At 47.9% G+C, this 144,179-nt stretch overlaps 1 protein-coding gene across 1 annotated transcript; it reads right to left on the minus strand.

Annotated features, from left to right (window-relative positions):
* Nucleotides 1-1,408: 1,408 nt before the first annotated feature.
* On the minus strand, nucleotides 1,409-94,740 carry KIAA0232 (KIAA0232 ortholog). The gene is made up of 8 exons (XM_038745952.1): nucleotides 94,262-94,740; nucleotides 86,251-86,388; nucleotides 46,236-46,302; nucleotides 39,760-39,841; nucleotides 35,135-38,411; nucleotides 31,531-31,639; nucleotides 4,214-4,311; nucleotides 1,409-1,669 (listed from the first exon to the last, which is right to left on the minus strand). Exons 1-8 carry the CDS (start codon nucleotides 94,493-94,495, stop codon nucleotides 1,490-1,492), a joined length of 4,185 nt encoding a protein of 1,394 aa, XP_038601880.1. The 5' UTR covers nucleotides 94,496-94,740; the 3' UTR covers nucleotides 1,409-1,489.
* Nucleotides 94,741-144,179: the final 49,439 nt, after the last annotated feature.

A 144,179-nucleotide genomic window follows, 5' to 3' on the forward strand; every position in this document is an offset into this window, starting at 1 on the left:
AACGTTCAGCTCTGCAAATATTGCTCCTCCTGGCTTAAACATTTGCATATCGTGTCAGAGGCACAAGGGGCCGGGAGACCCGTACGGCTATACCCTGACGACGTATTGATTCTCTAGGGTAACGAAAGAAAGTGGAAAGCGAGTTACGTACGGCGACGATCACACGTGTACGGTGGAAATCATCACTTTCCCCACCCCAACACCCCGCCACACACAAGACGTGCCCCGTCCCCAACATTCTCTCGGAGACACAGAAATGAGCTTGCGAGATCTAAATTGCGGCCACAGCAGCGGCTAACTGCGGCAGCCGAAGATTTCTTTCAAGTGAAGCCCTGACCCTTTTGCATATAAAACATTTAGACACGGGGAGCGTTTCGCCCAGTTTCAATCAGTTCGGCTCAAATTTGAGACGGGGTGGGGGCATCGCGGGTTACGTCGTGTGTAAGGGGATACGGGCTCCTTACTTACTTGCCACCAGAGTCGCACCTCTAAATATTCCCTCTGATGACTTTTTTCTGGTTTTTTTTTTTGGCGTTCTTTCTTTTTGGCGTTCTCATAATGGCAGGGAAAGGATCGGGAGAGAGACAGAGACAGAGAGAAGGGGGGAGACAGAGAGAGAAACAGAGAGAGAGACACGCACACAGACCATATAACCATCCCACCCACCACGCACACACACAAAAAATCCTTGGCTTCTCCAGTTAGCGAGAATATTCACAAACCATAGCATCCTCTGTGTTGGTTTTTTTTGTTTCGTTTCTTCTCGTAGGGGAAAAAAAAATTATCATGGGATAGAAAACACAGTATTCTGTAAGTCTCTGAAGCACAACCCTGTTGTTCCTGCTTCAGAGTTAGGAAGGATCTGACTGAATGAAGACCGGAAGGGGTATCACTGATGCTTTTTCTCCTGCATTCAGAAAGGCACTGGTTGATTACAGTGTGAAGTATTTATCTCCCGGTTCTTAAAGAGAACGCCGCCGCCGCCTAAATGTGCCAAGAGCTAAAGTCTCCGAATAGCAGAAGTAGCTGTAGACACTTCGAATGCTGTTAACATAATGGTGGAGGGGTAGGGCCGGGGGGGGGGGGATCGGGGGGGAGGCGGGCACCGTGGTTCAAATGCCAAAAGCGGTGAGACTTCTAAGACGAGCACATGCACACTCATTCCTGATTGGACATCAACCACCTAGTCTAGTTCAAATAGCCAAGGATCGAACGTTTTGGGGGTCGGGAAGGGACGGGGGACGGAAGGGGAGCGACCTCCCGACGGGTTAGTTGTCCTCCACTCTAAAATAAGCAAGAAGAGAAAGATAAATACACATCTGAATCAGTTAATTGAAGAGGAAACTCAAGGTGTTGTTTAGAGCCACAGGCCCCCCGCCCCCCCCCCACCCCCCGCGAGAAGGATCGTTTTCCGTCGCCTATTATTATTATTATTATTATCATTCTTTTCTTTTCTTTTTTTTTTAAATCATCTGGGCTACTCTGAGTTTTAGAGGTGAGTTCGAGAAAAGAGCGCCTCTTCGCAAGGATCGACCCAATCGCTGGCCCCTTCCGACGCCGTGTCTTCCGAGTTGGAGCTGTCGCTGGAGTAGATCTTTTTTCGGAAGCCGTTCGATTTCCCGCCGGGGTCCTTTTCGCCGGCGCATCTTGCTTCGTAAACGGAAGACACCTACGGAGGGGGAAGCAATCGTTTTCACCCTCTGGACTGCGAGCTCGCTGTGGGCAGGGAATGCGTCTGATGGTTACACTCTCCTCTCCCGAGCGCTCGGTACGGCGCCTCGCACACAGTAAGCGCTCAATAAATACGACTGAACGAGTCCGTCAACTGCTGGGTCCTTTACTGAACGCCTCCTCTGTACAGAGCACTGGGTTAGGCGTTTGGGAAGGGGAGGGAGAGGGAGTAATAATCATAATAATAATGATGGCACTTGTTAGGCACTTACTATGGGCCTAGCACTGTCCTAAGCGCTGGGGTGGATACAAGCAAATCGGGTTGGACACAGTCCCTGTCCCACGCGGGGCTCACCGTCTCAAACCCCGTTTTACAGATGAGGTCACTGAGGCACAGAGAAGTAAAGTGACTTGCCCAAGGTCATGAATTAGACAAAGGGTGGAGTCGGGATTCGAATTTGGGTCCTTCTGACTCCCAGCCCAGGCTCTGGCCACTACACCATGCTGCATCTCATGATAAGTACGACTGATTGAAGGAAGCAGGGACTTCCCACTATAAAGGCAGAGGGCTGGGGCCATTTATCCATTATCCACGACTTGACGGGGTCTGTCCTGGCGGTAATGATAATAATAATAATAATAATAATGATGGTATTTGTTAAGCGCTTACTATGTGCAAAGCACTGTTCTAAGCGCTGGAGAGGTTACAAGGTGATCAGGTTGTCCCACGTGGGGTTTACAGTCTTAACCCCCATTTTACAGATGAGGTAACTGAGGCACAGAGAAGTGAAGTGACTTGCCCAAAGTCACACAGCTGACAGTTGGCGGAGCCGGGATTTGAACCCATGACCTCTGACTCCAAAGCCCGTGCTCTTTCCACTGTACCACGCTGCTTCTCAATAATAATAATGGCATTTATTAAGCACTTACTATGTGCAAAGCACTGTTCGAAGCGCTGGGAAGGTTACAAGGTGATTAGGTTCTCCCATGGGGGGCTCACAATCATAACCCCCATTTTCCAGATGAGGGAACTGAGGCCCAGAGAAGTGAAGTGACTTGCCCAAAGTCACACAGCTGACAGTTGGCAGAGCCGGGATTTGAACTCATGACCTCTGACTCCAAAGCCCGTGCTCTTTCCACTGTACCACGCTGCTTCTCAATAATAATAATGGCATTCATTAAGCACTTACTATGTGCAAAGCACTGTTCGAAGCGCTGGGGAGGTTACAAGGTGATCAGCTTCTCCCATGGCGGGCTCACAGTCCTAATCCCCGTTTTCCAGATGAGGGAACTGAGGCCCAGAGAAGTGAAGTGACTTGCCCAAAGTCACACAGCTGACAGTTGGCAGAGCCGGGATTTGAACCCATGACCTCTGACTCCAAAGCCCGGGCTCTTTCCACTGAGCCACGTTTGGGCGGGGAGGGGTAGCTGGGGAGAGGGAGCCCATCTATTTTTGAGGGGTTCCGTCTCCCTTTCCCCTTCTGACTCTTCCGCCTCCCCACCGAGAACTGCTTCCCGACTCCTCCAATGGCCAAACATTTTCTCCTCTGACCAAGTGTTTGGTGGGAGAACGGTCACTACTGCCTTGGCGGCAAAAAGGGAGATATCTGGGGAGGGGCGCAAATTCCATCGGTCAAGAGCGGTCTTCTTGGTCAATCGAGTGATCAGTGGCATTTACTGAGCGCTTGCTGTGTGCACGGCGCTGGACTAAGCACACAGGACGAAGAATAAGTGATGTTGCAGGTGTCTCCTCCGGTCAAAAATCCCTCAGGACTATTATTATTATAATTACTTTTTTTCTTATTGTTACCGTTATCGTTTCCGGGTCTGTCAAGTGCTTTCCATGTACGCAGCACTGTTTCGGGAGAGGTACGAGTTAATTAGGGTGGACACGGTCCCTGCCCCACGTGGGGCTCACACTCTAAGTAGGAAGGCGAGCAGGCACTGAATCCCCATGTTACAGGTGAGGAAACTGAGGCCCAAGCAGTGAATAGAACACAGGCCCGGGAGTCGGAAGAACCTGGGTTCTAGTCCTGGCTCGGCCATTTGTCTGCTGTGTCACCTGGGGCAAGTCACTTCACTTCACTTCTCCGGTGAAGAAGAAGAACACTTTATGTTGCCAACTTGTACTTCCCAAGCGCTTAGTACAGTGCTCTGCACACAGTAAGGGCTCAATAAATACGATTGATTGATTGATTGATTCTCCGGGCCTCAGTTCCCTCATCTGTAAAATAGGGGTTAAGACTGTGAGCCCCATGTGGGACAAAGGACCGTGTCCCACCCGATTACCTTATTCCTACCCCAGAGCCTAGAAGAGTGCCTGGTACATAGTGAGTCCTTAACAAAAACCACTAATTAAAAATGAAAAAAGTGAAGTGACATGCCCAAGGTCACACTGAACACAAGTTGCAGAGCCTGGATTAGCACCCATGACCTTCTGCCTCCTGCCTCCTTATCTGGATCCTAGATCCTCCTCATCGGGATGAAAGTGTAATTAAGAATGGGAGGAAAAGGTCACTTCCAAAAGAAACAATCCACTTACCCTATTGAAATCTACCAGGTGGTCTCCGTGGTCGGCCATTTCTTTCCCATCGGGATACTCTCCCACACCATTCTCCCCCTTGGCATCTGGGTAACATCCTTAAGGGTTTTGAATCAAAAGGGGGAAGGGGGGGAAAAAAAGGAAAATTCCATTATCACCCTCTTAAGAAACCTCTTCCCCCATTGCATTCTCATCCCCGAACTTTCAGGCACTTTCTGCCTGGGGACGAAGTGATTTCGTTTTTTGGAAAGGAATATCTGGTGGAGCATTCCAATTTTGGATCCAAACGGGCAAAGGGCATGACTAGCTTTAAGCACGAAGCCCTTCTGAAATCTCCCTGGCCGCAGGGGCCTTCTCCGATCGACTTTTCTTCTCTCCTGGTCACCGCCTTCCTTTCTTCCCTCCCTCGCTCTCTCCTAGCAGCTCAACACCTGCCTGCCCCTCAAAGCCTCACAAGCCCCCTGAAAACCAGGACACATACAGACGTCTGTTCTCCGCACTCTGACCACTAACTCATCCACGCCTCCGCCTGTCGGGTCTCTTCTTCAATCACTCCGTCACCTTGCCCCTCCTCCTTTACATTACTGCTTTCCTACTCTTGGAGCCCACAAACTTCGCTCCTCTAATGCCAATCACCTCGTCTATCTCGCCCAGGTCCAGCCTCTGGCCTGGAATGCCCTACCTCTTCACATCCGACAGACAATGACGCTCCCCACCTTCAAATAATTCTTAAAATCCCATCTCCTTCAAGAGGCCTGCCCCAAGCCCTCATTCCCTTAAAATCCCATCTCCTTCAAGAGGCCTGCCCCGACTAACCCTCATTTAATCTTCTCCCACTCCCTTGAGTGACCCTTAAACTTGAATTTGCACTTTTGATTCCCCCCACCTCTCAGTTCCACAGCACTTAGTCCCTATCCATAATTTATTTACTTATATTCATGTCTGTCTCCCCCTGTAGACTGTCAGCTCTTCGTGGGCAGGGAATGGGTCTGTTTATTGTTATATGGTCCTCTCATTCATTCATTCTTTCAATCATATTTATTGAGCGCTTACTGTGTGCAGAGCACTGTACTAAGCGCTTGGGAAGTACAACATCGCCAAGATCTGCCCTTTCCTCTCCATCCAAACCGCTACCTTGCTGGTTCAATCTCTCATCCTCTCCCGACTGGATGACTGCATCAGCCTCCTCTCTGATCTCCCATCCTCCTGTCTCTCCCCACTTCAATCCATACTTCACACTGCTGCCCGATCATCTTTGTGCAGAAACGTTCTGGGCATGTTCCTCCCCTCCTCAAAAATCTCCAGTGGCTGCCTGTCAACTTACGCATCAAGCAAAAACTCCTCACTCTCGGCTTCAATGCTGTCCATCCCTTCACCCCCTCCTACCTCACCTCCCTTCTGTCCTTCTCCAGCCCAGCCCGCACCCTCCGCTCCTCTGCCGCTGCTAATTTCCTCACTGGGCCTCGTTCTCGCCTGTCCCGCCATCGACCCCTGGCCCACATCCTCCCCCTGGCCCGGAATGCCCTCCCTCCCCACATCCACCAAGCTAGCTCTCTTCCTCCCTTCAACGCCCTACTGAGAGCTCACCTCCTCCAGGAGGCCTTCCCACACTGAGCCCCCTCCTTCCTCTCCTCCTCCCCATCCCCCCCGCCCTGCCTCCTTCCCCTCTCCACAGCACTTGTATATATATTTGTACAGATTTATTACTCTATTTATTTTACTTGTACATATTTACTATTCTATTTATTTTGTTAATGATGTGCATATAGCTTTAATTCTATTTGTTCTCACAACTTGACACCTGTCCACGTGTTTTGTTTTGTTGTCTGTCTCCCCCTCCTAGACTGCGATCCCGTTGTTGGGTAGGCACCGTCTCTATATGTTGCTGACTTGTATTTCCCAAGTGCTTAGTACAGTGCTCTGCACACAGTAAGCGCTCAATACGATTGAATGAATACAAATCGAGAATATAGAGATGGTCCCTACCCAAGCGCTTAGTACAGTGCTCTGTACACAGTAAGTGTTCCATAAATCCCACTGACAGATCTGTTCTTCCACTGCCATTTATTCAGTGTCTTCTTCCCACTAATCCGGAAGCTCCCTGAAGGTAGGGGTCTATTGAGCGCTTACTGTGTGCTGGGCACTCTGCTAGGCACTCAATCAATCAATCAATCAATTGTATTTATTGAGCGCTTACTGTGTGCAGAGCACTGTACTAAGCGCTTGGGAAGTACAAGTTGGCAACATATAGAGACAGTCCCTACCCAACAGTGGGCTCACAGTCTAAAAGGGGGAGACGGAGAACAAAACCAAACATACTAATAAAATAAAATAAATAGAATAGATATGTACAAGTAAAATAAATAAATAAATAAATAAATAGAGTAATAAATATGTACAAACATATATACATATATACAGGTGCTGTGGGGAAGGGAAGGAGGTAACATGGGGGGATGGAGACGGGGACAAGGGGGGGATGGAGAGGGGGACGAGGGAAAGTACAGTACCCTAGGCTTGGTAGGTACGATCCCTGCCTGCGAGGAGCTTACAGTCTATAGCGCTTAGAACAGTCCTTGGCACATAGTAAGTGCTTAACAAATACCACTGTTATCGTCATTATTATTACGGGGGCTTTCCACGGCAAGGTGGCGGTCACAGCAGCCAAGCTGGGAGAGGGCTGTGACAGACAGTGGTGCCAGCTGTCTGAGGTGGGGCAGCCCCTCTGGACCCCCGCACAAAGGGGAAGGGTCTCTGACCCCATCCGCATCCCCCGTGTGTCTAGAACCACGTCAGAAGGAAGGGATGCTGAGTCCTCGTGCCCCTTCCCCCGCCAAAAAACTAAATCAAGGGAAGGGTTTCCCCCATCCCTGCTGGTGACCTAGGATCTACCTAGGGGAAGGGACACCTTCCTTCACCTCCTCCTGCCCCTCCTCATCCCACCAGAGGCCTAAAACTGTGAGCCCGTTGTTGGGTAGGGACTGTCTGTATACGTTGCCAACTTGGACTTCCCGAGCGCTTGGTACAGTGCTCAATAAATACGATTGAATGAATGAATAAGATGGAGCCGGGAGAAGGGTCGCCCACGAGCCAGGACCCTCTCTGAGGCAAGGGGAGCATCTCCGCCAACTCCTGCACCCCTCCCCTCCATGGCGGGGGTCCTGGGATGGTCCGGAGGGAAGGGAAGCTAAATCCCGCGGCCCCGGGATCTCGCTCCAGGGGAGGGCCGCCCTCTGCGAGCGAGGGCCTGAGGACTGAGCGTCGCCCACCGGAGGCCCGGCACTGCCCAGAGAGAGGAATTCCTGTCCCCCTACCACCCCACAGCCCCCACGCACCAAGGGAGGGGACCCTGGCCCCTTCATCAATCAATCAATCAATCAATCGTATTTATTGAGCACTTACTGTGTGCAGAGCACTGTACTAAGTGCTTGGGAAGTACAAGTTGGCAACATATAGAGACAGTCCCTACCCAACAGTGGGCTCACAGTCTAGAAGGGGGAGACAGAGGACAAAACCAAACATATTAACAAAATAAAATAAATAGAATAGATATGTACAAGTAAAATAAATAGAGTAATAAATATGTACAAACATATATACATATATACAGGTGCTGTGGGGAAGGGAAGGAGGTAAGACGGGGGGATGGAGAGGGGGGCAAGGGGGAGAGGAAGGAGGGGGCTCAGTCTGGGAAGGCCTCCTGGAGGAGGCCTTCATCCCCCTCCCCACCCCCAACTGCACCCGGGCCCCCACGACCTGGGCCCGCATGAGGAAGGAATTGCCAATCCCCCACCCCTCTGCACACCGAGACTGAGAACCAGACCCCCGCCATAAAAGGACAGTGACTCACTAAGGAGTTATGAACATGGGCAGGAATGTGTCCATTTGTTGTTCTGTTGTCCTCTCCCAAGCGCTCAGTACAGTGCTTTCCACACAGTAAGCGCTCACTAAATATGACCGGATGAAGGAATGAATGAATGATGCGTGTTAACAGTCACCCATCAACAACTAAGGACTTGATAGCTCGACTTGCTAGCGCTCGCCCAATCACTCTGGACAGGCACTTCAGTAATTCGCTGATGACAGCTCAAAATTTATGGATTCTCCGTCTCCCCTCCAACTGGGTCCTGCCTAGTCACCCCCAACCACAGGAATCTGCCCCGGCCCACCGGGTTTACAGATCGGCTGCTACAGCTCTGGATTTTCTTTCTCTTCCAGCCTAACGTCGAGTGACCTGCCCAAGGTCACCCAGAGGACAAGTGGCAGAGCCTCCTCCCAAGCAGGATGCCAAGCTAGCTTCTCAAACCTCCTGTTCCCCCTCTCCCACCATCTCTTTCCCCCGATGCCCTGGCTACATACTTCATCGACAACACTGAAACCATCCGGCGTGATCTCCCGAAAATCTCTCCTGGCCCTCTCCAATCCCCCACCCCTCCCCTCCACCCTCTTCAATCCTCCCTGTACCCTGCAGTAACTCAGGATGAAATCTCTTGGCTCCTCTCTAAATCTACCCCCTTCACCCGGGCTTCTGCCCCTATTCATTCATTTGATCATATTTATTAAGTGTTTTCTGTGTGTAGAGCACCGTACTAACCTCTTCAAATCCTTTAAAATAACTTGCCCTCTCCCTTCTTCCCTCGACTGCCATCTCCAACTGTTCACTTTCAAACGGCTTCTTCCCTGCTGCTTTCAAACATACTTATGTAACCTCTATCTTTAAAAACAAACCCAAAAACCCTCTCTTGAACCCACGGCTCCCTCCTACCATTCCTCTTCCAATTTCTTGAAAGAGCTGTTTATACCCGCTCTCTCCGCTCCCTATCTTCAATTCTCTCCTAGATCCCCTCCAATGTGGATTCTGCCCCCTTCGTTCGACAGAAACAGCCCTAAGGCAACCAATGCCCTCGTTCTCACCAAAACTGATGGTCTCTTCTCCATCCTAATCCTCCTAGATCTCTCAGCTGCCTCTGACACGGTAGCCCGCTCCCTTCTCTTTGAAACTCGATCCAACCATGGATTAGCCGACACTGTCCTCTCTCAGTTCTCCTCCTATCTCTCCACCCTCCCCTTCTGAGTCTCTTTTTCGGGCTCCTCCTCTGCCTCCCACTCTCTGTCAGGGCTAGGTCCCCTTCTCTTCTCCCTCTCCCCGCATGCCCTTGGAGAACTCTTTCGCTCTCATGGCTTCAATCGGCAGATGATTCCCAAATCTACGTCTCCAGCCCTGATCTCTCCCCTTCCCAGCAATCTCACGTTTTCTCCTGCCTTCAGGACATCTCTACTTGGATGTCCCACCGACACCTCAAATTAAACATGTCCAAAACTGAACTCCTCCACTTCCCACCCAAAACCCGTCCTCCCCGTCTTTCCCATTACTGTAGACAACAACTTTATCCTCTCTACCTCGCAAGCCCGTAACCTTGGCGCTGTCCTCAAATCACTGCTCTCATGCCACCCACATATTTGATGTGTCACTGAATCCTGTTGGTTCTAATAATAATAATAATAATAATGATGGCATTTATTAAGCGCTTACTATGTGCAAAGCACTGTTCTAAGCGCTGGCGTAGATACAAGGTAATCAAGTTGCCCCACGTGGGGCTCACAGACTTCATTCCCATTTTCCAGATGAGGGAACTGAGGCCCAGAGAAGTGAGGTGACTTGCCCAAAGTCACACAGCTGACAAGTGGCGGAGCCGGGATTTGAACCCATGACCTCTGACTCCAAAGCCCGAGCTCTTTCAGCTCTACTTTGACAATATTGCTAAAATCCATGCTTTCTTCTCCATCCAAGCTGCTGTTGTCTTGATAATAATAATAATAATAATAATAATAATGGCATTTATTAAGCGCTTACTATGTGCAAAGCACTGTTCCAAGCGCTGGGGAGGTTACAAGGTGATCAGGTTGTCCCATGGGGGGCTCACAGTCTTAATCCCCATTTTACAGATGAGGTAACTGAGGCACAGAGAAGTTAAGTTACTTGCCTAAAGTCACACAGCTGACAATTGGCAGAGCCGGGATATGAACCCATGACCTCTGACTGCAAAACCCGTGCTCTTTCCACTGAGCCATGCTGCTTCTCTTCATTCATTCATTCATTCAATCATATTTATTGAGCGCTTACTGTGTGCAGAGCACTGTGCTAAGCACTTGGAAAATACAAGTTGGCAACATATAGAGACGGTCCCTACCCAACAACAGGCTCACAGTCTAGAAGGGGGAGACAGAAAACAAAACAAAACATATTAACAAAATAAAATAAGTAGAATAGTAAATATGTACAAGTAAAATAGAGTAATAAATCTGTACAAACGTATATACAGGTGCTGTGGGGAGGGGAAGGAGGTAGGGTGGGGGGATGGTGAGGGGGAGAGGAAGGAGGAGGCTCAGTGTGAGAAGGCCTCCTGGAGGAGGTGAGCTCTCAGTAGGGCCTTGAAGGGAGGAAGAGAGCTAGCTTGGCAGATATGCGGAGGGAGGGCATTCCGGGCCAGGGGAAGGACGTGGGCTGGGGGTCGACTGCGGGACAGGCGAGAACGAGGCCCAGGGAGGAGGTTAGCGGCGGCAGAGGAGCGGAGGGTGCGGGCTGGGATGGAGAAGGAGAGGAGGGAGGTGAGGTAGAAGCGGGTGAGGGGATGGACAGCCTTGAAGCCCAGAGTGAGGAGTTTTTGCTTGATGCGTAGGTTGACTGGTAGCCACTGGAGATTTTTGAGGAGGGGAGTAACATGCCCAGAACGTTTCTGCACAATGATGATCCAGGCAGCGGCATGAAGTATAGATTGAAGTGGGGAGAGACAGGAGGATGGGAGATCAGAGAGGAGGCTGACACAGTAATCCAGTCAGGAGAGGATGGGAGATTGAACGAGCAGGGCCGCGGTTTGGATGGAGAGGAAAGAGCGGATCTTGGCGATGTTGCGGAGGTGAGACCAGCAGGTTTTGGTGACGGATTGGATGTGAGGGGTGAACGAGAGAGCAGAGTCGAGGATGACACCAAGGTTGCGGGCTTGTGAGATGGGAAGGATGGTAGTGCCGTCTACAGTGATGGGAAAGTCAGGGATAGGGCAGGATTTGGGAGGGAAGATAAGGAGTTCAGTCTTGGACATACTCAGTTTTAGATGGCGGGCAGACATCCGGATGGAGATGTCTTGAAGGCAGGAGGAGACACAAGCCTGGAGGGAGGGAGAGAGGGCAGGGGCAGAGATGTAGATTTGGGTGTCATCAGTGTAGGGATGGTAGGTGAAGCCATGGGAGCAAATGAGTTCACCAAGGGAGAGTGTAGATAGAGAACAGAAGGGGACAAAGAACTGACCCTTGAGGAACCCCTACAGTAAGGGGATGGGAGGAGGAGGAGGAGTCCACAAAGGAGACTGAGAATGAACAGCCAGAGAGATAAGAGGAGAACCAGGAGAGGATGGAGTCTGTGAAGCCAAGGTTGGATAGTGTGTTGAGGACAAGGGGGTGGGCCACAGTGTCGAAGGCAGCTGAGAGGTCGAGGAGGATTAGGATAGAGTAGGAGTCATTGGATTTGGCAAGCAGGAGGTCACTGGTGACCTTTGAGAGGGCAGTTTCGGTGGAATGTAGGGGACGGAAGCCAGACTGGAGGGGGTCGAGGAGAGAGTTGGCGTTGAGGAATTCGAGGCAGCGGGTGTAAATGACTCGTTCAAGGAGTTTGGAAAGGAATGGTAGGGAGATAGGGCGATAACTAGAAGGGGAGGTGGGGTCAAGAGAGGGTTTTTTTAGGATGGGGAGATGTGGGCATGTTTGAAGGCAGAGGGGAAGGAACCAGTGGAGAGTGAGCAGTTGAAGATGGAAGTTAAGGAGGGGAGGAAGTTAAGGAGGGGAGGAGGGACGGGGCGAGAGATTTCATAAGATGAGAGGGAATGGGGTCAGAAGCACAGGTGGCTGGAGGAGCACTTGAGAGGAGGGAGGAGATCTCATCTGAGGATACTGCTGGAAAGGATGGGAGAGTAGCGGAGAGGGTTGAGAGGAGGGGCGTTGGAGAAGGGGGAGGAGTGACTTTGGGGAGCTCAGACCTGATGGAGTTGATTTTACTAATGAAGTAGGAGGCCAGATCGTTGGGGGTGAGGGAAGGAACAGGGGGAGGAACAGGGGGCCTGAGAAGGGAGTTAAATGTACGGAAGAGCTGACGGGGATGATGGGCATGGGTGTCAATAAGGGAGGAGAAATAGTTTTGTCTGGCAGAGGAGAGGGCAGAGTTAAGGCAGGAAAGGGTAAACTTGAAGTGAATGATGTTGGCTTGGTGTTTAGACTTTTGCCAGCGGCGTTCAGCAGCTCGAGCATAAGAGTGAAGGAGGCGGATCCAAGCACTTATCTTATCCCGCTCAGACTAATGCATTTTGCCTCCTCACTGACCTCCCGACCTGGATTTCCCCACTCCAATTGAGACGTCACTCTGCTGGATGAATCATTTATCAATAAAAACGTTCAGTTCATGTCTCTCCACGCCTCTAGAACCCCCAATGGCTGCCCATTCACCGCCTCATCGAACAGGAACTCCTCACGGTTGGCTTTAAAGCCGTCAATCAGCTCACCCCCTACTACGTCACCTCACTAACCTCCTTCATTGAGGGAGAGAGGGAGAGCACAAGGGAGACAGAGAGGAGCACGAAGGGGAGAGGGAGAGAGAGAGAGAGAGAGAGAGAGAGAGAGAGAGAGAGAGAGAGAGAGAGAGAGAGAGAGAGAGAGAGAGAGACAAAGAGAAAGACAGAGATGGTACAAGAGGGAGAGAGAGAAAATGAGGGAGACAGAGAGACAGAGACAAACAGACAGAGAGACACAGAGGTAGGGGTGGGTGTAGTCTGATGGAAAGAAAAGAAGCATGGCTTAATGAATAGAGCAATGGCCTGGCCTATGTTGCCAACTTGTACTTCCCAAGCGCTTAGTACAGTGCTCTGCACCCAGTAAGCGCTCAATAAATATGACTGAATGAATGAATGAATGAAAGGATCTGGGTTATAATCCCAGCTCTGCTACCTGTCTGCTGTGCGACCTTGGGCAAGTGACTTCACTTCTCTGGGCCTCAGTGACCTCATCTGTAAAATGGAGATTGAAACTGTGAGCCCCACGTGGGACCGACACTGGGTCCAACTCAATTTGCTTGTATCCACCCCCGTGCTTAGTACGGTGCCTGGCACATAGTAAGCGCTTAACAAATACCACAATTACTCCAGACTGTGAGCTCGTTGTGGGCGGGGAAGGTGTCAGTCTGTTGTTCATTGTTCTCTCCCAAGGGCTCAGTACAGTGCTTTGCACACAGTAAGCGCTCAATAAATACGACTGAATGAATAAATGAATGAATGAATGAATGAACGAACGATACGGTCCTCCCCAAGAAGCCAGGCCCAGGTTTTCTCTCAGACGGGCGACAGCATCTGTGAGTTTTTCAGGCCGGACTCCGTCTCCCAAACAGTGTCGCCTCCCCGGGAAGTCTCAGGTCTCCTGAATCCGCTCTTTACTTCCGACCCAAAATACCACCATAACAGCCCAGACACTTATCCAATCCCATGGACTCGACTGCTCCATCAATCTCCTCGCCGACCTCCCTGCCTCCAGCCTCTCTCCTCTCCTGTCCATCCTGCACTGTGCTGGCCGGGTTAGTTCTCTAGAACGTTGCTCTGGGCCAATCTTCTCGCTCTTCAAAAATTTTCATTCATTCATTCAATTGTACTTATAGAGCGCTTACTATGTGCTGAGCGCTGTACTAAGCATTTGGGAGAGTAAAATGTAACAATAAACAATAAGCCTCCAGGGGTTGCCCATCCCTCTCTGCATCAAGCAGAAACTTCTCACCCAATCAGATCTCCTGATGAGGATGATGATGCCATTTATTAAGCGCTTACTATGTGCAAAGCACTGTTCTAAGCGCTGGGGAGGATACAAGGTGATCAGGTTGTCCCACGGCGGGGCTTACAGTCTTAATCCCCATTTTACAGATGAGGGAACTGAGGCCCAGAGAAGTTGTGTGACTTGCCCAAAGTCACACAGCTGACAATTGGTGGAGCTGGGATTTGAACCCATGACCTCTGACTTCAAAGCCTGTGCTCTTGCCACTGAGCCACGCTGCACTCCTCTCGTGGCTCCTCTCTCGCTACACCTGATCATTTATTACAGCTGCAATTTATTTATTTATATTCATATCTGTCTCCCCCTCTAGACCACCAGCTCGTTGTGGGCGGGGAATGTGTCTGTTACACTGGACTCTCCTAAGCGCTTAGTACAGTGCCCTGCACACAGTAAACGCTCACTAAACACGATCAACTGACCGACCGTCTCCTCTCAGGAGACCCCAACCGCCATCTCTTATTCTCATCTCTGGCAGGCGGTCTCTTACTCAGGGGTCACCCCAGCCCCTTCACGTTCTCCCCATCTACACCTTCCTCCAGGAGGGCTTCCCTGATTAATCGCTCACCTTCCCACCCTCTATCCTCCAACTAACAATTCACTACTTCTGTGTCAACTAACTCCCACCTGCCCACCACACTTAGAGCCATATCTCTACACCTATTACTTTTTTATTGTATTTGTTAAGCATTTTCTATATGCCAGGCACTGTACTAAGCGCTGGGGTAGATACAAGATAATCAGGTTGGACACAGACCATGTCCCACATGGGGCTCAATTCTGTTAATATGTTTGGTTTTGTTGTCTGTCTCCCCCTTCTAGACTGTGAGCCCACTGTTGGGTAGGGACCGTCTCTATATGTTGCCAACTTGTACTTCCCAAGCGCTTAGTAGCGCTCAATAAATACGATTGAATGAATGAATGAATGTTAATCCCCACTTTACCGATGACAGAACTGAGGCCCAGAAGCAGCGTGACTCAGTGGCAAGAGCCCGGGCTTGGGAGTCGGAGGATGTGGGTTCCAATCCCGGCTCCGCCACGTGCCTGCTGTGTGACCTTGGGTAAGTCACTTCGCTTCTCTGGGCCTCAGTTACCTCATCTGGAAAATGGGGATTAAGGCTGTGAGCCCCATGTGGGGCAACCTGATTATCTCGTAACCACCCCAGCGCTTAGAACAGTGCGTGGCATATAATACGCCCTTAACAAGTACCGTAATTATAATTATTAAGTAAAGTGACTGGCCTAGTGTCCCTCAGCAGACAAGTGGCGGAGTCACGATGAGAACCAGGGTCCTCTGACCCTCCGGCCTGGGCTCTAGCCACTAGACCATGCTGCTTTATTTGTTCCAATCCGTGATTTATTTTCCCAACTGCCTCCCAGCTGGATTTTTGAGGGCAGGGATCATGCCTACTAACCCTTCTGTGCTCTCCTTCGTGCTAAGCACAGTGCTCAGCGTTCCATAAAGACTACTGACTGACAATTCCAGAACCTTGGTAAGCAGGGACAATGAAGTGAGCATATTTGCCAACGATAATAATAATAATAATGATAATAAATAATTATGGCATTTGTTAAGTGCTTACTATGTGCAAAGCACTGTTCTAAGCGCTGGTTGTCCCACTGGGGGGCTCACAGTTTTAATCCCCATTTTCCAGATGAGGTAACTGAGGCACAGAGAAGTTAAGTGACTTACCCAAAGTCACACAGCTGACAGTTGGCGGAGCTGGGATTTGAACCCATGACCTCTGACTCCAAAGCCAGTGCTCTTTCCACTGAGCCACACTGCTTCTCCAATGTCGCCTGACGGGAAAAAATTCCCATTTGCTCGACCTCATCCCAACGCCAGTCCCCTGCGCTGAATCGCGATCGAAAATGTTCCTTTCAGAGACGCGGACTCCGTCGAGGTTTTACTGACAAGGAGAACTGGGGACGGCAGTGAGCCCAAGAAGCCCGGGCTGACAAGTTGCCCGAAGAATACATTCAGGGGGAAAATTTGAAAACTGAGAACAGGAACGAAGATGACTTGTGCAAAACTTTCATTTAAAATTTTCAAGAAATATAGCAATGGCCATTCTGGGCAGGGGGAAGGAGGTATTGCAGAGGGAACCAAAGAAATTTTAAGTTTAAGTAAATCCAACAGAAAGCCCTCATATGGCTGATGGTTCTGGTAACGAGCATGAGAAGCAGCGGGGCTTTAGTGGATACAGCATGGGCGTGGAAGTTGGAAGGCCATGGGTGCTAATCCCTGCTCCACCACGTGCCCGCTTTGTGACCTTGGGTAAGTCACTTAACTTTTCCGGGACTCAATTACCTCATCTGTACAATGGGGATTGAGACTATGAGCCCCAAGTGGGACACAGACTGTGTCTGACCTGATTAGCTTGTATCTACCCCAGCGCTTAGAAAAGTGTCTGGAACATCATAAGCATTTACTACCATCATCATCATTATTTATTACTTTATTTATTTATTTATTTTACCGGTACATATCTATTCTATTTATTTTATTTTGTTAGTATGTTTGGTTTTGTTCTCTGTCTCCCCCTTTTAGACTGTGAGCCCACTGTTGGGTAGGGACTGTCTCTATATATTGCTAACTTGTACTTCCCAAGCGCTTAGTACAGTGCTCTGCACACAGTAAGCGCTCAATAAATACGATTGATGATGATGATTAACTTGTATCTACCCCAGCGCTTAGAAAAGTGTCTGGAACATCATAAGCATTTACTACCATCATCATCATTATTTATTACTTTATTTATTTATTTATTTTACCGGTACACATCTATTCTATTTATTTTATTTTGTTAGTATGTTTGGTTTTGTTCTCTGTCTCCCCCTTTTAGACTGTGAGCCCACTGTTGGGTAGGGACTGTCTCTATATATTGCCAACTTGTACTTCCCAAGCGCTTAGTACAGTGCTCTGCACACAGTAAGCGCTCAATAAATACGATTGATGATGATGATTAGCTTGTATCTACCCCAGCGCTTAGAAAAGTGTCTGGAACATCATAAGCATTTACTACCATCATCATCATTATTTATTACTCTATTTATTTATTTATTTTACCTGTACACATCTATTCTATTTATTTTATTTTGTTAGTATGTTTGGTTTTGTTCTCTGTCTCCCCCTTTTAGACTGTGAGCCCACTGTTGGGTAGGGACTGTCTCTATATGTTGCCAACTTGTACTTCCCAAGCGCTTAGTACAGTGCTCTGCACACAGTAAGCGCTCAATAAATACGATTGATTGATTGATTTACTATTCTATTTATTTTGTCTATTATGCGCATCTAGTTTTACTTCTATTTATTCTGATGACTTGACACCTGACCACATGTTTTGTTTTGCTGTCTGTCTCCCCCTTCTAGACTGTGAGCCCGTTGTTGGGTAGGGACCGTCTCTATATGTTGCCAACTTGTACTTCCCAAGTGCTTAGTACAGTGTGCTCTGCACACAGTAAGCTCTCAATAAATATGACGGAATGAATGAATGAATGAATTCAATCATTCATTCGTATTTATTGAGTGCTTACTGTGTGCAGAGCACTGCATTGAGCACTTGGGAAAGGACAATACAACAATAAACAGACACATTTCAGTGCTCTGCACACAGTAAGCGCTCAATAAATACAATTGATTGATTGATTGATTGATTGATTTCCTGCCCACAACAAGCTTACAGTCTACAATGCAATGCTTTGATGTTTCCTTCACTCCTGTGCATTAGCCTCAGAGCGCTGCTAGTGGAAATCCAGATATCAGGCTGACCTTGTCCAGCTCAAGTTCATCCTCACCTGCTTTAACTGTGTCCTCTCTTCCACTTGGCATCATTATTTCTCCATCCTTATGGACTCCCATGCTCATATCCCTGGCCACTCGTTTTGGACTTTTAACTCCCTCCTCCTCCATCCCTTGTCCCTAATGACCTGGACACCTACTTTATTGAGAAAAATGAAACCACCAGGCTCGATCCGGGAGCAGCGTGGCTCAGTGGAAAGAGCCCGGGCTTCGGAGTCAGAGGTCACGGGTTCTTATCCCGGCTCCACCACATGTCTGCTGCGTGACCATGGGCAAGTCACTTAACTTCTCTGAGCCTCAGTTACCTCATCTGTAAAATGGGGATTAAGACTGTGAGCTCCACGTGGGACAACCTGATTTCCTTGTATCCCCCGCCCCCAGCGCTTAGAACAGTGCTTTGCACATAGTAAGCGCTCAACAAACGCCATTATTTTATTATTATTATTATCTCCCTAAAATCTCCCCGGCTCCTCTCCGGTCTCTTCTTCGCCTCTCCCATCTTCCCCAGCACTATCTCTGGATGAGATCCTCCTCCTCCCCCTCTCCAAATCCACCCCCTCCGCCTGTGCCTCTGACCGAATCTCTGCACCCCTTATCGAAACACTTGTCCCCTCCTTTCTCCCCTCCTCAACCACCACCTTCAACTGTTCACTCTCCAATGACTTCTTCCCCACTGCTTTCAAATAGAGAAGGAGCATGGCTCAGTGGAAAGAGCCCGGGCTTTGGAGTCAGAGGTCATGGGTTCAAACCCCGGCTCTGCCTCTTGTCAGCTGGGTGACTTTGGGCAAGTCACTTCACTTCTCTGGGCCTCAGTTCCCTCATCTGGAAAATGGGGATTAAGACTGTGAGCCCCCCATGGGACAACCTCATCACCTTGTAACCTCCCCAGTGCTTAGAACAGTGCTTTGCACATAGTAAGCGCTTAATAAATGCTATCATTAAATACCCTCATGCATTCTCGATCCTAAAAAAAACCCCCAAAAACCCCTCCCTTGCCCATGGTTCCCTCTGGTTATCACCACCATCTCCCTCCTACCGTTCCTCTTTGAAATCCTTGAACAAGTGGTCTACATCTGCTGCCTCCAATTCGCTCACCTCCTCCAGGAGGCCTTCCCAGACTGAGCCCCTTCCTTCCTCTCCCCCTCGTCCCCCTCTCCATCCCCCCCACCTTACCTCCTTCCCTTCCCCATAGCACCTGTGTATATGTATATATGTTTGTACATATTTATTACTCTATTTATTTATTTATTTTACTTGTACATATCTATTCTATTTATTGTATTTTGTTAGTATGTTTGGTTTTGTTCTTTGTCTCCCCCTTTTAGACTGTGAGCCCACTGCTGGGTAGGGACTGTCTCTATATGTTGCCAATTTGTACTTCCCAAGCGCTTAGTACAGTGCTCTGCACATAGTAAGCGCTCAATCAATACGATTGATGATGATGATGACCTGCATATATGTACATATGTTTGTACATATTTATTGCTCTATTTATTTATTTGTTTATTTTACTTGTACATATCTATTCTATTTTATTTTGTTAGTATGGTTTTGTTCTCTGTCTCCCCCTTTTAGACTGTGAGCCCACTGTTGGGTAGGGACTGTCTCTATATGTTGCCAACTTGTACTTCCCAAGTACAGTGCTCTGCACACAGTAAGCGCTCAGTAAATACGATTAATTGATTGACTGATTGCCCTTGCAATCTGGCTTCTGCCCCCTCCACTCCACAAAAGCCGCCTCTCACAGGCCACCAAAGATCTCCTTCTTGCCAAATTCAACGGCCCCTGACCCATCCTGATCCTCTTGACCTCCCAGTTGCCTTTGACACTGTGGACCACTCCCTTCTCCTGGAAATGTCACCGAACCTCGGTTTCACTGACACTGTCCTCTCCTGGTTCTCCTCCCATCTGGCTACTCATTCTCGGTCTCTTTCGCGGGCTCTCCCTCGGCCTCCCACCCCTAACTGTGGGGACCCCTCAAGGGTCAATTCTGGGTCCCCTTTTACTCTCCACCTACACCCACTCCCTTGGAGAACTCATTCGCTCCCATGCCTTTAACAGGGAAGCTGCGTGGCTCAGTGGGAAGAGCACGGGCTTTGGAGTGAGAGGTCGTGGGTTCAAATCCCGGCTCCACCAATTGTCAGCTGTGTGACTTTGGGCAAGTCACTTAACTTCTCTGTGCCTCAGTTACCTCATCTGGAAAATGGGGATTAAGACTGTAAACCCCACGTGGGACAACCTGATCACCTTGTAACCTCCCTAGCGCTTAGAACAGTGCTTTGCACATAGTAAGTGCTTAATAAATGCCATTATTATTATTATTATTAAACTATCACCTCTATGCAGATGATCACCAAATCTACATCTCCGGCCCTCATCTCCCTCCTTCTCTGTAGTCCGATATTTCCTCCGGCCTTCAGAACACCTCTTCTTCTTGGATATCCCACCGACAGCTCAGCCTTATCATGTCCTGCCCTCCCCTTGCCTTTCCCATCGCTGTAGACAGCACCACCATCCTGTCTCACAAGCCCGCAACCTTAGCATTGGCGTTTTCCTTGACTTGAAACTGTAAGCTCATCGTGGGTCGGGAATGTGTCTTCCGACTCTGCCGTACCGTACTCCCCCAAGTGCTTAGTACAGTGCTTTGCACACAGTAAGTGCTCAATAAGAGAAGCAGCGTGGCTCAGTGGAAAGAGCACGGGCTTTGGAGTCAGAGGTCAGGGGTTCAAATCCCGGCTCTGCCAATTGTCAGCTGTGTGACTTTGGGCAAGTCACTTAACTTCCCTGTGCCTCAGTTACTTCATCTGTAAAATGGGGATTAAGACTGTGAGCCCCTTGTGGGACACCCTGATCACCTTGTAACCTCCCCAGCGCTTAGAACAGTGCTTTGCACATAGTAAGCGCTTAATAAATGATATCAGTATTATCGCGGCTCAGTGGAAAGAGCCCGGGCTTTGGAGTTCGAATCCCGACTCCGCCACATGTCTGCTGTGTGATCTTAGGCAAGTCACTTAACTTCTCTGGGCCTCGGTTACCCCATCTGTAAAATGGGGATTAAGACTGTGAGCCCCACGTGGGACAACCTGATCACCCTGTATCCTCCCCAGCGCTTAGAACAATGCTTGGCACATAGTAAGCGCTTAACAAATGCCAATCATTATTATTATTCTTATTATAATAAATACCATTGACTCTTCTTTCTCCCTTAACCCACACAGTCCATATTCCTGTCAGTTCAACCATCACAACTTCACTAAAATCCGTCCTTTCCTCTTTACCCAAACTGTCACGTCAATCCAGGCACTTCTCCTACCCTGCCCTGAGTACTCTATTAGCCTCCTTGCTGACCTCGCAGCCTCCTGTCTCTCCCCACGCCAGTCCATACTTCACTCTGCTGCCCGGATCATTTTCCTACAAAAATGTTCAATCCACAGTCCTCCCCTCCTCCAGAACCGCCAGTGGTTGCCGATCCGGCTCCGCAACCCCAAAAATTCCTTACCCTTGACTTTACAGCATTCAATCACCTTGCCCTCTTCGACCTCTTCTCTGATTTCCTACTAGAATCCAGCCGGCACCGCCAACCTACTCATTGTAGCTCAGTCTCATCTATCTCACATCCCGCCTCTGGCCCGGAACGCCCTCCCCCTTCATCTCCGACAGACTGTCGCTCTCCCCGCTTCAAAACCTCATTGAAAGCCCACCTCCTCCAAGAGGCCTTCCCCGATTAATCCCTCATTTCCTCTTCTCCCACTCCTTTCTGCGTTGCCCTGATTGGCTCACTTTTTTTGCTCGCTTTAGAGAAGCAGCATGGCTTAGTGGAAAGAGCACAGGCTTGGGAGTCAGAGGTTGTGGATTCTAATCCCGGCTCTGCTACTTGACCTTGGGCAAGTTACTTAACTTCTCTGTGCCTCAGTTACCTCATCTGTAAAATGGGGATTAAGACTGTGAGCCCCACGTGGGACAACCTGGTTACCCTGTATCTACCACAGTGCTTAGAACAGTGCTTGGCACATAGTAAGCACTTAACAAATACCAACGTTATTATTATTATTGTTATTATTGTTATCAGTCAGTTTCAGCGTGGCTCAGTGGAAAGAGCATGGGCTTTAGAGTCAGAGGTCATGGGTTCAAATCCCGGCTCCACCAATTGTCAGCTGTGTGACTTGGGCAAGTCACTTAACTTCTCTGTGCCTCAGTTACCTCATCTGTAAAATGGGGATTAAGCCTGTGAGCCCCACGTGGGACAACCTGATCACCTTGTAACCTCTCCAGCGCTTAGAACAGTGCTCTGCACATTGTAAGTGCTTAATAAATGCCATTATTACTATTACTATTATTATTTATTAACCTCTCAGCCCTACAGCCCTTATGTACACAACCTTAAAGTTTGTCTCCCCTCTTAGACTGTAAGCTCCTTGTGGGCAGGGAATATGTCTACCAATTCGGTTATACTGTACTCTCCCAAGCTCTTACTTAGTACGGCACTCTGCACTCAGTAAGCACTCAACAGATATCGATTATTCGACTGAAAACCAAGTTATAACCTATCATTAAAACCGTCTCTGGTACTCCTGCTGGATGACAATGATAATAATAATGCTATTTTTTTAGGCACTTACTGTGAACTCAGGCACTGAACTACGCGCCAGGGTGGAGACCAGTAATCAGGTTGGACACAGTTCCTGTCTCACATGGGTTTCACAGTACAGTCAGTAAATTGTATTTATTGACTACTTACTGGATGCAGAGCACTGCCGAGTCCCCTTTTCCCAGATGAGGCTCAGAGAAGTCGAGTGACCCTCCCAAGGGCACACAGCAGGCAAGTCGCAGAGCTGAGCTTGGAACCCAGAGCCTCTGATTCCCAGGCCTGTGCTCTTCCCTTCTGATGGAAATGCATTAATGCAGGCTGTGAGCTCACTGTGGGCAGGGAATGTGTTTGATGTTATACCACGCTCTCCCAAGCCCCTAGTATGGCAATAATAATAATAATAATGGTATTTGTTAAGCGCTTACTGTGTGCCAAACACTGTTCTAAGCACTGGGGTAGATACAAGGTAATCAGGTAGTCCCACGTGGGGCTCCCAGTCTTCATCCTCATTTTACAGATGAGGTAACTGAGGCACAGAGAAATTAAGTGAGTTGCCCAAGGTCACACGGCTGACAAGTGGTGCTTTGCACCTCCTTCCCTTCCCCACAGCACCTGTATATATGTATATATGTTTGTACATATTTATTACTCTATTTATTCATTTATTTTACTTGTACCTATCTATTCTATTTATTTTATTTTGTTAGTATGTTTGGTTTTGTTCTCTGTCCTAGACTGCGAGCCCACTGTTGGGCAGGGACTGTCTCTATATGTTGCCAGCTTGTACTTCCCAAGCGCTTCGTACAGTGCTCTGCACACAGTAAGCGCTCAATAAATACGATTGATTGATTGATTGATTAATAATAATAATTAACAATTAACACAGACCCATCTGGAGGCACATCGCAAGATGGATACGGGGCTACAAAACAGGCAAGCGGGAAATGGCCGAGAAATCCAGGAGCCACGAGCCCTTCTGCCTAAGCCACCAGGGTTGCCCTTTGCAGACTCTCTGTCCCCTAAACTCTGGTCTTTTCAGAGTTCTCCGAAATGAAACGAACCCCAATTCTCCTTGGGCCCTGCGGATGTTTCAAAGACCATCAGCCTCTATGCATCTCTCAATCAATCAATCAATCATATTTATTGAGCGCTTACTATGTGCAGAGCACTGTACTAAGCACTTGGGAAGTACCAATTGGCAACATATAGAGACAGTCCCAACCCAACATTAGGCTCACAGTCTAAGAGGGGGAGACAGAGAACAAAACCAAACATACTAACAAAATAAAATAAGTAGAATAGATATGTACAAGTAAAATAAATAATAAATAAATAGAGTAATAAATATGTACAAACATATATACATATATATATGTATATATGTATATGGACTATGTATGTGTGTGTATATATATATATACACACACATACATAGTCCATATACATATATATACATATATATGTATATATATATATGTATATGGACTATGTATGTGTGTGTGTGTATATATATATGTATATATATACATATACATATATATACATACATACATACATACATACATACATACATACATATATATATATATATATATATATATATATATATATACACATATACACACACACACACACACACACACACACACACACACACACACATAGTCCAAAGCTGCCTTGGGCGAACCAGCGTTACCGTGTCAACCCCAATCTTCGGGTTTTGCTGGCATGTGTGTGGGCAAGCCCCATGCAGGGGCTTAGGACTGTTGCTTAGGACGGGCCTGCGCAGGCGTGCCCCAACTCCTGCTAGTCTCCTTTTTTTATGGTATTTGTTAAGCGCTTCCTCTGAGACAGGTGCTGTTCTAAGCGCTGGGGGAGATCCAAGCTAATCAGGTTGGGCACAGTCATCATCATCATCATCATCATCAATCGTATTTATTGAGCGCTTACTATGTGCAGAGCACTGCACTAAGCGCTTGGGAAGTACAAATTGGCAACATATAGAGACAGTCCCTACCCAACAGTGGGCTCACAGTCTAAAAGGGGAAGACAGAGAACAAAACCAAACACACTAACAAAATAAAATAAATATTGGGGCTCACAGTCTTCAACCCCATTTTACACATGAGGTCACTGAGGCCCAGAGAAGTGAGCGCCTGGGAGAGTACAATGGAACCATAAATAGAAACATTCCTTGCCCACAGGGAGCTTCCCGCTTATTACTGTTCTCATCAGATATTGATATCGGGGGAGCAGTCGCAGAAATGTAGTGTTTCTCCCCCGTTCCTTCTGTCTCCCCGCTGTTGATTCTCCTCACCCATTCCATGTAGTTCTGTCCTTCTGTATTATTCTCATTCTTCTCTCTCTTTTTGCTTCTCTTTCCAGTTTATATTACTTTTTTCTGTACCATTCTCTTGTTCATGTGCCCATTTATTCATTTGCTCGAGATACGGTTCGAGGTCCCCTTCTGTTTTCCATCTCCACCCACTCCGTTGGGGAACTCGTTCACTCCCCTGGCTTCAACTACCACCTCTGGTAACCAAGGCTGTGCGGATTATCCCCAAATCTACATCTCCGGCCCTGTTCTCTCTCCATCTCCCCCTTCTAGACTGTGAGCCCACTGTCGGGTAGGGACCGTCTCTATATGTTCCCAACTTGTACTTCCCAAGCGCTTAGTACAGTGCTCTGCACACAGTAAGCGACCCAGATCTACATCTCTGCCCCTGCTCTCTCCCCCTCCCTCCAGGCTCGCATCTCCTCCTGCCTTCAGGACATCTCCATCTGGATGTCCGCCCGCCACCTAAAGCTCAACATGTGGAAGACCGAGCTCCTTGTCTTCCCTCCCAAACCTTGTCCTCTCCCTGACTTTCCCATCTCTGTTGACGGCACTACCATCCTTCCCGTCTCACAAGCCCGCAACCTTGGTGTCATCCTCGACTCCGCTCTCTCATTCACCCCTCACATCCAAGCCGTCACCAAAACCTGCCGGTGTCAGCTCCGCAACATTGCCAAGATCTGCCCTTTCCTCTCCATCCAAACCGCTACCCTGCTCATTCAAGCTCTCATCCTGTCCCGTCTGGACTACTGCACCAGCCTTCTCTCTGGTCTCCCATCCTCGTGTCTCTCTCCACTTCAATCCATACTTCATGCTGCTGCCCGGATTATCTTTGTCCAGAAACGCTCTGGGCATATCACTCCCCTCCTCAAAAATCTCCAGTGGCTACCAATCAATCTGCGCATCAGGCAGAAACTCCTCACCCTGGGCTTCAAGGCTGTCCATCCCCTCGCCCCCTCCTACCTCACCTCCCTTCTCTCCTTCTACTGCCCAGCCCGCACCCTCCGCTCCTCCACCGCTAATCTCCTCACTGTACCTCGCTCTCGCCTGTCCCGCCGTCGACCCCCGGCCCACGTCATCCCCCGGGCCTGGAATGGCCTCCCTCTGCCCCTCCGCCAAGCTAGCTCTCTTCCTCCCTTCAAGGCCCTGCTGAGAGCTCACCTCCTCCAGGAGGCCTTCCCAGACTGAGCCCCTTCCTTCCTCTCCCCCTCGTCCCCCTCTCCATCCCCCCATCTTACCTCCTTCCCTTCCCCACAGCACCTGTATATATGTATATATGGTTGTACATATTTATTACTCTATTTATTTATTTATTTATCTTACTTGTACATTTCTATCCTATTTATTTTATTTTGTTGGTATGTTTGGTTCTGTTCTCTGTCTCCCCCTTTTAGACTGTGAGCCCACTGTTGGGTAGGGACTGTCTCTATGTGTTGCCAATTTGTATTTCCCAAGCGCTTAGTACAGTGCTCTGCACATGGTAAGCGCTCAATAAATACGATTGATTGATTGATTGATTGAATAAATACGATTGAATGAATGAATGAATGCTGGGTTTCTGTTCCCCTCTGTCATCACGGGCTGTCTTCGATCTTACTCATTGTGTACTCCCCTAAACATTTCTGAGTTTCCCGATCACAAGGAAGAGTGCGGCCTTATCATAACTGTTATGGTATTTGTTAAACGCTTACTATGTGCCAGGCAGTGCCAGTGCTTCTCACACAGTGAGAAGCAGCGTGGCTCAGTGGAAAGAGCCCGGGCTTTGGAGTCAGAGGTCATGGGTTCAAATCCCGGCTCCACCACTTATCAACTGTGTGACTTTCGGCAAGTCACTTCACTTCTCTGGGCCTCAGTTACCTCATCTGTAAAATGGGGATGAAGACTGTGAGCCCCCCGTGCGACAACCTGATCACCTTGTTAACCTCCCCAGCGCTTAGAACAGTGCTTTGCACATAGTAAGCACTTAATAAATGCTATCATTATTATTATTATTACTGTACTATGCACTGGGAGAGATACAAGGTTATCAGGTCGTCCCATGCGGGGCTCGCAGTCTTAATCCCCATTTTACAGATGAGGGAACTGAGGCCCAGAAAAGTAAAGTGACTTGCCCAATGCTACACAGTAGACAAGTGGAGGGGGTGGCATTAGAACCCATAACCTTCTGATTCCCAAGCCCAAGCTCTATCCACTACGCCTTGGAATCAGTGGACCTGGGTTCTAATCCCGGCTCTGTCAACTGCTTGCTGGTTGACCATGGGCAAGTCACTTGATTTGTCTGTGCCTTGGTTACCTCATCTGTAAAATGGGGATTAAGATTGTGAGCCTTTGTCCAACCTGATTTGCTTTTATCCGACCCAGTGCTTAGTTCAGTGCCTGGTATATAGTAAGTGCTTAGCAAATACGATCGTTATTACCATTATTCTTGGTCATAATTGGTCATTATTGGTCATGGGTTCAAATCCCGGCTCCGCCAATTGTCAGCTGTGTGACTTTGGGCAAGTCACTTAACTTCTCTGTGCCCCAGTTACCTCATCTGTAAAATGGGGATTAAGACTGTGAGCCCCCCGTGGGACAACCTGATTACCTTGTTACCTCCCCAGTGCTTAGAACAGTGCTTTGCACATAGTAAGCGCTTAATAAATGCCATTATTATTATTATTATTATTATTCTCTATGCCTCAGCTTCTTCAGCTATAAAATGGGGATTCAATAACTGTTCTCCCTCCTACTTAGACTGTAAATCCCATACGGGACAGGGCTTGTGTCCAATCTGATTGCTTTGCACCTATTCCAGTTCTTAGAACAGTGTTTGATACATACTACTACTACTAATAATAATGGTATTTGTTAAGCGCTTACTATGTGCCAAACACTATTCTAAGCGCTAGCGTAGATACAAGGTCATCAGGTTGTCCCACGTGGGGCTCACAGTCTTAATCCCCATTTTACAGATGAAGGAACTGAGGCCCAGCGAAGTTAAGTGACTTGCCCAAGGTCACACAGCTGACAAGTGGCGGAGCCGGGATTAGAACTCACAACCTCTGACTCCCAAGCCCATGCTCTTTCCACTAAGCCATGCTGCTTCTCTACATAGTAAGCGCTTAACAAATGCCAGACAAGAAAAAGTCACTGAGCCCCTGTGGAGCGCGGAGCAATCAATTAATCAATCAAAGGCATTTATTGAACACTTAGTGGGTGCAGAGCACTGTAGTAAGCGCTTGGCTGAGCACAACAGAGGCAGAAGATGCGATCCCTGACTTCAAGGAGTTTGCAGCCGAGTCAAGGAAGCAAACACGAAATGCTTTCCAGAGAAGAGATGAGAAAGGAAAAGTGTTTTGGGAAATGAGAAAAGTGCTTAATTAGTAAGGTTGAACTTAGGTCTTCTCTGAAAAAAGTCTCTAAATAATAACAAAATACAAACCTAACTGACTGCCCCTTTCTGCAGAGAGGTTTATCTCCACTATTCTCCAAGCTTTCGCTTTAGTTTTTCTAGCTGGAGCACTGTTCACATCATAATCAAGCTTTTGGGTAATAGTATTAATAACGATACTAATAACGGTAATAATGACTGTGATATTTGGTAAATGCTTACTCTGTGCCAAGCACTGTAGATACAAGATCATCAGGTCCCACACGGGGCTCGCTAAGGACGGCTTAGCGGATACAGCCCGAGAATCTGGGTTCCAGTGCCGGCTCCGAGACCTGTCGGTTGCGTGACCTTGGGCAAGTCGCTTAATTTCTCTGTGCCTCAGTTACCTCATCTGTAAAATGGGGATTAAGACTGAGCCCTATGTGGGACGGGGACTGCGTCCAACCTGAATAGCTTACACCTACCCCAGCGCTTAAAACAGTGTTTGACACATAGTAAGCACTTAACAAATATCATTATTTTAGACTGTGAGCCCACTGTTGGGTAGGGACTGTCTCTATATGTTGCCAATTTGTACTTCCCAAGCGCTTAGTACAGTGCTCTGCACATAGTAAGCGCTCAATAAATACGATTGATGATTATTGTTATTATTAGGATGGAAAATAGGCAGTGAATCCAAGGAGGTCCAGGCCCCGGGGGAGAGTGAGAGGCAGAAAGAGCTACTAGGGTTCGTGCTATTTTCCAGGAAAACAGTTAACAAGAACCCATTTAAAAAATCTCAAATATTAGGCACAGAACTCCAGAAACTATGGAACTCTAGCACCCACCCAATCTATCCCATGCTGCATTATGACGAAGGCAGCTGCCACTATATTCAACTCAATTAAGGTGCTTATATGTTGATAGGCATTGATAAGATTCTACATTTTGGTAACATTTGCAATCTATGCCTAGAGAGATTGCAAGGTCTAAATGGTTAAAATAGGTGATATTCCTTAAGACTAGAGCTTATATGGTTACAGTTTTCTACTAAGACTGATAATCATATTATCAGTCTCGCCTCTCCCGCCGTCGACCCCCGGCCCATGTCATCCCCCTGGCCTGGAATGCCCTCCCTCCCCACGTCCGCCAAGCTAGCTCTCTTCCTCCCTTCAAGGCCCTACTGAGAGCTCACCTCCTCCAGGAGGCCTTCCCAGACTGAGCCCCCTCCTTCCTCTCCCCATCCTCCCCCTCTCTATCCCCCCCGCTTTACCTCCTTCCCCTTCCCACAACACCTGTATATATGTTTGTACGTATTTATTACTCTATTTATTTTACTTGTACATATTTATTCTACTTATTTTATTTTGTTAATATGTTTTGTTTTGTTCTCTGTCTCCCCCTTCTAGACTGTGAGCCCACTGTTGGGTAGGGACCGTCTCTATATGTTGCCAACTTGTACTTCCCAAGTGCTCAGTCCAGTGCTCTGCACAAAGTAAGCACTCAATAAATAAGATTGAATGAATGAATCAGGAGAGTAGAGGAGGCTGTGTGTGGCCTAAGGGTGTTGAAGGAGTAATGTGGCAGGGAAAGCCCCTTTCGGGAAATTGCTGGCCCAGAGGTGGCCACTCCGATAAGCAGAGCAGTGAGCGGAGGGCCCCTCCCCTCCCTGGGCTCAGGGAATCCAGCCCACGCTGTCACCCATCGGCATCTCCTATCTACGGCCAACTCCAATTCTCTCCTTGACCCCCTCCAATCTGGCTTCCGTCCCTTTCGCTTCACAGAAACCACCCTCTCAAACGTCAACCAACCATCTCCTTCTTGCCAAATCCGACAGCCTCTACTTCATCCTAATCCTCCCTTGACTCCTCAACTACCTTCGACACTGAGGATCACCCGCTTCTCCTGGAAACGTTATTTAGCTTCGCTGACTCCGTCCTCTCCCGATTCTCCTCATCTCTCTGGCCGTTCATTCTCAGTCTCCTTCGTGGGCTCCTCCTCGGCCTCCCACCCCCTGACCGTGGGGGTCCCTCAAGGTTCAGGTCTGGGTCCCCTTCTCTTCTCCATCTACCTCCGCTCCCTTGGAGAACTCATTCACTCCCGCGGCTTCGACTGCCGCTTCTATGCGGATGATCCCCAGATCTCCATCTCCAACCCTGATCTCTCTACCTCTCTGCAGTTCCGCATTTCCTCCAGTCTTCAAGACATCTCTCCTTGGACGTCCTCCCACCACCCTGGTGACGGGAGGGCATACGTCATACTTCACTCTGCTGCCTGGATCACTTTTCTACAAAAACGCTCAGGACATGTCACCCCCGCTCTGCAGAAAGCTCCAGTGGTTGCCCAGCCAACTCCTCATCAAGCAAAAACTCCTCACCATTGGCTTTAAAACAGTCCACCACCTTGCCCTCTCCTACCTCACTTCACTTTCCCTTCCACAATCCAACCCGCACTCTTCACTCCTCTCTGCTGCTAACCTTCTCACAATGCCTCGATCTCGCCTCTCTCGCCACTGACCCTGTCCTTCCTCTGGCCTGGAATGCCCTCCCTCCTCAAATCTGACTCTCCCCAGCTTCAGAGCCTTATTGAAGGCCCATCTCCTCCAAGATGCCTTCCCTAAGTCCTCCTTTCTCTTCTCCCCTCCGTGTCACCCTGACTTGCTCCCTTTATTCACCCCTCCCTGCCCCACAGCACTATAGCACACATCTGTAACTTTATTTATACCGATGTCTATCTCCCCGCTTTATAAGCTCACTGTGGGCAGGGAATGTCACTGTTTATTGTTGTATCTTACTTTCCCAAGCGCTTAGCAGAGTGCTCTGCACACAGTACGTGCTCAATAAATACGATTTAATGAATGAATGAGGGGGAGATGGACGTGTGCATCAATGAAGAAATTAGCTTACAGTCTAGTTGGACAATTGAAAATCTCCACTGGAAAGAATCAAAGTGACTGACAGGAAATATGGCCCAGGGGAAAGAGCCCAGGCTTGGGAGTCAGAGGACCTGGGTTCTCTGAACAAGGTCCACCGCACGGATAATAAGAATAATCACGATAATCGTGGTATCTGTTAAGCGCTCACTAAGTTCCGGGCACAGATTCACAACAGAAGAGGCAGCGGAGGGGGTGTCCCACAATCGTTTCCATCCCAATTTGACGGCGGGAACATTTTGTTTGAAGACCACCTGGTGCCTTCCTCTGGTAAACGAGGGGATTCAATCAATCATATTTACTGAGTGCTGTGTGCAGAGCACTGTACTGAGTGCTTGGGTAGAGGCCAATGGAACAATAACCAGACCCATTCCTTGCCCGCAACGAGTCTCCGATCTAGAGGTGAGCGGCTTGTCCGAGATTCGACCAAACTCCCGAGGTCCTTCTTACCTTCACACTGCGTTCCGGGGAAAAGGGGAGAGTAGAGTGCTTTTTCCCACCAGCACTGTTTTTCTTGGCCGCTGCTCCCTCCTTGGAGATCAGTGCTCAACAGAGGAAACTGTTCGGATACAAGCACACGGTGACTCAGCATCCCACGCTCACAGAGGCAGGGCCGGCGTGTTTACGCTCCCGACTGAACATCGCCTAGCGGGATTCTGCCGGAGATGGGCCACCTTTCACAGAGACTAGACGCCCACGGTGACCGACGACCAGAAAAAAGCATCTTTGGTGGTGGGGCGTTGGGGAAGGTGGAAGGACCTGTTTTAGAGATTTCTTTGCCCTGTCCTCTGTGCCGCCGTTGACGAGGCTCAGTTCAGGCCGGACGCACGCGGGGGCTTGCGGGGTTGAGCGTCGTCACGGCAAGGAGGGCAAGGATTTCATTCATTCATATTTATCGGGCGCTTCCTGTGTGCGGAAACCTCACTAAGCTCTTGGGAGAGTATTCCGTAACGACGAACTGCCGCAAAACGGGCTTACGGTCTACAGGGATTTTTAAAAGGCAACACAGGGGTGACTGCGGAAGTTTACGCTGGCGATGGGAAGGCCATCGCTGTGAAGGAGACCCCTTCTCCCCCCTCTAGAATCCCCCCGCCCCTTCTATGCTTCATGCAGCCTTTGAGAAATCTCTTGCAGAAACCTAACGCTCGTCCAGACTCTGTACTTCCAGGAATGCAGCCGGGCTCGAAAAGGTACCTGCTTCTTTATAGCTCAGCTGGCCGGCACCGTCTTCTCTCATTTTTTAAAAGGGTCAGTCAGCGGTCGTATTTATTGAGCACTTACGGTGTGCACAGCACTGTACTAAGCGCTTGGGAGGGTTCAACAATAAATGGACAGGTTCCCTTCCTACAACGAGATTACAGTCTATGTGCCAAGCACCGTACTAAGCGCTGGGGTGGAGACAAGCTCATTAGGTTGGACACAGTCCATGTCCCACGTGGGGCTCACAGTCTTATTCTCCATTTGACGGCCGAGGTAACCGAGGCCCACACAAGCGAAGTGACTTTCCCAAGGTCACTCGGCAGGCCAGGGGTGGAGCCGGGATGAGATCCCAGATCCTCTGTTCTTTCCCCAGGCCACACTGCCTCTCAGTCACTAATAATAAATAATGACGGCATCTGTTAAGCGCTTACTATGTACCAAGCACCGTTCTAAGCGCTGGGGTAGATTGGGTTGGACACAGCCCCTGTCCCACATGGGGCTCACAGTCTTTAAGCCCCATTTTCCAGATGAAGTAACGGAGGCTCAGGGAAATGAAGTGACTTGCCCAAGGTCACACAGCAGACAAGTGGCGGAGCGGGGATTAGAACCCAGGTCCACCTGACTCATTCATTCACTCAGTTGTATTTACTGAGCGCTTACTGTGTGCAGAACACTCTACTAAGGCTTGGGAAAGTCCAATACAACAATAAACAGTGACATTCCCTGCCCACAACAAGCTTACAGTCTAGACACCCAGGCCCGTGCTCTATCCATTGAGCCACATATTTCTTGAGTGCTTACTGGGTGCAGAGCACTGTACTAAACGCGTGGGAGAGTACACTACATAACATAACAGACACTTTTCCTGCACACAATGAGCTGAGAGCTTGACTGGGCGGCCTCCCCTTGCCGTCTCCCGAGAGCCTTGGGAGCCAGGAGCCTTATGAGACCTGAGTCCCTAGGGAAGAATAAAACCACGCCGCCGCAGAGGAAGAACGAGGCCCGCAGCCTGACAACCCTATCTTCACGTCAACGTCCCTGGTCCTGGGTTCCAGAATCAGCACAGAGAAGGGTGGCCCGCAATATGTGCCATGAATGGATTTCAAAGTCGAAAGCTCCCCAGAGATGATGATGATGATGATGATGACGGTACTTGTTAAGCGCTTACTATGTGCCAGGCACTGTTCCAAGCGCCGGGGTGGATGCAAGAAAATCAGCTTTCACACAGTCCCTGTCCCACGTGGAGCTCACAGTCTGAATTCCCATCTTACAGACGAGGGAACTGAGTCCGGAGAACTGAAGTGACTTGCCCACGATCACACAGCAGACAGGTGGTGGAGCTGGGAGATTAGAACCCACGTCCTTGAAACTTTCAGGCCGGGGCTCTAGCCACTACGCCGGGCTGTCCTGTCGAAATATCATCATCCTCACAGTAATCATAAAAGAGTACCTGTTTGCCCTTACAATGAGCCAGGCACTGTACTAAGCACTGGGGTAGCTATAAGGTAACTGGATTGGACACAGATTCGGTCCAACGTGGGGCTCCCGGTCTGAATCCCCGTCTTACAGACGAGGGAACTGAGGCCCAGGGAAGTGAAGTGACTCGCCCAAGATGACGCAGCAGACGCACGGCGGAGCCGGGAATAGAACCCAGGTCCCTCTGACTCTCATGCCCGGGCTCTAAGCACCGGGCGGGTCGCGTTGCCTTTCTGGGGCTGGGGGGTGGTGGGGGCAGGCGGTCGTCTGAGGTGAACGGTCCAGTGCGGATCACAGGGCTCTCCGGGGCGGCCCTGATCCCGGGGTGGCACCGACTCTCGGCTCGCAGGGGTCCCGGGATCTCTGAGCCCGAGCCGTCTCCCGCTCACCGGCTGGGCTGTTTGGCAACGGGCGGGCCAACCCTGCGGAAATCCCGGGGGTGTCTCGCTCGTCAGCCATATGGCGGGGGCGACCTCCAGGCCCACGGCCTGCCCCGCTCTCACCGCCTCGGCCCCGTGGGAGGCTCCGGCCTGCCGTTCCGGGGGCCCTCTTCCAATCTCTTTGGAAAACGTTCCTCTCTTCGAGCGGCCCCTCCTCGCCGAGTCGTCCATCGAGGAGCAAACAACTTCCGGGAGGGGTCCGTCGCCCCAGTTGAGATTCTATAATCCCGCCGGTGAGGACGATGAGCCGCGTCTTCCCGCTCGGCCGGCCAACGGGCCTAGAATCCCACGGGATCGTCTTCCGCTGACGCTCCCCGAAGCCACGGGGGCGTGGAGGTTCCGTCTCCCTGATGTGGGGATGGTGCTTAAAACCAACCACGGGTTTCCCTTTACACCCGAGGAGCGGCTTGGAGCCAAACGGGCTGCGATGGCTTTACCGAGCAACACTGCGGAAGAGCCGGAGACGTCAAGGGCCACACCGCTCGCTTCTCTCTCCCCATCGAGCCGTCGATCGACGGCACTTACGGGACGTTCGATGTGCGCGGAGTACCGGACTAGGCACTCGGGAGAGTACGACGCGACTGAGTCGTTAGACGCCACCTCTGCCAAAGGGGAGTTTAGCGTCCGCAGTGGGAGGCGGCCCCGAACGCGGTTCACGGAGAGGAGAGATGGAAGACCGTAAGGACGTCTACTTGGGTACTGTAGACGCTCCCCCGATCCCTGGGGTCAGACGCGTGCCCAACCGTCCCTCAGACTAGCCTCCCCCGTCCCCCCCGATGCCGCAAGCCGGGCGGTCCCCTCGCTCGTTTTAGGAGCGGACGAGAGAGAGCGCGTGACCCGCGAGATTCTAGTCAGGGAGAAGACTCTCCTGAGGGAGAGGCCGAGCGAGAGGCTGCCGCCCCCCCGTCCCGCCCCCGAGCGTGGATCCGGCCACCTACCTCTCCCAGCTCTCCCGGAGACGCCGGACGGTCTTCCAAGGCGGGGAACTGGCAGCCCGCCTTACACCCGCACGGGCCGCCCGGCTCCTCCTCCTGGCAGGGAGCCAGGATCCGGCCGTCGGCCCCGGGGCCGCCCCGGTCCTCCGCTTCCCCGGCCCCTCCCGGGCGGCACTCCGAGCACCGGTCTCGCCTCCCCGGCGGCAGGGCCCCGGGGGACCCCTCCTGGGAATCGAGGGACGTCTGGGCGCTCTTCTCCATGCCCGCCTTCTTCAACCGGGGGAGGAACCTGCCGGACTCGAGCTCGTTCTTCCCGTAGTAGTGGCCCTCTTTCTCCGCGTCCTCCTCCAGGGGCCGGAGGTCGGCCGGCGGCCCCTCGAAGGCGTCGGCCGGCGCGGGGGGCGCCGGGGGGCCGGGGGGCCCGGGGGGCCCCCCGCCGCCCCCGCCGCCGTCGTCGTCGTCCCCCCCGTCGGACTCCGACCCCGACCCGCTCCCCCCGCCCGGGGACAGCTCCGCCGCGGAGATGGGGCGGAAGTGGGTGCGGGGGGAGATGCGGATGGCCCGGTAGCGCGTCCTGTCCGCCCCGCAGATCCGGGGGCGGAAGACCTGGCCGTCCGGGTCGGGGCCCGGGACGGGCTTGGGCTTGAGGCCCGGGGGGCTGAGGGCGGCCGGCCCCTCGGGCTCGAAGGAGCACTCCACGTGCAGGACCTGCGAGAACGGGTGGTTCAGCTCCAGGGAGGAGAAGGCGTACTCCAGGCCGGGCTCGTCGCCCTGAAAGGCCCCGCAGGCGCCCAGGAGGTCTTCCCGGAAGATGAGCGAGAAGCCCTTGGGCGGGCCGCCGTCTCGGCCCCTGGCCGGCCCGCCCTGCTCCAGGGCCGCCAGCGGCCGCCACCGCTGCCGGGGCCCCGGCGCCAGGCCGTGGCCCGGGCTGGTGAACACGTCCGTCCCGGCGATGGTGACCACGTCCGAGGCCGCGCACTGCAGCAGGCTGGCCCGGGGCTGTGGCGGGGCCGGGGGCAGCACGGCCCAGCCCCCCGGGCCCGCCTTCAGCTCCCCGTACACGCCGCCCAGGATGAAGGCGTGCTCGGGGGCCCGGCGGCCCTCCCAGGGCCGGGCCGGGGTGGTATAGTCGCCCCCGCCGCCCGCCTCGGCCGGCCGGCCGGGGCCAAACGGCCTCCGCTCCGGATCCTCCTTCTGCCCGTCCCAGAGGCGGTACTCGGAGCGCCGCACTGCCTTGCCGGGCTCCCGCGGGGCCTCCGCGTAGCCGTCGCCGTCGGGGAACGGCTCCCCGGGCCGCCCCTCCGCTTCCGCCGCCGGCCCGCCGTCCGGCCAGAGGTCCTCCACGCGGCCCCGCGGGCCGGCCCCGCCCGCCGCCGGCCCGTAGTCCCCGTCCCCCGCCCGGTGCTCCAGCGGGATCCCGCACACGGACTCCAGTTTCGACCTGGGGGGGAAGCCGGGGGCGGGCCCGTCGCCCGGGGGCCGGCGGGCGTCTTCCCGCAGAAACTCCAGCAGCTCCTCGTCCGCGTAGCCCGCGGGGCCGCCGTAGCCCAGCTCCTCGGCCGGCGGCGGCGGCGGCGGGGCGTCCTCCGGCTGGACGGCCCAGGCCTCGGTGTCCGACCGGGTCTCTTCCGAGTGGGACCAGGGGCTGCAGGTCCGCGTCGAGAGGTTAGAACAGTGTTCGTGTTCGTCAAAGGCACTATTTTTGGTCCATATTAACAATCTCGATTGCGTCTTCCCGAGGGCGCCGCCCCCGCCGGCGTCGGGCTCCTCGTCCCCCAAGGCGAGCGTTTCGAAAGAAAAGGGTAAAACGGAATTACTGCATTGCACTTCAAACACTGAAAAACAAGAGTCGATCCCGGCCCCTTCCCGGGGGGCCGGGAAGAGCTCCGGCCGGCCGGCGGGCCCCGGGGAGCCGAGCGCCGCGCCGTCGAAGCCCGGGGAGACCCGGAAGGGGGACTCCCCGCCGAAGCTCTCCCCGTCCGCGTCGCCGGAGCTGGGAGACGAGCGGCACTCCCAGAACTGAGCCAGCCCGCTCAGGTCTTGCAAGAAAAACCCCTCGGCGCCCGCGGAGCTGGTCGAATCTGTCCATATTGCACTTTCCCCTTGCAGCTCCAACCCATCTAACACTATGCAACATTCGGCCTCAAAATCGGCATCCTCCTGACTCTTCCGTCGAATCATACTCAGGATCCGACTCTCTCCTCGCGTCGCGTCTGAGGCACCGGGATCCAACATGGATTGATCGATATCCACTTCATAGAAGTGGGTGAGTTCCGCAAGATGAACGTCATCCAGATAGGGGCGGTCCCCCGGCGGAGGGCGCGGCGGGCTCCAGGGCGCGCCGCCCGCCTCCTCCGGGACCGCGGGCACCTCGACGAAGTGCCCGTCGACGAACGTCCCCGCCGCCAGGTAAGCCGGGGGGACGCCCGGGCCGAGGCCCGGCGCCGCTTCCTCCGCGTAGCCCTCCGCGAAGCCCTCCGCGAAGCCCCCCGGCGCCGCCTCCTGCCGGTTCCGGTAGGACGTCTCCAGTTTGCTCTTCCGGCTGAGGGGGACGAAGTACTCCGCGATGGGCTCCGTGTACCACAGCGGCTCCTCTTTGTATTCGCGGTCGTCGCGGCTCCCGCCCGGCGGCTCCCGGCCTTCCGCGCCGCCGGGATCCTTCCTCCCGCTCTCCTTCGACGGCCTCTTGCCCCTTTTGCCCAGCTGCTGGAAGGACCCACCCCCTGCCCCTCCTCCCCCCCCGCCGCCGCCGGCCGGGACTTTCCTCTGCCCCCTTTCGCCCGTCTTCACCGACAGCCGGCCTTGCCCGTTGCGTCCTCTTTTACCCCGCACCTCCCGCGTCTTGTGCCGCGCCCTGACGCCCTTCGCGGGGCCTTTCGGCTCCCCCTGATTCCCGCTCGAACTGGAGCCGGCTTCGCTGGAACCGGAAGACCAAGAGCGGGGGCGCGCCTTTCCCTCCGCCTTGTGTCGCCCCTGCTTTTTGTAGAAAGCGGGCTTCTCTTCCGGCGGGCCGGCGCCGAACTTGTTCTCCTTCTCGCTCTGGCTCTTTTTCGGCTGGATCCTCTCGTGGACGGCGCTGGGGGCTTCGGGGCTTCTCTCTTTAATGACTTCCGTTTCGCTGTTGCAGTCCTTGGGAGAGGACGTGTCGGTGCTGGGTGGGAGGGCGGTGGAGGAAGATGACGAGCTAGAGTAAGAGCAGACTTTGGATTTGTTCCACACCGGCATGATCTCCTGCAGGCAGACTGGTTTCTCGGAAAGCGGAGGAAACGCCTCATAGTACCTAAAAACCAGACAGGAGTACGGTCAGAGCGCGGCGCTTGAAAACCGAAGCTGAGGTGAAATCCCCAGATCCCCTGACCGTGCCCGGACGGATCCGCCGACGCGTCCCCTTCCCTCGACTGTAAAACGTTACAAAGGGAGGCGAGGTCGGGCTCGGGAGGAAAACTCCAAAACACGACTGCGAAATGGCGCCTTGGGTAACCGAGCCGAAGAGCAGCGCTGAGGCACGACAGTGACGTTGACGTGGCCAAACGTGGGTTATTCGGGCCGGGGGACCGACGAACGGGCGAACGCATACGCTTCTAGGCTGTGAGCCCGCTGTTGGGTAGGGACCGCCTCTATATGTTGCCAACTTGTACTTCCCAAGCGCTTAGTACAGTGCTCTGCACACAGTAAGCGCTCAATAAATACTATTGAATGAATGAATGAACTGATCGTTTCCCCCACGACTCCTGGACCTTAACGTGCTCACCCTTATTTTAACTGAGAGGGAACCGTGTGGTTCCTAAAACGCTGTGCCGTTTCAATACTTAGAATAAAAGCCGCAACCAAAACGTTACGGTCGTGGTGACAGAGAGAGCACGAGAGAAAGAGAGAGAAACTTTTCCAAATCAAGCCCTTCCTGCAGAGATGAACCAGAGCCACTCCGACACGCTGAATTTACGAATAGGTATTTAACTTTAATCCACGGGTGACATCCGGCCACGTGAAACCGATTACTCGAGATTTTCCTGTGAGCGAGTCGCAGCCGAAAGCTAGGTGCTTCTGCGATGCTGGAACGGGAAGCCGGCGCCAATGCGCTCTGCCTGCCCGCCTGATGAGTTCTAAGATGGAAAGGAGGAGTGAGAGATCTGAGGAAGCGGGGCGGAGGGACGGCACCGGTCACGGAATCGCGTGACCCGCTTCTATTCCGAGTCCCGCTAATGACGGGCCGGGTGACCTTGGACGCCCGTTCTGGCTCTCGGACCCGGAGTGATATCGGTCTCCCTTGGACAGGTGCTGAGGGAAAGGGTTTGCAACGTGCTTCCGCTTCCGCATCTGACAGGACTCGATGCTTCGATGAACTCATCCCGTGCTTTTTCCTCTCTTCAAAAAGAGGAGAAACACGAGGAGCAGCTTGGGCGCCACTAAACTCCCTCTAAATCTCCAATCCTCAGTTATTGCTCTCAGTATCACATGAATGACTGAAGATAACCACGTTTGCAAAGAAAATGCGAGTACTTGCACCCACACAGGTATCCTCTCTCTCTCGCTCTTCCTCCAGAGCCGGGTAACGGCTGGAGAGATTCATGCTGTTTGTAGCATGAGCGGTGTGAAAAAAAAAAAATGATAAAATCTGACCCACGTACATTTCCACCTGATCCTTTGCCGTGGGAGATAATTCTGCCTCCGGAGAGGGCGATCCTTCCAACTTTTTGTGAATCTTCTCTTCTGTTAAGAGACACAAAGCAACATCTTTAACGCGCTTGAGAAACTGAGGCATTTGAGTTGAGGAGTGATAAGAAGAGGACGGCGCTTCAACTCCACTGACCTCCATTCTCACCGCGTCTCCGTCTCCCCTCCATCTCACCCGCTCACCGAACTGGATACACATTCGACCTCTTCGTCTCTAGTCACGGGATAATCTCTGCCCTCAGCAACGCCGAAATCCCTCTATCCGATCGCGACCTTCTCTCCCTCACACCCCCTTCCTCCGCAAATCTGTCCTGTTCCCCCAGAGAGACTCCGGTCTTTCTGACACACCAATTTTCCTCAGTGCCCCATTTAGGCTCCGGGCCCAAAGTGACTTCCCTGGATGACCAAATTAACACCCTTCTCTAATGAACGCCACTTGCTCGCTCCCCTATCCTTTCGTCCATCTCGTACCACTAACCCACAGCCCCGGATCACGGCCACAGTCGCCTCCTTGGCTCCCGTGAACAGGCCGCGGATCACTGCTGGCAGGACGGCCAGAGATCAGGCCGACCTCATCCACCTAAAGTTCATCCTTTCCTGCTTTAACTCTGCCCTCTCCTTCGACTGACATTACTTTTCCACCCTCAAGGAAGGACCCTAGTGCCCAATGCCCTTGCAAGTTGTTTTGGACGATTACCTCCATCTTCAATCCCCTTGTCCTTCTGCTTCCCTGACCTCTTGCCAATAATACTAATAATAAATGTGATATTTGTGTGGCTTATTATGTGCTAAGTGCTGGGGTAGATACAAGGTGACTGGGTTGGACTCGGTCCCTGTCCCACACGGAGCTCACAGTCTCAATCCCCGTTTTACAGATGAGGTGACTGAGGCACAGAGAAGTTGTTAAGGTCACACAGCAGACAAGTTGTGGAGCTGGGATCAGAACCCAGACCCTTCTGACTCCCAGCCCCGTGCTCTATTTCCACTAGGATATGCTGATGACCTGGCCAGCTATTTTATTCAGAAAATTTAAACAATCAAGCAGAAACAGTATGGCACGGTGGCTAGAGCCCGGGCTTTGGAGTCAGAGGTCATGGGTTCAAATCCCGGCTCCTCCACTTGTCTGCTGTGTGACTTTGGGCAAGTCACATCACTTCTCTAGGCCTCAGTTACCTCATCTGTAAAATGGGGAATGAGACTGTGAGCCCCACGTGGGACAGGGACTGTATCCAACCTCATTTGCTTGTATCCACCTCAGCGCTTAGTACAGTGTCTGGAACATAGTGTTTAACAAATACCATGTTTTTTTTGGTTTGCTTTTTTCTTTGCTAAGCGCTTACTATGCATCAAACACTGTTCTAAGCACTGGGGTAGATACAAGATAATCAGGCTGGACAAAAGTCCCCGTCCCACAGTCTAAGTAGTATGGAGAACGGGTATTCGATCCCCATTTTGCAGTTGAGGAAACTGAGGTGAAGCGAATAATAAAAAAAATAATAATAATAAAGACGGTACTTGTTAAGCGCATACTATGTGCCGAGCACTGCTCTAAGCGTTGCGCTAGATATAAGTTAATCAGGTTGGACAGAGTCCCTGTCCCACATGGGGCTCACACTCTTATTTACAGATGAACTGAGGTCCAGAGAAGTGAAGTGACTTGCCCATGGTCACATAGCAGATGCATGGTGGAGCTGGGCCGAGGTCACGTGGCAGACAAGAGGTGGAGCTGGGATTAATAATAAAAAAAATAATAATAATGATGGCATTTATTAAGCACTGTTCTAAGCACTGGGGAGGTTACAAGGCGATCAGGTTGTCCCACGGAGGCTCACAGTCTTAATCCCCATTTTACAGATGAGGGAACTCAGGCCCAGAGAAGTTAAGTGACTTGCCCAAAGTCACACAGCTGACAATTGGCAGAGCCGGGATTTGAACCCATGACCCCTGACTCCAAAGCCCGTGCTCTTTCCACTGAGCCAGGCCCGGGCTCTACCCACTAGGGAGGGTAGCCAGCGATGAGCGCCTTCTGACCCGAGATCTGCCTCAGGCTGGCCTCCAGCCCACGCCGAACACTGAGCATTGGGCGGGCTCCCTCCCGTCTGCCCTCCTTCTGGCTCTGGAACCACGAGAGGGGGTGGCAAGTTCACGACAACTGAAATGTCTGTGGGGGGAACGAATCCTGCGAACAACAACAGCGAGGAAGAGACTGGCGAAGGTGTTGATGGGCTCTACCTGAGGCAGGTCATCGCGGGCCTGTCGGGGCAGGGCATACATTCATTCATTCATTCAATCGTATTTATTGAGCGCTTACTGTGTGCGGAGCACTGTACTAAGCACTTGGGAAGTACAAGTCGGCAACATATAGAGATGGTCCCTACGCAACACCGGGCCCATGGTCTAGAAGATGGAGGGAGGCCTGGCTTTCTCTCCCTGTTCTACCCAGTAACAGGCTTGGACCCATAACAATAATAATAATAATGACATTTTATTAAGTGCTTACTAATTAATTATTCATTTAATTAATTGTTAATTATGGTATCCGTTAAGCGCTTACTATGTGCCACTAGGGCACATAGGGTCCTTCCTTGAGGGTGGAGAAGTGATGTTGTCAGTCGAAGGAGAGGGCAGAGTTAAAGCAGGAAAGGGTGAATTTGAGGTGGATGAGGTCGCTGGGGTAGATACAAGGTCATCAGGTTGTCCCACGTGGGGCTCACAGTCTTAGTCCCCATTTTACGGATGAGGTAACTGAGGCCCAGAGAAGTAACGTGACTTGCCCGAAGTCACCCTGCTGACAAAGTGGTGGAGTTGAGTTGAGATTCCTCTCCCCCTCATCCCCCTCTCCATCCCCCGCATCTTACCTCCTTCCCTTCCCCACAGCACCTGTATATATGTATATATGTTTGTACATATTTTTTACTCTATTTATTTATTTTACTTGTACATATCTATTCTATTTATTTTATTTTGTTAGTATGTTTGGTTTTGTTCTCTGTCTCCCCCTTTTAGACTGTGAGCCCACTGTTGGGTAGGGACTGTCTCTTATATGTTGCCAACTTGTACTTCCCAAGCGCTTAGTACAGTGCTCTGCACACAGTAAGCGCTCAATAAATACGACTGATGATGATGATTAGAACCCGCCACCTCCGACTCCCAAGCCCAGCTATGTGCCAAGCGCTGTTCTAAGCGCTGGGACAGATACAAGGTAATGAAGTTGTCCCATGGGGGGGCTCACAGTCTTAATCCCCATTTGACAGAGGAGCGAACTACGGCCCTGAGAGGTTAAGAGTCTTGCCCGAAGTCACACAGCTGATAAGTGGCAGAGGCAGGACCCGTCAATGACTGCCACGTAGGGTCACAGCTGCGATGCCTAGGGCAGATTAAAGGCGCTCATTTTGAACGCGAAGGGGCATCTGGAGGCAAGCACAGAGGCGTGTAGAGACGCAGCGTCGGCGGAACGGGCTCCTCAGACCCTTGGTGGAGCGGAGCGAGTGAGAGTGTGTCTATGTGTCACTCCCATGCACGCTGGTATAACTAAGTAAAAAAAATTTCCACAGTAACCTGGTTGATCACAGGTGTGGTTTGACTTCTACTCCGTGCCACCGAGGCTCCCTCGGTCCAGGAAGGTCCTGGTCGGTACGAACCGGGGGCTCGCGACGCCCATCACCCCTCGATCGTCATTCCCCCGGTTCTTCTGTCTCCGCCCGATCCGGGGCCCAGCTCCTTGCTGTCGAATCTCCACGGCTCTAGACTGTGAGCTCACTGTGGGCGGGGAATGTCGCCGTTTATTCATCATCATCAATCGTATTTATTGAGCGCTTACTGTGTGCAGAGCACTGTACTAAGCGCTTGGGAAGTACAAATTGGCAACATATAGAGACAGTCCCTACCCAACAGTGGCTCACAATCTAAAAGGGCTCACAGTCTAATTGTGTAATGTTGTTGTAATGTACTTTCCCAAGCGCTGAGTCCAGTGCTCTGCACACAGTAAGCGCTCGGTAAATACGACCGAATGAATAAATGAATGATTGAAATTTCCCAAGCCGCCTTGCCCTCGGGGAGTACCGCTGCTGCCTGCCTTGAAAAAGAGCCACGTCCTCCCGGAAAGAGTCATGCCGCCTTCGGGCCATTTTTCAATTCTTCTTCTTCTTCTTATTAATAATAATGATGATGATAATTGTGGCCTTTGTTAAGCGATTACTACATGCCGGGCACCGTTTTAAGCGCTGGGGTGGATCGAAGCACATGGGGTTGGACAGAGTCAGCCTCCGAATCCTCCTGGGCCTGTCGTTCATCACTCGGGGTGGGCATTTGGCCACCTGGTGATGGGCGTCAACCCATTGGGCCGATCAGCCCTCGCGGGGGGTCTGGTGCGTGTTTTACAAGCTTTTTTATATAATGGCATTTATTAAGCGCTTACTATGTGCAAAGCACTGTTCTAAGCGCAGGGGAGGTTACAAGGTGATCAGGTTGTCCCACGGGGGGCTCACAGTCTTAATCCCCATTTTACAGATGAGGGAACTGAGGCCCAGAGAAGTGAAGTGACTTGCCCAAAGTCACACAGCTGGTAACTGGCAGAGCCGGGATTTGAACCCATGACCTCTGACTCCAAAGCCCGGGCTCTTTCCACTGAGCCACGCTGCTTCACCACAAGTTGCGTGGTGAAGTGGCTACAGCCCGGGCCTGGGAGCCGGAAGGACTCCAGTCCTGGATCCTTGTCAGATTATCATCATTATATTGTCCCCGCTTCAAAGCCGTGGCTCAGTGGAAACAGCTTGGGCTTTGGAGTCAGAGGTCATGGGTTCGAATCCAGACTCCGCCATATGTCTGCTGTGTGACCTTGGGCAAGTCACTTAACTTCTGTATATATGTAAATATGTTTGTATGTATTTATTACTCTATTTTATTTGTACATATTTATTCTACTTATTTTATTTTGTTAATATGTTTTGTTTTGTTCTCTGTCTCCCCCTTCTAGACTGTAAGCCCACTGGTGGGTAGGGACCGTCTCTATATGTAGCCAACTTGTACTTCCCAAGCGCTTAGTCCAGTGCTCTGCACACAGTAAGCGCTCAATAAATACGATTGAATGAATGAATGAACTTCTATGAGCCTCAGTTACCCCATCTGTAAAATGGGGATTAAGACTGAGCCCCACGTGGGACAACCTGATCACCTTGTATCCCCCCAGCGCTTAGAACAGTGCTTTGCACATAGTAAGCGCTTAACAAATACCATTATTATTATTATTACTATTACTACTGAAGGTGCACTTCCTCCAAGAGGCCTTCCTAGATTAAGCCCCCTTTTCCTCAACTCCCCCTCTCTTCCGCATCCCCTCGACTCGCTCCCTTTGCTCTCCCCACCCCCCAGCACTTATGTACATAGCTACAATTCTATTTATTTGTATTGATGCCTGTTTACTTGTTTCGATGCCCATCTCCCCCCCTTTTTTTTTTGCATTTGTTAAGTGCTTACTATGTGCAAAGCACTGTTCTAAGCGCTGGGGAGGATACAGGGTGATCAGGTTGTCCCACGTGGGGCTCACAGTCTTAATCCCCATTTTACAGATGAGGCAACTGAGGCCCAGAGAAGTTAAGTGACTTGCCCAAGATCACACAGCAGACATGCGGCGGAGTCGGGATTCGAACCCATGACCTCTGACTCCAAAGCCCGTGCTCTTTCCACTGAGCCACGCTGCTTCTCTAGAGGCACGCTGCTTCCCCCCTCTAGACTGTATGCCTGCTGTGGGGAGGGACTGTCTCCAATACTTTCCAATTACTTAGTACAGTTCTCTGCTCAAGGTAAGCGCTCAATAAATACATCTGAATGACTGAGTGAATGAAGTTTTCATCCCGGCTCCGCCACACGTCTGCTGCGTGACCTTGGGCAAGTCACTTCACTTCTCTGGGCCTCAGTTCCCTCATCTGGAAACTGAGAATTAAGAGTGTGAGCCCCACGTGTGGGACAGGGACTGTGTCCAATTTAATCTGCATTTACACTCTCCCCCTCGTCCCCCTCTCCATCCCCCCCATCTTACCTCCTTCCCTTCCCCACAGCACCTGTATATATGTATACATGGCTGCACATATTTATTACTCTATTTATTTATTTATTTATTTATTTTACTTGTACATTTCTATCCTATTTATTTTATTTTCTTGGTATGTTTGGTTTTGTTCTCTGTCTCCCCCTTTTAGACTGTGAGCCCACTGTTGGGTAGGGACTGTCTCTATGTGTTGCCAATTTGTACTTCCCAAGCGCTTCGTACAGTGCTCTGCACATAGTAAGCGCTCAATAAATATGATTGATTGATTGATGGATTGATTTACGCCAGTGCTTAGGACGGTGCTGGGCTCATAGTAAGCGCTCAACAAACACCATCATTATTATTTCTTATTATCCTTAGCCTTCAAAAGGCTTCCGGCCTTACCTTGCTTACTCTGAAGGTCTTTCAATCTGGAGCAGAGCTCCTCCACCAAAGTTTCGATCCCAGAGCTCTGGAGAAGAACAACGACAAGCAAATTAGTCGAAGAGAGACTCCCATCTTCACACCCGTACAATCTCGCCACCGACCTCTTCCTCACGGCCCTACCTCCTATCTGGCAATTTCTTTCACTTCCCAGCCGGCAGGCTACCGCTCTCCCCATCTCCAAAGCCGTTATGAAATCACATCTCCTCCAGGAAGGCTTCCCTGATTCATCTCCAATCTCCCCACCCTCTTTTCCCCTACCTGCTGTGTGTGTGTATGAAAATTCAATCGGATTTATTGAGCGCTTACTGTGTGCAGAGCACTGTACTAAGCGCTTGGGAAGTACAAGTTGGGAACATACAGAGACGGTCCCTAACCAACAGTGGGCTCACAGTCTAGAAGGGGGAGACAGACAACAAAACAAAACATATTAACAAAATAAAATAAATAGAATAAATATGTACAAATAAAATAGAGTAATAAATATGTACTTCCCAGGCCTTCCCAGACTGAGCCCCTTCCTTCCTCTCCCCCTCGTCCCCCTCTCCATCCCCCCATCTTACCTCCTTCCCTTCCCCACAGCACCTGTACATATGTATATATGTTTGTGCATATTTATTACTCTATTTACTTATTTATTTTACTTGTACATATCTATTCTATTTATTTTATTTTTGTTAGTATGTTTGGTTTTGTCTCCCCCTTTTAGACTGTGAGCCCACTGTTGGGTAGGGACTGTCTCTATATGTTGCCAATTTGTACTTCCCAAGCGCTTAGTACAGTGCTCTGCACACAGTAAGCGCTCAATAAATACGATTGATGATGATGTACAAACATATATACAGGAGCTATGGGGAGGGGAAGGAGGTAAGGCAGAGGGGATGGAAAATCTATCTATATATTTATTTACATATACACGCACATACGTGTACATATACATATATATGTTTGTATGTATATAATAAAAACTCTTGCATCCCCTTGCTTGTAATTTATTTCAGTGTCTCAATGATAATAAGAATAATAATTATTATTACTGTGGTATCCGTTCAGCGCTTACTATGTGCCCATCACTGTTCTAAACTCTGGAGTTGATACAAGTTAATCAGGTTGGGCACAGTCCCTGTCCCACACTGGGCTCATGGTCTTAATCCCCATTCTTTACAGATGAGGTAACTGAGGCACAGAGAAGCTAAGTGTCTTGCCCAAGGTCCACGGCAGACAAGTGACGGAGCCGGAATTAGAACCCATGACCTAATCCCAGCTCCCAACCCCACTCGGATCGTAAACTCCTTGAGGGGAGGGATGATTTCTCCCAAGGCCGCTATACTCTCCCCCAGCCCCATATTCATTCAATCATCATCAATCGTATTTATTGAGCGCTTACTATGTGCAGAGCACTGTACTAAGCGCTTGGGAAGTACAAATTGGCAACATATAGAGACAGTCCCTACCCAACAGTGGGCTCACAGTCTAAAAGGGGGAGACAGAGAACAAAACCAAACATACTAACAAAATAAAATAGAATAGATATGTAGAAATAAATTAAATAAATAGAGTAAAAAAATATGTACAAACATATATACATATATACAGGTGCTGTGGGGAAGGGAGGGAGGTAAGATGGGGGGATGGAGAGGGGGACGAGGGGGAGAGGAAGGAAGGGGCTCAGTCTGGGAAGGCCTCCTGGAGGAGGTGAGCTCTCAGCAGGGCCTTGAAATTCAATCGTATTTACTGAGCGCTTACCGTTTGCAGAGCACCGTACTAAGCACTTAGCACTGTTCTAAGCGCTTACTTCTGCCACATCCTTATACTCTACTACTTCTCCTAGCCGTAATCTGCTTGGAATTCCTTGTGGGCAGGGATCGTGTCTACCAAATCTGTCGTACTGTACTCTCCCAAGCGCTTAGCACAGTGCCTGGCACAGAGTAAGGGCCCAATAAATACTATCAATTGACCGACGAACAGGATTGAAAAGTAGTTCAAACGCACATAGCGGAAGCCCCACAAATTCCCAGAATAAATTCTCAAGGACTTTCAAAAATTAATTTGTCCGGAGCCCAACAGAGTATTTCAGGGGTTTAAAAAGAGCTACTGAACCTTCCAAAAGCACACTGGGCCACCCAGCCCCCCCGCCCTTTTCTTTTTTTTAACCTCATTTACGCAGTAAGTCCCTGAATGCTTATGATTCGGCAGATTTGGACATTTTTAAAGGCGAGAGGCAGAAAGGACCATTTTTACGAGCTAGGGCTTCACTGTCTCAAGGAGCCGGTATTTCTCACACGAGGCAAAAATCGCTCGAAATTCTGTCGGCGTGAGAGCCGCTATCGGTCCGGTGACCCCGCGGCTGGGCCAAAAGTCTTCCTTCAGCCTGGAACGGGTCCCCTTGGTTTTAAAGCAAACGAAACAGGCACCCGTGACATAGCACTTTTACACGCTTATCGCTGGAACCACGCGCTGCTAAATATAAAACTTCGGCCGCTTCCCCCGCTAAAAATAAACCCATCGTTCTCCGGGGGCAATATTATTCACAGATAAAAGACTTAAATACTTCATGAAGCTAAACTTTATTTCAGCCCCGGAAGGGAAAAAAAAAATAAGAACGGCGCTAACGGGGCCAGGAAACGGTTCTTCGATACCCGTGAAAATAAAAACAAGACGGCGCCGGGAAAAAGTGAAAGGTGAACCAACGCAAGAGAACTGGTTTACTGAGCGGCTGACGCCCAATAGCAGAAAAAGAAAATTAGGAAACGAAAACCCCCATGGTCGCTATTAGTTTCCGACGCCTCCGTCACCCACTCGAGAGTTGGCTAAGAAACATCGATCTTACCATTATGACCACGGAGTGATGAGTTTGGGAATTAAACACTCCATTTCCTACTGCATCATGAAACTAATACTCGCGTCAGCTGACGCTGCGTTCTGGTCGGTACGGCAAAATCCTATGTAACTAGCACTCGTTTTTAAAAGAACAGTCTACAGTGCCGGTGTGCCAAATCTCCAGAGAGCCCACTTATTCCACTCCTTTCCGCGCTCGACCAGGCGGCTCACCGCCGAATGCGGTATCGCCCCAAACGTTCCCTTCCAACGCATTCTGATCCCTTCCTTCCCCTCTCCAAGATGAGCCGTCCTACGGGTGTCTCCAGTCCAAAATCCGGAAAAGCAAAGCGCTCAGGCCGATGGAACTCCGGATATTTATCGTCCGGCTCCAGCTGCACCGAAACACGGAACGGTTTTGTTTCCGTGGCTAACCGGCTCCCGTTTGGGCTTCGGCTGCTCTTTGGGAAGCGTGGCTGGCGTCTCCAGCCGCTGACCCCAACGGGGAAGACGACTTCCTAGTTCAGTATGAATTAGGCCCCCCGAAAGTATTCCTTCTGTCGCCTTATGTGTTTCCAAGCATTTCAGGCTTTACGAAAATGTTTTCTTTTTTACGTTAAATGCCACATTATAGGAGCCCAGCGTGTCTGGCTTACTGGGGCTCGGGCAAAGAGCCAGAGTTAATAACAGCCCGGCTTCCAGGTGGATTCGGGCAACTTTGAATGGATGGGGCTGGGAAGGGGTGGAAAACCACAGTCTCTCCTTCAAGGTGCCACCAATCAATCAATCAATCCATCGTATTTATTGAGCACTTACTGTGTGCAGAGCACTGTACTAAGCGCTTGGGCAGTACAAGTTGGCAACATATAGAGACGGTCCCTACCCAACAGTGGGCTCACAGTCTAGAAGGGGGAGACAGAGAACAAAACCAAACATATTAACAAAATAAAATAAATAGAATAGATATGTACAAGTAGAATAAATAGAGTAATTAGAATAAATAGAGTAATAATAAATAGAGTAATAAATAAATAGAGTAACAACTTCCCAGCTCCACGCTGTTGCCCTAGACCTACGGTTGAGACCTCCCCTTTCCGTACCTACAGGGTTCTGTAATAATGATGATAATTATAATAATTAGGGTATTGGTTATGCGCTTACTATGTGCCAGGCACTATTCTAAGCGCTGGGTAAATACAGGATAATTGGGTTGGACATGTGTTTGTATATATTTATTACTCTATTTATTTATTTTACTTGTACATATCTACTCTATTTTATTTTGTTAGTATGTTTGGTTTTGTTCTCTGTCTCCCCCTTCTAGACTGTGAGCCCACTGCTGGGTAGGGACTGTCTCTATATGTTGCCAACTTGTACTTCCCAAGCGCTTAGTACAGTGCTCTGCACACAGTAAGCGCTCAATAAATACAACTGATTGACTGACACAGTCCCCGTCCCATGTGGGGCTCACAGTTATTCATTTTTTTTTCATTCAATCATATTTATTGAGCGCTTACTGTGTGCAGAGCACTGTACTAAGCGCTTGGAAGTACAACTCGGCAACAAATGGAGACAGTCTTAATCCCCATTTTCCAGATGAGGCAACTGAGGCACAGAGAACTGTACTAAGCGCTTGGAAGTACAACTCGGCAACAAATGGAGACAGTCTTAATCCCCATTTTCCAGATGAGGCAACTGAGGCACAGAGAACTGTACTAAGCGCTTGGAAGTACAATTCGGCAACAAATGGAGACAGTCTTAATCCCCATTTTCCAGGTGAGGCAACCGAGGCACAGAGAATAATAATAATAATAATGATGATAATGGTATTTGTCAAGCACTCAGTGCTTAGAACAGTGCTTGGCACAAAGTAAGCGCTTAACAAATACCATCGTTATTCTTGTTAAGAGCTTACTATGTGCCAGGCAGTATACTAAGCACTGGGGTGGAAACAAGCAAGTCAGGTTGGACACAGTCCCTGCGCCACGTGGGGCTCACGGTCTTTATCCCCATTTTAGAGATGAGGGAACTGAGGCCCAGAGAACGATAATAATAATCATAATGATGGCATTTATTAAGCTCTTACTACGTGCAAAGCACTATTCTAAGCGCTGGGGTAGATACAAGGTAATCAAGTTGTCCCACGTGGGGCTCACAGACTTAATCCCCATTTTCCAGATGAGGAGGCACAGAGAAGTGAAGCGACTTGCCCAGAGTCACCCAGCTGACAAGTGGCGGGGCGGGGATTTGAACCCATGACCTCTGACTCCGAAGCCCGAGCTCTTTCCACTGAGCCACGCTGTGACCTCCTGAATCCCAGGCCCGGGCTCTAACCACCAGGCCGTGCTGCTACTGTATTCGCTCCATTTATCGGAGCCCTTTCTGCTTATTCTTGTGACGTGGCAAACACAGAAGATAAAGGGGATTCAAGCGCTTAGTACAGTGCTCTGCACATAGTAAGCGCTCAATAAATACGATTGATGATTTAGCCTGGTGATTTAGGGCTGTTGGATTTCTAGCAGTCTGCTCAGGGGAAGCTGTGGGGTGGTGGTGGGTGGGAGAGGGGATTCAGAACGACCTGGGTTCGAATCCCCGGCTGTGTGACCCTGGGCAAGTCACTTCACCTCTTTGGGCCTCAGTGACCTCATCTGTAAAATTGGGATTGAGACTGTGAGCCCCACGGGGGGACAGGGACTGCGTCCATCCCGATTTGCCTGTATTCACCCCAGTGCTTAGTCAGTTCCTGGCACAAAGTAAGCACTTAAATACCACAATAATACCCACAACATCTGTATATATGTTTGTACGTATTTATTACTCTATTTATTTTACTTGTACATATTTATTCTACTTATTTTATTTTGTTAATATGTTGTGTTTTGTTCTCTGTCTCCCCCTTCTAGACTGTGAGCCCACTGTTGGGTAGGGACCGTCTCCATACGTTGCCAACTTGTACTTCCCAAGCGCTTAGTACAGTGCTCTGCACACAGTAAGCGCTCAATAAATACGACTGAATGAATGAATTATTATTACTACTAGAGGAGAGGGAGAAGGGGGTCTTCAGGATGCTCCTTGTTACGCAGGGAACGTGTCTATCAACTCTAGACTGTAAGCTTGTTGTGGGCAGGGAATGTTTCTATTATATTGGATTCTCCCACACTCTTAGTACTCTGCACACAGTAAGCCCTCAATAATAATAATGATGATGGCATTTATTAAGCGCTTACTACGTGCAAAGCACTGTTCTAAGCACTGGGGAGGTTACAAGGTGATCAGGTCGTCCCACATGGGGCTCACAGTCTTAATCCTCATTTTAGAGATGAGGTAAATGAGGCCCAGAGAAGTGAAGTGACTTACCCAAAGTCACACAGCTGACAATTGGCAGAGCCGGGATTTGAACCCACGACCTCTCACTCCAAAGCCCATGCTCTATCCACTGAACCACACTGCTTCCTAATAAATCCGATAATCCCAATAAATCCCAATAAATCCGACAGACTGACTCTGTTTTAGTGAACTCTCCCAACTCCTCAATACAGTGCTCTGCGCAAAGTAAGTGCTCAATAAATTCTGAGAAGCAGCATGGCCTAGAGGATACAGCATGGGCCTGGGAGTTAGGAGGACCTGGGTTCGAATTCCGACTCTGTCACCTGTGTGCTGGATGTTGCTGGGTACGGACCGTCTCTATATGTTGCTGACTTGTACTTCCCAAGCGCTTAGTCCAGTGCTCTGCACACAGTAAGCGCTCAGTAAATACGATTGAATGAATGACAGTGGACAAGTCACTTCACTGAGCCTCAGTTACCTCATCTGGAAAATGGGGATTGAGACTGTGAGCCCCAAGTGGGATCAGGACTCTGTCCAACCTGATGGTCTTGTGTCTATCCCAGCTCTTAGTACAGTGCCTGGCACATAATAGGTGCTTTTAAGAGACCATAAAAAGAACTGAAAAAATTCCATGGATTGACTGACGAGGGTGGAAGATGGACAGCAGGGAGAGGGAGGAAAAGGAAAAAAAACGGGAGCCCACTAAAAACCCAAAGGAACTCCCCATTGGCTACAGTTAAGGTGGAGGCTTTAATTGTGTAATGGATCAACTATTCAACCGCCCCTCCCCACCCTTTTTTTTAAAAAAAAGTAATTTTTTAAATGATATTTGTTAAGCGTTTACTATGTCGAGCGCTGCTCTAATCACTGTCAGCTGTGTGACTTTGGGCAAGTCACTTAACTTCTCTGGGCCTCAGTTCCCTCATCTGGAAAATGGGGATTAAGACTGCGAGCCCCCCGTGGGACAACCTGATTACCTTGTATTTCCCCCAGTGCTTAGAACAGTGCTTGGCACATAGTAAGCGCTGAGCAAATACCAAATTGGAGAAGCCGCGCGGCTCCACTGAAAGAGCCCGGGCTTTGGAGTCAGAGGTCATGGGTTCAAATTCCGGCTCCGCCAACTGTCAGCTGTGTGACTTTGGGCAAGTCACTTCACTTCTCTGGGCCTCAGTTCCCTCATCTGTAAAATGGGGATTAAGATTGTGAGCCCCATGTGGGACAACCTGATCACCTTGTATCCCCCCAGCGCTTAGAACAGTGCTTGGCACACAGTAAGTGCTCAACAAATACCATCATTATTATACAAGTTCATCAGACCGGATTCAGTGCCTGTCCCGTACAGGGTTCACAATCGAAGTAGGAGGGAGAACGGATGTTGAATCCCCATTTGCAGTTGGGGAAACTGAGGCGCAGAGCAGTGACTTGCCCACGGCCACCCAGCAGGCGACGGATGGGGACGGCATTCTCTTAAAGCAGCACTGTTTAGAGGATACAGCCCAGGCCTAGGAGTCTAAAGGCCCTGGGTTCTAGTTCTGGCTCTGCCACTTGTTTGCTGTGTGACCTTGAGCGAGTCACTTCACTTCTCTGGGCCACCTCAGTTATCTCATCTGTAAAATGGGGATTAAGACCGTGAACCCTATGTGGGACAGGGACTGATGATCTTTTATCTACCCCAGCACTTAGAACAGTGCTTGACACATAGTAAGCACTTAGCAAATACCATCACCATCATCATCAACCGGGGGAGGGTCTTGCAGAGACCCCCGTTCCAATATTGATGCTACTGATGCCTGTCTACTTGTTTGGTTTTGTTGTCTATCCCCCCTTCTAGACTGTGAGCCCATTGTTGGGTAGGGATTGTCTCTGCTGCCGAATTGTACTTTCCAAGCACTTAGTACAGTGCCCTGCACTCAGTAAGCGCTCAATAAATATGACTGAATGAATGTATGAATGAATGAATGAACCCTTTCCTGCATTTCTCCCCACCCCCCACATTCTTGGTCTCTGGATTTGAATTACCACATCAGCGTCGAGGAATCTCCACCAGCTTCTGGGAAACTTCAAAGCTACACTTTCACATCCGACTTCGGCAAATGTCAAGAGAGAAGGGAAAGGCGGGCAAATTTGGGGTGGCATCCCGGCGTTCCCGCTTCTAATAAATAATAATAATAATTATGGTACTTGTTAAGCGCTTACTAGGTGCCAAGCACTGTTCTAAGCGCTGAGGTAAATACAAGTGAATCAGGCTGGACACAGACCCTGTCCAAGACTGGACTCCCACTCTTAAATCCTCATTTTTTACAGATGAGGTAACGGAGGCCCAGAGAAGTGAAGCCACTTGCCCAAGGTCACACAGCAGACAAGTGGTGGAGCCAGGATTAGAACCCATGACTTTCGGACTCCTAGGCCTAGGCTCTGTCCATTATAAGTAATACCACTGGCCAACTTAGACTGGAGGGGGATGGAGGGAAGGAGGGGAGAAAGAGGAGAGGAGTATCAAAGTGAAGCAGCATGGTCTAGTGGAAAGAATCCAGGCCCTGGGAGTCAAAGGACCTGGGTTCTAATCCCGGCTCCGTCAACTGACTGCTGTGTGACCTTGGGTGAGTCACTTCACTTCCCAGTGCCTCATTTACTTCATCTGTAGACTGTGAGCCCGTTGTTGGGTAGGGACCATCTCTTTATGTTGCCAACTTGTATTTCCCAAGCGCTTAGTAATAATAATAATGATGGCATTTATTAAGTGCTTACTATGTGCAAAGCACCATCCTAAACGCTGGGGAGGTTACAAGGTGATCAGGCTGTCCCACGTGGGGCTCACAATCTTAATCCCCATTTTACAGATGAGGTCACTGAGGCACAGAGAAGTGAAGTGACTTGCCCAAAGTCACACAGCTGACAATTGGTGGAGCCGGGATTTGAACCCATGACTTCTGACTCCAAAGCAAGTCGCTTCACTTCTCTGGGCCTCAGTTACCTCATCTGTAAAAAATGAGGATTTAAGAGTGGGAGTCCAATCTTGGACAGGGTCTGTGTCCAACCTGATTAACTTGTATCTACTTCAGCGCTTAGAACAGTGCTTGGCACCTAGTAAGCGCTTAACAAGTACCATAATTATTATTATTTATTGGAAACTGGAACGCTGGGACGCCACCCCAAATGTGCCTGCCTTTCCCTTCTCTCTTGAGATTTGACAAAGTCGGATGTGAAAGTGTAGCTTTGAAGTTTCCCAGAAACTGGTGGAGATTCCTCGACCTGGATGGGGAAATTAAAAAATTAAAGTGCTCTTTCCACTGAGCCACGCTGCTTCAAGCGCTCAATAAATATGATTGAATGCATGAATCTGTAATAATAATAGCAATAATAATGATTATAATGGTATCTGTTAAGCGCTGACTATATGTCAAGCACTGGGGGAGATCAAGATGATCCAGTCAGACACAACCTCTGTCTCACACTGGGTTTACAACCTAAGTAGGCCGGAGAACAGGGCTTGAGTCCTCATTTTACAGATGAGGTAACTGAGGCAGAGAAGAGCAATGACTTGGCCAAGGTCACCCAGCAGGCAGAGAGCAGAGGTGGGATCACCACCCAGGTCCTCTGACTCAATCAATCATATTTATTGAGCACTTACTGTGTGCAGAGCACTGTACTAAGCGCTTGGGAAGTACAAGTTGGCAACATATTGGACTCCTAAAGCTCGTGTTTGTTCCAATGGGCCACAAGCCTCCTCAATAATAATAATAATAATGGTGGCATTTGTTAAGCGCTTACTATGTCCAAAGCACTGTTCCAAGCGCTGGGGAGGATACGAGGAGATCAGGTGGCCCCACGTGGGGCTCACAGTCTTAATCCCCACTTTACAGACGAGGGAACTGAGGCACAGAGAAGTGAAGTGACTTGCCCAAAGTCACACAGCTGATTTATTACTCTATTTTACTTGTCCATATTTACTATTCTATTTATTTTATTTTGTTACTATGTGTTGCTTTGTTGTCTGTCTCCCCCTTCTAGAATGTGAGCCCACTACTGGGTAGGGACCGTCTCTATATGTTACCATCTTGTACTTCCCAAGTGCTTAGTACAGTGCTCTGCACACAGCGCTTAATAAATACGATTGATTGATTGAAGTGGCGGAGCTGGGATTAGAACCCAGGACCTCTGACTCCCAAGCCTGGGCTCTTTCCACTGAGCCACGCTGCTGAACTCCATGTGACAAGGACTGTCCTCAACCTGATTATTTGATACCTACCCACCACTTTGTGCAGGGCCAGGCCCACAGTAAGCACTTAAATGCCACTTTAAAAAAGTGCTTATCAATCAATCGGATTAATCAATCAATCGGATTAATCAATCAATCCATCTATCCCCCTCCAAACTAAGCTGGCCAGTGGACAGACCCCGGGCCTGGGAGGAGGAAGGTCATGGGTTCTAATCTAATCCAGTGGGTTCATCACTACTTCCCAAGCGCTTAGTACAGTGCTCTGCACACAGTAAGTGCTCAATAAATGCGATTGATTGATTGATTGATTGTCTGCTGTGTGACCCTGGACAAGTCACTTCACTTACCGTATGCACAGCACTGTATTAAGGGCTTGGGAAAGAACAATATAACAGTGTAACAGAGTTGATAGGCAGGTTCCCTGCCCACAACAAGCTTACAGTCTAGAGAGGGAGACAGACAATAATATAAATGAATTTCAGATATGTAGATAATAATAACAATAATAATAATAATAATAATAATAATAATAATAATAATAATAATAATGGAATTTGTTACGGGCTTACTATCAATCAATCAATCGTATTTATTGAGCGCTTACTATGTGCAGAGCACTGTACTAAGCGCTTGGGAAGTACAAATTGGCATCACATAGAGACAGTCCCTACCCGATAGTGGGCTCACAGCTTGGCTACTATGTGCCAAGCACTGTTCTAAGCACCAGGGTGGATACAAGGTAATCAGGTTGTCGCATGTGGGGCTAACAGTCTTAATTCCCATTTTACAAATGAGGTAACTGAGGCCCAGAGAAGTGAAGTGCCTTGCCCAAGGTCACACAGCAGACATGTGGCAGAGCCAGGATTAGAACCCATGTCCTCTATACCCCAAGCCTGTGCTCTTTCCACTACGCCACGCTGCTTCTCATAAGTACTTTTAGACTGTGAGCCCACTGTTGGGTAGGGACTGTCTCTATGTGTTGCCAACTTGTACTTCCCAAGCGCTTAGTACAGTGCTCTGCACACAGTAAGTGCTCAATAAATACGATTGATGAAGTACTGCGGGCTACGGGAGGGAGGAAGGAGAGGAAGCAAATCCGAGTGCGATTGGAGGGTGACCCAAAAGGAAGAGGGAGAAGAGGAAATAATAATAATAATTACGGTATTTGTTAAGCGCTTACTATGTGCCACAGTCCCCGTCCCTCATGGGGCTCACAGTCTTAATCCTAATTTTACAGATGAGGTAACTGAGGTACAGAGAAGTGAAGTAAGAGACACGTAGCCGACAAGATTCGGACCTGCGCGAGGATTTGATTCCCTTTAATATCAGGTGCTCAATGACAAGTTTGAAATGAAACAACCTCCGCTGTGTACAGCGGAAAGCTTTATTTCATCCTTAATCTACTAAAAACAAGGGATAGATATGAACATACAAACACACACACACACACACTCAACCACACAAAGTGCAACACCTTAAGTTACCAATCCAGCATGGCATAGTGGATAGAGCATGGTCCTGGGTAGCAGATAATAATTATGGTATTTGTTAAGCGCTTACTATGTGCCAGGCACTGGGGTAGACACAAGATAATTGGGTTGGACGCATTTCCCGTCCAACATGGGGCTCACAGTCTTAATCCCTATTTTACAGATGAGGGAACTGAGGCTCAGGGAGGTTAAGTTCATTCATTCATTCATTCGTATTTATTGAGCGCTTACGGTGTGCAGAGCACTGTGCAGAGCACTTGGGAAGAACAAATCGGCAACATATAGAGACGGTCCCTATCCAACAATAGGCTCACAGTCTAGAAGAGGGAGACAGATGACAAAAGAAAATATATTAACAAAATAAAATAAATGACTTAAATGACTTGCCCAAGGTAACACGGCAGACAAGTGGTGGAGCCAGGATTAGAAACCATGACCTTCTGACTCCCAGGACGGCTCTATCCACTAGGCAATGCTGCTTCTCAATGGGAGCTTAGTCAAGGAAGGCTACTTGGAGGAGGTGTGCCTTCAAAACGGCAAGTCACTTAACTTCTCTGTGCCTCAGTTCCCTCATCTGTAAATGAGAAGCAGCATGGCTCACTGGAAATCAATCAATCAATCGTATTTACTGAGCGCTTACTGTGTGCAGAGCACTGTACTAAGCGCTTGGGAAGTACAAGTTGGCAACATGTAGCGACAGTCCCTACCCAACAGTGGGCTCACAGTCTAGAAGGGGGAGACAGAGAACAAAACCAAACATACTAACAAAATAAAATAAATAGAACAGATATGTACAAGCAAAATAAATAAATAAATAAATAGAGTAATAAATATGTACAAACATATGTACAGGTGCTGTGGGGAAGGGAAGGAGGTAAGAGCCCGGAAACAGCCCGGGCTTTGGAGTCAGAGTACATGGGTTCAAATCCCGGCTCCGCCAATTGTCAGCTGGGTGACTTTGGGCAAGTCACTTCACTTCTCTGGGCCTCAGTTCCCTCATCTGTAAAATGGAGATGAAGACTGTGAGCCCCCCCGTGGGACAACCTGATCGCCTCGGAACCTCCCCAGCGCTTAGAACAGTGCATTGCATGTAGTAAGCGCTTAATAAATAGCATCATTATTATTAATATTAAAATGGGGATTAAGACTGTGAGCCCCACGTGGGACAACCTGATCGCCTCGGAACCTCCCCAGCGCTTAGAACAGTGCATTGCACATAGTAAGCGCTTAATAAATAGCATCATTATTATTAATATTAAAATGGGGATTAAGACTGTGAGCCCCACGTGGGACAACCTTGATTACCTTGTATCCCCCCCAGTGCTTAGAACAGTGCTTGGCACATAGTAAGCGCTTAACAAATACCAACATTATTAAAAAGGCTTTGAAGGTGGAGTTGGGATTAGAACCCAGGTCCTTCTGGGTTACACTCTTGCCACTAAGCCACTGAAACCCCCCCCAGGCCAGGGACCCTCTCTCATTACCCTCTGCCCGGGGCGTATTGCATACCGGATCACAAGGCAACCTGCTCTGAGAAGCAGCGGGGCGCAGCAGATAGAGCCTGGGCCACATAATAATGATAATAATAATAATAATAATAATAATAATAATAAAAATAATAAAAATGGTATTTGTTAAGCGCTTACTATGTGCAAAGCACTATTCTAAGAGCTGGGGAGGTTACTAGGTGATCAGGTTGTCCCACCGGGGTCTCACAGTTTTAATCCCCATTTTTCAGATGAGGTAATTGAGGCCCAGAGAAGATAAAAGACTTGCCCCAAGTCACACATCTGACAGTTGGCAGAGCCAGGATTTGAACCCATGACCTCGGACTCCAAAGCCCACGCTCCTTCCACTGAGCCACGCCTGCTCCTCTAACACTTGGTACACGTGTCTGCTGGGTGCCCTTGGGCGAGTCACTTCACTTCTCGGTGCCTCAGTTCCCTCATCTGTCAAATCAATCAATCAATCGTATTTATTGAGCGCTTACTGTGTGCAGAGCACTGTACTAAGCGCTTGGGAAGTACAAGTTGGCAACGTATAGAGACGGTCCCTACCCGACAGTGGGCTCACAGTCAAATGGGGATTGGAACTGTGAGCCCCACGTGGGACAGGGACCGTGTCCAACCCAATTTGCTTGGATCCCCCCCGGCGCTTAGTACGGTGCCCGGCGCATAGTAAGCGCTTAAAAAATACCATGATTACTATTATTATTATCTGATATTGCTGCCAACTGACTCTCAGGGAACTCAAGGTACCAGGGGAAGGTGGCACGGGACAGAGATTGGCACGAGCACTAGAAAAAGCAACTGGAAACCCGCAGAGAGCCACCCAGGTCATGCCAGGTGAACGCCGGGTACCGAAAGGTCACCGAGACGGCCTTCCCGGGGGGGAACAGGGTAAGTCAGTCGGTCAGCGTACTTACTGAGCGCTTACTGTGCGCCGAGCACTGTAGGAAGCACTTAGGAGAGTCCAATACAGCAATCGAACGGCCACGTTCCCACAACAAGCTTATCAGTCTAGACGGGGAGACGGACCTCAATAGAAATAAATACATGACACTGTTGGGTAGGGACTGTCTCTATAGGTTGCCAATTTGTAGTTCCCAAGCGCTTAGTACAGTGCTCTGCACATAGTAAGCGCTCAATAAATACGATTGATGATGATGATGATGTGGACATAAGTGGTGTGGGGCTGGGGGCGGGCGGGATGAAGAAAGGGAGCAAGTCAGGGCGATGCAGAAGGGAGCGAGAGGAGTGGAAAGGAGAGAAGCAGCGTGGCTCAGTGGAAAGAGCACGGGCTTGGGAGCTAGAAGTCACGGGTTCTAATCCCGGCTCTTCCACTTAAATAACTAATAATAATAATAATGGCATTTGTTAAGTGCTTTCTATGTGCAGAGCACTGTTCTCAGCGCTGGGGAGGATACAAGGTGATCAAGTTGTCCCACATGGGGCCTCACAGTCTTCATCCCCATTTTACAGATAAGGCAACTGAGGCTCAGAGAATCAATCAATCATATTTACTGAGCGCTTACTGTGTGCAGAGCACTGTACTAAGCGCTTGGGAAGTACAAGTTGGCAACATATAGAGACGGTCCCTACCCAACAGCGGGCTCACAGTCTAGAAGGGGGAGACAGAGAACAAAACCAAACATACTAACAAAATAAAATAGAATAGATATGTACAAGTAAGATTGAGTAATTAATCAATCAATCATATTTATTGAGCGCTTACTGTGTGCAGAGCACTGTACTAAGCGCTTGGGAAGTACAAGTTGGCAACACATAGAGACAGTCCCTACCCAACAGCGGGCTCACAGTCTAGAAGGGGGAGACAGACAACAAAACCAAACATATTAACAACATAAAATAGAATAGATATGTACAAGTAAGATAAATAAATAGAGTAATAAATCTGTACAAACATATATACATATATACAGGTGCTGTGGGGAAGGGAAGGAGGTAAGATGGGGGGATGGAGGGGGGGACGAGGGGGAGAGGAAGGAAGGGGCTCAGTTTGGAAAGGCCTCCTGGAGGAGGTGAGCTCTCAGAGAAGCTAAGTGACTTGCCCAAGGTCACACAGCAGACATGTGGTGGAGTTGGAATTCGAACCCATGACCTCTGACTCCCAAAGCCCATGCTCTTTCCACTGAGCCACACTGCTTCTCTCAGCTGTGTGACTTTGGACAAGTTCACTTCACTTCTCTGGGCCTCGGTTCCCTCATCTGTAAAATGGGGGTGAAGACTGTGAGCCCCACGTGGGACAACCTGATCACCTTGTATCCCCCCCCCACCCCGCGCTTAGAACAGTGCTTTGCACATAGTAAGCGCTTAACAAATGCTGTCATTATTATGATTAAAGGAGGGCTTAGTCAGGGAAGGCCTCTTGGAGGAGATGGGCTTCCAATAAGGCTTTGAAGGTGGGGAGAGTCACTGTCCGTCTGATATGAGGAGGGAGGGCGTTCCAGGCCAGACGGAGGGGTCGGCGGCGAGTTCGAGGAGATGGAGGGACAGTGAGTAGTTTGGCATTAGAGGAGCGGAGTGTGTGGGCTGGGTTGTATATAGTAGGAGAGGAGCGAGGTGAAATAGGAGGGGGAAAGGTGACTGACCGCTTTAAAGCCAATGGTGAGACAATTCCTGGCATGGAGTGAGCGCTTACCAAATACCATCATCATCATCAATCGTATTTATTGAGCGCTTACTGTGTGCAGAGCACTGTACTAAGCGCTTGGGAAGTACAAGTTGGCAACATATAGAGACAGTCCCTGCCCAACAGTGGGCTCACAGTCTAAAAGGGGGAGACAGAGAACAAAACCAAACATACTAACAAAATAAAATAAATAGAATAGATATGTACAAGTAAAATAGAGTAATAAATATGTACAAACATATATCCATATATACAGGTGCTGTGGGGAAGGGAAGGAGGTAAGATGGGGGGATGGAGAGGGGGACGAGGGGGAGAGGAGGGAAGGGGCTCAGTCTGGGAAGGCCTCCTGGAGGAGGTGAGCTCTCAGTAGGGCTTTGAAGGGAGGAAGAGAGCTAGCGTGGCGGATGGGCAGAGGGAGGGCATGCCAGGCCCGGGGGATGACGTGGGCCGGGGGTCGATGGCGGGACAGGCGAGAATGAGGCCTAACGGTGAGGAGATTAGCGGCAGAGGAGCGGAGGGTGCGGGCTGGGCTGGACAAGGAGAGAAGGGAGGTGAGGTAGGAGGGGGCCAGGGGATGGACAGCCTCGAAGCTCAGGGTGAGGAGTTTCTGCCTGATTCATAGGTTGACAGGCAATTCCTGGAGATTTTTGAGGAGGGGAACCACAGAAACATCTCTGGGAGGCTCGCTCACTGAGACAACCTTGAGCCAAATGGTTAGCTCCCTCTAGACAGGAAGCTTCTTGCGGACCGAGAATGTGTCTGCCAACTCTGTTCTGCTGTACTCTCCCAAGCGCTTAGTTCAGTGCCCTGTGCACAATAAGTGCTCAATAAATCTGACCATCTCACCGACTGATTCCCAACTGGGGAACTGTTTTATTTATTCATTCAATTGTATTTACTGAGCTCTTACTTTCATTCATTCAATCGTATTTATTGAGCGCTTACTTACATTCAACTTCACAGCAGGACCTTCGGCATCCCCGAGGCATTAGGCTTCCTCCGGATGGTCAGCCGGTCCTATTTGCTGAGCGCTTCCTGTGTGCACTGTGCCGTACTAAGCGCTTGGGAGAGTACGTCCCAAGTTTGAGCTATGTGCCTGAGCTTGGCACATAGCTCAGTGGAAAGAGCCCGGGCTTTGGAGTCAGAGGTCCTGGGTTCAAATCCCGGATCCGCCAACTGTCAGCTGTGTGACTTTGGTCAAGTCACTTAACTTCTCTGTGCCTCAGTTCCCTCATCTGTAAAATGGGAATTAAAACTGTCCTCCCTTCAAGGCCCTACTGAGAGGTCACCTCCTCCAGGAGGCCTTCCCAGACTGAGCCCCTTCCTTCCTCTCCCCCTCATCCCCCTCTCCATCCCCCTCATCTTACCTCCTTCCCTTCCCCACAGCACTTGTATATATGTATAGATGTCTGTACATATTTATTACTCTATTTATTTATATATTTTACTTGTACATATCTATTCTATTTACTTTATTTTGTTAGTATGTTTGGTTTTGTTCTCTGTCTCCCCCTTTTAATCAATCAATCAATCAATCAATCGTATTTATTGAGCGCTTACTATGTGCAGAGCACTGTACTAAGCGCTTGGGAAGTACAAATTGGCATCACATAGAGACAGTCCCTACCCAACAGTGGGCTCACAGTCTAAAAGGGGGAGACAGAGAACTGAACCAAACATACCAACAAAATAAAATAAGTAGGATAGAAATGTACAAGTAAAATAAATAAATAAATAAATAAATAGAGTAATAAATATGTACAACCATATATACATATATACAGGTGCTGTGGGGAAGGGAAGGAGGTAAGACGGGGGGATGGAGAGGGGGATGAGGGGGAGAGGAAAGAAGCGCTTGTACTTCTCAAGCGCTTAGTACAGTGCTCTGCACACAGTAAGCGCTCAATAAATACAATTGATTGATTGTGCTAAGCGCTTGGGAAGTACAAGTTGGCAACATATAGAGATGGTCCCTACCCAACAGTGGGCTCACAGTCTAGAATGGGGAGACAGAGAACAAAACAAAACATATTAACAAAATAAAATAAGTAGAATAAAAATGTACGAGTAAAATAAATAAACAGAGTAATAAATAAGTACAAACATATATACAGGTGCTGCAGGGAAGGGAAGGAGGTAAGGTGGGGGGGATGGAGGGGGGAGGAGGAGGAGAGGAAGAAGGGGGATCAGTCTGGGAAGGCCTCCTGGAGGAGGTGAGCTCTCAGTAGGCCTTACTGTGTGCAAAACATTGTACTAAGCACTGGGAGAGGTACAATATAAGGACAGACACATTCCTGCCCACAACGAGCTCACAGTCTAGAGGGGGAGACAGGCATTCATATAAAAAGCGCTTAGAACAGTGCTTTGCACATAGTAAGCACTTAATAAATGCCACTACTATTATTATTAAACAGATTAATACATTTCAGATTTATAACAATCAATACATATGTGCTGTGGGGATGGGAGGGAGGATAAATGAAGGAATAAGTTTGAGCGGCGCAGAAGGGAGTGGAAGGAGAGGAGAGGAGGGCTTAGTCAGGGAAGGCTTCTTGGAGGAGATGGGCCTTCAATTGAGTTTTGGGGAGACCGCTTTTAAACCAGGGATCAAAGGAAACAGAGGCAAGGTTACACGAAGCCATCCTGTGTTTTTTCCAACTCAGATCTGCCTAACTCTTGGAGGCAGGAGATAGTAATAAAGGGCCATGCCACTACCCCTAGAGACCCCTTAAGCGCTTAGTACAGTGCTCTGCACACAGTAAGTGCTCAATAAATACAACTGAATGAATGACCTAACCCCTAGACACCTAACCTAGAGAAGCAGCGTGGCTCAGTGGCAAAAGCCCGGGCTTTGGAGTCAGAGGTCATGGGTTCGAATCCTGACTCCGCCGCATGTCTGCGGTGTGACCTTGGGCAAGTCACGTAACTTCTCTGACCTCAGTTGCCTCATCTGTAAAATGGGGATTAATACGGTGAGCCCCACGTGGGACAACTTGATCACCTTGTATCCCCCCAGCGCTTAGAACAGCACGTGGTAAGCGCTTAACAAATGTCATTATTATTATTCATTTATTCAATCATATTTATTGTTTATTGTGTGCAGAGCACTGTACTAAGCGCTTGGGGAAGTACAACTGTACATTTTTATTCTATCTGTACATACTTATTCCATTTATTTTATTTTGTTATTATGTTTGGTTTTGTTCTCTGTCTCCCCCTTCTAGACTGTGAGCCCACTGCTGGGTAGGGACCGTCTCTATATGTTGCCAACTTGTACTTCCCAAGCGCTTAGTACAGTGCTCTGCACACAGTAAGTGCTCAATAAATCAATCATATTTATAAATTATATATATAGATATATAAATTATAAATACGATTGAATGAATGAATGAATACAATACAGCAATAAAGAGAGATGATGCCGGCTTACAACGAACTCACAGTCTAGAGGCGGGGAGACCACAGAGCAATACAAGTAAACAGACATTGATATAAATAAATAAAATGACAGCTATGTACATCAGTGCTGCAGGGCGGGGAGAGGGGGGAAGACCAAAGGGAGTCAGTCAGGGTGACGCGGAAGGGAGTGTGACTCATTAGTCACCATTTGGCTCCTCTGGTCTAGATCAGATTTCTGTTCGCAGCCTACACAAACCTTGGAAGGCCGGACTGAAAGAGGAGGACGGTCTCAAGAACCACTCGCTATTTGTCCTGGAAATGATTATTCTTACTCTGATGATATCTGTTGAGCGCTTCCTTTGGGTCACACACTGTCACAAACCCTGGAAGGCCGGACTGAAAGAGGAGGATGGTCTCAAGAACCACTCGCTATTTGTTCTGGAAATGATTATTCTTATTCTGATATTTGTTGAGCGCTTCCTTTGGGTCACACACTGTCACAAACACTGGAAGGCCGGACTGAAAGAGGAAGACGGTCTCAAGAACCACTCGCTATTTGTCCGGGAATTGATTATTTTTCCTCTGATGATATTTGTTGAGCGCTTCCTTTGGGTCACACACTGTCACAAACCCTGGAAGGCCGCACTGAAAGAGGAGGACGGTCTCAAGAACCACTCGCTATTTGTCCTGGAAAAGATTATTCTTACTCTGATATTTGTTGAGCACTTCCTTTGGGTCACACACTGTCACAAACCCTGGAAGGCCGCACTGAAAGAGGAGGACGGTCTCAAGAACCACTCGCTATTTGTCCTGGAAATGATTATTCTTACTCTGATGATATCTGTTGAGCGCTTCCTTTGGGTCACACACTGTCACAAACCCTGGAAGGCCAGACTGAAAGAGGAGGACGGTCTCAAGAACCACTCGCTATTTGTCCTGGAAATGATTATTCTTACTCTGATGATATTTGTTGAGCGCTTCCTTTTGGTCACACACTGTCACAATCCCTGGAAGGCCAGACTCAAAGAGGAGGAAGGTCTCAAGAACCACTCGCTATTCGTCCTGGAAATGATTATTCTTACTCTGATGATATCTGTTGAGCGCTTCCTTTGGGTCACTCACTGTCACAAACCCTGGAAGGCCGGACTGAAAGAGGAGGACGGTCTCAAGAACCACTCGCTATTTGTCCGGGAAATGATTATTCTTCCTCTGATGATATTTGTTGAGCACTTCCTTTAGGTCACACACTGTCACAAACCCTGGAAGGCCAGACTGAAAGAGGAGGGCGGTCTCAAGAACCACTCGCTATTTGTCCTGGAAATGATTATTCTTACTCTGATATTTGTTGAGCACTTCCTTTGGGTCAAACACTGTCACAAACCCTGGAAGGCCGGACAAAGAGGAGGATGGTCTCAAGAACCACTCGCTATTTGTCCTGGAAATGATTATTCTTACTCTGATATTTGTTGAGCACTTCCTTTGGGTCACACACTGTCACAAACCCTGGAAGGCCGGACTCAAAGAGGAGGACGGTCTCAAGAACCACTCGCTATTTGTCCTGGAAATGATTATTCTTACTCTGATGATATTTGTTGAGCGCTTCCTTTGGGTCACACACTATCACAAACCCTGGAAGGCCGGACTGAAAGAGGAGGACGGTCTCAAGAACCACTCGCTATTTGTCCTGGAAATGATTATTCTTACTCTGATGATATTTGTTGAGCGCTTCCTTTTGGTCACACACTGTCACAATCCCTGGAAGGCCAGACTCAAACAGGAGGAAGGTCTCAAGAACCACTCGCTATTCGTCCTGGAAATGATTATTCTTACTCTGATGATATCTGTTGAGCGCTTCCTTTGGGTCACACACTGTCACAAACCCTGGAAGGCCGGACTGAAAGAGGAGGACGGTCTCAAGAACCACTCGCTATTTGTCCTGGAAATGATTATTCTTACTCTAATGATATCTGTTGAATGCTTCCTTTGGGTCACACACTGTTCTAAGCAGAAGTTGGCCATCATCATCATCAATCGTATTTATTGAGCGCTTACTATGTGCAGAGCACTGTACTAAGCGCTTGGGAAGTACAAATTGGCAACATATAGAGACAGTCCCTACCCAACAGTGGGCTCACAGTCTAAAAGGGGGAGACAGAGAACAAAACCAAACATACTAACAAAATAAAATAAATAGAATAGATATGTACAAGCAAAATAAATAAATAGAGTAATAAATATGTACAAACATATATACAGGAACATATATACATATGAGAAGCAGCTTGGCATAGTGGATTGAGCCCAGGCCTGAGAGTCAGAAGGTCTGGGTTCTAATCCCGGCTCCACCGCGTGTCTGCTGGGTGACCTTGGGCAAGTCACTTCGCTTCTCTGTGCTCGGTTGCCTCATCTGTAAAATGGGGACTGCGATTGCAAGCTCAGCGTGGGGCAGGGAACAAGTTCAACCCGATTTGCTTGTATCCAGCCCTGTGCACAGAGTAAGTGCTTAACAGATATCATAATAATTATTATTATTTCTTCACTTCTCTGCACCTCAGTCCACCTCATCTGTACAATGGGGATTAAGACTGTGAGCCCCTTGTGGAATATGGACTGTGCCCAACCTGATTTGCTTGTATCCAGCCCTGTGCACAGAGTAAGCGCTTAACAGATATCATAATAATTATTATTATTACTGCACTTCTCTGCACCTCAGTCCACCTCATCTGTAAAATGGGGATTAAGACTGTGAGCCCCATGTGGAATACGGACTGTGCCCAACCTGATTTGCTTGTATCTACCCCAGCGCTTAGTATGGTGGAGGGCACCTATTAAGATTTTAACCAATACCATAAAAAAAATACAGTATATAGGTAAAGTGGCACATCTTGGTAGCCTCATGTGCCAATTACAACACTATGCCTTTATTTGGGTATGAATTTTTAAGAGAATATTGGAGAATTCAGAAAATGCCTAGGAGAGAAAAAAGACTTAGAGGGTAATAACTGGAAAACGACCTCCGTGCAAAGAAAAGGTTAAAGGAATTGAAATTAACTTGGAGAAGAGATCCAGAGAGGTATTTAGAGGTTTGCAATATAAGGAGCTATTATACAGAGAGAGTTGCCTGTCTGTTTCATCTCCACCGGAGACGTGATAAGAGAAAATGTGTTTTACGTGGTAATAATAATAATAATAATAATAATGATGATGGCATTTATTGAGCGCTTACTATGTGCAAAGCACTGTTCTAAGCGCTGGGGAGGTTACAAGGTGATCAGGTTGTCCCACGGGGGGCTCACAGTCTTAATCGCCATTTTACAGATGAGGTAACTGAGGCACAGAGAAGCTAAGTGACTTGCCCAAAGTCACCCAGCTGACAATTGGCGGAGCCGGGATTTGAACCCATGACCTCTGACTTCAAAGCCCGGGCTCTTTCCACTGAGCCACGCGGGTTGGACGTCTGAAAGAGGCTTGTAAGAGGACTCGGAGAGACTGAATTTTCCTCTTGGGAGACATCTTCATGGGAACCGGTCAAACTGATCTGTCTGACATGACTCGAATGGAATTGTGCCTAGAAGTAGGGGATGCATAAAATGAGCTTCCCACCAAGGAAATAATAATAGTAATAACAGCAATGATAACATTAACGATAATAACATAAACTGAGGTTGTTTTTCTTCTTGGGGGATGGAGAAGAGATAGTCAAGCACTGGGACACAGTCTCTGTCCCAGATGGGGCTCATGGTCTAAGAAGGAGGGAGAAATGGTATTTAGTCCCCATTTTTCAGATGAGGAAACTGAGGTCCAAGGCTCTGCCACTCACCAGCTGTGTGACTTTGGGCAAGTCATTCATTCAATTCTATTTACTGAGCGTTTACTGTATGCAGAGCACTGTACTAAGTGCTTGGAAAGTACAAATCGGCAACATTTAGAGACGGTCCTTACCCAACAACGGCCTGTGCCTCAGTTACCTTATCTGTAAAATGGGGATTAAGACTGTGAGCCCCACGTGGGACAACCTGTTTACCTTGTATCTGCTTTAGTGCTTAGAACAGTGCTTGGCACATAGTAAGCGCTTAACAAATACCATCATTATTATTAAAAATGAACAATAATGATAAAAAACTGTGGTATTTAACAAGTGTTTCCTATGTGCCAGGCACTGTTCTAAGTGCTGGGGTAGATGGAAGGTGATTGGGTTGGACACGGTCCATGTCCTAAATTGGGCTGACAGTCTTAATCCCCATTTTACAGACGAGGTAACTGAGGTCCAGAGAAGTGAAGTGACTTGCCCAAGGGCACACAGCAGACAAGCGGAGGGGTTAGCATTTGAACCCAGTTCTTTCTAATGCCCAAGCCTGTGCTTCTATCCACTAGATGATGACTGTATTTGTTGAGCGCTTACTATGTGCCAAGCACTGTTCTTAGCTCTGGGGTAGATTCAAGGTTATCAGGTTGATCCACATGGGGCTCACAGTCTCAATCCTCATTTTACAGATGAGATCATCATCAATTGTATTTATTGAGCGCTTACTGTGTGCAGAGCACTGTACTAAGCGCTTGGGAAGTACAAGTTGGCAACATATAGAGACAGTCCCTACCTAACAGTGGGCTCACAGTCTAAAAGGGGGAGACAGAGAACAAAACCATACTAACAAAATAAAATAATTAGAATAGATATGTACAAGCAAAATAAATAAGTAAATAGAGTAACAAATATGTACAAACATATATACATATATACAGGTGCTGTGGGGAAGGGAAGGAGGTAAGATGGGGGGTGGAGAGGGGGATGAGGGGGAGAGGAAGGAAGGGGCTCAGTCTGGGAAGGCACAGAGATAACAGGCACAGAGAAGTCACAGAGGTAACATAGCTGACAAGTGGCAGAGGCAGGATTAGAACCCATGACCTCTGTGCCACACTGCTTCTCACACTGGATCACATGGCACGCCTGTGGCAGAAGCTGGGATTCGAACCCAAGCCCTTGGACTCCTGGGCCTGGGGTCTTTCCACTAGGCCACACTGCTCTGAGGTGGTTTGAGAATACTTCGTGTGGTCTAAGATTTTAAGGACTTTCCCCTGGCCCGAATTCTCTCCAGACAAAGGCAGGGAAAAATAAGGCCACATACAGATAATTTTGGCTTAGTGGATAGAGAACAGGCCTGGAGTCAGAAGGACCTTGGTTCTGATCCCAGCTCTGCCACTTGTCCGCTGTGCGACCCTGGGCAAGTCAATCAATCAATCAATTGTATTTATTGAGCGCTTACTGTGTGCAGAGCACTGTACTAAGCGCTTGGGAAGCACAAGTCGGCAACACATAGAGACAGTCCCTACCCAACAGTGGGCTCACAGTCTAGAAGGGGGAGACAGAGAACAAACCCAAACATACTAACAAAATAAAATAAATAGGATATGTACAAGATAAATAAATAAATGAATAGAGTAATAAATCCGTACAAACATATCTACATATATACAGGTGCTGTGGGGAAGGGAAGGAGGTAAGTCACTTCACTTCTCTGGGCCACAGTTACCTCGTCTATAAAATGGGGATGAAGACTGGGGATGAATCCCCATGTGGGATGGGGACTGCATCCAACCTGACAAACTTGTTTCTGACCCAGGGCTTAGAACAGTGCTTGGCAAATAATAATAATAATAATAGTGGTATTTGTTAAGCGCTTACTATGTGCAAAGCACTGTTCTAAGCGCTGGAAGGGGCTACAAGGTGATCAGGTTGTCCCACTTGGGGCTCACAGTCTTAATCCCCATTTTACGGATGAGGTAACTGAGGCCCAGAGAAGTTAAGCGGCTTGCCCAAGGTCACACAGCTGACAAGTGGTGGAACTGGCATTCGAACCCATGACCTCTGACTCCAAAGCCCTCACTCTTTCCACTGAGCCACGCTGCTTCTCCTAAGAGCTTAATAAGTATCATCATTATTATTTACAGGAGAGGAAAAAAAAAGGAGAAAGGGTTGGAGAAAAAGCGTTAGAGTGAGTGCAAGGCACAGCTAAAGCAGGGTGATTGGAAAATCTCTCACAACAGCGGGGAAGAGGATTGCTGGGAATTCTAGACTGTGAGCCCACTGTTGGGTAGGGACTGTCTCTATATGTTGCCAACTTGTACTTCCCAAGCGCTTAGTACAGTGCTCTGCACACAGTAAGCGCTCAATATGATTGATTGATTGATTGATTGAAAGGAGCTCAGCTACGGCTCCCAGAAGCTTTAGGGACAGCGGTGGAGGAGACTGGCTCCTCTGCCAATCAATCATCAATCAATAGTATTTCATTCATTCATTCATTTGATCGTATTTATTGAGCGCTTACTGTATGCAGAGCACTGTACTAAGCGCTTGGGAAGTACGTGTACAAGTCGGCAACATATAGAGACGGTCCCTACCCCACAACGGGCTCACAGTCTTGAAGGGGGAGACAGACAACAAAACAAAACATGTGGACAGGTGTCAAAACTGTCAGAATAAATAGAATTACAGCTCTATGCACATCATCAGCAAAATAGAGTAGTAAATGTGTACAAATAAAATAAATAGAATAATAAATCTGTACAAATATATATACAGGTGATGTGGGGAGGGGAAGGAGGTAGGGCAGGGGGGATGGGGAGGAAGAGAGGAAAAAAGGGGCTCAGTCTGGGAAGGCCTCCTGGAGGAGGTGAGCTCTCAGTAGGGCCTTGAAGGGAGGAAGAGAGCTAGCTCGGTGGATGGGTGGAAGGAGGGTATTCCAGGCCAGGGGGAGGATGTGGGCTGGAGTTGACGGTAGGACAGGCGAGAACGAGGCCCAGTGAGGAGGTTAGCAGTGGCAGAGGAGCGGAGGGTGTGGGCTGGTATGGAGGAGGAGAGAAGGGAGGTGAGATAGGAGGGGGCGAGGGGATGGACAGCCTTGAAGCCGAGAGCGACGAGTTTTTGCTTGATTCACAGGTTGACAGGCAACCATAGGAGATTTTTGAGGAGGGGACATGCCCTGAGCGTTTCTGCACAAAGACGATCCGGGAAGCAGCATGAAATATAGATTGAAGTGGGGAGAGACAGGAGGATGGGAGATCAGAGAGGAGGCTGATGCAGTAATCCAGTCGGGATAGGATGAGAGATTGAACCAGCAAGGTAGTGGTTTGGATGGAGAGGAAAGGGCGGATCTTGGCGATGTCGTGCAGGTGAGACCAGCGGGTTTTGGTGACGGATTGGATGTGCGGGGTGAACGAGAGAGCAGAAGTCGAGGATGACACCAAGGCTGCGGGCCTGTGAGACGTGAAGGATGGTAGTGCCATCAACAGCGATGGGAAAGTCAGGGAGAGGGCAGGGTTTGGGAGGGAAGATAAGGAGTTCAGTATTGGACATATTGAGTTTTAGATCAATCAATCGTATTTATTGAGCGCTTACTGTGTGCAGAGCACTGTACTAAGCGCTTGGGAAGTACAAGTTGGCAACATATAGAGACAGTTCCTACCCAACAGTGGGCTCACAGTCTAGAAGAGGGAGACAGAGAACAAAACAAAACATATTAATAATAATAATAAATGATAGCATTTATTAAGCACTTACTATGTGCAAAGCACTGTTCTAAGCACTGTGGAGGTTACAAGGTGATCAGGTTGTCCCACGGGGGGCTCACAGTCTTAACCCCCATTTTACAGATGAGGTAACTGAGGCCCAGAGAAGTTAAGTGACTTGCCTAAAGTCACACAGCTGGCAATTGTTGAAGCTGGGAATTGAACCCATGACCTCTGACTCTAAAGCCCGTGCTCTTTCCACTGAGCCACGCTGCTTACTAACAAAATAAAATAAATAGATGGTGGGCAGACATCTAGATGGAGGTGTCCTGAAGGCAGGAGGAGACACGAGCCTGGAGGGAGGGAGAGAGAGCAGGGGCAGAGATATGGATTTGTGTGTCATCAGCTTACAGATGATAGTTGAAGCCGTGGGAGCGAATGAGTTCACCAAGGGAGTAAGTGTAGATAGAGAACAGAAGGAGACCAAGAACTGACCCTTATTTATTGAGTGCTAAATGCAGAGCACTGCAGAGTACAAGTTACCAGAGTAGACAGACCCATTCCCTGCCCACAAGGAGTTTACAGTCTAGAGGGAGAGACAGGCACTAAAATAAATGCACTATGGGGTTGAGGATGGAGTGAATAAAGGGTACAGATCCAAGTGCAAGGGCAATGCAGAAAGGGAGAGGAGTAGGAGGAAAAAAAATCAATCATATTTACTGAGCTAATAATAATAATGATGATGATGATGGTATTTGTTAATAATAATAATAATAACGATGGCATTTATTAAGCGCTTACTATGTGCAAAGCACTGTTCTAAGCGCTGGGGGGATACAAGTTGATGAGGCTGTCCCACGAGGGGCTCACAGTCTTCATCCCCATTTTACAGATGAGGGAACTGAGGCACAGAGAAGTTAAGTGACTTGCCCAAAGTCACACAGCTGACAAGTGGCGGAGCCGGGATTTGAACCCATGACCTCTGACTCCAAAGCCCGTGCTCTTTCCCACTGAGCCACGCTGCTTCTCTAAGCAGCGTTAAGGCCTTACTATGTACTAAGTGCTAAGTGCTGGGGTGGATACAAGAATATCAAATTGGACACAGTCCCTGTCATTCATTCAATCGTATTTATTGAGTGCTTACTGTGTGCAAAGCAACTGTACTAAGCGCTTGGGAGAGTATAACAACAAACAGACACATTCCCTGCCCACAATGAGCTCACAGTCTGGGGGGGGGGAGACAGACATTAATATAAATACATTAATTAATTAATGACAGATATATACAGAAAGAACAGATAGACTGTGAGTCCATTTTTGGGTAGGGATTGCCTTTATCTGCTGCCGAATTATACTTTCCAATTGCTTAGTACAGTGCTCTTAACACAGGAAGCGCTCAATAAATACAATTGAATGAAACGAATGAATACGTCCCATGTGGAGCTCACAATCCCAATCCCCATTTTACAGATGAGATAACTGAGGCCCAGGGAAGTGAAGTGACATGCCCAAGGTCACACAGCAGGCAAGTGGCAGACTTGGGATTAAAACCCATGACCTTCTGACTCGCAGGCCCGTGCTCTAGCCAATATGCCATGTGTGCAGAGCACTGTGTTCATTCATTCAATTCATTCAATCGCATTTATTGAGCGCTTACTGTGCGTAGAGCACTGTACTAAGCGCTTGGAAAGTACAAGTTGGCAACATTTAGAGACGGTCCCTACCCAACAACGGGCTCACAGTCTAGAAGGGGGAGACAGACAACGAAACAAAACATGTAGACAGTTGTCAAAGCCATCAGAACAAATAGAATTAAAGCAATATAATAATAATAATGGTATTTGTTAAGCGCTTACTATGTACAAAACACTGTTCTAAGCACTGGGGAGGCTACAAAGTGATCAGGTTGTCCCACAGGGGGCTCACAGTTTTAATCCCCATTTTCCAGATGAGGTCACTGAGGCACAGAGAAGTTAAGTTTTAGACTGTGAGCCCACTGTTGGGTAGGGACTGTCTCTATATGTTGCCAATTTGTACTTCCCAAGCGCTTAGTACAGTGCTCTGCACATAGTAAGCGCTCAATAAATACGATTGATTGATTGATTGATGAAATGACTTGCCCCAAGTCACACAGCTGACAGTTGGCGGAGCAGGGATTTGTACTAAGCATTTGGGAGAGAAATAATAATAATTTTGGTATTTGTTAAGCGCTTACTATGTGCAAAGCATAGTGTTGGTAGACATATTCCCTGCCAGGACAAGTTTTCACTCTAGAGGGGGAGACAGACATTAATAGAAATAAATTATGGATAAGGACATAAGTGCTGTGGGGCTCTCACTGCCTATAACACACCTGAGGTAAAAGCCAAGTTTGGAGGAGTTCCTCTGGGCGCGGTGGGAGGGTTTATACCACTTTTCCAAGGAAAGCCTGCAGGAAGCTTCCTGGCTGAAGAGCCCGCTGCCTGATTCCTGTGATTCCTGATTCCTGAGCTCAATCCTAGCAGTTTGGAACCTCCGTGGCTTTAAATAGGATCCTGTAAATCCCGACGAGGGTCCTTCTAATTTGTAACGTGTGGTGCTGGTTCCGTCCCAACTGCCATCGCTGTCTAGTTGGGGAATCTGCCCCGGCCGCGGCGGTGTCCGGGCCCTCAGAAAAGGCATCCCTGGGAGCTTTTAATCCCATATAACCCGTGACTGAACCCAGCATGGCATAGTGCATAGAGCCCGGGCTTGGGAATCAGAAGGTCATGAGTTCTAATTCATTCAATCGTATTTATGGAGCACTTACTGTGTGCAGAGCACTGTACTAAGTGCTTGGGAAGTACAAGTTGGCCACATATAGAGATGGTCCCTACCCAACAACGGTCTCACAGTCTGATAATAATAATAATTTTGGTATTTGTTAAGCGCTTACTCTGTGCAAAGCACTGTTCTAAGCGCTGGGGAGGATACAAGGTGATCAGGTTGTCCCCCGTGGGGCTCACAGTCTTCATCCCCATTTTACAGATGAGGTAACTGAGGCCCAGAGAAGTGAAGTGACTTGCCCAAAGTCACACAGCTGACAATGGGCGGGGCCGGGATTTGAACCCATGACCTCTGACTCCAAAGCCCGGGCTCTTTTCCACTGAACCACACTGCTTCTCTATCTTCACAGTCTAGAAGATAATTGTACTTGTTAAGCGCTTACTACGAGCCAAGCACTGTTCTAAGCGATGGGGTAGATACAAGGTAATCAGGTTGTCCCACGTAGGGCTCACTGTCTTAGTCCCCATTTTACAGATGAGGTAACTGAGGCACAGAGAAGTTTAAGTGAGTTGCTCAAATTCACATGGCTGACAAGTGGCAGAGCCGGGATCTCTAACTCCCGAGCCTGGGCTATTTCCACTAAGCCATGCTGCTTCTCCAATCTCTATTCCTGGCTCCGTCACTTATCTGCTGTGTGACCTGGGGCAAATCACTTCTCTGGGCCTCAGTTTCCTCATCTGTAAAATGGGGATGGAGACCGTGAGCCCCACATGGGTCCAACCCAATCTGCTTATATCCATCCCAGTGCTTAGTACAGAGTCTGGTATATAGTAAGTGCTTAACAAATACCATACTTATTAGTATTAGTATTATGGCTGACTCCCAAGCCTGTGCTTTATCCACTAGTAATAATAATAATAAGAAGAAATTGTTGTACTCTCACAAGCACTCCCATGGGGGGCTCACAGTCAATCCCCATTTTACAGATGAGGTAACTGAGGCTCGGAGAAGTTAAGTGACTTGCCCAAGGTCACACAGCAGACATGTGGGGGAGTCGGGATTCGAACCCAGGACCTCTGACTCCAAAGCCCGGGCTCTTTCCACTGAGCCACGCTGCTTGACAGCTAGCCCCTTGGTGACGGTTCGATTTTCACCGGATCGTCACTAGATCCAGTGAGGAGTCCGGTGATGGATACGGTGAATGTGAGCTTCGCACTCAGCCCTGATGTCTAAGCTGGATGAGGGTAGTGTATATATGTATATATGTTTGTACATATTTATTACTCTATTTATTTATTTATTTTACTTGTACATATCTATTCTATTTATTTTATTTTGTTAGTATGTTTGGTTTCATTCTCTGTCTCCCCCTTTTAGACTGTGAGCCCACTGTTGGGTAGGGACTGTCTCTATATGTTGCCAACTTGCACTTCCCAAGCGCTTAGTACAGTGCTCTGCACGCAGTAAGCGCTCAATAAATACGATTGATGATGATGATGATGATAGTGTGAAAAGTAGCACATATTAGTCAGAAGAGCCCGGGCCGCGGAGTCAGAGGACCTGGGTTCTAATCCCAGCTCCTCCATCGTGTCACCCTCGGCAAGGCCCAACTTCTTGGTGCCTCAGTTCTCTCACCGTCACATAATAAGCGCTCGATAAATATGGTTGAGCGAATGAATCTGCAAAATGGGGATCAATCAATCAATCGTATTTATTGAGCGCTTACTGTGTGCACAGCACTGTACTAAGCGCTTGGGAAGTACAAGTTGGCAACATATAGAGACAGTCCCTACCCAACAGTGGGCTCACAGTCTAGAAGGGGGAGACAGAGAACAAAACCAAATATACTAACAAAATAAAATAGATAGAATAGATATGTACAAGTAAAATAGAGTAATAAATATGTACAAACATATATACATATATACAGGTGCTGTGGGGAAGGGAAGGAGGTAAGATGGGGGGATTCATTACCTGTTCCCCTTCCTCCCTAGACTGAGTCCCGTGTAGGGTCTGATTATCTTGAATCTACCCAGGTGTTTAGTACGGTGCTTGGTACATCGTAAGGGCTTGACAAATACTACAAATGGAAAAGCAGCGTGGCTCAGTGGAAAGAGCACAGGCTTGGCAGTCATAGGTCATGGGTTCAAACCCTGGCTCTGCCACTTGTCAGCTGTGTGACTTTGGGCAAATCACTCCACTTCTCTGTGCCTCAGTTCCCTCATCTGTAAAATGGGGATTCAGACTGTGAGCCCCACGTGGGACAACCTGATCACCTTGTATCCTCCCCAGCGCTTAGAACAGCGCTTGCACATAGTAATCGCTTAGCAAATGCCATCATTATTATTATTAATGAATGAACGAACTAGTCCATGTTTGTTCCGCTAACGCTTTTCAGGGTTTTGTAAACGGCAGTTGCGTCCTCAGTCAGCCTTTATCTTTCCAGACCGAAGACCCTCAATCTTTTTACGTCTGTCTCCACTTGGACGCTGCTCCATTCCCCACATTTGTGAGAATGCAGAATGCACATGTGTGCAAAAACACCCATCCCCGCTCCCCACACCCAACTCCCGTTCATTCGCATGCAATACAGTTTATCCTCTTTGCCTTTAAAACAGTCCTGCTCTAGATTTTGATTTCTGCTTTTTCTCCGCGTCTCTGAGGAATGCCCGCGGTCCTCCTGGAATACCCGGGCCAAGGATCTTCCCATTTAGGGTTGGGGGGAAAAGAGATTTCGTTTAGCCTCTGTGGAAAGGGGTCCCCTGAGCTGTCGTGCAGCAGATGGGTTTTCCTGGCCCGGGGATTGGGAGCGTCTGAAGGCTTCGCCCACAGCTGCTCTGCATCAATCAGTTGCTCAGCCATGTGAACTAATTACGGCACAAAATGCCATTCAGCCTCACTGCTACATTTAGTGACACGGGGAATATCGACTTAACGTGACGGTGAAGGGAAAGATTTTCAAAGGAACTGAAAAACCTTTCTGGGAGGCAAAGCTGATCCTCTCTTTACACTCAATTTACCAGAGAATAAGCAGAAGACGGTTAAAGAAACATCAGGTTTCTTTCTTTCTTTTTTTTTTTGTTTTCATTTGGAGAAAACTTGCCTAGGACACCACTTGGAAATCTTAGCGACAGGAAAAGAGAAGTGAATTTTACATGGCTACTCTACAATCTGTTGCCCACACACCCATTTTTTTTTTAAGTGGTAGTTGTTAACCGCTTACCATGTGCCAATCAATCAATCAATTGTATTTATTGAGCGCTTACTGTGTGCAGAGCACTGTACTAAGCGCTTGGGAAGTACAAGTTGGCAACATATAGAGACGGTCCCTACCCAACAGTGGGCTCACAGTCTAGAGGACTGTTCTAAGCACTGGGGTGGATACAAGCTAACTAGGACAGATACAGTCAATCGATAGATCATATTTATAATAATAATAATAGATAATGGTATTTAAGTGCTTACTATGCTCCAATAATAATAATAATGATGATGGTATTTGTTAAGCGCTTACTATGTGCAAAGCACTGTTCTAAGCACTAGGGTATTTACAAGCTAATCAGATTGTCTCACATGGGACTCACAGTCTTAATCCCCATTTTACAGATGAGGTAACTGAGGCACAGATAAGTTAAGTGACTCGCCCAAAGTCACACAGCAGACAAGTGGCAGAGGAGGGATTAGAACCCATGTCCTCTGACTCCCAAGCCCTGTGTTCTTTCCACTAAACCACGCTGCTTCTCTACTCTTAGAACAGTGCTTTGCACATAGTAAGCGCTTAATAAATGCCAGCATCATCACCATCACTCTCCCAAGCATCATCATCATCAATCGTATTTATTGAGCGCTTACTATGTGCAGAGCACTGTACTAAGCGCTTGGGAAGTACAAATTGGCAACATATAGAGACAGTCCCTACCCAACACAGTGCTCTGCACACAGTAAGAGCTCAATAAATATGACAATGATCGAAAATGTCATTAAAAAAAGGATGAGTCGAGGATAGTGCCAAGGTTACAGGCTTCTGGGACAGGGAGAAGCGGCCTAGCCTAATGGATAGAGTCCAGACTTGGGAGACAGAGGGACCTGGGTTCTAATCCTGACTCCACCATCTGTCTGCGGTGTGACCTTGGGCAAAGTCACTTCACTTCTCATCTGTAAAATGGGGATTAAGAGTGTGAGCCCCATGTGGCACAGGGACTGTGTCCACCCTGATTAGCTTGCATCTTACCCTGCGCCTAGTACAGTGTCTGGCACATAAAAAGTGCTTAATATCTTCAAATAAAATAAATGAATAAATAAGGGAGGATGGTGATGCTGTCTATAGTTGGGGGACAAGGATAAGCAGCGTGGGGAAGCAGCGTGGCTCAGCGGAAAGAGCCCGGGCTTTGGAGTCAGAGGTCATGGGTTCAAATCCCGGCTCCGCCGCTTGTCAGCTGTGTGACTCTGGGCAAGTCACTTCACTTCTCTGCGCCTCAGTTACCTCACCTGGAAAATGGGGGTGAAGACTGTGAGCCCCACATGGGACAACCTCATCACCTTGTAACCTCCCCAGTGCTTAGAACAGTGCTTTGCTCATAGTAAGCGCTTAATAAATGCCATTATTATTATTATTATTATAAGGTTGGCGGGGGGAAGAGAAGCACAGAGAAGCAGCGTGGCTCAGTGGAAAGAGCCCGGGCTTTGGAGTCAGAGGTCATGGGTGCAAATCCCGACTCTTCCAACTGTCAGCTGTGTGACTCTGGGCAAGCCACTTAACTTCTGTGGGCCTCAGTGACCTCATCTGTAAAATGGGAATTAAGACTGTGAGCCCCACATGGGACAACCTGATTACTTTGCATCCCCCAAGTGCTTAGAACAGTGCTTTGCAAATAGTAAGCGCTTAATAAATGCCATCATTATTATTATTAAAGATGATGAATTCTGTTTTGGACACGGTAGGTTTGAGGTGTCGGCAGGAGAGCCAGGAAGGGATGTCCTAAAGGCAGGAGGAAACTTGAGCCTGGAGAGAAGGAGAGAGGTCGGGGCTGGAGAGGGAGATTTGGAAATTACCCACACAGGGGCAACGGCTGAAGCCGTCGGGGAGAAGAAGTTGTCCAAGGGAGCGGGTTTAGATCGAAAAGAGAAGGGACCCTGAACTGAGCCGCTCTCTTTCTTTTTTTGTACAGTAGTTCATTCGTTCAATCAATCAATCATATTTATTGAGCGCTTACTGTGTGCAGAGCACTGGACTAAGCGCTTAGAAAGTCCAAGTCAGCAACATATAGAGACAGTCCCTACCCAACAGCGGGCTCACAGTCTAGAAGGGGGAGACAGACAACAAAACAACACATATTAATAAAATAAATAGAATAGTAAAGATGTGCAAGTAAAACAGAGTAATAAATCTGTACAAACATATTCATTCAATCGTATTTATTGAGCGCTTACTGTGTGCAGAGCACTGTACTAAGCGCTTGGGAAGTACAAGTTGGCAACATATAGAGACGGTCCCTACCCAATCGTATTTATTGAGCGCTTACTCTCTGAAAAATATTTTACTAAGTGCTTGGGAGAGTACAATATAACATCAGGAACATTCCCTGACCACAACGAGCTCACAGTCTAGAGGGGGAGATAGGCATTAATAGAAATAAATAAATAAATAGATAATAATAATAATAATAATAATAATAATGGCATTTATTAAGGGCTTACTATGTGCAAAGCACTGTTCTAAGCACTGGATAATAGGTAGTTAAGTACTATGTGTCAAGCACTGGGGTACACAGAAAAGCAGCATGGCTTAGTGGAAAGAGCCCAGGTTTGGGAGTCAGAGGACGTGGGTTCTAATCCCGGCTCCGCCACTTGTCTGCTCTGTGACCTTGGGCAAGCCACTCGACTTCTCTGGGCCTCAGTTCCCTCATCTGTAAAATGGGGATTAAGACTGTGAGCCCATCGTGGGACAACTGATTACCTTGTATCTAACCCCAGCGCTCAGAACACTGACGGTGCTTGGCATATAGTAAGCTCTTAACAAATACTGTAATTACTATTATTACTATCAATCGTATTTATTGAGCGCTTACTGGGTGCAGAGCACTGTACTAAGTGCTTGGGAAGTACAAGTTGGCAACATATAGAGACGGTCCCTACCCAGTAATGGGCTCACAGTCTTGAAGACTTACTCCAAGTTTATCAAGCTGGACCCGGTCCCCATCCCACAGTCTAAATTGGAGGGAGGAGGATTTTAATCCCCATTTCCCGGGTGAAGTAACCGGGGCACAAAGGGCTCACCGTCTTCACCTCCATTTCACAGATGAGGTAACAATGACTAGTCCAAGGTCACACAGCCAGCAGCCGGCAGGGCCTCAGGTAGAGCTCAGGTCCTCTGACTCTTTCCACTAGATCACACTGCCTTGAGGGACAGCGGGAGGGAGGCAGGGGAAGAGAAATAACGACCATCCAGAGCCTCTCGCTACCAGGAGAAGCGGTCAATCAATCAATCAATCGTATTTATTGAGCGCTTACTGTGTGCACAGCACTGTACTAAGCGCTTGGGAAGTACAAGTCGGCAACATATAGAGACGGTCCCTACCCAACAGTGGGCTCACAGTCGAGGACAGTGTCCTGGAAGCCGAGATTAGATAACGTTTCCGGGAGAAGGGGGCCGGTGGACAGTGTCGAAGGCAGCCGAGGGGTCGAAGGGGATTAGGATGGAGTCGTGGCTCAGTGGAAAGAGCCCGGGCTTGGGAGTCGGAGGTCATGGGTTCTAATCCCGGCTCTGCCACTTGTCAGCTGTGTGACCTTGTGCAAGTCCCTTAACTTCTCTGGGCCTCAGTTCCCTCATCTGTAAGATGGGGACTAAGACTGTGAGCCCACGTGGGACAACCTGATCACCTTGCCCAGCACTTAGAACAGTGCTTCACACATAGTAATCGCTCAACAAATACTATTATTCGTGGCTCAGTGGAAAGAGCCCGGGGTTTGGAGTCAGAGGTCATGGGTTCAAATTCCAGCTCCGCCAACTGTCAGCTGTGTGACTTTGGGCAAGTCACTTCACTTCTCTGGGCCTCAGTTACCTCATCTGTAAAATGGGGATTAAAACTGTGAGCCCCCTGTGGGACAACCTGATCACCTTATAACCTCCCCAGCGCTTAGAACAGTGCTTTGCACATAGTAAGCGCTTAACAAATACCATCATCATTATTATTATTATTCTCTGGGCCTCAGTCACCTCATCTGTCAAATGGGGATTAAGACTGTGAGCCCCATGTGGGACAACCTGATAATCTTGTATCCCCCCCAGTGCTTAGAACAGTGCTTCCCACATAGTAAGCACCTAACAAATACCATTATTATTATTATTCTCTGGGCCTCAGTCACCTCATCTGTCAAATGGGGATTAAGACTGTGAGCCCCATGTGGGACAACCTGATCATTTCGTATCCCCCTCAGTGCTTAGAACAGTGCTTTGCCCATAGTAAGCACCCAACAAATACCATTATCATTATTATTATTCTCTGGGCCGCAGTCACCTCATCTGTCAAATGGGGAGTAAGACTGTGAGCCCCATGTGGGACAAACTGATCACCTTGTATCCCCCCCAGCGCTTAGAACAGTGCTTCGCACATAGTAAGCGCTTAACAAATACCATTATTATTATTATTATTCTCTGTGCCTCAGTCACCTCATCTGTCAAATGGGGATTAAGACTGTGAGCCCCATGTGGGACAACCCGATCACCTTGTATCCCCCCCAGTGCTTAGAACAGTGCTTTGCACATAGTAAGCACTTAATAAATGCCGTCATTATTATTATTTGGCGAGAGGGAGGTCACTGGTGACCTTAGAGAGGGCGGTTTCCGTGAAGAGGGCGGAATCCGGATGGGAGGGGGTCAAGGAGAGAATTGGAGGAGTGGGAATGGAGACAGCGGGTGAAGCCCGGAATTCCTAGGAGGAATCAGACAGCCGGCACTTTGCCGAAGAGCTTTTCTAGAGAGCCAAAGATGTTATCATTCATTCATTCAATCATATTTATTGAGCGCTTACTGTGTGCAGAGCACCGTACTAAGCGCTTGGGAAGTACAAGTTGGAAACATATAGAGACGGTCCCTACCCAACAGTGGGCTCCCGGTCTAGAAGGGGGAGACAGACAACAAAACAAAACATATTAACAAAATAAAATAAATAGAATAAATATGTACAAATCAAATAAATAAATGGAGTAATAAATACAAACAAACATATATACATATATACAGTGCTCTTTCCACTAGGCCATGCTACGTCTCTTGGTTTTGGCGTGTTCTGTGTGGAAACAGTGGGACCCTAGTGGAAAGAGCATTTTCATTCATTCACTCATTCAATCATATTTATTATTATTATTAATAATGGCATTTATTAAGCACTTACTATGTGCAAAGCACTGTTCTAAGCACTGAGGAGGTTACAAGGTGATCAGGTTGTCCCACGTGGGGCTCACAGTCTTAATCCCCATTTTACAGATGAGGGAACTGAGGCACAGAGTCATGCTAGTGATTACGATATTTATTAATTGATTTCTCCGGACTGAGTGCAGGAGGGGAAAGAGGATAATCTGTTTAGTCTCTGTCCCCATTTACAACTGAGTCATCAGTGGTGTCTGAACGCTTACTCTGCAAACAGTGCGTAGGACGCAGTGCTTTAAACACTTAGTACAGTGCTCTGCACACGGTAAGCACTCAATAAACACCACTGATTGATTCTGAGCAGCGTGGCTTAGCGGAAAGAGCCCGGGCTTGGGAGTCAGAGGACGTGGGTTCTAATCCCTGCTCTGCCATGTGTCAGCTGTGTGACTTTGGGCAAGCCACTTCACTTCTCTGGGCCTCAGTTACCTCATCTGTAAAATGGGGATTAAGACTGAAAGCCCCACCTGGGACAACCTGATAACCTTATACCTATCCCAGTGGTTGGCACATAGTAAGCGCTTAAGAAATACCATCACCATCATTCTAATGGCTCGGGAGAGTACAATCGAGTTAGAAACGATCCTTTTTTCAAAATCGTATTTGTTACGCACTTACTACATGCCAGGCACTGTGCTAAGCACTGGGGTACGTCCAAGACAGTCAGGTTGGATACAATCCTTGTCTCACATGGGGCTCACAGTCTCAACCACCATTTTAGAGATGAGGTATCTGAGGCACAGAGAAGGGGACTGACTTGCCCCAGGTCACCCAGCAGACAAGCTGGCAGAGGCGGGATTAGAACCCGGATCTTCTGACTCGCAGGCCCGGGGAGGTCTTTCCTCTAAGCCATGCTACTTCCCTTCCCTACCCTCAACGACAGCCTAGCGATGTAGCGGGAGTGGTAGATACTGTGTTAAGTTACAGGCTGGGGACCCAACCAAATAAAAATGATGATCATCATCATTGTGGTATTTAAGCGCTTAATATGTGCCAGGCTCTGTATTAAACACTGAAGGAGCTACAAGGGTAATAAGGGGCTCCCAGTCTCAATCCCCATTTGACCCATGAGGTAACTGAGGCCCAGAGAAGTGACGTGACTTGCCCACGGTCACACAGCAGACGAGCGTTTGAGCCGGGATAAGAACCCAGGTCCTTCTGTCTCCCAGGCCTGGGCTCTAGCCACCAGGCCAAGCAGGTGTCTTATCCTCATTTTACTGATAATAATAATAATAATAATGGTATTTGTTAAGCGCTTACTATGTGCAAAGCACTGTTCTAAGCACTGGAGGGACACAAGGTGATCAGGTTGTCCCATGTGGGGCTCACAATCTTAATCCCCATTTAACAGATAAGGTAACTGAGGCCCAGAGAAGTTAAGTGACTTGTCCAAAGTCACACAGCCGACAAGAGGCGGAGTCGGGATCAGAACCCATGACCTGACTCCCAAACCCTTGCTCTTTCCACTGAGCCAAGCCACGCTGCTTCTCTGATAATGGAATTGAGGCACCAAGAAATCCCGGCTCCGCCACATGTCTGCTGTGTGACCTTGGGAAAGTCACTTCATTTCCCTGGGCCTCGGTTTCCTCATCTGCAAAACAGAGATTGAGACTGTGAGTCTCACTTGGGACCTGGACTGTTACAACCCGATTTGCCTGTAACCACTCCAGGGCTTCGTACAGTGCCTAGCACACAGTAGGCACTTAAATACCAGAATTAGTATTATTATTATTAAGATCATAGAGAGAGCCCACCTTCTACATGAATACGTAGAGAGGGCCTGAACATTTATCACTCTGAAATGCCTTTTGATATTTTCTTCAAAGTCTGTTGAAAGAATATTCAAAATAAAAACACCACTCGACAAACAAGGTCATTTTTAAACGTGGAACTCACTTCATCGGAAGCAGAGCGCAGACACTGGACCGCAGCCTGCTTTTTCATTTCTTCTAACGTTAGATCGGAACACTTTTTCTTACTCTTTCCCCATTTCTTGTAAGCTCCTTTTTCCCATCCCAGGAAGATGTCATTCTCCTAAAATGAGACGAAATACAGTTGAGGGGCAGAGATTCCATCTCAGCGTTTCAAAAGCCATGCTTCGCTCGTATCTGCGCGCCTCCTTGCCTAGAACGTCCCAGAAAAACCCACATGATGCTCACGAACGCATTAAACATCTCCCAAAATGGCAAATACAGCGCTTCCAAGGAGTTTTTTTCCCCACCAAATTTTGCATCGTTAATACTTTACCTTCACAGAGGTAACGAAAGTACACTTGAAAAATCCCATTTATGCTCAAGACTGGATCGCTACATTCCTCTCTGCAAAAGTTTCCCCCAACCCAAATTTGCTCTGGCTTCCATTATTTGAGATCAGTCAATCAATCAATCAATCAATCAATCGTATTTATTGAGCGCTTACTGTGTGCAGAGCACTGTACTAAGTGCTTGGGAAGTACAAGTTGGCAACATATATAGAGACAGTCCCTACCCAACAGTGGGCTCACAGTCTAAAAGGGGGAAACAGAGAACAAAACCAAACATACTAACAAAATAAAATAAATAGGATATGTACACGTAAAATAAATAGAGTAATAAATATGTACAAACTCACTTGGATGTCTGCATAACCCCCAAGAGCCACATAAATGTTGCTGACTTGGGTAAAAACCGTATTCTGGCTCGGAATGAAATCATGGGAAGACATATATCTTGAATAAAAATAATCATTATAATGGTATTTATTACTATGTGATTGTAGGGTAGAGGTAAGGTTATGAGATCAGATCTAATCCCTGCCCTGCCGGGGCTCAAAATCTATTTTTGCCCCATTTTTTAATGGTATTTGTTAAGCGATTATTTTGAGCCACGCACTGCTCTGAGCATTAGGTACATACACGATAATCAGGTGGGACACACTGTCATGGGGCTCACAGTTTCAAACCCCATATTCCAAATGAGGTAACCGAGGCACGGAGAAGGGAAGTGACTTGACCAAGATCACACAGCAGACCGGTGGCAGAACAGGGATTAGAACCCAGGTCCTTCTGATTCCCAGGCCCGGGCTCTAGCCACTAGGCCATGTTGCTTCTCTACTCATCAGCTGAGTCTGTCTCATCAATCAATCAATCAATCGTATTTATTGAGCGCTTACTGTGTGCAGAGCACTGTACTAAGCGCCTGGGAAGTACAAGTCGGCAACATAGAGAGACAGTCCCTACTCAACAGCGGGCTCACAGTCTAGAAGGGGGAGACAGAGAACAAAACCAAGCATACTAACAAAATAAAATAAATAGAATAGATATGTACAAGATAAATAGAGTAATAAATATGTACAAACATACATACATATATACAGGTGCTGTGGGGAAGGGAAGGAGGTAAGATGGGGGGGATGGAGAGGGGGACGAACTCCCGAATTCGATTTTGCTGGAGGAAAACTTCACTGTAAGTTTCCGAAGGAACTGAAATTTGAGGCCTTGCGGAGATGAGCGAGACCACTGTTGACGGGAGCAACATGTACTGAGCAACCTTGTAATGGGATACTAAACAGTGGGTAGGGACCGTCTCTATATGTTGCCAACTTGTACTTCCCAAGCGCTTAGTACAGTGCTCTGCACACAGTAAGCGCTCAATACATACGACTGAATGAATGAATTTAACACAGACTATTCAATTCAATCGTATTTATTGAGCGCTTACTGTGTGCAGAGCACTGTATTAAGCGCTGGGGTGGATACAAGCAAATCGGGTTGGACACAAGTCCCTGTCCTGCATGGGGCTCAGAAGCAGCGTGGCTTAGTGGAAAGAGCCCAGCATTGGGAGTCAGAGGTCGTGGGTTCGAATCCCGGCTCTGCCACTAGTCAGCTGTGTGACTTTGGGCAAGTCACCTAACTTCTCTGGGCCTCAGTGACCTCATCTGGAAAATGGGGATGCAGACTGTGAGCCCCACGTGGGACAACCTGATCACCTTGTATCCTCCCCAGCGCTTAGAACAGTGCTTTGCACATAGTAAGTGCTTAATAAATGCCATCATTATTATTATTATTTGGGCAAGTCACCTAACTTCTCTGGGCCTCAGTGACCTCACCTGTAAAATGGGGGTGAAGACTGCGAGCCCCATGTGGGACAACCTGATAACCTTGTATCTATCCCAGCACTTAGAACAGTGCTTGGCAGAGAGTAAGCGCTTAACAAATACCAACGTTATTATTATTATTAATCCTCATCTTACAGATGAGGTCACTGAGGCACAGAGAAGGGAAGTGACTTGCCCAAAGTCACACAGCTGACAATTGGTGGAGTCGGGATTTGAACGCATGACCTCTGACTCCAAAGCCCATGCTATTTCCACTAAGCCACGCTGCTTCTCTATGTGGGACAGGGACTGTAGAACAGTGCTTTGTACATAGTAAGCGCTTAACAAATGCCATTATTATTATTATTATTATTAAAATTGATTAGCTTGTATCTACCCCAGCACTTAGAACAGTGCTGGACACTTAGTAAGCACTTAACAACAAATATCATTATTTTTATTTTTTAATAATATTTTTATAAATATTATTATTGTTATTATTCTTCAAGGGCACCCACCTGCCCTCTCCAAATTTTCTCCTCTGACTCCCCAAGGACCCTCAATTCAGTTATCCTGGTCAGTCACCTGTCCCACCAGGGCTCAGCATGACTCAGTGGCAGCACGGCTCAGTGGGAAGAGCGTGGGCTTCGGGGTCAGAGGTCATGGGTTCGAATCCTGGCTCTGCCACTTGTCCGCTGTGTGACCTTGGGCAAGCCACTTCACTTCTCTGTGCCTCAGTTCCCTCATCTGTAAAATGGGGATTAAGACTGTGAGCTCCAAGTGGGACAACCTGATCACCTTGATCCCCCCCAGTGCTTAGAACAGCCGTCCTCCTCTCCATCCCCCCATCTTACCTCCTTCCCTTCCCCACAGCACCTGTATATATGTATATGTTTGTACATATTTATTACTCTATTTAACTTGTACATATCTATTTATTTTATTTTGTTAGTATGTTTGGTTTTGTTCCCTATCTCCCCCTTTTAGACTGTGAGCCCACTGTTGGGTAGGGACTGTCTCTATATGTTGCCAACTTGGACTTCCCAAGCGCTTAGTACAGTGCTCTGCACACAGTAAGCACTCAATAAATACGATTGATGATGATATATGTTTGTACATATTTATTACTCTATTTAGTTTACTTGTACATATCTATTCTATTTGTTTTATTTTGTTAATATGTTTGGTTTTGTTCTCTGTTTCCCCCTTTTAGACTGTGAGCCCACTGTTGGGTAGGGACTGTCTCTATATGTTGCCAACTTGAACTTACCAAGCGCTTAGTACAGTGCTCTGCACACAGTAAGTGCTCAATAAATACGATTGATTGATTGATTAACAAATACCTCTATTATTATTATTATTATTACAACTCGGGCGTGGGAGTCAGAGGTCACGGGTTCTAATCCCGGCTCCGCCACTTGTCCGCTGCGTGACTTTGGACAAGTCGCTTCGCTTCCCTGGGCCTCAGTTACCTCATCTGTTAAATGGGGATTCAACACCCGTTCTTCCTCCTACTTAAACCAGAGGTCTGCTGAATGACAGGCACTGTGCCCAACCTGACGATCTTGTACCTACCCCAGTGCTTAGCACATAGTAAGCACTTAAATACGTTAAAAAAAAAAAAAAGGCTTCAGCTAGATGAAATCCACCTGGCTGATCATTCCTGCTGATTCATTCATTCATTCGTATTTATTGAACGCTTACTGTGTGCTGAGCACTGTACTAAGCGCTTGGGAAGTCCAAGTTGGCAACATATAGAGACGGTCCCTACCCAACAGTGGGCTCACAGTCTAGAAGAGGGAGACAGAGAACAAAACATATTAACAAAATAAAATAAATGGAATATGTACAAGTAAAATAGAGTAATGAATATGTACAAGCATATATATATGAATATATATATATATATATATATATATATATATATTCATTCATTCATTCAATGATCACACCTGGCAGCATTGACAACTGCAGGGCAACAGAGAAACCCCGGTGACACCTTAAACTTTATATCTGCAGGTAATAAAGCAGCCACCTTTTCTACTTCAATGAAGAGGAGTTGTTTTTTATGGTACTTAAGCGCTTACTACGTGCCAGGCCCCGTACTAAGTGCTGGGGGTAGGTTGAACACAATCCCATGTCCCACGTGGGGCTCAGAGTCTTAATCCCCATATTACAGATGAGGTAACTGAGGCCCAGAGAACTGAAGTGGCAGTGATCAGCGAGGTGGATTTCATCCAGCTGAATAATAATAATAATAATAATGGCATTTATTAAGCGCTTACTATATGCAAAGCACCGTTCTAAGCGCTGGGGAGGTTACAAGGTGATCAGGTTGTCCCACGGGGGGCTCACAGTCTTAATTCCCATTTTACAGATGAAGCCTTTTTTTGTTGTTTTTTTTTAACAGCACTTAAGTGCTTACTATGTGCTAAGCACTGGGGTAGTATTTGTTGCGGTATTTGTTTGGCATTTATTTGGTGCCAGGCACTGTACTAAGCGCTGGGGTAGATACAAGCTGATTGGGTTGGACACAGTCCCTGTCGCACATGGGGCTCACAGTCTTCATCCCCATTTAATACGTGAATAAATTTAATTTAATACATTTAATACATGATCATGGGTTCAAATCCCAGCTCCTCCGCTTGTCGGCTGTGTGACTTTGGGCAAGTCACTTCACTTCTCTGGGCCTCAGTTACCTCATCTGGAAAATGGGGATGAAGACTGTGAGTCCTACAAGGGACAACCTGATCACCTTGTAACCTCCCCGGCGCTTAGAACAGTGCTTGGCACATAGTAAGCGCTTAACAAATACCCAAATTATTATTATGAGGAAAGAGACTCAGGGAAGTGAAGTGACCTATCCAAGGTCACACAGCAAAGAGGTGGAGGGGCCGGGCTTAGAACCCAGGTCGTCTGACACCCAGACCTGGGTTTGTTGCCAATTTGTACTTCCCAAGCGCTTAGTACAGTGCTCTGCACATAGTAAGCGCTCAATAAATACGACTGATGATGATGATGATGATGATGATTTATCCACGGGGCCACGCTGCTCTGAGACGCTTGAATCAGGGAAACGAAAAAAGGACGTAGAAATCTCCCTCCGGGCCTACGGCTTCTCCAGAAATGAGGAAAAGAAACTGTGGTGAGAAGTGTGGCCTAGCAGAAACAGGCCGGGACTGGAAATCAAAAGATTATAATAATAAATAATGAGGGTACTTGCTAAGCGCTATGATGATGATGATGATGTCATTTGTTACGCGCTTACTATGTGCAAAGCACTGTTCTAAGCGCTGGGCGGGATACAAAGTGATCAGGTTGCCCCATGTGGGGTTCACAGTCTTAATCCCCATTTTACAGATGAGGTAACAGGCTCAGAGAAGAAGTGACTTGCCCAAGGTCACACAGTGGACATGTGACGGAGCCAGGATTCGAACCTATGACCTCTGACTCCAAAGCCCGGGCTCTTTCCACTGAGCCACGCTGCTTCTCTGTGCTAAGCAGGTCGCTTCACTTCTCTGGGCCTCAGTTGCCTCATCTGTTCCCTTCCCCACAGCACCTGTATATATGTACATATGTTTGTACGTATTTATTACTCCATTTATTTTACTTGTACATAGCTATTCTATTTATTTTATTAGTATGTTTGGTTTTGTTCTCTGTCTCCCCCTTTTAGACTGTGAGCCCACTGTTGGGTAGGGACTGTCTCTATGTGTTGCCAACTTGTACTTCCCAAGCGCTTAGTACAGTGCTCTGCACACGGTAAGCGCTCAATAAATACGATTGATTGATTGATTGAAGTACAAGTCGGCAACATATGGAGACGGTCCCAACCCAACAATGGGCTCTATTTATTTTATTTTAATATGTTTTGTTTTGTTGTCTGTCTCCCCCTTCTAGACTGTGAGCCCGCTGTTGGGTAGGGACCGTCTCTATATGTTGCCAACTTGGACTTCCCAAGCGCTTAGCACTGTGCTCTGCACACAGTAAGCGCTCACTAAATACGATTGATTGATTCCCAAGCACTTAGTACAGTGCTCTGCACACAGTAAGCACTCAATAAATATGATTGACTGATTGATTGAAGTACAAGTCGGCAACATATGGAGACGGTCCCTACCCAACAACGGGCTCTATTTATTTTATTTTGTCAATATGTTTTGTTTTGTTGTCTGTCTCCCCCTTCCAGACTGTGAGCCCACTGTTGGGTAGGGACCGTCTCTGTATGTTGCCAACTTGGACTTCCCAAGCGCTTAGTACAGTGCTCTGCACACAGTAAGCGCTCACTAAATACGATTGATTGATTCCCAAGTGCTTAGTACAGTGCTCTGCACACAGTAAGTGCTCAATAAATATGACTGATTGATTGATTGATTGAAGTACAAGTCGGCAACATATGGAGACGGTCCCTACCCAACAACAGGCTCTATTTATTTTATTTTGTTAATATGTTTTGTTTTGTTGTCTGTCTCCCCCTTCCAGACTGTGAGCCCACTGTTGGGTAGGGACCGTCTCTAGATGTTGCCAACTTGGACTTCCCAAGCGCTTAGCACAGTGCTCTGCACACAGTAAGCGCTCACTAAATACGATTGATTGATTCCCAAGCGCTTAGCACAGTGCTCTGCACACAGTAAGCGCTCACTAAATACGATTGATTGATTCCCAAGCACAGTACAGTGCTCTGCACACAGTAAGCGCTCAATAAATACGACTGATTGACTGATTGACTGAAGTACAAGTTGGCAACATATGGAGACGGTCCCTACCCAACAACGGGCTCTATTTATTTTATGTTGTTCATATGTTTTGTTTTGTCTCCCCCTTCTAGACTGTGAGCCTACTGTTGGGTAGGGACCGTCTTTATATGTTGCCAACTTGGACTTCCCAAGCGCTTAGTACAGAGCTCTGCACACAGTAAGCGCTCAATAAATATGATTGATTGATTGAAGTACAAGTCGGCAACATATGGAGACAGTCCCTACCCAACAACGGGCTCTATTTATTTTATTTTGTTCATATGTTTTGTTTTGTCTCCCCCTTCTAGACTGTGAGCCCACTGTTGGGTAGGGACCATCTCACAATGTTGCCAACTTGTACTTCCCAAACGCTTAGTACAGAGCTCTGCACACAGTAAGCGCTCAATAAATACGATTGATTGATTGAAGTACAAGTCGGCAACATATGGAGACGGTCCCTACCCAACAACGGGCTCTATTTATTTTATTTTGTTCATATGTTTTGTTTCGTCTCCCCCTTCTAGACTGTGAGCCCACTGTTGGGTAGGGACCGTCTCTAGATGTTGCCAACTTGGACTTCCCAAGCGCTTAGCACAGTGCTCTGCACACAGTAAGCGCTCAATGAATACGACTGATTGATTGACTGATTCCCAAGTGCTTAGTACAGTGCTCTGCACACAGTAAGCGCTCAATAAACACGATTGATTGACTGATTGATTGAAGTACAAGTCGGCAACATATGGAGACGGTCCCTACCCAACAACGGGCTCTATTTATTTTATTTTGTTCATATGTTTGGTTTTGTCTCCCCCTTCTAGACTGTGAGCCCACTGCTGGGTAGGGACCGTCTCTCGATGTTGCCAACTTGGACTCCCAAGCGCTTAGCACAGCGTAAGTGCTCACTAAATACGACTGACTGATTGATTCCCAAGCGCTCAGTACAGTGCTCTGCACGCAGTAAGCGCTCACTGAATCCGATTGAGTGAATAGGAGGGGGAGACAGACTTCGGGGGAGACAGACTTCGGGTTCCCAGGGCAACCATATACGATTGAATGAACAGAAGGGGGACAGGGCAACCCCCGAGGGCGGCCAGTACCTGTTCCTGCAGGTCGTAGTCGTAGCTGTCGTGCAGCAGGAGGCTGAGGACGTAGCGGGTGTAAATCATGGCATCGATGCCACACTTCTCCAGCTCTTGCCCCAGCCAGGTCTGCACGGGGCCCAGGGCGTGAAGCAGAGACATGGCGGAGAGCGAGGCGGGGCCCGGCGGGGAGCCCAGGGCGCTGGCGGAGGGCAGACCCCCGTCCCCCGCCGCGGGGCCCGGCGGGCGCATGGATCTAGGTGGCGGGCACCCGCGGGGCCAGGACCATCTTCTGGGGGCCGGGGGGGGCCGGGGGGCGTCACTCCGGGCAGCGGGAGGCCGCGGGCCGGGCGGCCGGGCCCATGGCGCCGGTCCCAGCCGGACGGCGGTCAGCCCCGCGGCCGGCGCCGTCCCTCTCCCGCCATGACCGCTCCGTCCGGCTCTCCCGAGCGGCGCCCGCGCGGCTCACATCCAGGCCGGGGGCCGGGCTCCGGCTCAACCTGAGGGGACGGGGAAGGGGAAAGACAGATAAAAACAAATGAGAAAAGGGCCGATCAATCAATCAATCGTATTTATTGAGCGCCTACTGTGTGCAGAGCACTGGAACGAGCGCTTGGGAAGTACAAGGTGGCAACAGATAGAACGGAACGCCACCACCCCAACATGGGACGGCGCAACGGCGAGGGGCTGGGAGGCAGGAAGACCTGGGTTCCAATCCCGGCTCGGCCACCTTTCTGCTTTTCTTCCTGAAGGGAAAAGCCGCTGAACTCCTCTGGGCCTCAGTTACCTCATCTGGAAAATGGGGAGTAAGTCTGGGGGCCCCGTGAGAGACAGAGACCGTGTCCAACTCAATCAATCGTATTTATTGAGCGCTTACTGTGTGCAGAGCACTGTACTAATCGCTTGGGAATCAATCAATCAATCGCATCTATTGAGCACTTACTGTGTGCAGAGCACTGTGCTAAGTGCTTGGGAAGTACAAGGTGGCAACATAGAGAGACAGCCAGTCCTCATAGGGGTCCTGGAACACCACCACCCCAACGCAAGATAGCGCAATGGCGAGGGAGATGTCTTTCTACGTTGTCAACTTGTACTTCCCAAGTGCTTAGTACAGTGCTCTGCACACAGTAAGCGCTCAATAAATACGATTGATTGATTGATTGAGGGGCTGGGAGGCAGAAAGACCTGGGTTCCAATCCCGGCTCGGCCACCTTTCTGCTTTTCTTCCTGAAGGGAAAAGTCACTGAACTCCTCTGGGCCTCAGTTACCTCATCTGGAAAATGGGGAGTAAGTCTGGGGGCCCCGTGCGAGGCAGAGACCATGTCCAACTCAATCAATCGTATTTACTGAGCGCCTACTGTGTGCAGAGCACTGTGCTAAGTGCTTGGGAAGTACAAGGTGGCAACATATAGAATGGAACGCCACCACCCCAACATGGGACGGCGCAACGGCGAGGGGCTGGGAGGCAGAAAGACCTGGGTTCCAATCCCGGCTCGGCCACCTTTCTGCTTTTCTTCCTGAAGGGAAAAGCCACTGAACTCCTCTGGGCCTCAGTTACCTCATCTGGAAAATGGGGAGTAAGTCTGGGGGTCCCGTGCGAGACAGAGCCCATGTCCAACTCAATCAATCAATCGCATCTATTGAGCACTTACTGTGTGCAGAGCACTGTGCTAAGCGCTTGGGAAGTACAAGGTGGCAACATAGAGAGACGGCCAGTCCTCACGGGGGTCCCGGAATGCCACCACCCCAACATGGGACGGCACACTGGCGAGGGAGATGTCTCTCTATGTTGCCAACTTGTACTTCCCAAGCGCCTAGTACAGTGCTCTGCACACAGTAAGCGCTCAATAAATACGATTGATTGATGGGCTGGGAGGCAGAAAGACCTAGGTTCCAATCCCGGCTCGGCCACCTTTCTGCTTTTCTTCCTGAAGGGAAAAGCCACTGAACTCCTCTGGGCCTCAGTTACCTCACCTGGAAAATGGGGAGTAAGCCTGGGGGCCCCGTGCGAGACAGAGACCGTGTCCAACTCAATCAATCAATCGTATTTACTGAACGCTTACTGTGTGCAGAGCACTGGGCTAAGCGCTTGGGAAGTACAAGGTGGCAACGTATAGAGACGGCCAAATACCATCATTATTATTACCATCACGACCTCTAGGCACGAGAGCCCCAGTAAACTCAGCTCTTTGTGGGTAGGGAACGTGCTTACCGGTGCTGTTATACTGAACTCTCCCAGGTGATGATGATGATAATTATGGTATTTGTTAAGCATTTACTATATGCCAAGCACTGGGGTATTCATTCATTCATTCAATCGTATTTACTGAGCGCTTACTGTGTGCAGAGCACTGTACTAGGCGCTTGGGAAGTACAAGTTGGCAACATACAGAGACGGTCCCTACCCAACAGCGGGCTCACAGTCTAGAAGGGGGAGACAGAGAACGAAACCAAACATATTAACAAAATAAAATAAATAGAATATGTACAAATAAAATAAATAGAGTAAGAAATACATACAAACATATATACATATACACAGGTGCTGTGGGGAGGGGAAGGAGGTAGTTACAAGTTACAAAGTAATCAGGTTGTCCCATGTGGGGCTCACATTCTTAATTCCCATTTTGCAGATGAGGTAACTGAGGCACAGAGAAGTTACGTGACTTGCCCAAGGTCACACAGCAGACAAGTGGCAGAGGTAGAATTAGAACCCATGTCCTCTGACTCCCAAGCCTGGGCTCTTCCCACTGAGCCACGCTGCTTCTCGCCACGCTATGCTGCTTCTGATGATGATGGCATTTGTTAAGCGCTTACTATGTGACAAGTGCTTACTACGTGCCAAGCACTGTTCTAAGCACCAGGCACTGTTCTAAGTGCTCAGTCCCAGATTGAGCCCCCTTTTTCATCTCCTCCTCACCATCCCCCGCCTCTGCCCTACCTCCTTCCCCTCCCCACAGCACTTGCATATATTTGTACAGATTTATTACCCTATTTATTTTACCTGGACATATTTACTACTCTATTTTATTAATGACGTGCATATAGCTCTAATTCTATTTATTCTGACGGTTTCGACCCGTCTCCATGTTTTGTTTTGTTGTCTGTCTCCCCCTCCTAGACCGGGAGCCCACTGTTGGGTAGGGACCGTCTCCAGATGTTGCCGGCTTCTACTTCCCAAGCGCTTAGTACAGTGCTCTGCACACAGTAAGCGCTCAATAAACACGATTGAATGAATGAATGAATGCCCTACTGAGAGCTCACCTCCTCCAGGAGGCCTTCCCAGACTGAGCCCCCTTCTTCCTCTCATCCCCCTGCCTTACCTCCTTTCCCTCCCCACAGCACCTGTATATATGTATATATGTTTGTATGGCTTTATTACTCTATTTCACTTGTACATATTCATTCTATTTATTTTCTTTTGTTAATATGTTTTGTTTTGTTGTCTGTCTCCCCCTTCCAGACTGTGAGTCCGCTGCTGGGTAGTCATTCATTCAATGGTACTTATTGAGCGCTTACTGTGTGCAGAGCACTGTACTAAGCGCTTGGGAAGTACAAGTTGGCGACATATAGAGACGGTCCCACTGTTCTAAGCGCTGAAGAGTTGTCGAAGTGCTTAAGGGGTACGTGACTAAGTTCACAGCCAAGAGGGGAGGGAGGAGAGGGGAAAGCAGCTGAGAAGCAGCGTGGCTCAGTGGAAAGAGCCCGGGCTTGGGAATCGGAGGACGTGGGTTCTAATCCTGCCTCCGCCACTTGTCTGCTCTGTGACCCTGGGCAAGTCATTTCAGTGCCTCAGTTCCCTTTATTTTACTTTGTTAATATGTTTGGTTTTGTTCTCTGTCTCCCCCTTCTAGACTGTGAGCCCGCTGTTGGGTAGGGACCGTCTCTATATGATGCCAACTTGGACTTCCCAAGCGCTTAGTACAGTGCTCTGCACACAGTAAGCGCTCAATAAATACGCTTGATTGATTGATTGATTGAGTTCCTCATCTGGAAAATGGGGATTAAAAGTGTGAGTCCCATTCCTTCCTCTCCCCCTCGTCCCCCTCTCCATCCCCCCCATCTTACCTCCTTCCCTTCCCCACAGCACCTGTATATATGTTTGTACATATTTATTACTCTATTTATTTATTTTACTTGTACATATCTATTCTATTTATTTTATTTTGTTAGTATGTTTGGTTTTGTTCTCTGTCTCCCCCTTCTAGACTGTGAGCCCACTGTTGGGTAGGGACCGTCTCTATATGTTGCCAACTTGTACTTCCCAAGCGCTTAGTACAGTGCTCTGCACACAGTAAGCGCTCAATAAATACGATTGATGATGATGATGATGTGGGACAACCTGATTACCCTCTATCTACCCAGTGCTTAGAACATAGTAATCGCTCAAATACCATTATTATTATTATTCTAAAATAAATAAAAATACGGATAACCGTCTCTATATGTTGCCAACGTGTATTCTTCTAGACTGTGAGCCCACTGTTGGGTAGGGACCGTCTCTATATGTTGCCAACTTGTACTTCCCAAGCGCTTAGTACAGTGCTGTGCACACAGTAAGCGCTCAATAAATACGATTGATTGATTGATTCTCAAGCGCTTAGTACGGTGCTCTGCACACAGTAAGCGCTCAATAAATACGACTGAATGAATGAATGAAAGTGCTGCTTACTGGGTACAAAGCACGGTGCTAAGCTCTTGGTCGCTGCAAAAGGAGTTGGGACACAGTAAGCGCTCAATAAATACGATTGATTGATGGATTGATTCCCTCATCTGGAAAATGGGGATTAAAAGTGTGAGTCCCATGTGGGACAACCTGATTACCCTCTATCTACCCAGTGCTTAGAACATAGTAATCGCTCAACAAATACCATTATTATTATTACAAAATAAATAAAAATACAGACACCGTCTCTATATGTTGCCAACGTGTACTCTTCTAGACTGTGAGCCCACTGTTGGGTAGGGACCGTCTCTATATCATCATCATCATCAATCGTATTTATTGAGTGCTAACTGTGTGCAGAGCACTGTACTAAGTGCTTGGGAAGTACAAGTTGGCAACATAGAGAGACGGTCCCTACCCAACACCATCATCATCAATCGTATCTATTGAGCGCTTACTGTGTGCAGAGCACTGTACTAAGCGCTTGGGAAGTACAAGTTGGCAACATAGAGAGATGGTCCCTACCCAACAGTGGGCTCACAGTCTAGAGGGGGGAGAGAGAGAACAAAACCAAACATATTAACAAATTAAAATAAATAGAATAGATATGTACAAGATAAATAAATAGAGTAATAAATATGTACAAACATATATCCATATATACAGGTGCTGTGGGGAAGGGAAGGAGGTAAGATGGGGGGGATGAAGAGGGGGACGAGGGGGAGAGGAAGGAAGGGGCTCAGTCTGGGAAGGCCTCCCGGAGGCTTTGCTTTCTATAAACGTGAGGGCTAAATGCAACGCTAGAGAAGCAGCGTGGCTTAGTAGAAGGAGCCCAGGCTTGCGAGTCGGAGGTCGTGGGTTCGAATCCCGGCTCCGCTGCTTGTCAGCTGTGTGACACTGGGCAAGTCGCTTCACTTCTCTATGCCTCAGTTCCCTCATCTGTAATATGGGGATTAAGACTGCGAGCCCCACGTGGGGCAACCTGATTACCTCATATCTACCCCAGTGCTTAGAACAGTGCTTGGCACGTAATAAGAGCTTAACAAAGAGCTTAGTACAGTGCTCTGCACACAGTAAGCGCTCAATAAATACGACTGATTAACAAATATCATTATTATTATTATGCCTGTCAAAAGCCCAACGGATAATGGGGCATTATGGAAAGCAGCAGGTCCTCGTGGAAAAAGTCTGGGCCTGGAAATCAAAGAGTCATGGGTTCTCATCCCGGCTCTGCCACTTGTCTGCTGTGTGGCCTTGAGCAAACCACTTCACTCCTCTGGGCCTCAGTTACCCCATCTGTAAAAAGGGGATGAAGACTGTGAGCCCTACGCAAGACAAGGACTGTGTCCAACCTGATTTGCTTGTAACCACCCCAGCGCTTAGTACCGTGCCTAGTAACATATTTACTATTCTATTTATTTTATTTTGTTAATGTTTTGTTCTCTGTCTCCCCCTACTATTCATTCAATCGTATTTACTGAGCGCTTACTGTGTGCAGAGCACTGTACTAAGCGCTTGGGAAGTACAAGTTGGCAACACATAGAGATGGTCCCTACCCAACAACAGGCTCACAGTTTAGAAGGGGGAGACAGGAAACAAAATAAAACATATTAACAAAATAAAATAAACAGAATAAATATGTACAAGTAAAATAAAAAACAGAGTAATAAATCTGTACAAACATATATACATATATACAGGTGCTGTGGGGAGGGAAGGAGGTAAGGCGGGGGAGGGGGAGAGGAAGGAGGGAGTCATTCATTCATTCATTCAAACGTATTTATTGAGCGCTGCGTGCAAAGCACTGTACTAAGCACTTGGGAAGTACAAGTTGGCAACACAGAGATGGTCCCTACCCAACAGCGGGCTCACAGTTTAGAAAGGGGAGACAGGCAACAAAACAAAACATATTAACAAAATAAAATAAACAGAATAAATATGTACAAGTAAAATAAAAAATAGAGTAATTCATTCATTCATTCAATCGTAGACTGTGAGCCCACTGTCAGGTAGGGACCGTCTTTATATGTTGCCAACTTGTACTTCCCAAGTGCTTAATACAGTGCTCTACCCACAGTAAGCGCTCAATAAATACGATTGAATGAATGAATGATTCCCAGGCCTATCCGCTCTGCCATGGGATCTGTCACCTGTGGGCATTTACTATTCGCCACACCCTCAACCACACAGCACTTATCCCGGCTCTGCCACTTGTCTGCTGTGTGACCTTGGGCAAGTCACTTCACTTCCCTGGGCCTCATTCAATTCACCTCAGCTATAAAATGGGGATTACGACTGTGAGCCCCAAGTGGGATAAGGACTGCGTCCAACCTGATTCGCTGGTATCCACCCACAGTAAGTGCTTAACAAACACCACAATTATTATCATCATGTCCGTACAAATTTTAAAATTATATAGTATGAGTTGTTATTAATGCCTGTTTTCCCCTCTAGACCAGAAGCTCGTTATGGCCAGGGAACACGTCTGCTAATTCGGTTGTACTGTACCCTCAATCAATCAATCGTAATAAATACGATAAATAATCGTATTTATTGAGCGCTTACTGTGTGCAGAGCACTGTACTAAGCGCTTGGGAAGTACAAGTTGTCAATATATAGAGATGGTCCCTACCCAACAGTGGGCTCACAGTCTAGAAGGGGGAGACAGAGAACAAAACACATTAACAAAATAAAATCAATAGAATAGATCTGTACAAGTAAAATGGAGTAATAAATACGTACAAACATAAATGCATATATACAGGTATATATACATACATATACATCCCCCCCATCTTACCTCCTTCCCTTCCCCACAGCACCTGTATATATGCTTGTACATATTTATTACTCTATTTATTTTACTTGTACATATCTATTCTATTTATTTTATTTTGTTAGTATGTTCGGTTTTGTTCTCTGTCTCCCCCTTTTAGACTGTGAGCCCACTGCTGGGTAGGGACTGTCTCTATACGCTGCCAACTTGTACTTCCCAAGCGCTTAGTACAGTGCTCTGCACAAAGTAAGCATTCAATAAATACGATTGACTGATTGATTTACATATACAAGTACCCTCCCAAGTGCTCTGCACATAGTAAGCGCCCAACAAATACCACGGATTGATACCAAAACACTTCTCGGAAACACCAAGCACTGCCTAAAAAGTATCACAGCCCCCTGAAAAATCTTCAGTTTGCCGCACCGCAAAAACCACCAGGGATTTTCGACGTTTCCTCCCCCATCATTTCTCCAAGGTTCATTTCTCCCTGTGCGGACTTGGTGTCATTAAACCCTGCCACATAACCCCAAATGCTGAGCTTCAGATTCCCCCAAAGGGCCTCGAATTTTTAGCTGGAAAACTACCACAGCCATGAGAAGTTACGCTGAAGCATTTCTGCCCGTTTAGACCCGCTCACTTTAATAAAATATTCTTCGACGGCACGGCCTGACAAAAACCGCTGGCTCCCGGCCAGAGCAGGATTGACCGACCTTCCTCAGCCTGGTGAAGTGATCAGACAAATGAATACATAAAGCCAGCGGGCACATGCCACAAAACGACTTTTATTTTAAATTAAAAATAATTTAATAAAAATAATAAAAAATTAAAAATAATTTAATTTATTTCTACATATCTATTCTATTTTATTTTGTTAGTATGTTTGGTTTTGTTCTCTGTCTCCCCCTTTTAGACTGTGAGCCCACTGTTGGGTAGGGACTGTCTCTATATGTTGCCAATTTGTACTTCCCAAGCGCTTAGTACAGTGCTCTGCACATAGTAAGCGCTCAATAAATACGATTGATGATGATGATGATGATGACTGAGCGCTCTGGTCCGGCCGGCTTTCAGTCTCCGAGCGGGTAGCCCAGCCCGCACCCTCTGATTCCCTCTGCCGCCGCTAACCCCCTCACTGTGCCTTGTTCTCGCCTGTCCCGCCGTCGACCCCCAATCAATCAATCTTTCAATCGTATTTATTGAGCGCTTACTGTGTGCAGAGCACTGTACTAAGCACTTGGGAAGCACAAGTTGGCAACATATAGAGACAGTCCCTACCCTACAGTGGGTTCACAGTCTAAGAGGGGGAGACAGAGAACAAAACCAAACATACTAACAAAATAAAATAAATAGAATAGCTATGTACAAGTAAAATAAATAAATAGAGTAATAAATATGTACAAACATATATCCATATATACAGGTGCTGTGGGGAAGGGAAGGAGGTAAGATGGGGGGGATGGAGAGGGGGACGAGGGGGAGAGGAAGGAAGGGGCTCAGTCTGGGAAGGCCTCCTGGAGGAGGTGAGCTCTCAGTAGGGCCTCAGTAGGACCCCCAGCCCACATCCTCCCCCTGGCCCGGAATGCCCTCCCTCTGCACATCCGCCAAACTAGCTCTCTTCCTCCCTTCAAAGCCCTATTGAGAGCTCACCTCCTCCAGGAGGCCTTCCCAAACGGAGCCCCCTTTTCCCTCTCCTCCTCCCCATCCCCCCCGCCCTACCTCCTTCCCCTCTCCACAGCACTTGTATATATTTATACAGATTTATTACTTTATTTTACTTGTACATATTTACTATTCTATTTATTTTGTTAATGATGTGCATACAGCTACAATTCTATTTGTTCTGACGATTTTGACACCTGTCTACATGTTTTGTTTTGTTGTCTGTCTCCCCTTTCTAGACTGTGAGCCCGTTGTTGGGTAGGGACCGTCTCTATATGTCACCAACTTGTACTTCCCAAGCGCTTAGTACAGTGCTCCGCAATTAGTAAGCGCTCAATAAATACAATTGAATGAATGAATGAATTGAGCGCTTACCGTGTGCAGAAAGAGCACGGGCTTGGGAGTCAGAGGTTCTAATCCCAGCTCTGTCACTTGTCAGCTGTGTGACTTTGGGCAAGTCACTTAACTTCTCTGTGCCTCAGTTACCTCATCTATAAAATGGGGATTAAGACTGTGAGCCCCATATGGGGCAACCTGATTACCCTGCATCTCCCCCAGCCCTACTCCCCCTCTCCATCCCCCACCGCCTTACCTCCTTCCCTTCCCCACAGCACCTGTATATATGTATATATGTTTGTACGGATTTATTACTCTATTTATTTATTTTATTTGTACATATCTATTCTATTTATTTTATTTTGTTAATATGTTTTGTTTTGTTGTCTGTCGCCCCCCTCTAGACTGTGAGCCTGCTGTTGGGTAGGGACTGTCTCTATATGTTGCCAACTTGTATTTCCCAAGTGCTTAGTACAGTGCTCTGCACACAGTAAGCGCTCAATAAACACGATCGATTGATTGACTGCTTGGCACATAGTAAGTGCTTAACAAATATCATCATTATTATTATTACTACTAAGTGCTTGGGAGAGTACAACAGAACAATAAACAAGACACATTTCCTGCTCTAACGAGCTTACAGTCTAGAGGTTAAAAAAATCTCTGTTCATATCTTGCGACTGGAGAAGGCCATAGGTGGAATATCAGGTTCAGTAGCCTAGGGGCTCCAGTAATAGTAATAATAATAATAATAATGATAATTATGGTATTTGTTAAGCGCTATGTGCCAAGCACTGCTCTAAGCGCTGGGATACATACAAGGTAATCAGGTTGTCTCATGTGGGGCTCACAGTCTTTATCCCTGTTTTACAGATGAAGTAACTGAGGCACAGAGAAGTGAAGTGGCTTGCCCAAGGTCACGTAGCAGACAATCAATCAATCGTATTTATTGAGCGCTTACTGTGTGCAGAGCACTGGACTAAGCGCTTGGGAAGTACAAGTTGGCAACACATAGAGACAGTCCCTACCCAACAGTGGGCTCACAGTCTAGAAGGGGGAGACAGAGAACAATCAATCAATCAATCAATCAATTGTATTTATTGAACGCTTACTGTGTGCAGAGCACTGCACTAAGCGCTTGGGAAGTACAAGTTGGCAACATATAGAGACAGTCCCTACCCAACAGTGGGCTCACAGTCTAAGAGGGGGAGACAGAGAACAAAACCAAACACATTAACAAAATAAAACAGAATAGATATGTACAAGTAAAATAAATAAATAAATAGAGTAATAAATATGTACAAACATATATACATATATACAGGTGCTGTGGGGAAGGGAAGGAGGCAAGACGGGGGGATGGGGGGGGTGAGGGGGAGAGGAAGGAGGGGGCTCCGACAAGTGGCAGAGACAAGATTAGAACCCAAGTCCTCTGACTCCCAAGCCTGTGCTCTTTCCACTAAGCCACGCTGCTTCCCAAATCACGGGTAACACATCAGTAACACGTCAGTCCCCGGAATCTCACTCCCAGAATCAATCAATCGTATTTATTGAGCGCTTACTGTGTGCAGAGCACTGTACTAAGCGCTTGGGAAGTACAAGTTGGCAACATATAGTGACAGTCCCTACCCAACAGTGGGCTCACACTCTAGAAGGGGGAGACAGAGAACAAAACCAAACATACTAACAAAATAAAATAAATAGAATAGATATGTACAAGTAAAATAAATGAATGAATGAATGAATGAATGAACGAACGTGCACAATTCGGTCAGCCCACTCAAAATAACCTTGATCCTGTTCCTGAACGCCCTATTTGTACGACTCCTTGAGGAAGAATTTTTTTCCCAGCCGGTCTTCAAAGCCTACTAGGCCAAGGAGGACTTATAAAGTCACACAGCTGACAAGTGGCAGAGCTGGGATTTGAACCCATGACCTCTGACTCCAAAGCCTGTGCTCTTTCCAGTGAGCCACGCTGCTTGTACAGATTTATTACTCTATTTTACTTGTACATATTTACTATTCTATTTATTTTATTTTGTTAATAGGTGGTGTTTTGTTGTCTGTCTCCCCCTTTCAGACTGTGAGCCCACTATTGGGTAGGGACCGTCTCTATATGTTACCAACTTGTACTTCCCAAGCACTTAGTACAGTGGTCTGCACACAGTAAGTGCTCAATAAATATGATTGAATGAATGAATGGAGTAAGTGCTCAATAAATACGACTGAATGAATGAATGAACGTGCACAATTCGGTCAGCCCATTCAAAAAAACCTTGATCCTGTTCCTGAACCCCCTATTTGTACGACTCCTTGAGGAAGAATTTTTTTCCCAGCCGGTCTTCAAAGCCTACTAGGCTAAGGAGGACCTATAAAGCTGCTTTCCAACCCCGCGACTTTCTGCCCCTTGAGCAAAGTACAGTTCTTACCCGTGCGTGAAACTACGGCCAAAGCTTCGGGACCAATGTTTTCATTTAGAAATACTCTTAGAGAGCAGGGGTGTCTACCTAATGATCACTGCTCTGCCAGCAGTTTGTTTTCACCATCTCTGAGGGCACGGAACCGACTCTAAAAAGTACTTGATCACCCTGGATTTCTTAAAGTCACCCAGCCTTGCACACTTCATTCCTCTAACGGTCACCTCCTCACTGGACCTCGATCTCGTCCATCACTCACTCGTTCATTCAATCGTATTTATTGAGCGCTTACTGTGTGCAGAGCACTGTACTAAGCGCTTGGGAAGTACAAGTTGGCAACATATAGAGACGGTCCCTACCCAACAGCGGGCTCACAGTCACTGACCCCTCGCCCACATCCTGCCTCTGGCCTGGAATGCCCTCATTCCTCATATCCAACAGACTCTCCCTGATTCAAAGCCTTACTGAAGGCCTCCAGGAAGCCTTCCCAGATTAAGAGATTAAGCCCCCCTTTCCTCTTCTCCCACTCCCTTCCGCGTCACCCTGACTCGCTCCCTGCATTCATTAGAGAACCAGCGTGGCTAAGTGGAAAGAGCTCGGGCTTTGGAGTCAGTGGTCATGGGTTCAAATCCCAGCTCCGCCAACTGTCAAGCTGTGTGACTTACGGCAAGTCACTTAACTTCTCTGCGCCTCAGTTACCTCATCTGCTCAATGGGGATTGACTGTGAGTTTGGTTTTGTTCTCTGTCTCCCCCCTTTTAGACTGTGAGCCTACTGTTGGGTAGGGACTGTCTCTATATGTTGCCAACTTGTACTTCCCAAGCGCTTAGTACAGTGCTCTGCACACAGTAAGCGCTCAATAAATACGATTGATTGATTGATTGATTGATTGTGGGACAACCTGATCACCTTGTAACCTCCCCAGCGCTTAGAACAGTGCTTTGCACATAGTAAGTGCTTAATAAATGCCATTATTATTTATAATAAAATAATTATTTATTATTATAATTATATATGTTATATATTACTATATATTATATATAATTATAATTATTTATTATTATTCCCCCCTCCCAGCCCCACACCACTTACATCCATAGCTACCAGTTCTTTATTTCTATTAATAATATCTGTCTCCCCCCCCTACGCCCAACTCTAGACTGTAAGCTTTGTGGGCAGGGAATGTGTCTGTTTATTGTTGTACTGTCCTTTCCCAAGCACGTAGTACAGTGCTCGGCACATAGTAAGTGCTCAATAAATACCACTGCCTGACGGAAAGAGCTCTAATCACTTAGCTCAGTCTTCATAATCTTGGGTTTTCCCTGAAATTCCTAAGAGCTCAATCATCATCATCATCAATCGTATTTATTGAGCGCTTACTATGTGCAGAGCACTGTACTAAGCGCTTGGGAAGTACAAATTGGCAACATATAGAGACAGTCCCTACCCAACAGTGGGCTCACAGTCTAAAAGGGGGAGACAGAGAACAAAACCAAACATACTAACAAAATAAAATAAATAGGATAGATATGTACAAGTAAAATAGAGTAATAAATATGTACAAACATATATCCATATATACAGGTGCTGTGGGGAAGGGAAGGAGGTAAGATGGGGGATGGAGAGCGGGACGAGGGGGAAAGGAAGGAAGGGGTTCAGTCTGGGAAGGCCTCCTGGAGGAGGTGAGCTCTCAGCAGGGCCTTGAAGCTCAATGTGGGCAGGGAATGCAACTACCACCTCTGATATAGCGTACTCTCCCAGGCCCTTAGTACAGTGCTCTGCATATTCTCCCCAGCGCTTAGTACAGTGCTCTGCACATTTTCCTCTCCTCCTCCCCACCCACCCCCCCTTCTGCCCTACCTCCTTCCCCTCCCCACAGCACTTGGACAGATTCATTACTCTATTTATTTTACTTGTACACATTTACTATTCTATTTATTTGGTTAATGATGTGCACATTGCTATAATTCTGTTTGTTCTGACGATTTTGACACCTGTCTGCATGTTTTGTTTTGTTGTCTGTCTCCCCCTTCTAGACTGTGAGCCCGTTGTTGGGTAGGGACCGCCTCTATATGTTGCCGACTTGTACTTCCCAAGCGCTTAGTACAGTGCTCTGCACACAGTAAGCGCTCAATACAATTGAATGAATGACTACCACTGAGTATTAGTCTACAAGGGTGAAAAGCATCTCGCTAGTAACCTTTCAAGGATCGTGCTTTCCAATGGTACAGTACTCCCAAGCGCTTAATGCAGTGCTCTGCACACCGTAAGCACTCAATAAATACCCCTGTTTGATTGAACCTTAAGTATTATGCCTCTGTTGAACTAAAACAATTCCTAGTTTCAGAATTATTCTACAGAAGAGCGGATTGATTTACAAGGGCAGAGTGGCTTAGTGGAAAGAGCCCAGGTTTGGGAGTCAGAGGACGTGGATTCTAATCCCGACTTGTCTGCTGTGTGACCTTGGGCAAGCCACTTCACTTCTCTGTGCCTCAGTTACCTTATGTGATGCCAATTAGTACTTCCCAAGCGCTTAGTACAGTGCTCTGCACATAGTAAGCGCTCAATAAATACAATTGATTGATTATCTGTAAAATGGGGATTAAGACCGTGAGCCCCACGTGAGACAACCTGATTACCTTGCATCTACCCCAGTGTTTATAACTGTACTTGGCACATAATAAGCGCTTAAATACCACCCTTGTTATTATAACTGCATGGACGAGAATCAGGTTGAAAGCATATGACAGGTTTGGTTTCTCTTTGTATTTGCAAGGTAAAAGGGATAAACAAATGGAAAGAAAAACCCCTGAGGATCCAACGATACACATGAATGTTAGCTTCAGTTCTGGACAGCCCCATCTTACCTCCTTCCCTTTCCCACAGCACCTGTATAGATGTATATATGTTTGTACATATTTATTAGTCTATTTATTTATTTATTTTACTTGTACATATCTATTCTATTTATTTTATTTTGTTAGTATGTTTGGTTTTGTTCTCTGTCTCCCCCTTTTAGACTGTGAGCCCACTGCTGGGTAGGGACTGTCTCTATATGTTGCCAATTTGTACTTCCCAAGCACTTAGTACAGTGCTCTGCACATAGTAAGCGCTCAATAAATACGATTGATGATGATGATGATGATTATTCACGCCCCAGGGCCGCTCTGATGCTTGGGATACTTACTGAGCTCCTACCGTGCCCCCAGCACTGAGCTGAGCGTTTGGAAGTATCCCCTAGAGTTTAATCCATCCCCCCATCTTACCTCCTTCCCTTCCCCACAGCACCTGTATATATGTATATACGTTTGTATATATTTATTACTCTATTTATTTATCTTGTACATATCTATTCTATTTATTTTATTTTGTTAGTATGTTTGGTTTTGTTCTCTGTCTCCCCTTTCTAGACTGTGAGCCCGCTGTTGGGTAGGGACTGTCTCTATGTGTTGCCGACTTGTACTTCCCAAGTGCTTAGTACAGTGCTCTGCACACAGTAAGCGCTCAATAAATACGATTGATTGATTGATTGACAGCCATCGCCGCTTAAAGACATTTTTCTGCTAAAGGAGAAAAACTGGCATTAACCGCACAAGCGACAGCTTGAGTGAAAATCTGAGAACCTAATTCCCATTCGGATACAGAAGAAGGTTAAATTGCTACATCCTAAAAGCTAAAGCGTGCAAAGCTAGTAATAACAATGGTATTTGTTAAGTGCTTACTATGGGCTAAGCACTGTTCTAAACCCTGGGGTAGATAGATACAGGTGAATCAGGTTGGACCCGATCCCTGTCCCACGCGGGGCTCACACTCTTAATCCCCATTTTCCAGATGAGGTCACTGAGGCCGCGAGAAGTGAAGTGTCTTACCCCAGGTCGCACAGCAGACGAGTGGCAGAGCCGGGATAATGATAATAATAATGATAATAATGATGGCACTTGTTAAGCGCATAGTATGTGCCAAGCACTGGGGAAGATACAAGGTTATTAGATTGTCCCACGTGGGACTCACAGTCTTAATCCCCATTTTACAGATGAGGTAACCGAGGCAGAGAAGTTAAGTGACTTCCCCAAGATCACACAGCTGACAAGTGGTGGAGGTAGGATTAGAACCCATGACCTCTGACTCTCAAGCCTGGGCTCTTTCCACTGAGCCACGCTGCTTCTCTTGGGATTAGGTCTGGGATTAGAACCCAGGACCTTCTGACTAGTAGTTGAGGATGGTTTGGGGGAGAGACCAGATTTGGGCAAGTCACTTAACTTCTCTGTGCCTCACTTACCTCATCTGTAAAATGGGGATTAAGACTGTGAGCCCCCCGTTGGGCAAGTTGATCACCTTGTAACTTCCCCAGCGCTTAGAACCGTGCTTTGCACATAGTAAGCGCTTAATAAATGCCATCATTATTATTATTGGTGGAGAGCTTTGAGGCAGACTGCGATGGGGTTTGGTTTGATGTGCCTGGACGTGCATAGCCAGTGCTTAGTGCAGTGTTCAGCGCACAGAAAGACCTCAAAAAGATACCACTGATTGAGCGCTTACTGTATGCAAAGCATTCATTCATTTAATCATATTGATTAAACACTTACTGTGTGCAGAGCACTGTGCTAAGTGCTTGGGAAAGCGCAATACAACAATAAAGAGTGACAATCTCTGCCCCCAAAAGAAGTCATAGTCTATGGGGGGAGGAGAAAGACAAATCAATCATATTTATTGTGTATGGAGCACTGTACTAGACGCTTGGGAGAGTACAATACAGTAGTGAACAGACACATTCCCCACCCACAATGAGCTCTAATGACCTGGGATGGGGGAGGGGGAGAGAGACATTAATACACTGTACACTAAACACTAATTATATTGTTATACTCTCCCAAGTGGTGCTTAGTACAGTGCTTGACACATAAGCGCTTAACAAATACCACAACTATTATTATTATGGTGATAACTACAGGGACCAGAATCAGGTTGAAAGCATATGGCAGGCTTGGTTTTTCTTTGTATTTGAAACAATCAATCAATCAATCGCATTTATTGACCGCTTACTGTGTGCAAAGCACTGTACTAAGCGCTTGGGAAGTACAAGTTGGCAACATATAGAGACGGTCCCCACCCAATAGTGGGCTCACAGTCTAGAAGGTGATAAAAGTGATACGCAATAATAATAATGGTCTTTGTTAAGTGCTATGTGCCAGGCACTGTTCTAAGCACTGGGGGAGATACAAGGTTATCAGGTTGTCCCACGTGGGGCTCCCAGTCTTAATCCCCATTTTCCAGATGAGAGAACTGAGGCAGAGGGAACCGAGGCCCAGAGAAGTGAAGTGACTTGCTCAAAGTTACACAGCTGACAAGTGGTGGAGCCAGGATTAGAACCCATGAAGCCTAACTCCCAAGCCAGGGCTCTTTCCACTAAGCCACGCTGTACGAGGGATAAAGAAATGGAAAGAAAAACCCCTAGGGATCTAACCCTAAGGATCTCTGCACACAGTAAACGCTCAATAAATACGACTGACTGACTGACTCGAGAAAGTCAGTGCTTCAGACCTGTGCTTCAGACCCCATTCCTTCTCATTTTATGAAATATCTCATCCCTTCCCTCCTCAACTTCCATCTTCAACCGCTCAATCTCCACTGGTTCCTTCCCCTCTGCCTTCAAACATGCCCACGTCTCCCCAATCCTAAAAAAACCCTCTCTTGACCCCACCTCCCCTTCTAGTTATTGCCCTATCTCCCTCCTACCCTTACTTTCCAAATTCCTAGAAAAAGTCGTCTACACCCGCTGCGTCAAATTCCTCAATGCCAACTCTCTCCTTGACCCCCTCCAATCTGGCTTCCATCCCCTACACTCCGAAACTGCCCTCTCAAAGGTCACCAATGACCTCCAGCTTGCCAAATCCAACGGCTCCTACTCTATCCTGATCCTCCTCGACCTCTCAGCTTCCTTTGACACTGTGGCCCACCCCCTTCTCCTCAACACGCTATCCAACCTTGGCTTCACAGACTCCGTCCTCTCCTGGTTCTCCTCTTATCTCTCCGAATGTTCATTCTCAGTCTCTTTTGCAGGGTCCTCTTCCCCCTCCCATCCCCTTACTGTGGGGGTTCCTCAAGGGTCAGTTCTTGGTCCCCTTCTGTTCTCGATCTACACTCACTCCCTTGGTGAACTCATTCACTCCCATGGCTTCAACTATCATCTCTACGCCAATGATACCCAAATCTACATCTCCACCCCTGTTCTCTCTCCCTCCCTCCAGGCTCGCATCTCCTCCTGCCTTCAGGACATCTCCATCTGGATGTCTGCCCGCCACCTAAAACTCAATATGTCCAAGACTGAACTCCTTATCTTCCCTCCCAAACCCTGCCATCTCCCTGACTTTCCCATCACTGTAGACGGCACTACCATCCTTCCCGTCTCACAAGCCCGCAACCTTGGTGTCCTCCTCGACTCCGCTCTCTCGTTCACTCCACACATCCAATCCGTCACCAAAACCTGTCGGTCTCACCTCCTCGACATCGCCAAGATCCGCCCTTTCCTCTCCATCCAAACCGCTACCTTGCTGGTTCAGTCTCTCATCTTATCCTGACTGGATTACTGCATCGGCCTCCTCTCTGATCTCCCATCCTCCTGCCTCTCCCCACTTCAGTCTATACTTCACTCTGCTGCCCGGATTATCTTTGTGCAGAAACGCTCTGGGCATGTCACTCCCCTCCTCAAAATTCTCCAGTGGCTGCCTGTCAACCTACACATCAAGCAAAAACTCCTCACTCTTGGCTTCAAGGCTGTCCATCCCCGTGCCCCCTCCTCCCTCACCTCCCTTCTCTCTTTCTCCAGCCCAGCCCACACCCCCCACTCCTCTGCCACTGCTAACCTCCTCACTGTAACCTCATCCTCGCCTGTCCCGTCGTCAACCCCCGGCCCACGTCCTCCCCCTGGCCTGGAATGCCCTCCCTCCAAACATCCGCCAAGCTACCTCTCTTCCTCCCTTCAAAGCCCTACTGAGAGCTCACCTCCTCCAGGAGGCCTTCCCACACTGAGCCCCCTCCTTCCTCTCCCCTTCTTCCCCCTCCCCATCCCCCCCACCTTACCTCCTTCCCCTCCCCACAGCACCTGTATATGTTTGTACAGATTTATTACTCTATTTTACTTGTACATATTTACTATTCTATTTATTTTATTTTGTTAATATGTTTTGTTCTCTGTCTCCCCCTTCTAGACTGTGAGCCCGCTGTTGGGTAGGGACCGTCTCTATATGTTGCCAACTTGTACTTCCCAAGCCCTTAGTACAGTGCTCTGCACACAGTAAGTGCTCAATAACTACGATTGAATGAATGAATGAAATACCATCATTATGATTATTATTAGTTTGTGAGCGCCATGTGGGATAGGGACTGTGTCCCACCTGTTTGTCTTGTATCCACCTCGCCGCTTAGAACAGTGCCTGGGTCATAGTGAGCGCTTACAAACACCACAGTTACTATTATTCTGGCTTCTGTGCTGCATGATTCTCTGGATCTTGAGCTGATGGATAGTGGGTCCATTCTGTGTTTCACCAAAAGAGCTATCTACTAAGCACGATTCATTTACTCATTCAGTCATATTTACTGGGCGCTTACTGGGTGCAAAGCACTGCACTAAGCACTTGGGAGAGTACAATATAACCACAAATAGACACATTCCCTGCCACAACAAGCTCACAGCTTGGACTTCACAACGGGGACTATGGACAAGTTTTTGTCCTTGTGGAGAGGAACGTCGCGAGGGGAGAAAACGGTTGTTTAGGGAAGAATCTATCAACTATCCACCTGTCCATTTGAACCATAATATTTGTCTTTTCTTTAAATGTCATTCAGTTGATCATCTTTCTGAAAGCTTACTGTGCGCACAGCATTCTATGAAGTGCTTGGGGGAGTAAATTATAACAATAAACTGACACATTCCTTGTCCACATTTGTTAGGTGCTTACTAGGTGCTAAGAACTGCGGTAGATAATTTGAAAAAAGTACCTGTCCCCCCATAAGGCTCACAGTTAAGTCAGAAGGAGAAGGATTTAATCCCCATTTTACAGGTGAGGGAACTGAGGGTGCAGAGAAGTTAAATGACTTGCCCTAGATAATAATAATAATAATGATGGTATTTGTTAGGCGCTTACTATGTGCCAAGCACTGCTCTAAGCACTGGAGTAGATCCAAGGTAATCAGGTTGTCCCATGTGGGGCTCATAGTCTTAATCCCCACTTTACAGATGAGGTCACTGAGGCCCAGAGAAGTTAAGTGGCTTGCCCAAGGTCACACAGCAGACAAGCGGCGGGGGCGAGGATTAGAACCCACGACCTGTGACTCCCAAGCCTGGGGTCTTTCCACTAAACCACGCTGCTTCTCCCACAGATCAATCAATCAATCAATCGTATTTATTGAGCGCTTACTGTGTGCAGAGCACTGTACTAAGCGCTTGGGAAGTACAAGTTGGCAACATACCGAGACAGTCCCTACCCAACAGTGGGCTCCAGACAAGTAGTACAGTAAGGTCGTTGTGGTCAGGGAATGTGTCTGCTTATTGTGCTCTCCCAAGCGCTTAGTACAGTGCTTTGCACACAGTAAGCGCTCAATAAATAAATAAATAAATAAATAAATAAATAAATAAATAAATAAATGAGAAGCAGCATGGCTTAGTAGAAACAGCCCGAGCTTGGGAGTCAGAGGTCATGGGTTCTAATCCCAGCTCCGCCACTTGTCATCTGTGTGACTTTGGGTAAGTCACTTCACTTCTTTTCTTTAAATGTCATTCAGCGTGGCTCAGTGGAAAGAGCACCGGCTTTGGAGTCAGAGGTCATGGGTTCGAATGCCGACTCCACCACATGTCTGCTGTGTGATCTTGGGCAAGTCACTTAACTTCTCTGGGCCTCAGTTACCTCATCTGTAAAACGGGGATGAAGACTGTGAGCCCCACATGGGACAACCTGATCACCCTGTATCCTCCCCAGCGCTTAGAACAGTGCTTTGCACATAGTAAGCGCTTGACAAATGCCAATTATTATTATTATTATTATCATATTTGCTGAGCACTTACTGTGCGCAGAACACTCTACGAAGCGCTTGGGGGAGTACGTTATAACAGTAAACTGACACATCATCATCATCAATCGTATTTATTGAGCGCTTACTATGTGCAGAGCACTGTACTAAGCGCTTGGGAAGTACAAATTGGCAACGTATAGAGACAGTCCCTACCCAACAGTGGGCTCACAGTCTAAAAGACACACTCTCTGTCGACATTTGTTAGGTGCTTACTAGGTGCTAAGCACTGCGGTACATAGTTTGTAAAACGGGGCTTAATCAATCAATCAATCAATCGTATTTATTGAGCGCTTACTATGTGCAGAGCACTGTACTAAGCGCTTGGGAAGTACAAATTGGCAACACATAGAGACAGTCCCTACCCAACAGTGGGCTTACAGTCTAAAACGGGGAGACTTTAAGACTGTGAGCCCCATGTGGGACAACCCGATTACCTTGTATCTACCCCAGAGCTTGGAAAAAGTGCTTCGCACATAGTAAGCGCTTAAAACCATTATTATTATTATTATTATTATTATTGTTAAATACAACTGAAGGAAAGCGGCAGAGCTGGGATTAGAACTCAAGACCTCTGACTCGCAGCTCTTTCACCTAGCCACGCCGCTTCTCTAGGTGGGCAATTCAGCACGTACAGGGTACTTGGAAAGACAGGCTTACGATACTGTCAGAAAAAGGAACAGAAAAATCATCCTTGCCAGAGACACTAAGTCCCTTCCAAACCGCACTAAAATACTTTGACTGAGCGAGTGAATATCTTTCAAGTGGTACTTGAACCAACGAGCAAGGGAATCCCTTTAAAAACTGTTCGTCTCGGCTTTCCCTGAGGTCTCTTTCATTCATTCATTCATTCAATCATCATCAATCGTATTTATTGAGCGCTTACTATGTGCAGAGCACTGTACTAAGCACTTGGGAAGTACAAATTGGCAACATATAGAGACAGTCCCTACCCAACAGTGGGCTCACAGTCTAAAAGAGTGGGCTCACAGTCTAAAAGGGCTCACAGTCTAAAAGACTAAATTCAATCTAAATTCAATCGTATTTATTGAGTGCTTGGGAAGTACAAATTGGCAACATATAGAGACAGTCCCTAACCAACAGTGGGCTCACAGTCTAAAAGAGTGGGCTCACAGTCTAAAAGGGCTCACAGTCTAAAAGACTAAATTCAATCTAAATTCAATCGTATTTATTGAGCGCTTGGGAAGTACAAATTGGCAACATATAGAGACAGTCCCTACCCAACAGTGGGCTCACAGTCTAAAAGAGTGGGCTCACAGTCTAAAAGGGCTCACAGTCTAAAAGACTAAATTCAATCTAAATTCAATCGTATTTATTGAGCGCTTGGGAAGTACAAATTGGCAACATATAGAGACAGTCCCTACCCAACAGTGGGCTCACAGTCTAAAAGAGTGGGCTCACAGTCTAAAAGGGCTCACAGTCTAAAAGACTAAATTCAATCTAAATTCAATCGTATTTATTGAGCGCTTGGGAAGTACAAATTGGCAACATATAGAGACAGTCCCTACCCAACAGTGGGCTCACAGTCTAAAAGAGTGGGCTCACAGTCTAAAAGGGCTCACAGTCTAAAAGACTAAATTCAATCTAAATTCAATCGTATTTACTGAGCGTTTTCACCCCCCCAGAGTGCCATCTTTATACCATGAGAAATAAAATTTTTTACCACTCTACAAGCACTTAGTGTCCTCTTGACAATTGGAAAGGTGGTCAGAAACTTCTCCTCCGGACTCACATTTTTTTTTGTCAGAATTGGTTACAAATTCCAGTCGGTTAGACGTGATCACTGTTTCTTCAGAACGGTACAATTACAGAATGTTTTCTCTACGATCAACTCATTTCATTTCTGGGCTCCTCTGCCACAGATACACTACGGGCAGGCGTTTCTCCTCCTCCTGAGGGTAATGAGGTTGGGCGAGGGGGCAGGGGGAGAAGGAGCCCGTTGTTGGGTAGGGACCGTCTCTATATGTTGCCGACATACTTCCCAAGTGCTTAGTACAGTGCTCTGCACACAGTAAGCGCTCAATAAATATGATTGAATGAGTGAATAATAATAATAATGATGGCATTTAAGTGCTTACTAAGCGCTGGGGAGGTTACAAGGTGATCAGGTGAGCCCACGGGGTGGGGGGCTCACAGTCTTAATCCCCATTTTACAGATGAAGGAACTGAGGCCCAGAAAAGTGAAGTGACTTGCCCAAAGTCATACAGCTGACAATTGGCGGAGTCGGGATTTGAACCCATGACCTCGGACTCCAAAGAGCGTGCTCTTTCCACCAAGCCACACTGCTTCTCTACAGGCTTCGCTCCGGAACCCGTGACCGTTTAGTCATATTAGTGTCTGCCTCCCCATCTAGGCTGGAAGCTCATTTTGGGCCAGGATCGTGTCGGCTAATTCTCTGGTACTGAATGCTCCCCAGAGTTCAGAACAGTGCTTAGAGCCAGGCCTGGGACTCAGAAGGTTCTGAGTTCTAATCCCGGCTGCGCCACTTGTCTGCTGGGTGACCTTAGACAAGTCACTTCACTTCCCTGGGCCTCAGTTCGCTCATCTGTAAAATGGGGGTTAAGACTGTGAGCCCCATGTGGGACAGGGACTGATTAGCAAGTGTCTGCCCCAGCACTTAGAACAGTGCTTGACATATAGTAAGCGCTTAACAAGCCCGTTGTTGGGTAGGGATTGTCTCTATCTGTTGCCGAATTGTACTTTCCAAGTGCTTAGTACAGTGCTTTGCACACAGTAAGCGCTCAATAAATATCAATCGTATTTATTGATATGACTAAATGAACGAAATACCACCATCATTACTATTATTATGCACTCAATAAATACCACTGATTGACTGACTGACCAAGATGAATAGAGGAAGTGCAACTTCTACTAAGATTCTCCCCAATGAATTCAACTAACAAGGAACAGTCTTCTTCATTCTTTCGTTGTAGCGCAATGCCAGGCGAAAATACTTTGTCACAACCCGGTGGGTAATTTGTCATCGATATCTTCCCAAAGATGAAGAATTGGAAAATTCACCATCGATTTTGCAAGGGATTAACTCCATAAGGGAGTTCATCCTACTCCATAAGGGAGTTCATCCTATTATTTATGCTCTCCTACCTCCTTTTCTGCATTAACTGGCCAGGACGAGCTAATCTGTTTTTATTACGCCAACTAACCATTGACTTCCAATACGAAGCCTCCATTTTTAAAATGCACATTCCTTATTTTCATTGATAAATTAGATGCTTCCGATGCCCTGTCATTAAAAGGTGCGTTCTTTCGGTTAATTCTTCGGGGCAGATTTTAAGTATGAGTAAACAACTCCACGGGGAAGATGAGGTGTTAACTTATTGGAAGTCAATCAATCAATCAATCGTATTTATTGAGCGCTTACTGTGTGCAGAGCACTGTACTAAGCGCTTGGGAAGTACAAGTTGGCAACATATATATACCCAACAGTGGGCTCACAGTCTAGAAGGGGGAGACTGCGCTATTATTTTCTACAGGATAGCCTACCTGAAGGCCTAATTTTTTTTAATGATATTTATTGTGTGCTTACTCTGTGGCAGGCACTATAATAAGCCCTGGGCCAGATAAAAGCTCATAATAATAATAATGATAATAATAATGTCATTTGTTAAGCATTTACTATGTGCAAAGCACTGTTCTAAGCGCTGGGGTAGATACAAGGTAATCAGGGTGTCCCATGTAGGGCTCGCAGACTTCATCCCCATTTTACAGATGAGGGAACTGAGGCCTATGGAAGTGAAGTGACTTGCTCAGAGTCACACGGCTGACAAGTGGCAGAAGCGGGATTAGAACCCATGACCTCTGATTCCCAAGCCCAGGCTCTTTCCACTATGCCACGAAGGTCATCAGATTGGACATAATCCCAGTCCCACACGGGGCTCACAGGCTTCCTTCCCATTTTCCAGCTGAGGGAACCGAGGCCCAGGCAAGTGAAGTGACTTGTCCAAGGTCACCCAGCAGGCAAGTGGCGGGGCTGGGATTAGAAACAGGTCCTTCCGCCTCCCAGCCCTGAGCTCCCTTCATTCATTCATATTTATTGAGCGCATACTGCGTGCAGAGCACTGTACTAAGCGCTTGGAAAGTACAGCAACAGATAGACACAATCCCTACCGAACAACAGGCTCACAGTCTAGAAGGGGGAGACAGACGACAAAACAAAACAAGTAGACAGGTGTCAATACCAACAGGATAAATAGAATTAGAGCTACGTACACTGTAATAATAAAATAAATAGAGTAATAAATATGTACACATAGACACAAGTGCTGTGGGGAGGGGAAGGGGGTAGGGCAGGAGGAGCCGAGGAAAAGGGGGCCCAGTCTGGGAAGGCCTCCCGGAGGAGGTGAGTTCTCAGTAGGGCTCGTTCTTCCTGGCCCAACACCACCCGGGCTGCATTCATTCATTCATTCAATTGTATTTATTGAGCACTTACTGTGTGCAGAGCACTGTACTAAGCGCTTGGGAAGTACAAGTTGGCAACATATAGAGACGGTCCTTACCCAACAACGGGCTCGCAGTCTAGAAAAGTGCTAGTGGCGAAATCCCTCTACAATGCCCCGTGGCAGGGAGGTCCACCCCCGGGGGGGACCACGAGACGAGGAGGAGGAGGAGGAGGAGGAGGATGAGGAAGAAGAGGAAAAAGAAGCCCAGCCTGCACCCTCCGCTCCTCCGCCGCTAATCTCCTCACCGTTAGGCCTCGTTCTCGCCTGTCCCGCCATCGACCCCCGGCCCACGTCCTCCCCCTGGCCCGGAATGCCCTCCCTCCGCACATCCACCACGCTAGCTCTCTTCCTCTCTTCAAAGCCCTACTGAGAGCTCACCTCCTCCAGGAGGCCTTCCCACACTGAGCCCCTTCCTTCCTCTTCCCCTCGTTCCCCTCTCCATCCCCCCCATCTTACCTCCTTCCCTTCCCCACAGCACCTGTATATATGGATATATGTTTGTACATATTTATTACTCTATTTATTTTACTTGTACATATCTATTCTATTTATTTTATTTTGTTAATATGTTTTGTTTTGTTGTCTGTCTCCCCCTTCTAGACTGTGAGCCCGCTGTCGGGTAGGGACCGTCTCTATACGTTGCCAACTTGTACTTCCCAAGCGCTTAGTACTACAGTGCCCTGCACACAGTAAGCGCTCAATAAATACAATTGAATGAATGAATGAATGCCAGCTCGTTGTGGGCATGGAGAAGCAGCGTGGCTCAGAGGAAAGAGCCCGGGCTTGGGAGTCAATCAATCAATCATATTTATTGGGCACTTACTGTGTGCAGAGCACTGTACTAAGCACTTGGGAAGTACAAGTCGGCAACACATAGAGACAGTCCCTACCCAACAGTGGGCTCACAGTCGGAGGTCATGGGTTCTAATCCCAGCTCCGCCACTTGTCAGCTGGGTGACTTTGGGCAAGTCACTTCACTTCTCTGGGCCTCAGTTCCCTCATCTGTAAAATGGGGATGAAGACTGTGAGCCTCATGTGGGACAACCTGATTACCTTGTATTTAGCCCAGCGCTTAGAACAGTGCTTGGCACATAGTAAGCACTTAACACACACCATCATCATTATTACTACTATTATCATGGAATGTGTCTATTGCTTTCATTCATTCATTCGTTCAATCGTATTTATTGAGCGCTTACTGTGTGCAGAGCCCTGTACTAAGCGCTTGGGAAGTACAAGCTGGGAACATATAGAGACGGTCCCTACCCAACAGTGGGCTCACAGTCTAGAAGGGGGAGACAGAGAACAAAACCAAACATATTAACAAAATAAAATACGTAGAATAAATATGTACAAATAAAATAGAGTAATAAATACGTGCAAACATATATATATTTAATATATATATAATATATGTATAATATATAATTATATATATTACGTACAAACATATATATGTTTAATATATAATAATATATATGTATAATACATATCATATATATGTATAATATATATATATATACAGGAGCTGTGGGGAGGGGAAGGAGGTAAGGCAGAGGGGATGGGGAGGGGGAGGAGGGGGAGAGGAAGGAGGGGACTCAGTCTGGGAAGGCCTCTCCCAAGTGCTTAGTCCAGCGCTCTGCACGCAGTAGGTGCTCAATAAATCCGACCGAGTGAACGAATGCCGCTCGGCTGTGCCCAGCGGGGCCAGGCCTTGGGGCCGCCGTCCGGCCTGGCCCGGCACCGGCTGGCCCACTCTTACATATCTATTCTATTTATTTTATTTTGTTAGTATGTTTGGTTTTGTTCTCTGTCTCCCTTTTAGACTGTGAGCCCACTGTTGGGTAGGGACTGTCTCTAGATGTTGCCAACTTGTGCTTCCCAAGCGCTTAGTACAGTGCTCTGCACACAGTAAGCGCTCAATAAATACGACTGATGATGACGAGAAGCCCCGTGCCCAGGACGGCCGCGGCGGGGGGGGGGGGGTCTTCTGTCAGGGCGCCGGGAGGAGCGAGCACCGGCCCCAATGCCGGCCCGCCGCCTCAGCGGTCAGCGGTGCGGACTCATTCATTCATTCATTCAATCGTATTTATTGAGCGCTTACTGTGTGCAGAGCACTGTACTAAGCGCTTGGGAAGTACAAGTTGGCAACATATAGAGATAGTCCCTACCCAACAGTGGGCTCACAGTCTAGAAGGGGGAGACAGACAAGACAAAATATATTAACAAAATAAAATAAATAGAAAAAATATGTACAAATAAAATAGAGTAATAAATACATACAAATATATATACACGCATATGGCTGCCCACAATGAACTCACAGTCTAGAAGGGGGCACATTAATATAAATAGGTAGATAAATGAGTAAATCAGTTACAAATATACACATCCGTGCTGTGGGGATGGGAGGAAGGATGAAGGAGGAAATAAGAGTGGCGCAGAAGGGAGTGGGAGAAGAGGAAAGGAGGGCTTAGTCGGGGAAGACTTCCTGGAGATGTGACTTTCAATCGGGTTTTGAAGTGGGGGACGGCAATTACCTGTCAGATTTGAGGAAGGAATGGCGTTCCAGGCCAGAGGTGGGATGTGGGCGAGACAGATGAGAAGGAGGCACAGTGAGATGGTTAGCATTAGATAGACAAGTGTTTGGGTTGGGTTGTAGTCTTCTAGACTGTAAGCCCGCTGTTGGGTAGGGACGGTCTCTACATCAATCAATCAATCAATCAACTGTATTTATTGAGCGCTCACTGTGTGCGGAGCACTGTACTAAGCGTTTGGGAAGTCCAAGCTGGCAACGTATAGAGACGGTCCATATCCAACAGTGGGCTCACAGTCTACATATCTATTCTATTTATTTTATTTATTTTTTTATTATTTTATTTTATTAGTATGTTTGGTTTTGTTCTCTGTCTCCCCCTTTTAGACTGTGAGCCCACTGTTGGGTAGGGGCTGTCTCCATGTGTTGCCAACCTGCACTTCCCAAGCGCTTAGTACAGTGCTCCGCACACAGTAAACGCTCACAGGAGAGGGGGCTTTCTTGTTCCCCGACAGCGGCCAGGCCTTCTTCTCGGGCCAAGCCGCGGGGAGGAGACAGAATCGCAAAACCATCTAGTCGGTCGGATGGGAAGAAGAACTGAAGTTCTCCCTCACCCCTAACTACAAAATTCCTCTCAAATTCTTGATCCAATCTTTATAGTTTGTGTCTTAAACCAAAGAAAGCCGACCGATTCGGACTAAGTTCTCATATAGAGAAGCAGCGTGGCTCAGTGGAAAGAGCCCGGGCTTTGGAGTCAGAGGTTGTGGGTTCAAATCCCAGCTCCGCCACTTGTCAGCAAGTCACTTCACTTCTCTGGGCCTCAGTTCCCTCGTCTGTCAAATGGGGATGAAGACTGTGAGCCCCTCGTGGGACAACCTGATCACCTGGTATCAACCCCAGCGCTTAGAACAGTGCTTTGCACATAGCAAGCGCTTAACAAATACCAACATTATTATATTATTATATAGAGAAGCAGCGTGGCTCAGTGGAAAGAGCCCGGGCTTTGGAGTCAGAGGTCATGGGTTCAAATCCCAGCTTCGCCAATTGTCACTTCCCTTCTCTGTGCCTCATCTGTAAAATGGAGATTAAGACGGTGAGCCCCCCGTGGGACAACCTGATCACCTTGTTACCTCCCCAGCGCTTAGAACAGTGCTTTGCACATAGTAAGTGCTTAACAAACGCCATCATTATTATATAACCAATAACCCAATGTTGAGATTTCCATCTTCCATTTCCTTCCTTCCTCTCCCCCTCGTCCCCCTCTCCATTCCCCCATCTTACCTCCTTCCCTTCCCCACAGCACCTGTATATATGTATATATGTTTGTACATATTTATTACTCTATTTATTTATTTACTTATCTTACTTGTATATATCTATTCTATTTATTTTATTTTGTTAGTATGTTTGGTTTTGTCTCCCCCTTTTAGACTGTGAGCCCACTGTTGGGTAGGGACTGTCTCTATATGTTGCCAATTTGTACTTCCCAAGTGCTTAGTACAGTGCTCTGCACACAGTAAGCGCTCAGTAAATATGATTGATGATGATGATGATGATCTTGATCACCAGCTCCACCTCACCAAAACAGGAAGCAGCGTGGCCTGGAGGATTGAGTCCGGCCCTAGGAGTCAAAAAGACCTGGGTTCCAATCCCAGATCCACCGCTTAATAACAATAATAATTATGGTATTTGTTAAGCACTTACTATGTGCAAACCGCTGTTCTAAGCCCTGTGTTGGGCACAGGGTTGGACATAGTCCCTGCACCACATGGGGCTCAGAGACTTAATCCCCATTTTCCAGATGAGGGAACTGAAGCCCAAGGAATTGAAGTGACTTGCCCCAAGTCACACAGCTGACAAGTGGCGGAGCCGGGATTAGAATCGACGAACTCTGATCCCCAAGCCCGGGCTCTTACACATGGAAAAGGCCACGGCAGCAAGTAAGAGGGCGGAGAGATCACGGGGTTGGGCATAAGAGCCAGGGCTGAGATCCAAAGGTGGCCACCTCTCGAATTCCTCACCCAGTCCCCCGGCCTTTCCTGGAAGTAGCACTGGCCCTCTACCAGAAAGCAGCGTGGCTCAGTGGAAAGAGCCTCGGCTTTGGAGTCAGAGGTCATGGGTTCAAATCCCGGCTCCGCCAACTGTCAGCTGTGTGACTTTGGGCAAGTCACTTCACTTCTCTGGGCCTCAGTTCCCTCATCTGTAAAATGGGGATGAAGACTGTGAGCCCCCCGTGGGACAACCTGATCACCTTGTAACCTCCCCAGCGCTTAGAACAGTGCTTTGCGCATAGTAAGAGCTTAATAAATGTGATTATTATTATTATTACCATTCCTGATAAAACACACATCTCCAGGGAGTGTTGTATCCTACTCTTCCACGCAAGTGCTCAATCAAAATCACTGGCAGATTCATTCGTTCAATCTTATTTATTGAGCGCCTACTCGGTGCAAAGTACTGTACTAAGAGCTTGGGAGAATACAATAATAGACACATCATCATCAATCGTATTTATTGAGCGCTTACTGTGTGCAGAGCACTGTACTAAGCGCTTGGGAAGTACAAGTTGGCAATATATAGAGACAGTCCCTACCCAACAGTGGGCTCACAGTCTAAAAGGGGGAGACAGAGAACAAAACCAAACATACTAACAAAATAAAATAAATAGAATAGATATGTACAAGTAAAATAAATAGAGTAATAAATAGAGTAATAAATACATTGAGTTTATTTATATACGTATTAATATACATATTATTAATATATGTATATTAATTAATATACCTATTAATTAATATATGTATTTTAAAAAGCATTTCCGGCCCACAATGAGCTTACAGTCTACAGGAGGGGGAGAAAGACATGAACAGAAATAAATAAATGACAGCCATGGACCTAAGTGCTGTGGGGCTGGGAGGGGAAGATGAATAAAGGGAACAAGTCAGGGCGACAAGGAAGGGAGTGGGAGAAGAGGAAAGGAGGGCTTAGTCAGGGAAGGCTTCTTGGAGGAGATGGGCCTTTGATAAGACTTTGAAGGGGGGAGAGTCATTGTCTGTTGGACATGAAGAGGGAGGGCGTTACAGGCCAGAGGCAGGACAGGGGTGAGAGGTCAGCGGGGAGACGGTCAGCGGGGAGATGGACGAGACTGAGGTACAGTGACAGAGAGAAACAGAGAGACAGAGAAAGAGAGAGAAGGGCAGAGAGGGAAATCAGTGAATCACCTACTAAAAAAAGACCCTTTGAAGTTCCTTCATCAATCAATCGTACTCAGAGAGCGCTTAGTATATGCAGAGCACTGCATTAAGTGATTGTAAGAGTCCAATAATCAGGGAAGCAGCATGGCTCAGTGGAAAGAGCATGGGCTTTAGAGTCAGAGGTCACGGGTTCAAATCCCGGCTCCGCCAACTGTCAGCTGTGTGACTTTGGGCAAGTCACTTCACTTCTCTGGGTCTCAGTTCCCTTATCTGTAAAATGGGGATTAAGACTGTGAGCCCCCCACGGGTCAACCTGATCACCTTGTAACCTCCCCAGCGCTTAGAACAGTGCTTTGCACATAGTAAGCGCTTAATAAATGCCAACATCATTATTATTATTATTATAGCTTTAGTCCTACATCTTCTAGCAGTAGAATGAAAAAAGGAAGGGTGCAGTAGTAGCTGGTTGGGGCTTCTCCTCACTCCTCCAGTACCGTTCAGAGTCCCCTAAGAAACAGACAACAAGGCAGCCTCCTAAGTCACTTCCTCTGTGATGGAGCCAAAGCAACGGGGATGAGCTGAGGCAAAAACAATTTCCATTTATGCGGCCGAAGCCGAAAGGGGCCCGGGACTCCGGCCTAGCAGGAGCCCCAGAACAACTCGGAAGCCAAGGGCTACAACAACTGTTTATCTTTGAACCGAGCCCACCGTTTTCAAGCCAAACTCTTGTCCGGAATGAGACGTTCTCTACGAGTTGGAAGGGGAGGGGCTGAGGAAGACAAAAACAGGAAGGAGAAAGAGACAGGGAAACTGCAACAGCCCCATCTCATTGTACATAATTTGTACAGATTCATTACTCTATTTCACTTGTACATATTTACTATTCTATTTATTTTTACTATTCTATTTATTCTGCTAATGATGTGCACGTAGTTTTAATTCTATTTGCTCTGACGACTTTGACACCTGTCCACATGTTTTGTTTTGTTGTCTGTCTCCCCCTTCTAGACTGTGAGCCCGTTGTTGGGTAGGGACCGTCTTTATACATTGCCAGCTTGTACTTCCCAAGCACTTAGTACAGTGCTCTGCACACAGTAAGCACTCAGTATGATTGAATGAATGAATGGGCAGGGAATGTGCCCACCAACTCCGTTATCCATTCCCAAGCACTTAGTACAGTGTCCTGTACAGAGTAAACACTCAATAAATACCAATGATTGATTGATTGGTTGGTTGCATGAACCCAGCCCTTTCAGCTCGGTGAGAGGAACAAGGAGCCTAGGCGGAGAGCGTGGCACTGGAGCTCTGGGTCTGTGGGCGGCTCTTGGCATGGCAGCAACTCGGGCCTGGCCCCCGAACCCCGAGTCCCGCCTCAGACTGGGCCTGTCCCCCGAACGCTCCGTCCCGCCTCTGGCTCGGCCTGTCCCCGCCTCTGGATCACTCTGTCCCCCGAACCCTCCGTCCGGCCTCAGGCCCAGCCTGTCCCCTAAACCCTGCGTCCTGCCTCAGGATCGCTCTGTCCTCTGAACCCTCCGTCCCACCTCAGGACCGCTCTGTTCCCCAAACCTTCCGTCCCAATTAAGGCCCGGCCTGTCCCGCCTCTGGCTCGCCCTGTCCTGCCTCTGGCTCGCCCTGTCCTCCAAACCCTCCATCCTGACTCAGATTCGGCCTGTCCCCCGAACCCTCCAATTCAATTCAGGCCCAGCCTGTCCCCCGAACTCTCCATCCCGCCTCAGGCCCGGCCTGTCCCCTAAATCCTCCGGCCCTCCTCAGGATCGCCCTGTCCCCCCAAACCTCCGTCCCACCTCAGAATCGCTCTGTCCCCCGAACCCTCCATCCCATCTCAGGCCCGGCCTGTCCCCTAAATCCTCCGGCCCCCCTCAGGATCGCTCTGCGCCCCCAAACCTCCACCCCACCTCAGAATCACTCTGTCCCCCGAACCCTCCATCCCGTCTCAGGCCTGGCCTGTCCCCTAAATCCTCCGGCCCTCCTCAGGATTGCTGTTCCCCCAACCCTCCGTCTCACCTCAGAATCGCTCTGTCCCCCGAACCCTCCATCCCGCCTCAGGCCCGGCCTGTCCCCTATATCCTCCGGCCCTCCTGAGGATCGCCCTGTCCCCCCAACCCTCCGTCCCACCTCAGAATCGCTCTGTCCCCCGAACCCTCCATCCCATCTCAGGCCCGGCCTGTCCCCTAAATCCTCCAGCCCTTCTCAGGATCGCTCTGTCCCCGCAACCCTCTGTCTCACCTCAGAATCGCTCTGTCCCCCGAACCCTCCGTCCCGCCTCAGGCCCGGCCTGTCCCCTAAATCCTCCGGCCCTCCTCAGGATCGCTCTGTCCCCAACCCTCCATCCCACCTCAGAATCGCTCTGTCCCCCAAACCCTCCATCCCGTCTCAGGCTCGGCCTGTCCCCTAAATCCTCCGGCCCTCCTCAGGATCGTTCTGTCCCCCCAACCCTCCGTCCCACCTCAGGATCACTCAGTTCCCCGAACCCTGCGTCCACCTCAGGCTCAGCATGTCCTGTCCCCCAAACCCTCCATCCCAATGCAGACTCAGCCTGTCCCACGAACCCTGCGTCCCGCCTGAGGATCACTCTGTCTCCCGAGCGCTCCGTCCCGCCTCCGGCCCGGCCTGTCCCTCTGAGCCCTCCATCCCACCTCGGCCTCCTCAAGCTTGGAACAACTCTGGGAAAATGGTGGCTCCCAGCCAAGTGAGTCAGCTAAGGCACCAGAAGGTGTGGCTGAGGAAGAGAAGCAGCCTGACCTAGAGAAACGAGACAACGCCTGGGAGACAGAGGACCAGGGTTCTAATCCTGCCTCTGCCACTTGTCTGCTGGGTGACCTTCTCTATCCCTCAGTTTCCTCATCTGCAAAATGGGGATTCTAACCCTGCTCTCCCTCCTTCTTAGAATGTGAGCCCAACGTAGGACCTGATGAGCTCACGGCGTAGTGGATAGAGCCAAGGCCTGGCAGTCAGGTCATGGGTTCCAATCCTGGTTCCTCCACTTGCCTGCTGAGTGGCCTTGGGCAAGTCACTTCACTTTTCTGCCTCAGTTACCTCATCTGGAAAATGGGGATGGAGACTGCAAAGCCCATGAGGGACAGGGGCTGTGTGTATGCAACCCCATTTGCTTGTATCCACCCCAGAACTTAGTACAGTTTGTGGCACATAGTAAGTGCTTAATACCACAATTATTATTATTATTAAATACTGTTGTTATTATTATTCTTAATAATCATCATGCATACATGAAATCCCTGTGCACGTCGGGACCACAAGACCCAGGAGCCCATGTTTATGTACAAGGTCTCTTGCACGTTGGTTCCACCACCCTTTTTCTTTTATTTATGGTAGTTGTTAAGCACTTGGTGTGTGCCAGGAACTGTTCTAAGCACTGGGACAGATTCAAGCTAATAATAATAACAATAATAATAATGGCATTTGTTAAGCACTTACTATGTGCAAAGCACTGTTCTAAGTGCTGGGGGGATACAAGGTGATCAGGTTGTCCCGCGCGGGGCTCACAGTCATCATCCCCATTTTACAGATGAGGTAACTGAGGCTCTGAGAAGTTAAGTGACTTGCCCAAGGTAACACAGCAGACACGTGGCGGAGCTGGGATTCGAACCCACGACCTCTGACTCCAAAGCCCCTGCTCTTTCCACTGAGCCACGCTGCTTCTAATCAGGTCAGACACAGTCCCTGTCCCACATGGGGCTCACAGTCTTAAGCCCCATTTTACAGATGAGGGAACTGAGGCACAGAGAAGTGAAGTGACTTGCCCAAAGTCACCCAGCAGACAAGTGGCAGAGCTGGGAATCAGAACCCAGGTCCTCCTGACTACCAAGCTGGTGCTCTATCCACTATCCTTCTAGACTGTGAGCCCACTGTTGGGTAGGGACCGTCTCTATATGTTGCCAACTTGTACTTCCCAAGCGCTTAGTACAGCGCTCTACACACAGTAAGCGCTCAATAAACACGACTGAATGAACGAATGAATGAATAGTCCACGCTTCTTCTCTAAGGGGCAGAACGTACCGGCCCGATGCAGGATGGTAAGGAGCGACACTTTGGGTCTTTTCCAAAGATGGTGCTTGTTAAGCGCTTACTATGTGTCAAGCACTGTTCTACGTGCTGGTGTAGATAGAACAGTATCCCTCTGCAGGTTCTCCCACAGAGCAGCAGTTTTAAAATTGGTGCATTCTCCATTTTCTTAGACCAGAAGAGAAAGTGCACTGTCAAGACTTTCATTTTCGCATCTGGACTGAAAACTGTTTTATTAATACTCTGTCTTCAGGGGCAAACCAAACCTCTCAAAGGTCACAAATCATCTCCCCCTTGCCAAACCCAAGAGCCTCTACTCCATCCTAAATTTCCTCGACCTCTCAGCTGCCTTCGACGCTGTAGGCCTCCCTCCCCTCCTGGAAATATTATCCAACCTCGGCTTCACTAGCGCTGTCCTTTTCTGGTTCTCCTCCTACCTCTCAGGCCGCTCAGTCTCTTTTGCGGGCTCCTCCTCGCCTCCCACCCCCAAACTGCGCTGGGGGTGGGGGGAGGTTCCCTCAAGGTTCAGACCTGGGTCCCCTTCCATTCTCCATCTACTCCTTGGAGAACTCATCTGCTCCCATGGCTTCAACTACCACCTCTATGCGGATGACACCCAAATCTCCAATTCTGGCCCTGATCCCTCTCCCTCTCTGCAGTTTGGCATTTCTAACAATCAATCAATCGTATTTATTGAGTGCTTACTGTGTGCAGAGTCCTCCTGACTTCAGAACATCTCTACCTGGACGTCCCACGGACACCTCAAACTCAACATGTCCGAAACAGACCTCATCTTCCCACCCACCCCACCCTCCCGCCGACTTCCCTGCCACCCGAAGGCGGCACCAAGCCCGTAACCTTGGCGTTATCCTCCAATTCTCTCCCTCATTCAACCCACACATTCAATCTGTCACTAAATCTTGTCGGCTCAAACCTTGGCAGCATCGCTAAAATCCGCCCTTTCCTCTCCATCCAAACTGTTACCACTTCTCCGAGCACTTCTCCTATTCCGCCTTGATCACTTTATCAGCCTCCTTGCTAAACTCCCCATTCCAGTCAATACTCAGCCACCTGGATCATTTTTCTACGAACACGGTCAGGTCGTGTTTCCCCTCCGCAACCAACAAAAACTCCTCACCATCGACTATAAAGCAGTCAGTCACTCTGCCCTCTCCTACCTCATCTCGCTGCTCACCTACTCCAAACCAGCCCACACACTTTGCTCATCCTGCCTCCGGCCTGGAATACCCTCCCTCCCCAAATCCGACAGACAATGACTCTCCCCCCACTTCAAAGCCTTACTGAAGGCCCATCTCCTCCGAGAGATCTTCCCTGACTAAGCCCTCCTTTCCTCTTCTCTCACTCCCTTGGCTTGGATTTGCCTCCTCTATCCACCCTTCCCTCAGCGCCACGGCACATGTGTCTGTATCCGGAATATTTTTATTTCTATCATTGTCTGCCTCCCTCGATAGGATGTAGGCTCGCTGTGGGCAGGAAGCACATCTACCAACTCTGTTATGTCATCATATTGTAATAACAACAATAATAATAATGGTACTACTCTCTTAAGAGCTTGGTACTGTATCTAGCACAAAGTAAGCCCTCAATAAATACGATGGATTGATGGATTGAAACCAAGACCAACCGGGAAAAGGTTCAAGTGGTGAGGGTCATGCGCTTTTAATCCCTGAAAAAGCACTCACTAACTGTCCGAAGAATGGGCCCGGCTACTGCTCTTCAGTGTTTATTACGCACCCTGAATGGTGGTGATGGCAAATTCCCCGAAAGCAACATCCTTCCCACTAAACTAAGAGACTTACATTTCAAGAAACAGAGAGTGGACACAAACATGGAAAAACTTGAATCCCACAGAAGCTGTTTCTTCTCCCGCCTCAGGCACACAAACCCTGTTTTCTGGGGCCGAAAGGAATGTAAAGGGAGAAGTAGAGATGTAAGGTGGGTGGGGGCATTAAAAACGGACAGAAAAGCCAAGGGAAAAGAGATTTATGGATCGATCCTAGGGAAGAGGATAGGCCATAACTAACTTGGGGGAAAAGCGTTCTTTGGAAATAATGAAAACAAACACCCTTCCCCGCCCCGGCACCTTGTTAAATAGTTTAATATTGGAGGTCAAAAAGTTACTGTATGTCCGTAAACATTTATGGGGCCCCTAAAAAGTATATAAAGCACCATCATTAGTCAGCATCAAGCTCCTCACCGCTGAACTCTCTGCCTCCACAGCTTTGGCGTTATTCTTGACTCCTCTCTCTCTCTCTCTCACTCCACCTACGCACTCAATCCATCACTAAACCCTCTCGCTTCGACCTTTACAACATCGTTAAAACCTGCCCTTCCCTCTTCATGCAAACTGTGACCACGTTAATCCAAACACTTATCCTATCCCTATTATGGGAAGCAGCACGGGCGTTGTGGCTAGAGCCCGGGACTGGTACTCAGAAGGTCATGGGTTCCAATCCCGGCTCCGCCACTTGTCCGCTGTGTGACCTTGGGCAAGTTACTTTGCTTCTCTGGGCCTCAGTTACCTCACCTGTAAAAGGGGGGTTGAGACTGTGAGCCCCACGTGGGACAGGGATTTGCGTGTAGGCACCCCAGTTCTTAGTACAGTGCCTGGCACGTAGTAAGTGCTTAACAAATGCCGTAATTTATCCCTCTTGGATGACTGTACCAGCTCCCTGTCTTCCCACTTCAGTCCATATTTCACCCTGCTGCCTGGATCATTTTTCTACAAAAACGTTCAGGTCACGTTTCCCCACTCCTCAAGAGCCTCCAGTGGTTGCCCATCCACCTCCATATCAAACAAACTCCTCACCGTCGGCTTTAAAGTGCTTAATCACCCTGTCCCCTCCTACTCCACCTCACTGCTCTCCTACTATTAATAATAATAATAATAATGGCATTTATTGAGCACTTACTATGTGCTTTAAGCACTGTTCTAAGAGCTGGGGAGGTTGCAAGGTGACCTGGTTGTCCCACGGGGGGGCTCACAGTTTCATCCCCATTTTACAGATGAGAGAACTGAAGCACAGAGAAGTGGAGTAACGTGCCCAAAGTCACACAGCTGACAATTGGCAGAGCCGGGGTTTGAACCCATGACCTCTGACTCCAAAGCCCAGGCTCTTTCCACTGAGCCACGCTGCTTCTCTATTCATCTGTTCAATCGTATTTATTGAGCCCTTACTGTGCCTGCAACTCTCTCCCCATCTTCAAAGGCCTACTGAAATCAAATCTCCGCCAGGAAGCCTTCCCTGACTAACCTCTCAACTCCCCTATTTCGCCATGACCTATGTACTTGAGTCCATATGCCCTAAGCATTTTGATAATAATAATAATAATAATAATAATAATAATAATAATAATAATAATAATGGTATTTCATTCATTTGACCATATTTACTGAGCACTTACCGTGTGCACAGCACTGTACTAAGCGCTTGGAAAGTACAATTTGGCAACAGATAGAGACAATCCCTACCCAACAACAGGCTCACAGTCTTGAAGGGGGAGACAGACAACAAAACAAAACCAGCAGATGGGTATTTGTTAAGCACTTAACAAAGCAGTGTGGCCCAGTGGAAAGAGTCCAGGCTTTGGAGTCAGAGGTCATGGGTTCAAATCCTGACTTTGCCAGTCAGCTGTGTGATTTTGGGAAGTCACTTCACTTCTCTGGGCCTCAGTTCCCCCATCTGTAAAACGGGGATTAAGACTGTGAGCCCTATGTGCGACAACCTGATCACTTCTGTAACTTCCCCAGCGCTTAGAACAGTGCTTTGCATGTAGTGAGCGCTTAATAAATGCCATTATTATTATTAGTATTATTATTACGTGCTAGGCACTGTACCAAACGCTGGGGTGGATACAAGCAAATCGGTTCGGACGCAGTCCCTATCTCACGTGAGGCTCGCAGTATCCAACCCCATTTTACGGATGAGATCACCGAGGCCCAGAGAAGTGAAGTGACTTGCCCAAGGTCCCTCGGCAGACAAGTGGGGGAGCCGGGATGAGAACCCACGACCTTCTGCCTCCCAAGCCAGGGCTCTACTAATAATGGCATTTATTAAGCGCTTACTACGTGCAAAACACTGTTCTAAGCGCTGGGGAGGTTACAAAGTGATCAGGTTGTCCCACGGTGGGGGCTCACAATCTTCATCCCCATTTTCCAGATGAGGGAACTGAGGCCCAGAGAAGTAAAGTGACTTGCCCAAAGTCACACAGCTAATTGGTGGTCTAACCACTACGACGCCATGCTGCTTCTCACCCCACACCACACTCAAAATCATTTCCTTATTCTCTGTTACTACTTCCCAGTTCTATGATTTATTTTCATGCCCGTCTCCCCCACTTAGCTGTAAGCTCTGAGTGCAAGGATCTTGTCTACCAACTCTACTATACTCTCCTAGTGTTTACTACAGTTCCCTGGGCACAATAGATGCCCCCCAAAATCTCACAGACCGAGCCCTCAGAGCCTATGCTGACCGCTGTACTAAGCCGAATTGGGAGACACCATCTCTGACCTCGAGCGGCTTATTTTGTCTGCTTTTTATAAAATGAAAATTTTAGGCATTAGTTCACACGTTCGGTGCAGAACTACTTTCTTTCAGGATTCGAAGATGGAGGGAATTTAGCCAAGGGCAGTCCTAGAAACGCTGGCCCTGGCTGTCTGGGACTCTTTTGCTCTGCTTTTTCCCCCCTAAACGTAATAATAATAAAAACTACAACAACATTTGTTAAACATTTGCAGAACAGTCTAGAAGGGGGGGAGACAGCAAAACAGAGCAAGTGGACAGGTGTCAATATAATGGTATTTGTTAAGTGCTTACTATGTGCAAAGCACTGTTCTAAGCACTGGGGGATGCAAAGCGATCAGGTTGTCCCACGTGGGGCTCACAGTCTTAATCCCCCTTTTACAGATGGGGTAACTGAGGCACAGAGAAGTTAAGTGACTTGCCCAGAGTCACACAGCTGACAAGTGGCGGAGCCGGGATTTGAACCTGTGACCTCTGACTCCAAAGCCCAGGATCTTTCCACTGAGCCACGCTGGTGTCAGTACCATCAGAATAGATAAATAGAACTGTAGCTATATACACATCGTAATAGTAATAATAATGGCATTTATTAAGCGCTTAATCAATCAATCAGTCACATTTATTGAGCGCTTACTGTGTGCAGAGCACTGTACTAAGCGCTTGGGAAGTACAAGTTGGCAACATATAGAGACAGTCCTAACCCAACAAAGCACTGTTCTAAGCACTGGGGAGGTCACAAGGTGATCAGGTTGCCCCACGGTGGGGCTCACAGTCTTCATCCCCATTTTACAGATGAGGTAACTGAGGCACAGAGAAGTGAAGTGACTTGCCCCAAGTCACACAGCTGACAGTTGGTAGAGCCGGGATTAGAACCCATGACCACTGACTCCAAAGCCCGGGCTCTTTCCACTGAAACACGCTGCTTCTCAATAAATAGAGTAAAAACTATGGTACAAATATATACAAGTTTTGTGGGGAGGAGAAGAGGGTAGGGCAGAAGGAGGGAGTGGGGGCGATGGGGAGGGGAGGAGGAGCAGAGGAAAAATGGGGGGCTCAGTCTGGGTTGTAGTGTACCCAAGCGCTTAGTACAGTGCTCTGCACACAGTAAGCGCTAAATAAAAACAATGGAATGAAATGAATGAATGAAAGTCAACATTCCACGGCAGGATAGACTCCCAGAGCCCAACTTTTGATTTCCCCCCTTCTTCCACGCATTTTCTAGACTGTTCAATCGTTCAATCGTATTTATTAAGCGCTTACTATTTGCAGAACACTGTACTAAGTGCTTGGGAAAGTACAGTACAACACTAAACACTGTGGGCGGGGATGGTGTCTATTAACTCTGTTCTGTTGTACTCTCTCAACCACTTAGTACAGTGCTCTGCACACAGTAAGCACTCCATAAATACCACTGATAGCTGTACTTCCCAATCAATCGTATTTATTAAGCGCTTACTATTTGCAGAGCACTGTACTAAGCGCTTGGGAAAGTACAGTACAACACTAAACACTGTGGGCGGGGACGGTGTCTATTAACTCTGTTCTGTTGTACTCTCTCAACCACTTAGTACAGTGCTCTGCACACAGTAAGCACTCCATCAATACCACTGATAGCTGCACTTCCCAATCAATCAATCGTATTTATTAAGCGCTTACTATTTGCAGAGCACTGTACTAAGCGCTTGGGAAAGTACAGTACAACACTAAACACTGTGGGCGGGGAAGGTGTCTATTAACTCGGTTCTGTTGTACTCTCTCAACCACTTAGTACAGTGCTCTGCACACAGTAAGCACTCCATAAATACCACTGATAGCTGCACTTCCCAATCAATCGTATTTATTAAGCGCTTACTATTTGCAGAGCACTGTACTAAGCGCTTGGGACAGTACAGTACAACACTAAACACTGTGGGCGGGGAAGGTGTCTATTAACTCTGTTCTGTTGTACTCTCTCAACCACTAAGTATAGTGCTCTGCACACAGTAAGCACTCCATCAATACCACTGATAGCTGTACTTCCCAATCAATCAATCGTATTTATTGAGCACTTACTGTGCGCAGAGCACTGTACTAAGCGCTTGGGAAGTACAAGTTGGCAACATAGAGAGACGGTCCCTACCCAACATTGGGCTCACAGTCTAGAAGGGGGAGACAGACAACAAAACATATTAACAAAATAAAATAAATGAATTATTTATTAATTCCCAAGCGCTCAGTACAGTGCTCTGCACACAGTAAGCGCTCAATAAATATGATTGAATGAATGAATGAATGAATTGTGGTTATTTGTTAAGCACTTCTTACGTGCCAAGCACTGTATTAAGCCCTGCGACAGACACAAGTTAAACAGGCTGGACACAGTCCCTGTCCCACAAGGGCTCAGAGTCTAAGTTGGAGGGAGGAGGACTTAATGCCCATTTTATGGATGAGGGAACTGAGGCACAGACAAATCACGTGGGTTGCTCAAGGTCACCCAGCAGACAGGCTGGGGGAGCCGGGATTAGAACCCAGGTCCCTCTGATTCCCAGATCCGGGCTCTTCCCACTGAGCCATTCTACTTCCCACGGATTGATGCATTAATTTATTCGATCGTGTTTATTGAGCATTTCCCGTGTGATGAACGCTGCACTACGGGTTTGGGAAAGTCCAATCTGACACTAAACGGAGACATTCCTGCCCGCGCTGAACTCACAGTCTTGGATTGATTCTCTCTCCAGCCCCTCAACTTCCAGCCACGAAGTGAAGCTACTTCCTCCTCCAATCAATCAATCAATCATATTTATTGAGCGCTTACTGTGTTGCCGACGTACTTCCCAAGCGCTTAGTACAGTGCTCTGCACACAGTAAGCGCTCAATACGCTTGATTGATTGCAGAGCACACTTCTCCTCCACTTCTCCTCCACTTCTTCCACAGCTACTCCTAAAAACCCCCAGCCCACACACTCCCCCCAACCCCAAATTTTTACCAACATTTTTGACCATTATAATTAAAGTGGAGGTGGTCAGTCAGTCCATCATATTTATTGAGCAGCATTTTCATTCATTCATTCATTCAGTCGTATTTACTGAGCACTTACTGTGTGCAGAGCACTGTACTAAGCACCAGTATGTTTGGTTTTGTTCTCTGTCTCCCCCTTTTAGACTGTGAGCCCACTGTTATAGGGACTGTCTCTATATGTTGCCAACTTGTACTTCCCAAGCGCTTAGTACAGTGCTCTGCACACAGTAAGCGCTCAATAAATACGATTGATTGATTGACTGATTGGGAAGTACAAGTTGGCAACATATAGAGACGGTCCCTACCCAACAGTGGGCTCACACTCTAGAAGGGGGATACAGAGAACAAAATAAAACATATTAACAGAATAAAATAAATAGAATAAATAGCATGAGAGAAGCAGCATGGCAACTTGTAACTTGTACTTCCCAAGCGCTTAGTACAGTGCTCTGCCCACAGTAAGCGCTCAATAAATACAATTGAATGAATGAAGAGCACGGGTTTGGGAATCAGAGGTCGTGGGTTCTAAACCCGCCACCACAACTTGTCTGCTATGTGACCTTGGGCAAGTCACTTCACTTCTCTGTGCCTCAGTTACCTGATCTGTAAAATGGGGAATGAGACTGTGAGCCCCACGTGGGACAACCTGATCACCTTGTATCTACCCCGGTGCTTAGAACAGTGCTTGGCACATAATAATAATAATAATGATGGCATTTATTAAGTGCTTACTACATGCAAAGCACTGTTCTAAGCGCTGCAGAGGTTACAAAGTGATCAGGTTGTCCCAAGGGGGGCTCACAGTCTTAACCCCCATTTTACAGATGAGGGAACTGAGGCGCAGAGAAGCGAAGTGACTTGCCCAAAGTCACACAGCTGACAATTGGCGGAGCTGGGATTTGAACCCGTGACCTCTGACTCCAAAGCCCAGGCTCTTTCCACTGAGCCACGCTGCTTCTCTACATATTAAGAGCTTAACAAATAGTGCTAAGCGCTTAGTACAGTACCCTGCACACAGTAAGCGCTCAATAAATATGATCGAATGAATAATTATTACAAGGGAAGCAGCGTGGCTTAGTGGAAAGAGCCCGGGTTTGGGAGTCAGAGGTCGTGGGTTCTAATCCCGGCCCTGCCGCTTGTCAGCTGTGGGACTTTGGGCAAGTCACTTCACTTCTCTGGGCCTCAGTTACCTCACCTGTCAAATGGGGATTAAGACTGTAAACCCCATGTGGGACAACCTGATCTTATATCTATCCTAGTGCTTAAAACAGTGCTTGGTGCATAGTAAGCACTTAACAAATACCATCACCATTGAGTGCTTACTGCATGCAAAGTACTGTACTAAGAGAGTCCAACAGAATCAATCAATCAATCAATCAATCGTATTTATTGAGCGCTTACTATGTGCAGAGCACTGTACTAAGCGCTTGGGAAGTACAAATTGGCAACACATAGAGACAGTCCCTACCCAAGAGTGGGCTCACAGTCTAAAAGGGGGAGACAGAGAACAGAACCAAACATACCAACAAAATAAAATAAATAGGATAGAAATGTACAAGTAAAATAAATAAATAAATAAATAGAGTAATAAATATGTACAACCATATATACATATATACAGGTGCTGTGGGGAAGGGAATAGAATAGACTAGACACCCTCCCTGCCCACAACGAGCTGACAGTCTAGCAGGGGAGACAGACATGGTCTAATCAGTATGTCAAATGGCATTCATCAAGCCCCCGTTTTGCGAACAAACACGCGGGTTCAAACTCAACGAGTTATTTTGGTTTGGGCACCGCGGTTGCGTTGGTGACCTTTTTCGGACACTTCGTGCGTCTATATTAAGTTGGCGGTTTATTTTTACTTAAGCTTCGTTAGGCGGGGGCCTAAACAGAACCGGTAACCTCAGTATAATAAAATTATGGCTATGTACTAGGTGGCCAGCTGGAGAGTCAGCTCGTGCTAAGGCGTCCCTATTCAACGGTACAAAAAGCCGCAAGTGTGGAGCATTTCAGTTTACCTTTTACGACCGGGAATTTCCTCCCGCAAATTTCGTCCACCCTGGATGAAGCAATGCCACCTGGCTTGGAGTGTAATTTCTGCTGTTGACTGGGCCTTACAGAAAGACATTCTGGCTTCCCCAGATAATAATAATAATAATCACGATGGTATTTGTTGAGATTAGATACACGATAATCAGGCTGTACACTGTCTCTATCCCACATAGGGTTCACAGAATAAATAAAAGGGAGAACAGGTATTCAATCCTCATTTTACAGATGAGGAATCAGGCTCAGAGCAGTTAAGTGTCTCTTCCAAGGTCACGCAGCAAGCAAGTGGCAGAATGCTGCACAGAGAGTTTGGTTATGTGCAGAGTTAGTTACCACTGATTGATTTATTGATTGATTTGATCAAAGGGGACTCTCCAATCTGCCAACCTAAAACATTCCTAATCCCTTTCCTATGTATAGTCTACTTTCCTCCCTTATTTTGAAACTTCCTTCACCTATCTTCTCCTTTGGGTCGGTGTATTTGGGAACACTAAGCAGATTTAGAGTTACCTAAAGACTCCTTTTAGACTGTGAGCCCACTGTTGGGTAGGGACTGTCTCTATGTGTTGCCAATTTGTACTTCCCAATCGCTTAGTACAGTGCTCTGCACATAGTAAGCGCTCAATAAATACGATTGATTGATTGATTGATTCTTGAAAGATACCCAAGATAAACTTAAAGAACCAAAAAGCAGTTTACAGCTGATTCTTCACCTCCTCCAGGAGGCCTTCCCAGACTGAGCCCCTTCCTTCCTCTCCCCCTCGTCATCCCCCATCTTACCTCCTTCCCTTCCCCACAGCACCTGTATATATGTTTGTACATATTTATTACTCTATTTATTTATTTTACTTGCACGTATCTATTCTATTTATTTTATTTTGTTAGTATGCTTGGTTTTGTTCTCTGTATCCCCCTTCTAGACTGTGAGCCCACTGTTGGGTAGGGACTGTCTCTATATGTTGCCAACTGGTACTTCCCAAGCACTTAGTACAGTGCTCTGCACACAGTAAGTGCTCAATAAATACGATTGATTGATTGATTTGCTGAGCGCTTATTTTGTGCCAAGCACTGTTCTAAGCGCTGGGGGCGGACACAAGGTAAGCAGGCTGCCCCAGATGGGGCTCACAGTCTTCATCCCCATTCTACAGATGAGGTAATAATAATAATAATAATAGCATTTATTAAGCGCTTACTATGGCAAAGCACTGTTCTAAGCGCTGGGGAGGTTACAAGGTGATCGGGTTGTTGTCCCACGGGGGGCTCACAGTCTTCATCCCCATTTGACAGATGAGGTAACTGAGGCACAGAGAAGTGAAGTGACTTGCCCAAGTCATACAGCTGATTAGTGGCGGAGCTGGAATTAGAACCCACGTCCTCTGAATCCTAAATCAATCAATCAATCGTATTTATTGAGCGCTTACTGTGTGCAGAGCACTGGACTAAGCGCTTGGGAAGTACAAGTTGGCAACATATAGAGACGGTCCCTACCCATGCGCTTTCCAACAGTCACTGATACTGGATAGGCGGACAAGCGGAAAGGGAGAAGTTTGAGAAAATTTCAGTTCATTAGTGTTATCATGGGATTTAGGCTCTTATTATGTGCCAGGCACTGTTCTAAGCGCTGGGGTGGATAATAATAATAATAATAATAATAATGGCATTTATTAAGTGCTTACTATGTGCAAAGCACTGTTCTAAGCGCTGGAGAGGTTACAAGGTGATCAGGTTGTCCCACGTGGGGCTCACAGTCTTAATCCCCATTTTCCAGATGAGGGAACTGAGGCCCAGAGAAGTGAAGTGACTTGCCCAAAGTCACACAGCTGACAGTTGGCAGAGCTGGGGTTTGAACCCATGACCTCTGACTCCAAAGCCCAGGCTCTTTTCCACTGAGCCATAGGGTTGGATTCAGTCCCTGTCCCACATGGGGCTCACAGTCTCCATCCCTTTTTTTCCAGATGAGGGAACTGAGGCCCAGACAAGTGAAGTGATTCGCCCAAGGTCCCACAGCAGAGTCGGAATTAGAACCCAGGTCTTTCTAACTCCCAAGCCCGGGCTCTAGCCACTAGGCCACGCTGAGTCTCTAATTGATTAAATGGTTGAAACTACTATTTAGTCAGACTTAAGCTTTCATAAGCTATCACTAGAGAGGCTGCGTGGCTCAGTGGAAATCAATCAATCAATCGTATTTATTGAGCACTTACTGTGTGCAGAGCACTGTACTAAGCGCTTGGGAAGTACAAGTCGGCAACATATAGAGACAGTCCCTACCCAACAGTGGGCTCACAGTCTCCTCGTCCCCCTCTCCATCCCCCCCATCTTACCTCCTTCCCTTCCCCACAGCACCTGTATATATGTATATATGTTTGTACATATTTATTACTCTATTTATTTATTTATTTATTTATTTTGTACCTATCTATTCTATTTATTTTATTTTGTTAGTATGCTTGGTTTTGTTCTCTGTCTCCCCCTTTTAGACTGTGAGCCCACTGTTGGGTAGGGACTGTCTCTATATGTTGCCAATTTGTACTTCCCAAGCGCTTAGTACAGTGCTCTGCACATAGTAAGCGCTCAATAAATACGATTGATGATGATGATGATGATAAAAGGGGGAAAGAGCCCCGGCTTGGGAGTCAGAGGTCATGGGTTCTACTCCCAGCTCCGTCACTTGTCGGCTATGTGGCTTTGGGCAAGTCACTTAGCTTCTCTGTGCCTCAGTTCCCTCATCTGGAAAATGGGGGTGAAGATGGTGAGCCCTGTGTGGGACAACCTGATTACCTTGCATCTCCCCCAGCGATTAGAACAGTGCTTGACACATAGTAAGCACTTACATATACCAATATTATTATTATTATTATTTGAAAATATCTTTTTCCCCAGGTAAATGTAGGTTCCGACAGGGGAAGAAACTAGTGAAGGCCCCGGAAGCAAGAAATTCCTTGAGACGGAGTAAAGAGCAGATCATTTGGGATATTCGAATCCACCTCGCAACTAACAATCCACGGCAGAGGGTGGCGGGAATAAAACTCCTGGACTCGGCACTGGAGAAGCAGCGTGGCTCAGTGGAAAGAGCCCGGGCTTTGGAGTCAGAGGTCACGGGTTCAAATCCCGGCTCTGCCACTTGTCAGCTGTGTGACTCTGGGCAAGTCGCTTCACTTCTCTGTGCCTCAGTTCCCTCATCTGTAAAATGGGGATGAAGACCGTGAGCCCCCCCGTGGGACAACCTGATCACCTTGTAACCTCCCCAGCGCTTAGAACAGTGCTTGGCACACAGTAAGCGCTTAATAAATGCCATTATTATTATTATTACAAGTCGGCAACAGATAGAGACAATCCCTAACCAACAACGGGCTCACGGTCTAGAAGGGGGAGACAGACAACAAAACAAAACAAGTAGACAGGTGTCAAAACCGTCAGAACAAATAGAATTATACCGATATGCACATCATTAATAAAAGAGTAATAAATATGTACAAGTAAAATAGAGTAATAAATTGGTACAAAAATATATACAAGTGCTGTGGGGAGGGGAAGGCGGTAGGGTGGAGGGGATTACGAGGAGGAGAGGAAGGAGGGGGCTCAGTGTGGGAAGGCCTCCTGGAGGAGGTGAGCTCTCAGGAGGGCTTTGAAGGGAGGAAGAGAGCTAGCTTGGTGGATGTGAGGAGGGAGGACATTCCAGGCCAGGGGGAGGACGTGGGCCGGGGGTCGACGGCGGGACATATGTTAGTATGTTTGGTTTTGTTGTCTGTCTCCCCCTTTTAGACTGTGAGCCCACTGTTGGGTAGGGACTGTCCCTATATGCTGCCAACTTGTACTTCCCAAGTGCTTAGTACAATGCTCTGTACACAGTAAGCGCTCAGTAAATACGATTGATTGATTGATTGATTAAACTGCGACTGGCTCAAGGTCCCATGGCAGACAACCAGCGGAGCCGGGATTAGAACCCAGGTCCCCCGCCTCCCATGAGCCATGCTCCCTCCACTGGACCACACTGCTTCCCACGAAAGCACTTTGATGGACGAGACTGTGCGCAGAGCACTGTACTAAGCGCTTGGGAGGCCACACCGGAGTGGGTGCACACGATCCCCGTGCACACGGAATTGGCAACTAGAAGCAGCTCAGCCTAGTGGCAAGAGCAAGCGTTTGGGAGTCAGAAGGTCATGGGTTCTAGTCTCAGCTCCTCCACTTGTCTGCTGGGTGACCCTGGGCAGGTCACTTCACTTCTCTGGGCCTCAGTTACCTCACCTGGAAAATGGGGATGAAGACTGGGAGCCCCCCGTGGGACAACCTGATCACCTTGGAACCTCTCCAGCGCTTAGAACGGTGCTTTGCACATAGTAAGCGCTTAATTAATGCCATTATTATTATTATTCTCTGGGCCTCAGTTACCTTATCTGGAAAACGGGGATTGAGACTGTGAGTCCCCCGTGGGACAACCTGATTACCTTGTATCTACCCCGGTGCTTAGAACAGTGCTTGGCACATAGTAAGCGCTTAACAAATACCATCATTACTATTATTATTATAAAGGACACCTCACCACTGCACAGCGGACCCAACATGGAGACGGAACTGACTGTAAGTCCGTTGTGGGCCGGGATTGTCTCTATTTGTTGCTAAATTTGTTTGAATCCCTTCAAAGCCCTACCAAGAGCTCACCTCCTCCAGGAGGCCTTCCCAGACTGAGCCCCCTCTTTCCTCTCCCTCCCCAGCCTTACCTCCTTCCCCTCCCCACAGCACCTATATATATATATATAGATGTTTGTATATATTTATACTATTTATTTTATTTTGTTAATATGTTTTGTTGTCTGTCTCCCCCTTCTAGACTGTGAGCCTGCTGTTGGGTAGGGACCGTCTCTGTACGTTGCCAGCTGTACTTCCCAAGCGCTTAGTACAGTGCTCTGCACACAGTAAGCGCTCAGTAAAGACGACCGAATGAATGAGTGAATGAAATAATTGATGGATCGAGCGTACAATATAGAAACACCCTCCCTCCTCAAATGATAAGAAAATAGTAATTATTGTTCCCCCTTCTAGACTGTGAGCCCACTGTTGGGTAGGGACCGTCTCTATATGTTGCCGACTTGGACTTCCCAAGCGCTTAGTACAGTGCTCTGCACACAGTAAGCGCTCAATAAATACGACTGAATGAATGAATGGT

The sequence above is a fragment of the Tachyglossus aculeatus genome, chromosome 4 (assembly GCF_015852505.1).
Source record: "Tachyglossus aculeatus isolate mTacAcu1 chromosome 4, mTacAcu1.pri, whole genome shotgun sequence".
NCBI lineage: Eukaryota > Metazoa > Chordata > Mammalia > Monotremata > Tachyglossidae > Tachyglossus > Tachyglossus aculeatus.

What these genes read in the sequence shown, in the direction of transcription:
- KIAA0232 (XM_038745952.1), bottom strand. Translation starts at nt 94,495, where the DNA reads ATGCGCCCGCCGGGCCCCGCGGCGGGGGACGGGGGTCTGCCCTCCGCC. An exon ending in ACTACGACCTGCAGGAACAG is followed by an intron (nt 86,389 to 94,261) that starts GTACTGGCCGCC and finishes GTCTCATTTTAG; the next exon opens with GAGAATGACATCTTCCTGGG. An exon ending in TGCGCTCTGCTTCCGATGAA is followed by an intron (nt 46,303 to 86,250) that starts GTGAGTTCCACG and finishes GTTCTTCTCCAG; the next exon opens with AGCTCTGGGATCGAAACTTT.